The 107465-nt window shown below is 50.6% G+C and overlaps 16 protein-coding genes across 38 annotated transcripts; 8 read left to right on the forward strand and 8 right to left on the reverse strand.

Annotated features, from left to right (window-relative positions):
• The first annotated feature begins 5652 nt into the window (after nt 1-5652).
• On the forward strand, nt 5653-14933 carry DCAF11 (DDB1 and CUL4 associated factor 11). Of its 3 annotated transcripts, XM_014552112.2 has the most exons (16): nt 5654-5808; nt 6272-6639; nt 7519-7646; nt 7870-7997; nt 8276-8340; nt 8652-8752; nt 8982-9128; nt 9339-9393; nt 9751-9819; nt 10178-10235; nt 10334-10519; nt 10968-11121; nt 11556-11708; nt 12745-12851; nt 12948-13107; nt 14231-14933. In XM_014552112.2, exons 2-15 carry the CDS (start codon nt 6485-6487, stop codon nt 13080-13082), a joined length of 1641 nt encoding a protein of 546 aa, XP_014407598.1. In that variant the 5' UTR covers nt 5654-5808; nt 6272-6484; the 3' UTR covers nt 13083-13107; nt 14231-14933. The 3 variants fall into 3 exon arrangements, 2 of the variants coding, with proteins under 2 accessions (XP_014407598.1, XP_014407610.1); XM_014552124.2 differs by lacking the exon at nt 14231-14933 and having other exon boundaries at nt 6272-6616; nt 12948-13809; XR_004320567.1 differs by lacking the exons at nt 12948-13107; nt 14231-14933 and having other exon boundaries at nt 5653-5808; nt 10968-11120; nt 11554-11708.
• Nucleotides 14934-15067: 134 nt separating this feature from the next.
• On the forward strand, nt 15068-17388 carry FITM1 (fat storage inducing transmembrane protein 1). The gene is made up of 2 exons (XM_006172812.3): nt 15068-16363; nt 16750-17388. Exons 1-2 carry the CDS (start codon nt 16098-16100, stop codon nt 17360-17362), a joined length of 879 nt encoding a protein of 292 aa, XP_006172874.1. The 5' UTR covers nt 15068-16097; the 3' UTR covers nt 17363-17388.
• A 2213-nt stretch (nt 17389-19601) lies between these two features.
• PSME1 (proteasome activator subunit 1) lies at nt 19602-22390 on the forward strand. The gene is made up of 11 exons (XM_032481755.1): nt 19602-19790; nt 20369-20401; nt 20550-20612; nt 20730-20840; nt 20929-20974; nt 21092-21189; nt 21440-21508; nt 21594-21661; nt 21775-21829; nt 21903-21989; nt 22163-22390. The coding sequence occupies exons 1-11, from the start codon at nt 19752-19754 to the stop codon at nt 22241-22243; spliced, it is 750 nt and encodes a 249-aa protein (XP_032337646.1). The 5' UTR covers nt 19602-19751; the 3' UTR covers nt 22244-22390.
• On the reverse strand, nt 22381-24802 carry EMC9 (ER membrane protein complex subunit 9). Its single transcript, XM_006172813.3, has 5 exons — nt 24314-24802; nt 24107-24183; nt 22964-23033; nt 22780-22874; nt 22381-22617 (listed from the first exon to the last, which is right to left on the reverse strand). The coding sequence occupies exons 1-5, from the start codon at nt 24533-24535 to the stop codon at nt 22437-22439; spliced, it is 645 nt and encodes a 214-aa protein (XP_006172875.2). The 5' UTR covers nt 24536-24802; the 3' UTR covers nt 22381-22436.
• Nucleotides 24803-25914: 1112 nt separating this feature from the next.
• Nucleotides 25915-29224, reverse strand: PSME2 (proteasome activator subunit 2). The gene is made up of 11 exons (XM_006172814.3): nt 29062-29224; nt 28720-28752; nt 28231-28293; nt 27906-27992; nt 27770-27800; nt 27586-27683; nt 26947-27015; nt 26745-26812; nt 26527-26581; nt 26134-26220; nt 25915-26044 (listed from the first exon to the last, which is right to left on the reverse strand). The coding sequence occupies exons 1-11, from the start codon at nt 29107-29109 to the stop codon at nt 25964-25966; spliced, it is 720 nt and encodes a 239-aa protein (XP_006172876.2). The 5' UTR covers nt 29110-29224; the 3' UTR covers nt 25915-25963.
• A 732-nt stretch (nt 29225-29956) lies between these two features.
• RNF31 (ring finger protein 31) lies at nt 29957-39697 on the forward strand. Its single transcript, XM_006172815.3, has 21 exons — nt 29957-30364; nt 30446-30592; nt 30741-30896; nt 31114-31173; nt 31279-31354; nt 31585-31762; nt 32223-32610; nt 32783-33073; nt 33329-33577; nt 33689-33874; nt 33986-34192; nt 35631-35804; nt 35888-35986; nt 36076-36165; nt 37244-37358; nt 37461-37579; nt 37843-37956; nt 38088-38145; nt 38874-38970; nt 39278-39446; nt 39557-39697. The coding sequence occupies exons 1-21, from the start codon at nt 30173-30175 to the stop codon at nt 39608-39610; spliced, it is 3219 nt and encodes a 1072-aa protein (XP_006172877.1). The 5' UTR covers nt 29957-30172; the 3' UTR covers nt 39611-39697.
• A 155-nt stretch (nt 39698-39852) lies between these two features.
• Nucleotides 39853-45071, forward strand: IRF9 (interferon regulatory factor 9). 2 transcript variants are annotated; one of them, XR_004320568.1, is made up of 10 exons: nt 39853-40371; nt 41104-41284; nt 41600-41783; nt 42030-42160; nt 42247-42340; nt 42444-42515; nt 43139-43480; nt 43591-43772; nt 44396-44511; nt 44648-44666. XR_004320568.1 is itself a non-coding variant. In XM_006172816.3 (9 exons), the coding sequence occupies exons 2-9, from the start codon at nt 41105-41107 to the stop codon at nt 44771-44773; spliced, it is 1245 nt and encodes a 414-aa protein (XP_006172878.1). In that variant the 5' UTR covers nt 39853-40371; nt 41104; the 3' UTR covers nt 44774-45071. The 2 variants fall into 2 exon arrangements, 1 of the variants encoding a protein (XP_006172878.1); XM_006172816.3 differs by lacking the exon at nt 43591-43772 and having other exon boundaries at nt 44648-45071.
• Nucleotides 45072-48886: 3815 nt separating this feature from the next.
• On the forward strand, nt 48887-56022 carry REC8 (REC8 meiotic recombination protein). Of its 3 annotated transcripts, none has more exons than XM_014552200.2 (20): nt 48887-50082; nt 50274-50410; nt 50512-50580; nt 50709-50851; nt 50937-51012; nt 51120-51240; nt 52259-52343; nt 52674-52753; nt 52987-53083; nt 53213-53285; nt 53369-53442; nt 53575-53624; nt 53961-54107; nt 54391-54457; nt 54563-54714; nt 54878-54923; nt 55187-55253; nt 55368-55499; nt 55571-55677; nt 55783-56022. In XM_014552200.2, the coding sequence occupies exons 2-20, from the start codon at nt 50355-50357 to the stop codon at nt 55872-55874; spliced, it is 1734 nt and encodes a 577-aa protein (XP_014407686.1). In that variant the 5' UTR covers nt 48887-50082; nt 50274-50354; the 3' UTR covers nt 55875-56022. The 3 variants fall into 3 exon arrangements, with proteins under 3 accessions (XP_014407686.1, XP_032337650.1, XP_014407680.1); XM_032481759.1 differs by having other exon boundaries at nt 48887-49251; nt 49573-50082; nt 52987-53285; XM_014552194.2 differs by having other exon boundaries at nt 52987-53285.
• On the reverse strand, nt 55992-64928 carry IPO4 (importin 4). Of its 2 annotated transcripts, XM_032481757.1 has the most exons (30): nt 64337-64928; nt 64168-64254; nt 63960-64039; nt 63841-63882; nt 63281-63410; nt 63013-63192; nt 62700-62765; nt 62493-62594; nt 62323-62406; nt 61901-62065; nt 61748-61801; nt 61497-61606; nt 61091-61199; nt 60801-60930; nt 60499-60612; nt 60290-60403; nt 59941-60061; nt 59695-59806; nt 59469-59584; nt 59277-59354; nt 59143-59200; nt 58936-59041; nt 58656-58849; nt 58468-58509; nt 57960-58085; nt 57670-57878; nt 57431-57563; nt 57237-57341; nt 56451-56520; nt 55992-56326 (listed from the first exon to the last, which is right to left on the reverse strand). In XM_032481757.1, the coding sequence occupies exons 1-30, from the start codon at nt 64403-64405 to the stop codon at nt 56196-56198; spliced, it is 3237 nt and encodes a 1078-aa protein (XP_032337648.1). In that variant the 5' UTR covers nt 64406-64928; the 3' UTR covers nt 55992-56195. The 2 variants fall into 2 exon arrangements, with proteins under 2 accessions (XP_032337648.1, XP_032337649.1); XM_032481758.1 differs by lacking the exons at nt 55992-56326; nt 56451-56520; nt 57237-57341; nt 57431-57563 and having other exon boundaries at nt 57737-57878; nt 57960-58105; nt 64337-64606.
• TM9SF1 (transmembrane 9 superfamily member 1) lies at nt 64747-70208 on the reverse strand. 4 transcript variants are annotated; one of them, XM_032481760.1, is made up of 6 exons: nt 70075-70208; nt 69044-69408; nt 67639-68260; nt 67158-67343; nt 65975-66248; nt 64747-65407 (listed from the first exon to the last, which is right to left on the reverse strand). In XM_032481760.1, exons 2-6 carry the CDS (start codon nt 69389-69391, stop codon nt 65014-65016), a joined length of 1824 nt encoding a protein of 607 aa, XP_032337651.1. In that variant the 5' UTR covers nt 69392-69408; nt 70075-70208; the 3' UTR covers nt 64747-65013. The 4 variants fall into 4 exon arrangements, with proteins under 4 accessions (XP_032337651.1, XP_014407700.1, XP_014407704.1 ...); XM_014552214.2 differs by lacking the exon at nt 70075-70208 and adding an exon at nt 69696-69856; XM_014552218.2 differs by lacking the exon at nt 70075-70208 and adding an exon at nt 69696-69853 and having other exon boundaries at nt 69044-69423.
• Nucleotides 70098-74861, forward strand: TSSK4 (testis specific serine kinase 4). Of its 5 annotated transcripts, none has more exons than XM_014552289.2 (5): nt 70098-70235; nt 72034-72715; nt 73059-73273; nt 73646-74027; nt 74480-74861. In XM_014552289.2, the coding sequence occupies exons 2-5, from the start codon at nt 72491-72493 to the stop codon at nt 74660-74662; spliced, it is 1005 nt and encodes a 334-aa protein (XP_014407775.1). In that variant the 5' UTR covers nt 70098-70235; nt 72034-72490; the 3' UTR covers nt 74663-74861. The 5 variants fall into 5 exon arrangements, with proteins under 5 accessions (XP_014407775.1, XP_032337658.1, XP_032337657.1 ...); XM_032481767.1 differs by lacking the exon at nt 70098-70235 and adding an exon at nt 70520-70960 and having other exon boundaries at nt 73664-74027; nt 74407-74861; XM_032481766.1 differs by lacking the exon at nt 70098-70235 and adding an exon at nt 70520-70960 and having other exon boundaries at nt 73664-74027.
• A 780-nt stretch (nt 74862-75641) lies between these two features.
• On the reverse strand, nt 75642-79095 carry CHMP4A (charged multivesicular body protein 4A). Its single transcript, XM_006172819.3, has 6 exons — nt 78925-79095; nt 77487-77636; nt 77223-77400; nt 76706-76820; nt 76401-76536; nt 75642-75979 (listed from the first exon to the last, which is right to left on the reverse strand). The coding sequence occupies exons 1-6, from the start codon at nt 78953-78955 to the stop codon at nt 75921-75923; spliced, it is 669 nt and encodes a 222-aa protein (XP_006172881.1). The 5' UTR covers nt 78956-79095; the 3' UTR covers nt 75642-75920.
• On the reverse strand, nt 77501-81559 carry LOC102521256 (magnesium-dependent phosphatase 1). 4 transcript variants are annotated; one of them, XR_004320573.1, is made up of 8 exons: nt 80840-81559; nt 80666-80726; nt 80484-80594; nt 80038-80145; nt 79847-79942; nt 79523-79682; nt 78041-78139; nt 77505-77636 (listed from the first exon to the last, which is right to left on the reverse strand). XR_004320573.1 is itself a non-coding variant. In XM_032481768.1 (7 exons), the coding sequence occupies exons 1-7, from the start codon at nt 80874-80876 to the stop codon at nt 77589-77591; spliced, it is 621 nt and encodes a 206-aa protein (XP_032337659.1). In that variant the 5' UTR covers nt 80877-81559; the 3' UTR covers nt 77501-77588. The 4 variants fall into 4 exon arrangements, 2 of the variants coding, with proteins under 2 accessions (XP_032337659.1, XP_006172883.1); XR_004320575.1 differs by lacking the exon at nt 78041-78139 and having other exon boundaries at nt 77501-77636; nt 79857-79942; XM_032481768.1 differs by lacking the exon at nt 78041-78139 and having other exon boundaries at nt 77501-77636.
• A 137-nt stretch (nt 81560-81696) lies between these two features.
• On the reverse strand, nt 81697-90873 carry NEDD8 (NEDD8 ubiquitin like modifier). Its single transcript, XM_006172823.3, has 4 exons — nt 90718-90873; nt 82912-82959; nt 82661-82743; nt 81697-82063 (listed from the first exon to the last, which is right to left on the reverse strand). Exons 1-4 carry the CDS (start codon nt 90733-90735, stop codon nt 81967-81969), a joined length of 246 nt encoding a protein of 81 aa, XP_006172885.1. The 5' UTR covers nt 90736-90873; the 3' UTR covers nt 81697-81966.
• A 197-nt stretch (nt 90874-91070) lies between these two features.
• GMPR2 (guanosine monophosphate reductase 2) lies at nt 91071-97673 on the forward strand. Of its 4 annotated transcripts, none has more exons than XM_014552274.2 (10): nt 91071-91259; nt 91695-91815; nt 91961-92080; nt 94231-94314; nt 94456-94629; nt 95455-95563; nt 95656-95762; nt 95953-95995; nt 96667-96826; nt 97033-97673. In XM_014552274.2, the coding sequence occupies exons 2-10, from the start codon at nt 91729-91731 to the stop codon at nt 97220-97222; spliced, it is 1074 nt and encodes a 357-aa protein (XP_014407760.1). In that variant the 5' UTR covers nt 91071-91259; nt 91695-91728; the 3' UTR covers nt 97223-97673. The 4 variants fall into 4 exon arrangements, with proteins under 4 accessions (XP_014407760.1, XP_014407757.1, XP_006172886.1 ...); XM_014552271.2 differs by having other exon boundaries at nt 91074-91310; XM_006172824.2 differs by having other exon boundaries at nt 91089-91310; nt 95482-95563.
• Nucleotides 94981-100862, reverse strand: TINF2 (TERF1 interacting nuclear factor 2). 4 transcript variants are annotated; one of them, XM_032481761.1, is made up of 9 exons: nt 100323-100861; nt 100076-100180; nt 99855-99956; nt 99668-99775; nt 99476-99572; nt 98849-99311; nt 98695-98762; nt 98498-98589; nt 94981-96028 (listed from the first exon to the last, which is right to left on the reverse strand). In XM_032481761.1, exons 1-9 carry the CDS (start codon nt 100512-100514, stop codon nt 95942-95944), a joined length of 1314 nt encoding a protein of 437 aa, XP_032337652.1. In that variant the 5' UTR covers nt 100515-100861; the 3' UTR covers nt 94981-95941. The 4 variants fall into 4 exon arrangements, with proteins under 4 accessions (XP_032337652.1, XP_032337653.1, XP_006172889.1 ...); XM_032481762.1 differs by lacking the exon at nt 94981-96028 and adding an exon at nt 97564-98367 and having other exon boundaries at nt 99104-99311; nt 100323-100862; XM_006172827.3 differs by lacking the exon at nt 94981-96028 and adding an exon at nt 97567-98367.
• Nucleotides 100863-107465: the final 6603 nt, after the last annotated feature.

Consider the following 107465-nt stretch of genomic DNA (forward strand, 5'->3'; position numbering starts at 1 on the left):
CCCATTGCATTTATAAATATACAGCTTCAGCTTTATAAACAGCATGTGATAACTGAAACAATATGATCAGAAGCAGCATAATATGGATGTTAGGAACCTAGTAGTCTCTGGCCAGGGGTGCCTCTCAGTTTCTTCAGCTGTAAAATGGGGATGTGCCTACATCTAAGTGTTGTGAGGATTAAAAGAATCATTGGAGCCAGGCACTCAGCACTATGCCTGGCAAGAAATAAACATTGAATATGTTAGCCGCTCTCACCTTTCCATTCTGTTTTGATTAGAGTAGGCCCCGTAAGCATGTATTATATGTTGCTGACTCTACAGTTTAAGAGGAAAATGAGCAATGTAAATAAAATTTAGGGGAGAAAGAAAACAGGTTTGAAAATAAGTCCTTCCAGGAAAGAGGCAAGGAACCGGAGTTCCAGGCACCTCCCTGGTACCTAAATGCACAGTGATAGGAAGTGTCAGCCTTAAAAATGATTTTATTAATTAGAATAAAATAATGCTGCATGCCCTACAGCTCCAAATAAATGATACAATATAGTTAACAAATTTTAGTTAACTTTTAATTTATTTATTTGAGTTGATGTAATGCCTTTTTTATTGAATATAGTTGATTTAATTTCTTTTTGTTGGGGGAGGAAATTAGATTTATTTATTTAATGGCAGTACTGGGGATCAAACGCATGACCTCATGCATGCTAAGCACACACTCTACCACTGAGCTATCACTGTTCCCCCTTGATTTAGAATGTTGTGCTAATTTCTGGTGTACAGCATAAACCATTTTATTTTAAAATAAAACAGATACAGAAAATTGTACAAAACAAAAACATAGCTTAATAAACTAATATACAGCAAATACCCTTGAAAACATCACCCAGAGAAAGAAACAGAACTTTGCCAAATACCAAAAGCCCTTCCACCCTCCTGGCCATGTTCTTCATCTTCATCACAGCCCTTCCTGGTGTAAATGGACACTATGGTTCATGACAATAACATCCTTGCTTTTTTTTTTTTTTTTTTTTTTTGGAGTTTTATTACCAAAATCCAGATCCCTAAACATTACAGTTTAGTCCTGCCCATTTAAAAAAATTCCATATGCTTTTTAAGTCTCTTTCAATCTACAGGCTCCTCTTCCATTCCTTTCTTTTCCTTCAGTTTAACCATTGAAGAATCCAGGCTTTGTTGCTCAATGCCTAGATTCATTCATTTATTAGGGATTTCAAAACAGCTCTGTTCAAAATCTGTCATAATAGTTGGAATACTTTTACAAAGGAACACTTTTATCTTCTATTTCATTACCCTGAGGTACAGTTTATATAGGAATAGCAAGGTAACTGCTTGATTCTTTTATCATCTTCAAAATAATAATCTGGTTTTGTATCATCCTTCAAAAAGGTTACACACACACACAACCCATTATGAACTCATGGATTTAAATATACCTTCTATTAATGCTCAAATTAACCCATTTTTGGCCATAAGAGCTTGGCTCCTGAGTCCTTTTGCCATTACTCTGATCATGTTTGCTGGCTTCTTTGCTCGCTAGTATGGTAAGTTGTTCCATGTTCATCTGTACATTTCCTGCCCCAGACCTGGAATCAGCCATTGTCTCCAAGCTCTGGTTTCTTCCCCTGGGAAATGATATTTTAAGATCCAGGTGGTAGAAGTGTTTATTGCTACTAGATTGTTTCTAGATCTTTTCAGTGGATAGGGATAGGGAGATAAAACACCTCATGAGTTCATACTGATAGTTCCTATTCAAACTCAGGGCTACAGGGTTTTTAACCTCTGTATCACTTCTGTACCTCCTCTCTGCCACACAAAAAATTCTGGTTCTCAAGGACACAGGCCACAAGAATATTAGAAATCCCATAATTACTCAATTGCTTTATAGTCAACACATTTAATTTTAAGTCCTGGGCAAATTAACATACTTCCCCCTTTCCTTCTACACAGAGAATGCTACAAAAAGATAATGCATAAACTCATGTCATTGGTCACTTTGGGAAACAAAACACTCCCTTGTGTTGCCCAGAGCTATACATGTGTCCCAGGAGCTCTGTGCAGTCACCAGGCTGGGAGCTGGGACTAGGGAGAGGGAGGACAGGGTTACCCAGAGAAAGAAAAATTTGCTTTCCTTCTCTCCTCCCAAGCCCAGCCCGCCCTCTGGTGGAGATGCTAATAATCAGGAAACAGCCCAAATCAGGTCAGACAGGAAGTCAACTAGCTGACATTTACACAGCAATTACTAGAACCAGTCCTAAAATGGGTGCTGAAGGTAGAAAACCTCTCTGTGGCTTCAAGTGGCTTTAAATGTAGCTGGGGAGGGTGAAGAGTGCCCAAATGAAAAGCACTTAACAAACTGTCAGCAAATAACATGCCAAATTTCAAAATCATGAGAGGGAAGGTCTATAAAGTTGATCAAAGTGACTTAACATTATTTTTAAAGTAATACCATTTTCTTTCCATAGAACACACAGTATAGCCTAACATATAAATGCTTATATATTTTTTTAAATATTGTAAGTCACAAGTGATATAACCAAGTTCATAGGCTTAAAAATCTTTTACATACAAAAATCTATCAGTGGATCCTGAGATGAAATCCTACATTCTGCTGACTGAAAAAAAAAAAAAAGCACAACCTAAAAGTGGACTTGCTGAGGACTTAAGCCCAGAGGCAGCTTCTCAGATAGCTCTTAGGGACTGCTCTGAAGAGGTAAGGGAGGAGCCAGGATACATAGCAGTTTTTGTAACAAAAATCTGGTAGTTGGAACATCAAAAGATTACTATTAATCAAAGAAAAAACAGACATCTCAAGTTAATGAATTTAGCGCTCTTCTATGTATGGGAAGATACAAGAGCCTGGACTTTTGAAATCAGTCCTTTGATATGCACCTTATCTATCTAGGGCCAGCATCCTGCTTTTCTGCAATCTGAATCCCCTCAAGGTGCACAGTCCAGACTGCTGCAGTGGCTTGGCTGATGGCTTGATGGCGGCAATATCCTTTGTTTACTGATAAGGCAGGTGACATTTTTCATCTACAATTCTTTGGCATTTGATTTGATATGAAGACTCATTTTGGTTATAAAACCTCAGATTTTTCTTTTTAACATTTAACCATGACTTTTAAATGTTTTATTCAGTAATGTACAGTTCCATATTTCAAAGGGTTGCATTTAGATTTTAAGTTTTAAACTGGATTTGTAGGTTAAAAGGATTTGCAAGCTAAGGAGAAGAGGAAAGAGGTAATTTTAAAATACATTATTGGGGGGAGGATATAACTCAGTGGTAGAGTGCATGCCTAGCATGCATGAGGTCCTGGGTTCAATTCCCAGTACCTCTATTAAATCGATCAATTTAATCAATCAATCAACCTAATTAAAAAATTAAAAAAAAAATTTTAATCTAGACACCATAAAAATGAATTATTAAGGAGATGAGTTTAACAGAAGTTTTTGTTTTCTGTGGACCTCAGGTGGTCGAATTTTTTTAACCATAATACTCTGTTTAGCTGTATCTTTGCCAGTAGTTCATACAAGCACTTCTCCATTTTATTATTTGTTTAATGATATAATGAGCCTAGGTATTTTAATATTTTTAATGAAAAATTGAAACCATATTGGTTTTGCCTCCAACACCACCATTTTAAACTAAAAATGTAACTTGCACAATTTCCCATGGCATAAAATTAGACTACCTCATTTTAATGGCTACCTGGTATTTCTGTGTCTATCGTATGGATCATAATTTATTTAACCAATCCCATCCTGTTGCAGTGTTTGGATCTATTTTGTTTCCAGTGTTTTACTTCTATCAGTAATTGCTCTGCTGAACATAAACATTTATGCTAGACTTAGCATATAGGTCAGAGCTCAATTCCTAGAAGTGACACCAGCGGCTCATGAGGAAGCGAGTCTGATTGGTAGAGACAAAGTTTCCCCTAGATAAACTCTCCTGGGAAGGTACAGACATGGAAACAAGCAAGAATTGATGGCCATATTTGCTTGGCAGAAGTAACAACAACAAAAAAATAACACCAGTAAAAACCAGAGAATCAGGTTTGGAAGTCTGTACTTGAAACAACGATGGTGAACCAGTTGTAGGTTCTTAAGCTTTTAAAGAACACTGCAGTAGATCAACTAGAGAGGCATGAAATAGTGAAAATTTAATTTGGAGTGGTGACCCTGAAAGCAACCTCAACTACAGCTAAGAATCCATAGGACTTGAAGAACTGAATTTAAAGGACAAAGAAGAGGGAAAGATCATTTTGAAAATGATTCCAGATTTTCCAAGCTGGCCAACCCAGAAACCACAGAATCCTAAGGTCTCAGTATATATTATTATAGGTCACAGATAGTAAGTAATCTGGCAATAGGAGATGGGTGACTGGCAGAATCTGCTATATAATTAGTAGAGCCCAGAGAAAGGGGAAATGTGGGGTGCTTTTTCAAAGATTTTAAAGAATTTCAAACGCTGACAGCAGAACATTTAAGTGTGGGTTCGACTGTACAGGTCGCACACCCATGAAGCCGGCCCTGGTGACTGTGGATAAGTTCAGGTCTAGCGGTCTAGAAACCAGGAGGCAACACCCGAAGGATTGACCACACCCTCGCCCTCCCAAAGAGAGTGAACCCCAGAAGGAGAGCCCGGGGACACTAAGGGCCCCCGCTCCCTTTTCTGTCCTCAAGGGGCTCTGGGCGGGGGACAGATCGAAGCACTTAGGGAGACTGCGGGCTGGGGGCGCTGAGGTGCAGCTTGGACCCGGGGCCTTTCCGCTCTGCATGGTCACTGGAGCCACACACTCCCACCCCCACTCCATACTGGGCGAGGATCCCGAGGTACAAAAGTCCCGGCCTTGGACTCAGCCGGGTTACTCATAAACCCAGAGGAGAGGGTAGGAGGCGACGCGCGTGCACACTCTGGACCGGCGGCCCCGGGCGGAGAGGAACCTCAGGGACAGAGGGGCCAAGGAAGGTCCGCAAATGCTCGAGGGCCCAAAGGCGTCAGAGGGGAACTGACGAAGAGGAAAGGCCTGTGAAGACCCACGGGTACATTAGGGAGCGTCTGCAAAGACCGCGGAGGGAAGCCAGGGGTCATCTAAAAAGTTGCCAAAGCGGCTAAGAGGAGGTCTAGAAAGGACCATCCCCACAAGAACAAGGCTTCCGGAAGCTAAACCCGGAAGGGAGGGTGTGAAGCCCTGGGTTCCCATATGTGACGTGAACACACTCCAAAGGCGCCAGGTACCCCTTAGGGCAGGGCCGACTAGAGCTGTAGCCAGCTACACGAAGAAGGCTGGAGCCGGGTGAGGGACAAGGGGAAGAAAGAGACCCTTAGAGACCGTCTGAAAAGTGCAGAGCCAAATGGACACAAGGGACCGACAGCAAATTGTACCCCTTGCTAAGACATTTCTCGTCAGCAAAGCACCAACTTCTTTTCTAAGCCCCTCCCCTCACCCAGTAAATCTAGTTCCGTTGTCTCTGATTCAGGAAGCAGAGGTTCCCCACTTACTCCTCCCAATAAGGAGCGAACGCCCCTCCTGTGTCGCACTCTTTCTCCTCCCCTTACACCCCTCACGCACTTTATCCCGCCCATCTGTCAATCACCGTGCTAAGCTGTCCAGTGAGCGGGCCAAGGGGGCGGGGCCGTCAGGGCGTCACGTGAGGTCCGCTGTCCGCCGGCCGCGGAGCACGGAGATGTGACGAAGGAGGCGCGTGACGAAGGAGCGGTTGGCCGACGCCGCGGCTGCCGTCCGTGTAAACAAGGCTTCGCGCCGCTGCGGGTCCTGCGACCACTCCTGGCTGGTGGGTGGTCTCGCGCGGGGCTGTAACAGCCAGCTTTGTGGGAGGTGCTTCTCGGCTTCCTCCCTGCCTCTCCCCCCACAGCGTACACACCCCCGGCACACCACGTGGGCGTGAGGCAAGGAAGGAGGGGGTGTTAGGCCGAATTTTAACCTCATTGGTTGTCCCTGCCGCCGGCTTTCGCAAGGGAGTGCTCTGATTGGTCAGTAAAGGGGGCGTCGGGGGGTCTTTGAGACCTAAGGCCTCTGATTGGTTAGATGAGATAAACTAATGAGGTCCTTTCTTCCGCGAGGGGTTTTGATTGGTCGGCCGGAGAGGTACCTGGGAATCCACCCCCATCCCGGGGACTTTGGTAGGTGAGTTTGAGGTAGAAAACTGAGAAATTCCTCTTCAAAGGATTCTCACAACTGGGCTAGCGTAGCCTCTTAGGCTTAACTCCGCCTTTTTTTTTTTTTTTTCTTCACAGGATTGAGAAAGGTTTGTGTCCCTGCAGCCTTGGGAGTTGTTACAGGCTAAGGAGAAGGGATCTCGGTCCCTAGAAAGGGTCGCCCTCCTAGAGATAGCTACCCATGTATCTCAGGAGACTTTGGTATTTCTAGAGCAGGCTTTGCTTTCACTAAACCCAAGGCGGTGACAGGAGGAGTCCCTGCACAGGACTTAAGGATGCTGTGACCAGAAGATGGGATCACGGAACAGCAGCAGCGCAGAAACTGGGTCCGGAGACCCCCCTGAGGGCTTGCCCCGAAGAGGGGCTGGCCTGCGTAGGAGTGAGGAAGAGGAAGAGGAGGATGAAGATGTGGATCTGGCCCAGGTACTGGCCTATCTCCTACGCAGGTAACTTACCCTCTGGTGTGTCCCCACCAGGCGCCACCACAGTCCCTTGATCCCAGCTCCTGTCAGGGAAGTTACAGAGAATAGGGAAAGGGATTAGCCCAGCACAGCTGTTCTGTTTGAGCTGGACACTCAGGGCACTCAGCTTTGTACCCAGTAAGAGTCGTTCTTGCCTAGGGAGGGTCAGCAAGACCCTCTTGTGTTTGAGGCGACCGTTCAGGGGAGTCTCTCTAGCTATGACTACACAAATATAACCTATTTTCTAAGTAAGTTAAAAAAAAAAAAAAAACGAGCGGGACTGTGGTGGGAAAGGAGTGATGTGAGGGGTGCAGAGAAGAGTTGGGGAGGTGAGTGTTGAACTTTAGTGAAATTATTAATACATGATATGGGGCCATGTGGATTTACTGGAAAAACAAGTTTAAATTAACCTTACTCTAATCCTATTCTTGAGGAAAGAATGCTTTGAGGGAAGTGACCATCAGGAATTGACTGGAAAGGGATACAGCTGGCTTTGGTTCTTAGCTGTGGCTCCTTGGGGAGAAGACAAGCTTGGGGATCCCTTCAGGATACCATGTTCTATGCTGCACTCCTTGGGCAGAAGCTCAGAATTTTTAGCTCTCTGGGGAGTCAACTTAGTAGGTTGGTCAACATCATGCAATGTTGGGGTTTTCTACTCCCACTGTAAGAGAATGAGTTTCCTAGTGTGCCTTAATAGCAGGCTGAAAATAACAGCCAAGGTCTAGTGAGCTTCAAACCTCAAAATGGGGACAGTATGAGGGTTTGAGGACCAGCTCTAAGAACTAGATAGCCACTGACTCTGAATTTGGTTGGTTTGGGAAAGGATTCCTCCCCTTTATCATGGTGGGGGGGGTCTCTCCACAGAGGCCAAGTGAGGTTGGTGCAGGGAGGAGGTGCAGCAAATTTACAACTCATCCAGGCCCTCTCGGACTCGGAGGAAGAGCATGACAGTGCCTGGGACGGTCGTCTTGGAGACCGATACAACCCACCTGGTAAGAGGAAAGGCAGAGATCCTAACATCAGAAGACTTTTGTTAGAAAACCTTTTTTAAAAATTATTTTGGCCAAAACTGAAAGAAAATGAGATAATTCAGGGAATGAGGGAGTCTTTGCCACCCTGGTATAATCAGCCACATCAAGTGGGCTGAGCGCAGCTCTGCTAACTGTCCTCTGGGGCCAGAAGACCTAGGATGAAACTTGTCTTTGGTACTCACAGTGGATGCAACCCCCGACACCCGGGAGCTGGAATGCAATGAGATCAAGACACAAGTGGAATTGGCCACAGGGTGGCTAGGACTTAGGCGGATGGCCCGGGAGCACAGCTTTCCTCAAATGCTGCACCAGGTAGGCCTCTCTGCTTCCAGCCAGCCCGGCAGCAAGCCTATCAATGTAGCCAGAAGCTCTGCCAGTCCCAGAGGAGAGAGAAGTAAACTTTCCTAGAAGGCCTCAAGTGCTGGAACTGGAGAGCTTTTAGCCAACCTGCATCAGAGTTTGGTGGGATATACTGCTGTGTGCGATGTTGGTTTCTGTATTGAGAGCAGTATCTTTGGAGGAGGGGGCGTGGTTGTGGCCTAAGTGGCCCTCTGTTTCTGCTAGCAATATTCCCCAATCTCTTCTTTTAGAGAGAACGGGGCCTCTGCCACCGGGGAAGCTTCTCCCTTGGAGAACGGTCTCGAGTGATGTCTCAGTGAGTATGGAGTTTGGTGGAGAGATTCCATGGGCCAGATAGGTCTCATCTCCTAAACTTTGAAAGGATCAGCATTAAAGGGTCCACAGGGATATTAAGGTTAGATTAAATGGGATTGAGGCTTTGAAAGTAAACGAAGTGGAAAAGTATGGCATTGAGAGGACTATAGAAGGAATGAAAGAAAGGGGACTGTACCCAGAGCCAAAGGGAAGAATGCCCTTGAACTCACGTCCAGTTCTGTTAGGATTCTGCTAACCGGGACACTCCCATTCTGAGCTCCCTTTACCCTCATTTTCCCTCTGCTTCCCCAGCTTCTTGCCCAACGATCTGGCCTTCACTGATACCTACTCTCAGAAGGCTTTCTGTGGCATCTACAGCAAAGATGGTCAAATCTTCATGTCTGCTTGCCAAGGTAACAGATCTTTGTCCTACAGACTGCCCTAGAACAAGAGATACACCCCGTGGCTGAGGCTGGAAAGCCTCAGACCCAGGGAGCTCAGACCCTGGCATAGGGCTGCTTAGCCAGAACAACTTCCCACGATCAAGGGATGATTCCACAAATACACCAAGTGAGAGAGATCTGAGTTAGGGAGGATTCCAGGAGGGTGTTCCCTAATTCTGCCTGATCCCCACTTACACAGACCAGACAATCCGACTGTATGACTGCCGGTATGGCCGCTTTCGTAAATTCAAGAGCATCAAGGCCCGGGATGTAGGCTGGAGCGTCTTGGATGTGGCCTTCACCCCTGATGGGAACCATTTCCTTTACTCCAGCTGGTCTGATTATAGTGAGTATGCCCCAGACCTCCACTGTTTCTCCAGCCTGAGACCTGAGATCTCCAAACACCTATCTCTGTGCCAGTTCTCCATGCCTTCTCCTAGGAAGGTCACTGCCATGGTCTGACATCCTTGCCCTGTGTTTCATTCCCCTCCCTAGCTTCTCTCCCATCTTTCCTACCCCAACCCTGAAAGATTCTTGTTTCTCTTGCTTCTCTTAGTTCATATCTGCAACATCTACGGGGAGGGAGACACACACACTGCCCTGGATCTAAGGTACTGGATTCCCTTCCTGGTCAGACTCATCAGAATCTTCTCAAGGAAGGCTCTCCGGGAGCAAACCTCTTAAACCCGAACTTCCACTTAGAGGGAAAAGTACACTGGTTGCAAGTTTCTCTGTGGATTCCTGGGAGGGAATCACCCATCCTGTCAGCCAGCCAGAGGACCAGGGTAAAATAGACAGCTGCAGGATTCTTCCCAGGTTCTTACTGAGGTGCTCCACGTTCTGGTGTGTGCTGGCCGGACTTCTCGTCCCCTTGGAAGTGTGCCTCATGGCCCTCATCAGATTTTGTGTCAGTTTATGACGGCTGAAAGGAAGTCCATTTGACACAGCTCCTCCTTTGCTCTTTTCAGGCCAGATGAGAGACGCTTTGCTGTCTTCTCCATCGCTGTCTCTTCAGATGGACGAGAAGTCCTCGGAGGGTGAGTGTTTGTGGGGATGTCTGCCTCACTTAATGGGACTGGATATCTCTCAGAGACCAGCTCTGCTGCTACAGAGGCTGCACTGGACACCTGTACCCAGGCGACTGTGGAGAACACCCAGGCTTTCTCCAGGGTCAGGGTTTATGAGTTGCTTCACCTCTTGTTCACCCTTCACCCAGCATAAGATGGGAGGTCTCAAACCTCCTGGCAAACACAGCTGACCCTTCTCCCATCTTCTGTTTAAGAAGGAACAAGGGCTTGCCCCTCCTCAGGGCTTCTCTGCAGCTTCCCCAGAACACATACAGCCTTGGTCCTCTTGGTGTTGGCTCCAGAGCCCTTTTTATCCCCTCCCTTTCAGGGCCAATGATGGCTGCCTGTATGTCTTTGATCGAGAACAGAACCGGCGTACCCTTCAGGTATTGCTTCCGAGACTTCGAGCCTCTGCCTCCTGGCTCTTGGCCTATTGGAAGACCTAGAAAGAGATCATAGGCATCCTGGCCTCTTTCTCCCCTAGATTGAGTCCCATGAGGATGATGTGAACGCAGTGGCCTTTGCTGACATAAGCTCCCAAATCCTGTTCTCTGGTGGTGACGACGCCATCTGCAAAGTGTGGGATCGACGCACTATGCGGGAAGATGACCCCAAGCCCGTGGGCGCACTGGCTGGACACCAGGACGGCATCACCTTCATTGACAGCAAGGTGGGCCTGGAGGCAGGACCACACAGCCAGGCTACTGAGGTTCTGGTTCTCCAGGAGGGCATCAAAGTGGATGGGTGTGGGAATTCACCAGGCTCCTCATTAGCCAAGGTTTGCAAGAGGTGGAGTTTAGGGAAGAGGCTTAAGCCAGGAAACGTGAGATCCATTGGTATCTGCCACTCCTCCAGAAGCAGAGCAGGGCTTTCTGTACAAGAAAAGTAGAAGACAGTCTGATCCAGGATAGACAAGGAGTCCAGCCAGCACCCTGGGCAAAGAAAGGGAAACTCTGCCAGGGGTAGAGGTCTGTGGTGAGGCCCGTTTGGATAAAGAAAGAGGCAACCAAAGTTAAAGGATTGGTGTTCTTACCTGTCAGCTGGGGAAAGGGAGCTGGACTGACAGACACCGACATTTGCAAGCTCCGATGCTTCATTATCCATCTTGGGATTCACAGGGTGATGCCCGGTATCTCATCTCCAACTCCAAGGACCAGACCATCAAGCTCTGGGATATACGGCGCTTTTCTAGCCGGGAAGGCATGGAAGCCTCGCGCCAGGCTGCCACACAGCAAAACTGGGACTACCGCTGGCAGCAGGTGCCCAAAAAAGGTGAGAGTGGAAGTAGAACCTGAGATCCTGAGAGTGCAGGGCCGGGGGTGGTAGCTAAAATATTTAAGCCCTGTTCAGGCTTGGCATGGGCACAGTGGATGGGGCCGTAGCCTAGAGCCAAAGTTCTGGAGACCTCCCCTGACACTCCCTTGCCAAGCTTTTGATAACTCTGTGTTTGCTGAACTGTGGGAGAGCCAGGGGTTCCCAGTGCACAGGCTGGGGATCACTCAGAACCAAGGAGTACAAAAGTATTTCAGGGTCTTAACAACCAGCAGAGCTCTGTTGGTGAATATCAGCTGACTATTAGGAGGGGAAAGAGCCACCAGTTGGGAATTGGAAAGGTGATTGTCCGTGAGCATTGATCTTTGCTAAGGACCAGTGATACGGAGAATTCAGACTCCCTAACCTAGGGCTCGCCCTGCATCCCTACCCAGCTTGGCGGAAGCTGAAGCTCCCAGGGGACAGTTCCTTGATGACCTACCGGGGCCACGGGGTGCTGCACACCCTCATCCGCTGCCGATTCTCCCCCGCCCATAGCACCGGCCAGCAGTTCATCTACAGTGGCTGCTCCACCGGCAAAGTGGTCGGTAAGGATTGTGTCAGAACTGGGGGCCTCAGGAAGGGCAGGAAGGTTTCTCTGGCATTCCTCCTGTAGCCACTAGTGACCACCTTAAAAAAAAACCAGTGACACCTACAAGTGAAATTTAATTTAGCCTGGGGCAAGAGAGGCTTAACCAGAGAAATAGAAAACATTCTACTCATCAACAGATTTAAAGAAAAAAATTTATTATTATTATTATTATTTTATTATTACTACTACTACTACTACAACTACTACTACTACTATTTTAAATGGAGATACTGGGACTTGAACCCAGGACCTCATGCATGCTAAGCATGTGCTCTACCACTGAACTATACCCACCCCCTCTCCATCAACATTTTAAATTAAGAAAAGGAACCTAGAATTCTAGTCAGTGAATATAATCAATTACTAAAAATATACTCAGCTCTGTTGTTTAGCCAGTTGAGGGAAGAGATTGCAGATGAAAGGTAGGTGGAAACAGAGACAAAAAGAATGAAACACAAAGACACAGCATTTAGTAAAGGGTGTTGTACAGCCACTGAAGCAGTGTGACTGCACGAAAAGAAACACAAACACAGCCACAGGTCGAAGGAGTCTAAGACAGTTCCACGCCCAGGGAGGCCTCAGATGGAGGCCCATCCAGGGAGAGAGGAAGGTACACCCACATGCAGATAAGGGACAGCGGGTTCACACGTCTGTGTAGACAGCCCATTGTTCACTTTTGTGGTGCCTTCCATAGCTCGTGGGCTTTTCAAAAATTGCTTCTAAAAACTAAAGCCACATTGCATTTTCTTAACTATAGATCTTGTGAAATTTAGCTAAGGGCCAGAGACACCCAAGCTCTGCTAGACCATACCCTCAACCCGAGGTAGGGAAAAGAAACTGAGAAGTAACACCATCCTCGGATGTGGGCTTTGCTTCCCTGGACAAGTGGGAAGTTGCCTGGGGGGCGGGTAAGTGGTGCTGTGCAGGGAGAGATGAGGGGTAGCTCACAGGTCTTCTGGCAGCCCCTCTCCACTCTGGCCTTTCCTGGACAGTGTACAACCTCCTGAGTGGCCACATCGTGAAGAAGCTGACCAACCACAAGGCCTGTGTGCGTGACGTCAGCTGGCACCCCTTCGAGGAGAAGATTGTTAGCAGTTCGGTGAGGATGCTGGGGTCGGGGGGACAGTGTGTGTCTGGGAGATGGACCTGGGAGGGGGCAGTGCCCCCTGACTACTTGCCCCCTTCTTCCCTGCAGTGGGATGGCCACCTGCGTCTGTGGCAGTACCGCCAGGCTGAGTACTTCCAGGATGACATGCCAGAGTCTGAGGAACACCCTAGCACCCCTGCGTCAACGCCCCACCCCTCTGCAGCCTTTTCCTCGCCCCAGTAGATCTGACCTCCAGCCCCATTCATGGGTGAGCCTCTTGACAAGCTCTCCGCCTCCTCCTCCCTTTCTCCCTTCTGGGGGATCTTTGGGGAGTCACTGGCAGTGGATGGGGAGAAACAGAAGCTCAGGCTTCAGGAGCCCTGGGAGATCCTCCCCTGGGGGTAGAGTGGTCTCCTCATGTGTTGACACCCAGCTTGGGTTTGGGTGGCTATCTCTGGCCTGAGTCTGGCAGGATTGCCATTATCTGGGGTGTGGCCTTTGTCAGCAGGAGAACTGTCCTGAGTGTTTTTAATCATGTTTGGGTGTCAAGTGTAAGCTCCTAGAGTAGATGCCTGGGGCCGGGTCTGAAGTGAGCCGTCAGCCAGCCCAAAGCCCAGGCCTTCACGTTGAGGATTAGACCTGCCAATCAGAGGGCCAGGTGTTCTGGTCTTCTTCCTTAGGTCCTACTGGCTAGAGCTCTAGCCCCTCAGGGGAGGGTGTGATGGGTAAGGTGTGTCCTCAGCACCCTCCTGGGGTGGGAATTACGTCTTCTCTCTCTTGCATCTGGGTCTTTGGGGTAGGACAAGCTGTGGTGTGAGAGGCTTCATGTGGCCCCACACAGCACAGCCCACCCGTCCCAGAGTGTTCCATCCCATCAGAGCCAGCAGCTTCAAGGAGGGATGGTGAGGTAGGACTCCTTCGTCCTCTCACTGGCTTTGGCTCCCTCAATAAACTCTCTGTGGGAACCTGGTTCAGTGTCTGCCTATCTCTCTCTTTTTCCTGTCTGAGGTCTTTTATCCTGTCACTTCAAGAAAATAGTTTCAGCAGAGCCTTCAGATATGCTCCTGTATGGGAGAAAATACAGCTTTGATGCCCCAAGATGAAGGGAAATACCAACATCATTTGTTAACTGAGCTTTGCAACAGGCAGTTAGTCCCTCACCAACCTCAGAAACTTGCCAGCAAGTAGAACTCGAGATAGCAGGAAATAAGCACGTTTTAGATTAGATCCTGGAACACCCGCCTCAGCTCTGCCCTGGGGCGGGTCCAGTCTACCCTGAGAAGTAGCCCAGAGCCAAAGAGAACCGAGTGGGCACTGATGCAGGCCCTGTCCAGGCATTTCACAGCTAGGAGCTCATCCACCCTCACAGCCACCCTTTTTTTTTTTAACAGGTAAGGACATGGAGATGTGCAGAGGTCAGGCACCAAGGAGCAGACCCATGGTGTGGGCAGTAGGGGAGCTTGAGTTCACATGCTGCTCAATTCCCCATTATCTCTAAGGCAGTTTTCAAACCAGGATACACACCTCCAGGGGTTTTAAAGACACTGCATAGGGTTAAAAGATGTACCCATTTTAACAGTGAAACAGGTCATTTTAAAAGAATAGTCCAGATACCCAGCCTCCATGTGCTCTCTTTCCTTCAACTGATCTACCTGTGTGACACTGTCAGGCCAGATCTCCTTCCCCACTAGCCCTTTTCTTCACCCTAGAGATGCCACCCATCTTACCCAGAACTGTATTACCTCCAGGGTGCCAAAGGTAAAGGCAAATTAAAATTATTAGTGTCCTCAAAGCCTCATTTAATTAAGGCCCCAAGGACCAACCGTTCTTCTCATTAAGAGATGTATTTCCAATACAATTTTAGTTTATTATTAATTATCAAACTGTGTGAAATGTTTGTTGTACTAATTATACATTTTGTACTATTAACAATTTTAAAATTTGTACTACTAACAATATATGAAAATTCAATCTGGAAGAGAAAAAATTTCACTTTTAGGGCTTTATGATCACAGGAAATGTGTAAAAATTGTTTCAAATTTGTATACTTTTTGCAGAGAAGTATAATCAATAAAAGACTTCCAGGCATAAAAACATTAGAATAAATTCTCTGGGGAAAGTAGGATGGAAACATAATTTCTGACTATTAAGATCTTGTCACGTGTTTTTTAAATAGATGATGGTGAAGTATAGAATCACTTGTGTTTAGATTCTATGGATATATTTAAAAGAGTGATATAAATAGCTTTATTTTGGAAATGTCAGTATATACAATACACTGGAAATTATGTCCTTTGCAGCTATTTAAATTACAATGAAAAATTTTGTGTCCACTTGAAAATGTGTGAGGGCTTCTATAGATCTCGTATAGGGTCCATGTCAAGGTATGGGCTGTAGGACCTGGAAGGATCCTGATGGGTTCATCCCTCGGTTTGCAGATGAGGGCACTGAGGACCAAGGAGGGTTAATTGATTTTCCCAAAGCCACAGAGTTGGGCCCAGAAGACAAGTGTCCTTTTTTTGCTCATTCCTTTCACTACTTCTTGGGCCTCCACTGTGCTCTGAAATCCCTCCACCAGTTTTGAGGAATGAGGGAGGAAGACAAAAAGGGATCTCAAAGCAATTACTGAGTAACAGGGACTTCTCTTGGGTAGGTTGCTCGCCACCCTATGGCTCCAGCCCCAGCGGTCAGGCTGAGAGTCCAAGTCTTACATGCAGCTAAGGCCCAGGGAAACTGGGGACACAACCTAAGGTTTCGATGGACTCCAGGCTGGGGGTTTTCCTTCTGGAGTCTCCTCCGCTTCCTGTCACCTGGGTGTAAACCTGATCTTTGGGGCATTGAGAGTCCAACCTGGGTTGGGTGGGGGTGACTTTGGCTTACCAAACAGAGACAGGCAAACCCAAGCAGGCTGTGGACAAAAACAATCCTGAACAGCAGGCGTGGCCCTGAAACATGAACTAGAACATGGTTTTAGCTGGGGACAGAAACCTAGAGGGTCTAGAGGACACAGGACTAATAAGGGAGGACACAGGCTGCTGTCAGGACACATACCCGAGGCAAGAACCCTGTTGACGTGGCAGTCCTCTGCCCTGGCCCCTTACTGCCCCCCGCCCCTCTCCCTCGCCTGCCAGCTGCCAACAGGGCTCTGCCCTGTGTCTGCCACACCTGTCACTGCCTGTCCTTGTCTGGTGGGGGGGGGGCATCAGCCCCTCCTCAGCTGCCCAGCAGAACAAGCCGTTAGTGGGGAGGGGAGGGAACATGGAGAGGGGGCCGGTGGTGGGGGCAGGGCCCAGGGCCGGGGCCCAGATCCGGTCACTGCTGGGCTGCTTGGTTAAGGTGCTGCTCTGGGTGGCCTCTGCCTTGCTGTACTTTGGAAGTGAACAGGCCGCCCGCCTCCTGGGCAGCCCCTGCTTACGGCGCCTCTACCACGCCTGGTTGGCAGCAGTGGTCATCTTCGGGCCCCTTCTGCAGTTCCATGTCAATCCTCGGACCATCTTCGCCAGCCACGGCAACTTCTTCAACATGTGAGTCCATTCGAGGCTGTGGGCGCCCAGCGGCTCCCTGGGCTCTAGGATCCCAGCTCCCTCCTTAAGGTTTCTGTCCTCCTGCCAGTCCAGGACACTAAAAATACGCTAGGAGGTTGAGGAGAAGGTCAGAGGGGGGAGGGGAACAGAGTCATGGGGGTACAGGAGCAGGGCCAAAGAGAAAACATGGACCCTAGAAGGCTGAATGGGCCTCTAAGGAGATGGCCAATTTTAAGTGGATGGGGGCCGGGTGGGTCGAGGGCAGAGGAAACAGAGAACCAGTGCTGCTATTTGGGACCAGAGGCAAGTCCTGATGGGAACACAGAGCAGGGTGGGGAGATGGGGCTCAGAGGGTCTCAGAAGCCTTCCCTCTTCTCTGCCCACAGAAAGTTTGTAAATTCAGCGTGGGGCTGGACATGCACCTTCCTGGGGGGCTTCGTCTTGCTGGTGGTGTTCCTGGCTACACGGCGTGTGGCAGTGACTGCCCGGCACCTGAGCCGGCTGGTGGTGGGGGCAGCTGTGTGGCGGGGAGCCGGCCGGGCCTTCTTGCTCATCGAGGACCTGACCGGCTCCTGCTTTGAGCCTCTGCCCCAGGGCCTGCTGCTCCACGAGCTGCCTGACCGCCGCAGCTGCCTGGCAGCCGGCCACCAGTGGCGGGGCTATACCGTCTCCTCCCACACCTTCCTGCTCACCTTCTGCTGCCTCCTCATGGCTGAGGAGGCGGCAGTGTTCGCCAAGTACCTGGCCCACGGGCTGCCGGCCGGCGCGCCCCTGCGCCTCGTCTTCCTGCTCAACGTGCTGCTGCTGGGCCTCTGGAACTTCTTGCTGCTCTGTACCGTCATCTATTTCCACCAGTACACTCACAAGGTGGTGGGCGCCGCCGTGGGCACCTTTGCCTGGTACCTTACCTACGGCAGCTGGTATCATCAGCCCTGGTCTCCAGGGAGCCCGGGCCATGGGCTCTTCCCTCGCCCCCACTCCAGCCACAAGCATAACTGAAAGAAATAAAGGCACATCAGGCCTGGCTCTGGCTTCGCTCATCATTTGGTTGGTGGACCTGCAAAGGGTGGGAAGGATGAAAAGAGAGTCTTGTTGTCACCAGGATTCCTCAGCCATTCCTTGCTGTCACTGACCTTGAGTGTCCTTGTACTTGGTCGCTTTCCCTCCAGCTACCCTTTCAGTCTCCTAGTTCTTGCAGACTTCAAGCTATCTGGGGTTCTGATGTCAAGGACAAGCACCGCTAGGGCAGGTAACAGTGCCCTTAGGTATGGGCAGCATTCCTGCTGAGTAGATGCTCCATCTCCAGCCTGATTGATCTGGTTTTCCTGCCTCCACCACTGAATCTCCCCTCTGCCATCCTTAGAGGCACCCTACTTAGGGACCCTTCCTACCCTGTCTTCCTGTAGGGGGCTCTATGTGTGCTCTTTAACTGATGTTCATTGAGCCAAGCATAGTTCCATGCCATGTGGTAAGACAAAGTTTCTGCCATTTGGGACTCATGGGCTACTAGGGGAGGGAGACGATAAACTCACAAATAAAAATAGCAAACACTTATATTGTGCTTATTCTGTGCCTGGCACCATTCTAAGTGTCTCTAAGTTCTTTATATAAATTCACATTATTTAGCCCTCACAACAACAACACTGTGAGGTAGCTTTGGTAGTGTTCCCATCGTACAATTGTGAAAACAGAGGTACAGAGGTTAAGTAACTTTTTCACAGCTAGTAAATATCAGAGCCAGAATTAACCCAGGCAGTATGGGTCCATGGTCTGTGCTCTAAATCAGGGATCAGCAAACGACAGCCCTCCTGTGGCCAGTGTTTGTATGGCCTGAGAGCTAAGAAATGGTTTCACATTTTTTAATGGTTGAAAAAAAAATCAAAGAATATGTTTTTAAAATTTTTTACTGAAGTGTTGATTTACAATGTTTCAGGTATACAGCAAAGTGAGTCAGTTACACATATATATACATACATATTTTATCTTTTCAGATTATTTTCCATTAGATGTTATTACAAGAAATTGAATATAGTTCCCTGTGGTCCCTGTTGTGAAGAATATTTCATGACATGAAATTCAAGTGCCAGTGTCCATAAAGTTTTATAGGAACCAGCCATGCTAATTCATTTAGGTATAGCTGTTAACCTGCTGCAATGGTAGAGTTGAGTAGTTGCTATAGGCACTGTATAGCCCACAAAGCATAAAATATTTGCTATCTGGTCTTTTACAGAAAAGACCCTGATCTAAACCAACCCCTGATCTAAACCACGCTATCCTCAAAAAATAAACTGGCTAATATCAGAGAGAGAGCTGTGAAGGTACTAAAACAGACTGCTTTCTAATAGACTTGGAGGGAGTTACTTTATAAGGAAGATAGAGTTCTCCCTGAAGAAGTGACATTTAAGCTGAGAATAGAATGACGTCCTGAGGCAGCAGAAGGGTGTGTCAGGCAAAGGGATTAACGAGAGCAAAAGTCCTGAAGCACGAATGAATGTGACACTGACAGGTTTGAGTACAAATGGAAAGCCCAGGTATATGTAAGTAAAATGAAAGCAGTGGAAAGTGAACTGCAAGGGGAACAGGTGCCAGGCAGGCCTTTTGGGCCAGGAAAGTCCTCTGGATTTCGTTCTAAGGTCAACAGGAAGCTGAGAAAGTTTTGAGCAAGAGAAAGGTGGAATCCCACTGCTGTGTGGAGAGTGGATTACAAAAGAATGGAATCCTCAAGGGTCAGAAGAGAGCTGCCTGGGGCCCGTGATGGGGTGGTGCTGGAGTCTGAGTGTCACTATATGGGCCCGTGGACCCAGGGGTCCACGCTGGCAGGGCAAAGGGAGACCAGGTCTGGCTACACCACCGAGAAAAGAAGGAAGAGAACCAGATAAAGCTTGTCACTGTCCCACGCCGAACAGGTAAAGACAAGAGCCAGAGGGCAGTCAGGGGGATGGAGAGATGGGAGGCGAGGAGTCCAGAGGCAGGCACTGGCGGGGGGCGGGAGTAACAGCTTGGGGGGGGGGGGGCAACAAGTCTAGTGCGGGGAAACCTGGAAAGGAAAGAAGGCGGGGTAGGCGGGGCGTCGAGAGCAGAGCGGGGAAGGAGTGGCGGGGTGGGCGGAGTCGGCAGGCGGGGAGTGGAGAGACTGGCAGAGGTGGCGAGATGGGGAGGGGGAGGCGGGGCGATGGAAACGCGCCTCTCGAGCTCTAGAGGGAGCCCTGGCTGGACCGCCTCCTCGCGCCCCTCCGCCCCTCACCTCTCCCCGGTCTGTCCCCGCCTCCTCCAGTGCCTCCACTCCCACTACCCGGGAAGGCCGTGCAGGGCGCGAGCGCTGCTTTCGCTTTCTCTTCCCGGTGCCCACTCCTCGCTCCGCGTGCGGCGCTAGGCCCCCGCCCCGGCCATGGCCACGCTCAGGGTCCAGCCTGAAGCCCAAGCCAAGGTGAGCGCCGCGGGTTCGAGGAAGGGCTTATCAGGGAGGCGTGGCTGGGAAAGGCCGCAGGCGTCCTAGACCCGCCCCCCCCAGCCCCCCGACCCGAGTCGGGGTCAGTCGTCGGAGTTCCTCGTGAGCCCCCGTGCCCAGAGCACCTGAGCCCGGGGAGCCCAGCCAGGTCTGCCTGCGGGGAGAGAGAGGCGAGGCGGCCGAGGTTCAGCGGGGTGAGGTGAAGCGGAGCGCTGGCGTGGAGGGGAAGTCCGCTGGCCCGGCGCCGGGCCCACACACAGACGGGGAGACTCCCGGCCCTGCCACCATGGGGGGCCCCGCCACTCCACAGGGCACTCCGATCCCGCCCCAGTCGCTGCGGCTCTCTTACATCCCTCCTCACCCAGTCCAGGAGACCCGAGGGATCTGTTCCCACTTGAACCCCTCGCCCTTCACCACCACGAATATTCTCGTTCCCCAAATCCTGCCCCACGGGGACTACTCCAACCTTCCCCAGGTCAGGCCCTCCACAACCCAAAGGGTCCTCGAATGAACTGGCCATAAAGCCAGGTGTCTGAAGGGCTGCCTGTGTCCCGCAGGTGGATGTGTTCCGGGAAGACCTGTGTACTAAGGTAAGACCTGCCTGGTCACCACTCCATCTCTACCCTGTCCCACTGCTCAACCCTTCCTTGCTGGGCAGTGGCAAGCCCTGGGTCGCTGCCTTGGAAAAAGACATTTGATTCTGACCCCCATCCTCCTCCCACCCCTACTTCACAACAGACAGAGAACCTGCTTGGGAACTATTTCCCCAAGAAGATTTCTGAGTTGGATGCATTTTTAAAGGTACTGGGACTGGGCAGGGAATAGAGAGTAGGGGGCAAGGGTAGAGTCTGGGGAGCCGTGAGAGTGAGGAGGTGAGATTTCGCCCCTGCCTCCAGCCCTTCTCCCACCCTGCACCAGGAGCCAGCTCTCAATGAATTCAACCTGAGCAATCTGAAGGCCCCTCTGGACATCCCAGTGCCCGATCCAGTCAAGGAGAAAGAGAAGGAGGAGCGGAAGAAACAGCAGGAGGCAAGTCAGGAAGAAGTGAGAGGAGGGACCCAACCCTGGGGAAAGTCAGCCTTAGGGCTGACTCCCAAGAGCACCCCTCTCCCTACAGAAGGAAGACAAGGATGAAAAGAAGAAAGGGGAAGATGAAGATAAAGGTATGACTATGGTGGAAGGGACTTGAGTCTCACCTCCCAGGATCTCCTCTCTAAGGATGCCTCTTCCCTGCCCCTCACAGTCCCCGCCATGTGACTGACCCAGTGCCCACTTCCTAGGTCCGCCCTGTGGCCCAGTGAACTGCAATGAGAAGATCGTGGTCCTCCTGCAGCGGCTGAAGCCTGAGATTAAGGATGTCATTGAGCAGCTCAACCTGGTGAGCCCTCCTACTTCCATCCCCAGGCTTCAGATCAAACCCTCTGTCCTCCTTCACCCCTGCCAGTTAGGGCATGGCACCTGCCAGGTCTTAGCAGGAGAGGGCACAGCAAGCAAAGCCAGAATTCCAGGCCCTGGGGTGCAGGATGGAGCTGGCATACACTCACTGTGGGCAGGGAAACAAAGGAGGACAGGAATCTGGGAATTGGGTTAGGGGCTGATGGGGCTTTGCTGCTATTCCCTCCTATCAGGTCACCACCTGGTTGCAGCTGCAGATACCTCGGATTGAGGATGGGAATAATTTTGGAGTGGCTGTCCAGGTGAGAGTGCTGCCCAACTCTTCTCCCTGCCTTACCTCTCCAGTCCATGCTGCTTTCCACTTCCCCTCTTGCTTTCTTTCCCCAGGAGAAGGTGTTTGAGCTGATGACCAGCCTTCACACCAAGCTGGAAGGCTTCCACACTCAGATCTCCAAGTGAGTGACTACAGTGACTGCCCACCTGCACCAGCATGCACACTCTGCCTTTGACTGGTATGGGGGCCTAGGCTCCCTCCTCCTCCCACTCCACACCCTTCTACTTCCCACAGGTATTTCTCTGAGCGGGGTGATGCCGTGGCCAAAGCAGCTAAGCAGCCTCATGTGGTAGGTGAGGCCCAGGTCAGGGTGTGTGGGAGGAGGGACACATCTGGTCAGGCCTGACCCGCGTCTCCCGCAGGGTGATTATCGGCAGCTGGTACATGAGTTGGATGAGGCAGAGTACCGGGACATCCGGCTGATGGTCATGGAGATCCGCAATGCTTATGTGAGGAGGCGAGGGCAGGGGTGGGCAGAAGCAGCTTTCCCAGGCCACCTACTCCCTGACCCTGCAGGCTGGGGGTGAAGGGTAACAAAGCTCAACCTTTCCACAAGGCTAGAAATGGGGCACAGTGGCACTGGGGGCCTGCAGCTGACCCCCACTCCTCCCTGGCCCCATAGGCTGTGTTATATGACATCATCCTGAAGAACTTCGAGAAGCTCAAGAAGCCCAGGGGAGAAACAAAGGGGATGATCTATTGAAAGCCTCCTCATTCTGTGATGGGTCCAGCAGAGACCTTCCAGACTTTCACAGGGGACTCCAGACTTGCCCCACCTTCTGCCTGTTGAGGTTTCTCCCTCACCTTGTCTCCCGGGCACAATAAATATAGTCATACCACTGCCCAACAACCCAAGTCTCTTTATTAGGATCCTGAGCCTCCCCGCTGGCCCTGGCTCAGGTATTTCCATTGGTGGGACCAACCCACTGGGTGATTTGGGCATTGAGCTGCTGGTTGGTCCAATCTTCCCGGATGTCATCAAGGTGGCAGTCAAAGTCCACAAGGTGCTGGTGGGCCCGGCCCTCCAGTAATGCTCCTACCATCTGCCGTGACTCTTCCCAGTCCCTCCACATCACTCTGAAATAATAACCCCCATGGAGGTCAAACCCAGCAGGCAGTGGGGCCAGACAATTGGCAGAGGTTAGGGTCCAGAGAAGGACCCTTGGGGCAGAACCAAGGACAGAGGAGGCCCAGGAGCTGTGGGCTTCCAAGAAGAGGTAGAGGGAGTGGGGCACTCACAAGTTCTTGTCCTTGGGGACCCAGCGGAGACCATGGTTCTCTAGGACGATAACTGGGGGCACGTGAGGCTGGGGCACCAGTTTCTGATTATCCAACTGTGTGGACAGGGAAGGGCAGTTGAGGGTTTCAGGGATGCCCCTTCCTACTTTCTTTCCAACTCCCCACTCTGAAACCCAAGCCTCACCATAATAAGTACTGCATCAGGGAAGAATTCTGCAATCCGCCCAGCAATTTTCAAGGCCAGGGGCCCAGGGCTGTGTAGAGGGAAGATCAGAGGAGTGAGGAGCCTACTGTGAGCAGACCACATCCATCTGAGCTGGGCATCCCAGATCCCATAGACATGGACCCAGTGATGGCCTTTCTGTGTAGCTGGCCTAGGCGCATCAGGCCTGCTTGATGTTTCGTGCATGGCTGCTTGATGCTTGAGTGCTGTGGGAAACAGGAGCTCAGACAAAGCTGGTGAGAGTGAAAATCTAAGATGGTCTTTTTAGAGAGAAATTTGGCATAACCACTCAGATTTATACTGTATATTATGTATGCTTATCTAGAATTTCTACTTACAAAGAATTTATTGTAATAATAGAACAGTGTATGTAATCACCAAAAAATTGGAAACAACCTCAATGTTTAATGTAAGGCATTAAGGTACATCCATATTCATACTATATAACTGTTAGGGTAAGGTAGATATTGGTGTAGAGATGGAAAGATGTCAGATATTTATTAAGGAGGGAAAAGCAAATTACAGAACAGTATGATTTGATCCAGATACATGATTACTATATAAGTAGATAACTTTTTCTATATACAGTTGACCCTTGAACAACAAAGAGGTTAGGGCACAGACCCTCCAGCAGTTGAAAATCCACAGATAACTTTACAGTTGGGCCCTCCCTATTCTGGATTCCACACAGATTCAACCGCTGCGGATCCCACTCAGTGAAAAAGTTCTGCCTATTAGTGGCCCCCCACAGTTCAAACCCTTGTCATTCCATGGTCAACTGTATATGTAAAAAGAAACTCCCTTTTTGATAAGTTGCTGGTTGGACTTTGTCTGTGTTCTTTCAGCACTTGGGGGACAACTCAATAAGTGTCAGCCTGTCCTTATTGAAACTCATTTGTCCTTCCCACTACCATGGCAGCTCCTCCAGGAAAGTATGTTTCTTTGTATTCCCTCACTGCAGTACCCATCCTAGTGCCTGGTGTGCAGTGCCTACTCCTAAGCTTTCGATGAAGGAAAGATGGAAGGAATGACCAAAAGGGGTTCTCTTGACCCCACCCCACCCCCAATAACCCTTAGCCTTCTGCCTCTGGCTACCCAACTCACCTCTGATCGTCCAAAGCTGCATTGGCATGGTAGTACCCAGCCACTACCAGCCCGGCCTGGGCGCCCCACACATCCACCTGCCATGGGAAAGGGGCCATCAGTAACCCGCCCTGTGGGTGCGCACTATTGCCAAGAGGCCAGGGATGGGCTTGGGCTAGGGGTATTAGGGGGGTTCGCGATGGTCAAGTGGGCGTCCAGAGGCGGCACCTGGTTGAGAGCGACCTCCAGCATGACAGACAGGGCCAGGTGGCTGTGGAATAGGGGCACACAGTCGGTGAGGCACAGGCATTCTCCCGACCGCGGCGCCGGCGCCAGCAGTAGCCCGTTGACAGCAGCGTGCGGATACCGGGCGGCGTGCAGGCACATCTTCACGTAGGCCTGGGTAGAGATCTCCACCTCCCCCATGGCGAGCAGGGCCCCAGCTCGCATCCACGAAGCCCCCTCCAGAGCCCCAGAGCCCTCTTGGGCTCTTCCCTGTGCCCCCTCACTTAGGTTCGAAGGTGACGCTGACTCGGCTCAAAGGTAGCCCGCTGGCTCCGGCGGACCTCAGCCCGGCGCCTGGCCCCCACTCGGTCCGGAATGCAGCCGGCCGGGATTGCACGTTGCAGCACCGAACTCCACCTCCCCTCCGCCCTCCAGCGGCGCCCGCAGAGCTGCGCCTGCCTGCGGGACACACAACCGGAGACTCCAAGTTGGACTGGCTTCCTGAGTCCCGCCCACGCAGTGCTCTTTGATAGGCTTAGAGGGTCTCGTTTTGTCCAATTACCAGCCGCATCCAGCTTGCCCCGCCTTTGTCTCCAGCGGACTGGAAAGAACCCCCAACTGTAAACTAAAGAAAGCTGCCCGCACGCTGATTGGCTACGATACCCCACTTCGGCTCTTCATTGCAGGATGGCTGCGCCTGTCACCTGTGCCGCCCGCCCCTACCGGCCCCGCTGAGCCAGCTGGGTGGAGCCCGTGCCCCGCGTCCAGCGTCTCTGAGTGGAGCTTCGAACGTGGGCGTGTAGGCTGGTTCCTGCTATAGAATGAGTGGATTTGTACTCAAGAGCGGCTCTGCCGCTTACTAATGAGTCGTGTTACTTTGGCGACTACAGGTTATCTGGCCCTTGATTTCTTCCGTGTAATAGCTACAGAAATAAAGATGGCATTGGCTGAGGAACGGGGGTCAAGGTCAAAAAGAATTTTATAGACCCATCCTTCCCACAATGTTCTGTGGTATAATTTCCTTCACCGTAATGCCTTGAGAGCATTTTTTCCCCTCCCAGCCCTCGAGGAGTCCAACCATTCACCCATAATTCTCCCAATGAAACCTCATTCTCCTTTGAGGCATGCTTTGAGCTGATGGCAAAGGTTGTTCCTTTCTTCATCCCCTGACTTCAGCTGCAGACCTTTCCCCCTATCTATCCAAAGCCTGATTATTCCTTTAAGGGGTTGACCCAAATGCCACCTCTTACAGGAAGCACTCTTGAGAACCCCCAGATGGAAATAATCTTGTGAAATTCCCAAATGCAGGTATCTTCATGACTGTTATGGCATGTAACAGTTTCCACCCTGTTCTTTAGGATGACTTCTTAAGAACAGGATGGACCTGTTCATCCTTGTCTTCCTGGCACCCCTCCCCTTCCCCAACACCACATTCACATTTAGTGTCTGGACATAGGTGACACTAGTAAATGATCCCCCCACCCCGCCCCTGCCAATGGAGCACTGGAACCCAGGACCTTGTACACACCAAGCATGCACTCTACCACTGGGCTATATTCCCACCCCCTATAAATGCTTTCTGAATGAATGACATACACCAGAGGTAATCCACACAAAGTATATAGGTCATTTATTTCCCTTCTAACCCTGGGCTCAGTACATAGATGGCTTCTCTTCACCCTTTGGGTTGACAATTTTCTCTAGGTTGCTGCTGATAATATGGTAAAGCTCAGCCTGGAAGAAGGCCAAAGGGCAACAGTCAGGTTCTGGCCTTTCTCCTGCACTCCTCACCCACCTCCCTTAGGGGCTTATTCCAGACTCACATAGAAGGCCCTCAGGTCCAGCACCATGGCCCTGAGCTCCCCATAGGCTGCCTCATCTCGCTCGTGCACCAGGGCCCGGTAATCCATCTGGGATGTGGGAGGCAAAGCTGAGTCAGCCCCATGGGAGGTTGGGACGTTAGTCTGGTTTCCTCATATAGGGAATAGGTAACTTGAGGAATCAGTTTTTCTCAGCACCAAGAAATGGGATCCCACAAGATCAGAGAAAGGGGTCAAGGTTTTTGAAGGCCAAATCAGTTTTCCTAGGCAATACTTTTGGCTTAATATTCTCCACATTGGGAAGGTCATAAACAAGATAAGGAGAACCTCTAACCCCCCTTCCTCACCCCACCCCCAGCCAGCCTCAGCTAGAAGGCTGGTGGACTATCTACTCACTACATGGGTCTCCTTAGAAGCCTTGGCCACAGCATCCCCACGTTCTGAGAAGTACCTGCAGGAGGCAAGGGGAGGAACCACAGGTATGGAGATTAGAGAGAGATACTCCCTCAGACCCTTCCCAAAGTGCCCCCATCATCCCAATGGGAGTGCCCAGCTTTGGGAGTCCCAAGAAATGTCACTGCAGACTCCTGTGCTGGCCCTCCAGCTGCCCTTACTTGGAAATGGTTGTCTGGAAGGCTTCCACTTTGGTCTTGACTGCATTTACCCTCTCCAGAACCTTTTCCTGTGGTGATGAGAGAAAACACTTCATCTCCTCCCTCCTTCACTCATGTCTCCCTCCCCCTACCCAGTTCATGTCTAGTTCCTCACTCCCCAAGTCTCTCCCTGCTCTCAATATCCTCACCCACCCTTTCTTACCTGGATTGCTACCCCAAAGTCATTTCCATCCTCAATTTTGGGGATCAGGTGTTGGATCCATGTGATCACCTACATAAAGAGAGATCATGTAGGAACCATTCAATGAACTCTCTTGGTTCTTATTATCGAGGCTTCCTAATAATAGCTACATTTCTCTGAGTACTGATTATGTGCCAAGCACTCTGCCATGTATTATATATCTCATTTAATCTTCACTGCAACCTTTCAAGGTATATATTATTACTATATCCACTTAACAGATTTAAAAAACTGAGTCACAGAATGTCTAAGTGACTCATGCAAGGTAACCAGTTAGGTTAAGTGTTAGAGTCAGGCTTTGAACCAAGGCAGTCTCCCTTTAGGGCCCAAGCCCTTAAACCAACTCACTGCAGTGTGTACCCAGTACAGCAGTAGGTTCTGAGGTTATGGAGATGGATGCAGCACAGTCTGATTTGGGGAACACCACTGTGATACCAGAGGTCTAATAGAAGGAGGAGAACAAAAGGCATCTACCCCCAAGGCACTGAAGGAAGCTTCCTATTTTGGGAACAGGTTCCTGAATGAAGGACTTGCATCTCTGAAAGAGACCAGGGCCTGGCCTTGCTTGTCTTCTCTATTTCCCCCAGTTCCCAGGCTTACCAGAATGCATTTTTCTTTGAGAGTCCAGACTTCTGGCTTAATCAGAGTAAGCAGGGCCAGGACCTTCTCATTCCCAGGAAGGAAGCCGCACTTAGGGACTGTGGGAAAGAAGGAATTTAGACCTCTCCTCATCCATCAGTTAATGTGCCATTTCCCTTTCCCCATCCACCCCTTCCTCTCTTACCTTCTTTCTTCTCCTGTTTATCCGTTTCCATCTAAGACAAAAAGTGGGAGAGTAGCTTTAGATGAGTCATGGAAGTTGGAAAGACCATCATCAACACTAGGTTTAGAGTTGGAGCCCCACACCCTGGGTGCCTCACCTCATCATCCTTGGGTGGAGGGTCTGGGATGGGGATGTCCAGTGGGCCCCGGAGAGAAGTCAGGTCAGTCACATTGAGGGAGTCCTCCTGCACAGACCTCACTGTCAGGGCTGCCTAGCATCTTCCCCTCATCCCAAGTCACATCCCTCCATACAGCCCACCCGCCCTCTGCCTCCCAACCTAGGCTCAGGCCTCACACTATCCAGCTGTTCCCAGGCCACCATGGGAAATTGTTCTCTGCATTCTGGGCCCAGCTGTTAGCTAGAGAGGGTGGATGTAGAGGAGAGAAGCCGTGGGATGGGCCAGAGGGGTCCACACTACTCACCTGCAAGAGCTGATTCAGGTATATGATTTTCTGAGGCAAGAATCTGTAGAGGAATTCCTCAGCCTGTGGGTTACATTGCAAGGGTGGGAATCACAGAAGACCCTCAATGAGATGTCTGGGAAGTGGGACTGGAAGGGCCCTTGGAAATCATTGAATCCAACACTTACAAATGAGGAAACTGAAGCCCTGAAAAGTGAAGGGACTTGCCCAAGCTGGGGAGCGGCAGCACCAAGGTTTGATCTGCAGTATTACTGCTTTGAGGCCACAGCTTTTCCCTCCACACCAAAAGAGGGGAGAGGAAGTGGTGGAAGTGGGGAAAGTATTAATCAAAGTAAAGGTAGAGATCAATAATTAGTTTATCTTGGGTGGAGGTTTGGATAAGCGAAGAGCCCTGGTGGAAAGTGGGTTTAGGGGTCATTCTGAGAAGTTGCAACCCTCCAGTACTGATCTTAGATTCTGGGTCAAATCGCTAGAATCCAGAAGACTTACCTCCTGGAAAAGATTTTGCCTGAAGACATCCACCTGCACAGAGAACAGTACCCAGATGTTGGTTAAGGGTCTCAGTTGTCCAGAGTAAGATCCCACTCCCAGTGGGATGCCCTCCAACTTCGGTCAGGCCTTTCCTACCACAAGCCAGATTTCCCTGAAAACCCATGCTCAGTGCAGAGACTGGCCAGAGGGCAGGAATCTGAGAGTTCCCAGGCAGAAGTGAAAGCACTTAAAGAGATTGGGAGATTGCTCTGGCACGGCCTTGGTCCTCTGGAGCACACAGTTTGGCCTCCATTCTGGAGGGCTCCCCGGCCCCTTCCTGGCCTCCTGGTCCCCCATTACCTGTTTGCGGGCTTCCCCGCTCAGGCGCACCCCACAAGGTTTGGCCATGCTGCTCCAGTTGCTGCTAGATCGCCGGTCTTCCCTTTCGCCGCCTGGGCTTTCGCTTTCACTCACCACGTCCAGGCCCGCCCCCCTCAACCCCGCCCCCTTCCTTCTTTTCCCCCTCCCCCTGACAGGCTGCAAACCGTTGGGAGCCCCTCAGCCATTCTCGGCCTATGTGACTAAGAGAGGCGGTGCTGACTCGGTCACAAGCCCAGGGGCTGTCCGGGGGAGGGGCTAGGATAAGTGGGACCGCTTAGACTGAACAGGGGCTGCCCCTTGGGGAAGAGGCGGGGCTTACAGGGAGGGGCGAGGACCGTCCAGGGGATGTCGAGGGTTGGGGTGAGAGGGGTGGGAGAATGGGAAGGGGGTTGTTCAGTGGTGGGCCCCCCCTGGAAGGCTCATTTGCTGTGAGAGAGCAGAGAAGGATCAGAGTGGAAGAAGTAGTAGGAGGGAGAAGGGATAGTAGGATGTGGAAGGGAGCTGGCGCGGGGGTTTCCTCCCGGAGGGATCCCTGCTTTCAAGACCGACTGGAGAAGAGCCTTGAGTGGGGCTCAAGCCGGCGAGAGTTGAGTCCCCGGCTGAGAGGGATTTCCCCAGTGGGGTTCGGGTAGAGGAGGGCTTTGAGGTAAATTTAAAAAACCCCACACCTGGGGCTATCCGTAAAGAGGTGGAATCAGCCTGGACGAAGGAGGGGAAAAGAGCTAGAACAGAGCGTAAAGCCTAGATACTCTGGGGGAGGAGCCAGAGGCTATCTACCCTTCTCATTGGCTGGGACCCTCCTGACCACGCCCCTACCTTCTTGACCCCACCCTTCTTTAAGCTTAACCCCCTCCTTTTCCGCTGAAACTGGGTCGCAATCCCGCCCTCTTTCCTATTACTTCCTGTTCCCGCTAACCCTGGCGTGGGGCCCGGGGCCGTAGAGTGACAGTGGCTTGAGTGACCTGGGTCGTCCGCGACAACCGAGTCGGGTTGCGAAGCCAGACCCCAGCGCTCGGGGCGACGCTTGGGCCTCGCACAGACTGCGCGGGGTCCCAGCGGGCAGTGGGCTGGGGCTGACTCCTGTCTCAGGATGCTGGGGGAGGAGGAGGAGCGGGCCTTCCTGGCAGCCCGCGAGGAGTTGGCGAGCGCCTTGAGAAGGGATTCCGGGCAGACGTTTTCGCTAGAGCAGCTCCGGCCTCTACTGGTCACCTCTCTGCCGCCAGCAGCCCGCTACATGCAGCTGGACGCTGCACGCCTGGTCCGCTGCAACGCTCATAGGGAGGTGAGGCCTGCTCGGGAGGGGGCAGAGGACCTGAGGCCAGGCCGGGGCTCACAGTTCTCTCTGTTCTCTGACTGCTTCCAGCCCCAAAACTACCTCAACATCCTCTCCACGGCCCTGAACATCCTGGAGAAATACGGCCGCAACCTCCTCAGCCCTCAGCGGCCCCGGTACTGGCGCGGGGTTAAGTTTAATAACCCTGTTTTTCGCAGTACAGTGGATTCTGTGCAGGTGAAGCCCCTGGGCCCCTTATGGCAGAAGGGGACTTAGCCTGGGATAGGGGTTGGCTAGAAAGGGCCGGAGGCTGTGCTGAATCGGGAGGGGTCAAGCCCTATTGAGAAGGGGGCCCACTTCGGTGACTGGTTTGAATGTGTGGCAGGGGGGCCGGGATGTTCTGCGATTATATGGCTACACAGAGGAGCAGCCAGATGGGTTGAGCTTCCCTGAGGGGCAGGAGGAGCCAGATGAGCACCAGGTCGCTGCAGTCACACTGGAAGTACTGCTGCTTCGGACAGAGCTCAGCCTGCTCTTACAGGTGAGGTACTTCTAGTTTTGAGGACTTAAGCACCAGGGCTGGGGAGCCCAGCCTAATAACAAAGCCAGTCTGGGGACCCCCATGCTGCCAAACCATGGGCTTAGTCCCGACAGTAACTTGGGAACTCCTTGTACTTTTCTCCCTGAGAATGTTGGGGGACCAGGGCTTTGAAGGAGGGCTTTGTTCTAGGGCTCTAAGTGGGGACTCTTGTTTGCAGAATATTCATCCAAAACCACAAGCACTGGAGCAGCTGCTGAAAGACAAGGTTGAAGATGATGTAAGAAAGGCAGGGATGGGGCTCGGCTCAAGGGACTGGTGAACAAAGGGGACAGGTGGGCCTGTGTCCGCAAGCCCTTGCTTAGTCCCTGCCCTTTATCCTCAGACACTGCAGCTCTCAGAGTTTGCCCCCTTACTGAGAGAGATTGCTCCTGGCCACCTCACCATACCCTCTGTCCAAGGTATTATTGGCCTGTAATGGGGGGAGGAGGTACTAGTAGATTATTTGATGGAAATGTCCTCTATCTTCTTGGTTATCTTCCTTTCTTTTTAAAAAGAGATTAAAAGTGTTTCCTTGGGTTGAAAAGATATGCTGGAAAGTAATCTGTGATTTGGCCCCCGACACAGCAGATTCAGATGTAACCTGATCTTTTTCAGAAAGATGTTCTATTCTTCCTCTCCTGCTCTCCAGGCCCCACTCCTGGTCCCTGCTTCCTCTGTGGTTCTGCCCCAGGCACACTGCACTGCTCAGCCTGTAAACAGGCCTTGTGCCCAACCTGTGATCGCCTGTTCCATGGACACCCAGACCGTGCCCACCACCTCCGCCAGACTCTGCCTGGGGTCCCCCAGGTCACCCACCTGACTCCCAGGTGAGAGGCCTTCTTTTCTAGGTGAGAGCAAAATTGAGAGAACTTAATATTGCTTAACGATCTATTGTGTGCTGGATTCTGTGCTGAAAACGTTTCATAGAGGGCAAGCAGCCAGTTACTGCCCTCCGTGACATCATAGACATATGTATCAAGCAAGTAGCAATCACAGCAAGATAGATTATTATGGTGTGCAAATAGATAGTAGGAGGATGCAACCTAGTCAGAAGGATCAGCTCAATTATCAGTATTTTAAGCATCTGTTAGGGATATTTACCAGCCAGATATGAACTTGAAGCTGTCATGTTAATGTCGAACAGGCTCTGGGTATGGGAGTCTTCTAGACAGAACAACATGTGCAAAGGCCAGAGCTATATGTTGTCATGCAGGGAATGAGGGAAGGGACCCACGCACCAGGGACAGGGGCCCCCCTCAGCAGGCCATGTCTGGTTTTCTGTTACAGCTTACCTGCCTCAGCTCCGCCACGGCCTCAGTCAGCCTCCCTCCTGGCCCTGGGAGACAGCTCTCTTTCTTCCCCTGATCCTGCAAGTGCCCATCTGCCCTGGCACTGTTCCTCCTGTGCCATGCTAAATGAACCTGGGGCAGTACTCTGTGTGGCCTGTGATCGGCCCCGAGGCTGTAAGGGGTTGGGACTGGGGATCGAGGGTCCCCGAGGAGCTGGGGGCCTAGAACCTGAGCTTGCCCGGGGTCACTGGGCCTGCCAGAGCTGCACCTTTGAAAATGAGGCGGCAGCTGTGCTGTGTGCCATATGTGAGCGACCTCGGCTGGCTCAGCCTCCTAGCTTGGTGGTGGATTCTCAGGATGCTGGTATTTGCCTGCAGCCCCTTCAGGTAACCTGTTCCTGGCCTTCCCAGCTCTTTATTTGCACTCGCTGCAACAAGTCATTCTCTACTTCCTCATCCCGTTTTCCTTCAGTCCCCTGATATCTTCGCCCCAGCTTCCTATATTTCCATCTTGAGCCTCAGCCAGCCTTCAGTGGGATAATTCTTTCTGCCTTCCCAGCAGGGGGATACTTTGCTCTCTTCTGCCCAGACTCCAGTGTGGTACTGTATTCACTGTACCTTCTGCAACTCGGGCCCTGGCTGGGTGTGTGCTATGTGCAACCGGACCAGCAGCCCCATCCCAGCACAGCACACCCCCCGGCCCCATGCCAGCTCTTTGGAAGAGCGACTCCCCGAACCAGGGCCTCCACGACGCTTCAGTGGCCCTCTGCCCAGTTCCTGTGGGGACTCTGAGAAGCAGCGCCAAGACAAGATGCGGGAGGAAGGTCTCCAGCTAGTGATCAAGATCCGGGTGAGGATTTGGGCCTGGCACAAGCTGGGGGTGGGGTGGAGAGGCTGCACTTGGTTGAAACAAGTTCTCATGAAACCTGTCATTGTTAGCAGTAGCTGCCTCTTATTGAATACTTCTCCCATGACAGGTGTCCTGCTGGGCACTGCTCACATGATCCATAGTCTGAGCTCAAGCACTGTAAGCATTTTGGTTCGGGCTGAGGCTGGGTGGAAGGTGCCCTTCCTGATGAGCCCTCTGGGTGGGACTGTGCCTTAGGAAGGGGAAGCTGGAGGCGCCAGTCCAGAGGAGGTCTTCTCGGCTCTGCAGTACTCAGGCACTGAGGTGCCCCTACAGTGGCTGCGTTCAGAGCTGCCCTATGTGCTGGAGATGGTGGCTGACCTGGCTGGACAGCAAGACCCAGAGCTGGGTGCCTTTTCCTGTCAGGAGGCCCGGAAAGCCTGGCTGGACCGTCACGGCAATCTTGATGAAGCCGTGGAAGAGTGTGTGAGGGCCCGGAGGAGGAAGGTAGTAGCAGCTGTCCTGGAGGTGGGGCATGGTTGAGGGTTGTGGATTTCAGAGCTTCTCACACACTTGCTTTTTCCCTCTTCACTCCTCCTCGCCATTCCCGACTCACAGGTGCAGGAGCTCCAGTCCCTGGGCTTTGGGCCTGAGGAGGGGTCTCTTCAAGCTTTGTTCCAACACGGGGGTGACGTGGCCCGGGCCCTGACTGAGCTACAGCGCCAGCGCCTAGAACCTTTCCATCAGCGCCTCTGGGACAGTGGCCCTGAGCCCGCCCCTTCCTGGGATGGGCCAGATAAGCAGGTGCTGGTAGGAGGTGAAGAGCCCACTTAGTGGGGCAGAGGGCAGGCCGATGGGTAGGATCCCTGGGGTCTGACAGCCATTTCTTCCCTCGCCACCTGAATCACGTTGCAGAGCCTGATCCGACGGCTTTTGGCAGTCCATGCCCTCCCTAGCTGGGGCCGGGCAGAGCTGGCGCTGTCGCTGCTGCAGGAGACACCTAGGAACTATGAATTGGGGGATGTGGTAGAAGCTGTGAGACAGAGCCAGGACCGGGCCTTCCTGCGCCGCTTACTCGCCCAGGAGTGTGCCGTGTGCAGCTGGGCCCTGCCCCGCAACCGGGTAAGCCCTCCCCACTGCCCCTGGCCTTAGAATTGCTCTGTTCCCTTTGGATCCCCACCCTACCCCAGCCCCCACCTCTGGTCTTGTCTTTTGCTCTGTAGTTGCCCACTTCCCCCTGAAGGCTTCTGGGAAGGGAAGGGCAGGAATAGGCTACTTTCCTCTCTCTCTTTTTTTTTTTAATGTTCTATCATGGGAATTTCAAATATGCAATAGTAGAGAAAACTGTGTGACAGATTCCCTCCTTGGTGGGGTAGGAGATAGCTTAGTGATAGAGTGCATGCTTAGTATGCATGATGTCCTGGGTTCATTCCCCAGTACCTCCATTTAAATAAGTAAGTAAATAAATCAATCCCAATTACCTACCTACCTCCAAAAAAAAAAAAAAAGAAAACAACAAAACAAATTCCCTCCTCCACACTCCCCCCAAGCCCCACCACCATGGATTCAACCAATTATCAATTGTATGGCCAAGCTTTATTTCACCTACATACACAGAGGACTATTTTGAAGCAAATCTCAGACATCAGACAGTTTATCTGTAATATTTCAGTATGTATCTGTATAAGATAAAACTCTTTGAAAATATAGCCACAAATACCATTGTCACACCAAAAAAGATTAACAGTTATTCTTTAATATCATCATCAAATACTCAGTTGGTAGGAATAGGCCCCTCTTATCTCCTAATCCCCTACTTACCCTAGGTCAGAATTGGCAGTTCTTGGGCCAAATACAGCCCAATTTAGTTAGACTAGCTCTGTATGTTTTTTGTTTTTACTCTTTATTTGAAAATAATTGTAGATTCATAAGAAGTTGTAAAAATAGTAGAGTCCTGTACCTTTCACCCACCTTCTCCCAATGGTGACATCTTATATAACCGTAGTGCAATATTAAGGCCAAGAAATAGACATTGATACAATGTCAGCTTGTTGCAGACCTTGTTCATTTTGTGCATGAACGTGTATGTGTGTAGTTCTATGCAATTTTTCCCCATGTATAGATTCATGTAAGCACAATTTTTCCCCATGTATAGATTCATGTAAGCACCACCACAGTCAAGATACCACAAGGGAACCCCCTGGTGCCACTGCTTTATAGTTGCAACCTTCTTCCCTTCCTCCTGTCACATAGCAACCGCTAGTCCATTCTCCATCTCTGTAGTTTTGTCATTTCAGGCATGTTGTTTGTGCTTTTGCTTTTAATTAAATGTGGATGGCCTTAGAGGGCGTTCTTCCATTTACCTTAGGTCTCACTATTGTCTGGTTTTTTCCATCTGACGGTCTTCAAACATTTAGGTTGCCTGCCTGGCACTTGTTGGCATTTGAGGTTGCTATTCCTGCCCCATTGTTAATTAGACCCTGGTTTCTCAGCAGACACTGGCTACTGCCCCTTCCCCAGCGGCAGTTATAGCTTCTGACTCCCCGCTCCCCTCCACCAGATGCAGGCCCTGACCTCCTGTGAGTGCACCATCTGTCCCGACTGCTTCCGCCAGCACTTCACCATCGCCTTGAAGGAGAAGCACATCACAGACATGGTGTGCCCTGCCTGTGGCCGCCCTGACCTCACTGATGACACGCAGTTACTCAGCTACTTCTCCACCCTTGACATCCAGGTACTGCAGTCCCTAGGACTCAGGGTGACCTGGGCTTTGAACAGGAACCTTGCCCACCCACCCTTTCTGCAACGTGTCCCCAGCTTCGAGAGAGCCTAGAGCCAGATGCCTATGCACTGTTCCACAAGAAGCTGACCGAAGGTGTGCTCATGCGGGACCCCAAGTTCTTGTGGTGTGCCCGGGTAAGTGGCCTACCCGGCAGGGCTGACCACAGGGGTAGGGAGTGGTGCCTGGTCAGGCCTCAGACAGCTTTATGCTCCTGCACCCACAGTGCTCCTTTGGCTTCATATATGAGCGTGAGCAGCTGGAGGCAACATGTCCCCAGTGTCACCAGACCTTCTGCGTGCGCTGTAAGCGCCAGGTGAGGCACATCCATCCTTTCGGAAACACCTGCTGAGCCCTTGGCAGGTACTGTGTTAGAGTTGGGGTTTGCTGGAGAACAGAACAGATGCATGCTGTGGGCTCTAGAGCTTACAGACTAGTCAGGGAGGGAGGGAGGGGGAAGGAGGAGGGAAGAGAGGAAGAGGGAATGGAGGGAGGGAGGGAGGGAGGGAGACCGAGCATAATTAGACCGAGCCATAAATTCTATGAAGAAAACAAATAGGAAACTGAAGTTAGGAGTCACAGAATGGACCTACCTAGTGCATAGAATAGAGAGGTCAGGTAAGTCTTCTATAAAACGGTTTGGTTTAAGCTCAAGCCTGAAAGTTAAGAAGAAGCCAACTATGCAGAGAGTATTTGGGACAGAAAGAACAACACATGGAAAGGCCAAAGTCAGGAAAAAAGCCTTGTGTGGCTGGAGCCTCGAGAGCCAGGGTGAGAGTGGCAGGCGGTGGGAAAGGAGCTAGCTGCCAGATCAGGAGAGGCCTTGAGGCCAAACAAGGAAGGGATTGGCCTTTCACTCTAAGACTAAGCAAAGGGTGAACGCTCTCATTTACTTTTTAAAAAGTTCAGCATTTGATACCAAAAAGGTTGCATCTGTCTTGTGAAACACAATACTAAAATGGGCAGCTGAGACCTTACCACCAAACCTCCAAGCTAGAACACTCCCAGGGCCTTTCAGGCTGCTTGATATACACGTTCAGAGGCACACTGGCTGCAAGGTGGCGGCTGGACCATAGGGGAGCAGGAGTGGAGGCACAGAGACTAGAAGTTGAGGCGAGTAACCAAGGCGAGCCCTGGCCTGGCCCAGAGTGAGGTGATCACAGTAGAGGTGAAGAAAAGGGTTGAGCTTGGCTTGGGTGGTGGAAATGGAGACTTGCTGCTGATTTGTGTGGTGTGAGGAGAGGAGAGAAAGGCTGGCCCCTCAGTTTGGGATTCGAGCAAATGGTGGATGGCAGTGCTGTAAACTAAGCCAGGGACCACTGCCCCTGAGAGGAGGGGCCAGCAAGAAGTGCCTGGGATGGGGCTTTCATAAGAAGCTTGCTTCCTTCTGGCAGTGGGAGGAGCAGCACCGAGGCCGGAGCTGTGAAGATTTCCAGAACTGGAAACGCACCAATGACCCGGAATACCAGGCCCAGGGCCTGGCCATGTACCTTCAGGAAAATGGCATAGGTAAGATTCTGTTTGCCCAGTAATCTCTCATTGCCAGCGGCTCTCTTCCTGAGGGCCTGAGGAGCAGTGGCAGCCCTGGCCCTGACCTTCTGTCCCTTGCAGACTGCCCCAAGTGCAAGTTCTCGTATGCACTGGCCCGAGGAGGCTGCATGCACTTTCACTGCACCCAGTGTCGCCACCAGTTCTGCAGTGGCTGCTACAACGCCTTTTATGCCAAGAATGTGAGCCCAGAGACCAGGGATGGGAGGTATAGCAGGGTGGGGACCGCTGTCTGGTGTGGGGGCAGAGGCCATTGAGGAACAGCCCAGAGGGAGAGAACAGTGTTGGGTAAAGCACCTCTCTCTGTCCCCTCTCCCCTTCGGCTTGCTCCAGACCCTCCAATGTCTCCATCTCCCCCCTAAATGCCTCACGCAGGGGTTCCTGAGAGACCAGGACCCCAATATTTTCCAACTAACTGCCGCTCTCCCATCTGGGTTTCCACCAGAAATGTCCAGACCCCAACTGCAGGGTGAAGAAGTCCCTGCACGGCCACCACCCCCGAGACTGTCTCTTCTACCTGAGGGATTGGTCTGCTCTCCGGCTCCAGAAGCTGCTGCAGGTCGTGGGTTTGCAAATTGCCCAGGAGAGGAGGCAGGGTGCAGGGTGGCAAGAAGGGAAAGGCCGGATGCTGGGGAAAACCAGCCGGCTGGCATCAGGGGAACCTAATGCCCATCCTTCTGCCCTCCTCAGGACAATAACGTCATGTTCAACACAGAGCCCCCAGCGGGGGCGCGGGCAGTACCTGGAGGTGAGTGTCGGGGCAGGCCTCGGAGAAGGCAAGAGGGTGGGCTAGGCTCCCTCTGTGTGGTGGGTGAAGGGGAGGCTTGGGTCTAGAGTTGGACCAGGGCTCAGAGCCCATCCTGTGCTGGCTTGTGCCCTTCAGCAAGTCAGCCTCCCCAGGCTTGTTTCTTCCTCTGTAAAGCCAGGGTCATATCTACCTTGCAGCCGTGTTATTTTATATAAAGCCACAGTAAAGCACCTGGCACCTCAGTGCTAATTTTACTTTCCTATTTCCAAAGGATAATCATTTATTAGTTAACTCAGTGACTACTTGATGAGACTTGCTAGTTACACTGTTTTAGGTTCCATGAGGGCAGCAGAAAGGTATTATATATGATTCTAAGCTAGCCCACTTCTTACCATCTACATAGATTAAGACCTTCACAGAATGAGTTAACCTTACAAGAGCTAAATCACAACCAAGAGAGCTGTCTCAAGGGAATATGTGATTATGGGCCAAAAGTTAGCTTGGCTAAAAACAGGGACAGCAAGGTCCCTGCTTCTGTATCAGGAGGGGTCTGCATGATAGCATATCTCTTCCCCACTCCATTCATCACTGTTAGAGCAGGGGCTTCTGTCCTCAGTTCCCTCTCTGAAGACTGCTCTGCCTGCCTCCATCTATATCCCAGCTTTCCTGGGGCTTTGTGGTCAGTGGCCCCTTCCTGACAAAGGGTCCTTTCCTTCCCTTATCGCTAGGTGGCTGCCGAGTGATGGAGCAGAAGGAGGTTCCCAACGGGTTCCGGGATGAAGCCTGTGGCAAGGAGACTCCAGCTGGTTATGCCGGCCTCTGCCAGTGAGTGCCAGGCAGGGAGTGGAGCATGGTGTTGGGGAGGACAGGAGCACTGGGGGTACACCCAGGCAAAAAGGTGGGTCTCTGGGAGCAGTAGGTCCTGCGAGGATTGGGGGGGGGCCCTCTAGGCCAAGGCTTGGAAAGGTAGTAGCAGGCAGAGTGCACAGGTTGGCAGGTGCCTGCAAGAACATCAGGTGAGGGGTGTCCGTCTTGTTCATCCAAGTATGCTAGTGCCCAGCACAGTGCTGGGCACACTCAGTTAATATCAGCTGAACAGAAGAACAAATATTTCACCCACTCCTCTCCCTAGGGCACACTACAAAGAGTATCTTGTAAGCCTCATCAATGCCCACTCACTGGACCCAGCCACCCTGTATGAGGTGGAGGAGCTGGAGACAGCTGCCGAGCGCTACCTGCATGTGCGCCCACAGCCGCTGGCGGGGGAGGATGCCCCCACCTACCACGCCCGCTTGTTACAGGTAAAGCCTTCCCCAGCCTCACCTCTGACCCCACACTGTGGAAGTCCCTTGTTCAGCCTGTGTCTGAGCCCCAGGCTTCCAGTATCATTATCTTCTCTCTCATTCTGCAGAAGCTGAAAGAAGAGGTGCCCTTGGGACAGAGTATCCCCCGCAGGAGGAAGTAGCTGAGGGCGGGGGTCCCAGTGAGGGTCCTGTGCTCTGACTCCCTCAGGAACAGCTCCTGCACCAATAAAGAGGCATTTCCTTGCCCAGGCTTCTTGGTGGTCCTTCTTCCTTCCTGATCCCACTGAGGGCACCAGGGAAAGAGCGGGGTAAACAGAGCTTTGCTGAAAAGGGCCCCATGTAGCCCACCACCTGACCGTCCCTAGACTCAGGCCAGGAAGGAATTGACACTGTGGATGGCCAACATAGGATGGCCCCATAGAACCACCTGGCCTGGGCTTTTTCCTTCCCTACCTCTCTTATTTTTTTCATTGAATTCAGCTATTTGGGGTCACTTAGCTAGGTAACAAGCAGGCACTGTAGGGGAACACAGATGCACATGTGGTACAGAGCTATCCAGAGACCACAGGCCAGACTGCAGGACACTGTGGCCTCCCTGGGGAAGCAGCAATGTTATAGAGATGGTTGGATACTAGCAAGGAGTATCTTGAGGGAGGAAGGGGAATGATCCTGAGGTAGGAGGGGCCCTCCAGACTGACAGCAGGTTTCCAACAGTAAGATTCTCAGATGCTGCTTCCCTCTGGTGGCAGCCAGTTGTCTTGCAACTCAGAGACCACGTGATTTCGGGGAAAAGGACCTCCCTGGAAGAGAACTGAAACTTAGGGTGGGGACTGTAGAAAGGGGTGGAGAGATCCGGAAGCTGACTTGCCAGGAGTTGAGCTGAGGTTGGCTGAGCCGTGGGACAGCCTGCACAGAGGTTCAGGTAAGATTAACCAAAAATAGGTGTCAGCTTGGGTCTCAGTGTGGAAAACCTAGCTGGATTGAAGGTGGTGGGTGGGGGCTTCTTTGCTACACTGAGGAGTAGACAGAAGGCTAGGAAGCTGGAAGTTTGGCCTGAGTAAAAGACTGATCAGTATCCCAAGCTCTATAGGCAAAGGCCAGGGGGACCTGCTACCGGCTTGTTTAGGGAAGAAGGCCCTGCCTGATTCCCCTGACTGTTTTCTTGCCTTCTGGCCCTGCCCACTTCCGCCACAGCTCTGCCCCTGCCCTCAGCTCCCTGCCCTATGTACCCCTGAAACTAGCAGAGGAAGGAAGGGTTGTGGGGGATTAAAGGATAGGTTGTGGGGGCAATGGATGAAGAGGGTTGATAAGGCATCTGAGAAGCAGCTACTGCCTTTGCAAATGCTTGGGGATCTTGCTGCTCTCTCACCAGAAGCAGGACACCAGAGGAGTTCTCTTTCAAACCATAGATTCCTGAAAAGTCTTAAGATTAAGACTGATGCTTAAGATTTCCTTCCAGATGTCACAGCCTAGAAAGTTACGAAAGATTTTTTTTTGGTAATTCCTAGTGATAAAAATGAAACAATTCAGCCTCAGATTTTTGAGATGGATGGGATCTCTGGGGGCCCTTGCCAGAATCCAACCCCAATGACCAGGGTCTCCCTATTTCCAAAGTATCAGTCCTGTGGACGCTTCCTGCTGTTCTTATTCCCAGGATGGCATCAGGCCGGGCACGCTGCACCCGAAAGCTCCGGAACTGGGTAGTGGAACAAGTGGAAAGCGGGCAGTTCCCAGGAGTGTGCTGGGATGATGAGGCCAAGACCATGTTCCGGATTCCCTGGAAGCACGCAGGCAAGCAGGACTTCCGGGAGGATCAGGATGCCGCCTTCTTCAAGGTGAAAGGCCTGGAAACCAGCCCCTCGGAGTGAGGGATGGAGTATACACCACACCGGTGCTCTCACCCTCAAGGGCTTGCGTCCTCCTGGGTTTCAGATAAAGGGGGGGTTGGAGGGTAGAACTAGCTACATAGTTGTCAGAGCCCAGTGCAAAATGTAAATGCAAAGCTTAGTAAGGATGTCAAGCCAGCAACAGCCGAGCATAAACCTAGCACAGGCTTCTATGCAAGTGCTCGGGCTGCCCGTCCATGATGCCACCCCGTAGAGGGTCTGCAGGGGTCTGTACATGCTCCTACTTTCTTTACTGTTTCCTAGGCCTGGGCGATATTTAAGGGAAAGTACAAGGAGGGGGACACGGAAGGCCCTGCTACCTGGAAGACTCGTCTGCGCTGTGCCCTCAACAAGAGCCCTGAGTTTGAGGAGGTTCCTGAGAATGGCCATAGGGATGGGGCTGAGCCCTACAAGGTGTATCGGCTGGTACCACCAGGAACCCTTGCCGGTGGGTGTCCCCTTTGCCCCCCTACTCCTAGGATCAGCAAATGGGGGAGGAAGGATGGATATGTGGGCTTCCCAGGAGGATGGTGGGCCTCCCTCCAGGCCCCTCGGTCAGAGTTCTGCCCTGTCCTTGGGAAGCTCAGGTTCCCCTCCCCAGTTTCACCCCTCCTTTCACTGTCTCCTATCTCTTCACTTCCCTCTGTGCCCACTTAAGGCTCTGGCCCTTTCTTTCCCTGTCAATATTCCACAGCTCAGCCAGTGACCCAGAAATCACCATCAAAGCGACACCACAGTTCCATGTCCTCTGAGAGGGAGGAGGATGAGGTTACTAGGAAGAACTGTACACTCAGCCCCTCCTTGCTCCAGGACCCCCTCAAAAACGTGAGAGCTGGGGAGGAAACTGGGGGAGTATGACGGCAGGACAGTAACTGGGGGAAAGGTGAGCCAACAATAGAAATTGTCTGCAGGAGTTGGTGGAGACCAATGGGGGAGCAAGCCATTCAGACCTCGGGAGCAGCAGCGGGAGCGGCAGCAGCAGCAGCAGCCCTGAGCCTCAGGAAGGTACCAACTGCCCTGCCTCTTGTGTCATCCCCCGTGCCACACCCTCTGACCCTGGGACTCCCCAGTCCACTCTGAATGACCAGTGCCTCTGTTCCACTTCCAGGCAGGGACATAGCTGAGGCCCCTTTCCAAGGAGATCAGGTGTCCCTGGAGCTTCTGCCCCCTCCAGATTCAGGTACTTGGTGTTTGTGACTCATCCCTGCTCCTCATCCCCCCATGTCATTTCCTGTGGCTATGTGAGCGTTATCTAACAGTCAGAGCTTGCAGCAAACTGGGCCCACCTTACCCAGAGGCACTGGTTTCCAGGCAGTGCATCCGGCCAGACTCCAAACAGCTTGCTTCTTAGAAATAGCCCCTATGTACTCTGTTCCCTGGGAATCCACTTTGAGACATTGATTCTGTGGGTTAAGTAGAGTCCCGATCTCTGGGACCTTCTTGTAAACTGTTAAGACCCAGTGCATTAAGCCCCGAGGCCTCAGTGGGAATCTGTAGATTAGCTCCTCTCCTGAGTGATGAGAAGGTCTGACAGGAAGCTCCCCTGCTGAGGAGGGTTGTGGGGTGAGGATAGAGGGGGCAGGAGCCTTCTCTAATCTCAGAAAGTGTAGCTGCTACCCCAGCCCACCATGTCCTCCCCAGCCCTCCCTCATATGGTTTCCTTCTCCGGACCTCACATTTCTCACCAGCAAAATGAGGACATTGGATTTGCAAGGAGCTCCTTTTCAATTCCCCAGGGTTTCACACTGACCAGTGGACCCCTGGGGAGGGATACGGGTGCAGCTGGCCTTTCTCTGTCCTCAGACTACTCGCTGCTGCTCACCTTCATCTACAGTGGGCGCGTGGTGGGTGAGGCCCAGGTGCAGAGCCTGGACTGCCGCCTCGTGGCTGAGCCCTCAGGCTCCCAGTGTGGCATGGAGCAGGTGATATTTCCCAAACCCGGCCCACAAGAGCCCACCCAGCGCCTGCTGAGCCAGCTTAAGAGAGGGGTCCTGGTGGCCAGCAACTCCCGGGGCCTCTTCGTGCAGCGCCTTTGCCCCATCCCCATCTCCTGGAATGCACCCCAGGCTCCACCTGGTCCAGGCCCGCACCTGCTGCCCAGCAACGAGTGTGTGGAGCTCTTCAGAACCACCTACTTCTGCAGAGGTGAGGCTGCTCCAGCCCAGCACGGGAGCCCCCACCCCCATGTCTGTTCCCCACCCCGGACTGTGGGCCCAGCCACCACCCTGCACTCCCTCCTCCCTGTGTTGGAGCAGATCCTCCATCACAGTCCAGGCATGGCATCCCTGCACTTGTGAGGTGCACATCCCTGTGCTCAGCCCTGGCAGCCCTCTTCCTCAGCCAAGGCCGCGGAAGATGAGGCCCAGGTGGAACCCAGCACGAGTGTCCCACCTCGGGAGCACCACCACGTGGAAGCAAACAGTATAATCATGGGAAGGTGCGCCTCATGGTCCCCCCTCCAGATACTCACACACAACCATTCACAGGTTTCAGAGAGCTAGCACACAGCACAGACCCCGGCCCACTGCTCAGGTGCCCCCCAGGTTGCCCCCCTCCCATCCGGACCTGGAATTCCACTTCCTGCCTCCATTCTGCTCTCAACCGGACCTTGGAAATGGAGGCCAGGAGACCCAGAGCACGTGTGTCCCCAGGGCCAAAGGGTGCCTAGTGTAGGGAGGGTGTAAGCAGGCGACAAAGGTGTGGCACAGCTGTGTTAGCAGCCAGGGCTGCTCAAGCACTGACTAAGCTCTCCCAGCAGAGAGCAGTTCAGGTTGTTTGATGGTCAGCTGCCTCTTAAAGGGGCCCCTTCTTTTCCTGTTTATCCTTAAAGGGGCCCCTTCTTTTCCTGTTTATCCACCGGCGAGCAGCAGCTTAGCTCCTAGCACATCTCCTCGCACAAGGCAGCAGCCTCGCCAGCCTGCAGCTTCTGCCCTGGCCTGGCTCTCCGAGTGGCCCCATTCCCTCCTGTCTTTCTCCACTCTGGGTTCTTCCCTCTGCCCTCCCTGCCTGGGGCCCTCTCTCTTTTCTTGTCCTTCTAACTCTTGACCTTTTCTCTCTCAGACCTGGCCAGATACTTCCAGGGCCTGGGTCCCCCACCTAAGTTCCAGGTGACACTGAATTTTTGGGAGGAGAGCCCCGGCCCCAACCACACCCCACAGAGTCTCATCACAGTGCAGGTGAGTCGGGGCAGGGCAAGACTAGCCTGCCCACACGGGGTGCCCAGGAGGAGAAGGGGCCTCCTGGGGAAGGGCCCCCAGGAAGGAGCTCCTGGTCATAGTGCTCACAAGCCCCTCTCCCCACCTCTTCACACAGATGGAGCAGGCCTTTGCCCGACATTTACTAGAGACTCCTGAGGAGCAGGCAGCCACCCTGTCCCTGCTGCAGAGCCTGGAGGACCCCCTCTCCTCCTCCCCTCTCTGTTCCTCCTACCTCCTCTGAGAGAGCCCCAACCTCCACGCAGTCGACCGGCTGCCTCCCATCGTGATCATTCTCATTGGTTGTCTGTGTTGATTTTGTCGTTGAACTCCTTATGGAGTCTGGTTGTTGGGAACTCATGGATGACTTGTATTTGTGTGTGCGTGTATGTATTTTTTTTTTAATTTTGAGATATACCCTTTTTTGTTTCTGAGGAACTGAGGGGGCCTTTCCCTCTACCCCAAACTCCAAAACCTAGCACTTTATATTTCCTTCTTAGTTCTTTACTAAGGATTTAAAATAAAATTTTATTGAAAAAGGAGTCAGAATCAGATTTGTTGGCAGTAGAAGGCAGCAGGGTCACAGGGAGATGATGGAGACGGTTTATATCCTGAGAGCAGAGTACTCAGACTCTCTGCTGCCAATGACTCTGGGCCCCTTTCCTCTCCTCCCACCACAGGCCCTGGCCGGGGAGCTGTCTGGGATCTTTGGGTTCTGGGCCTGGCTCTCTATACCCTCTAGGCAGCCAGGATTAGGGAGAAGGTTGGGGTCAGCCACCAAGAGGGGCACTGAGCCTACAGCCACTGTAGCCACCTTCACATGGAAAAATCTGGCTCCACCGTCCCTGGCTGGAGGCTTCTGATTTCACCTAGCGTTGGACTCTGGCCTGGAGGTGTCAATGAACAGGAGAACTTAAGGTCGACCTGAAACTGTGAGCTACAGGCCCTGGAGCCTGGAGGGAAATCAGAGGGAGGAGCAGCCCTGTCTCCTGTGCCCATGGCAGACTGGGTCCTGGTGTTCTTTCTCCCAGCATGTGGAGCAGTGTCACCCCAGTTGAAGGCTACTCCCAAATTGGTTTCCTCAGTCTACATGAGCCCCACAACAGACAGCCTGGCCTAGACGGCCACGTCATCAGTACGTTGTCTGTTGAGATCCCAGGGGTCCAAAGCAACCGACCCTTCTCTCCCTTACCCTGTGTTTATCCTGCTACCAAGCTGGAAGTCCTTCACAAGGCCGCTTGTCATCCCGCCTCCCTACACTCCACTCCACCAGACCAATCCACCACCTACCTGACTGCCACAGCCTCCGGCTTCCCCTGTTCTGTACATGACAGCAAACTGGAGAAGGGGCCTGTCTGACCAGCTCCATTCTGTCATGTCACTTTTATAAGCTTTGAGTGGTTCACCTACATGATCAAATCTAGATGCCCAAATTCTTGAGGAACTTCTTACTGTCTCACCTGGCAAAGTGCAGCGCTGCTTTCGAGACTTCCTGCCTCCTTGGACCTTCGTTGTCTTCAGTCTTGTCCATCATCCTCCTGAAGAGCCAAGAGCCCAACAGGCATCTGCACTAGCAGTGAAGAAATCGGGTACTGAGTCTTGTGCCCTTGATTTGCTGAGATCCCTCTGGGACCTTCTTCGGACCTCCTTTACTTCAATTTTCTCTCATACCACCACATCAAACCATCTGCAAATCCTATCAAAGGGTAGATTTCTGCAAAATCTACCCATAATCTGACCACTTATTTCTGCTCCCCTCACCAACACTGGTTTAACCACCACCATCTCTCATCTCTTCTTTCTGCTTCCTTCCACATCTTCTTTTCTGCAAAAGGAATCTTTTTAACAAATAAATCTCATCATGTCACCCTTCTGCTCAAAACTCTCCATTAGCTTTCAATTTCCTCAGGGTAAAATCTCCAATCCTTACAATGGCCTCCAGGCCTCCATTGTAGCCCCTGTTCTCATTTCTAACCTCACCCCTTGCCATTCTCAGTTGCTTTGCTCCAGGCTCCCTGAACCCACTGAACACATTTCTGCCTCAGGACCTTTGCACCTGATGATTTTTTTTTTCCTAAAACACGTCCTTCAGGTAAGCACATGACTTGCCCCCTGTCTTCAGAGAGGGCTTCCCCTGAGCACCCGACCTAAATAGCAGCCCTCCCCACTTTCTCTGTTCTCCTATGTGGCCTCATCTTTCTTCATAGCACTAATCACCACTTCCCACATTTCTAGTTGTCTACTTGTTTTATCATCGCTCCTTCCCTAATCCATGAGAACAGAGACTTGTTTTGTTCATTGCTATATCTGCATTGCCTGAAGGAGTGCCTGGCACATAGTAGGCATGTAATAAATACTTGTTGGATGAATGAATGGATGAACAAATTGCTGTATCCCTTATCTCTTAAACTAGGTTCTAAGCACCCTGAAGGTAGGTGCCCCTACTTTATCATGTTTGTGCCCCAATGTGAACGCTTACGAACATTGACAATATACATACAGTGATTGAAACAACTTGTAAGTATCATGTGGAAGTCAGTTTAGCCAAGCTCTGTGGAATAGGGACAGGGAACACTGGAATTCAAGAGAGCAGAGTTCCCAACCAGGCTGTGACTAGGACAGCCTAGTGTGTGGTCTGGGAGAAACAGTCTATACAGGCCCCTGTTTTCTCATCTGTAAAGGCAAAAGCTTGGACTAGGTTTGGAAATCCCTTTCAGATTTGATACTCTGTGATTGTAAATTTAGGGCAATCGCACTTCATTTGACAAATACTTGCGGAGCTAAGTTTCAGGCACTAATGGAAAAAATAAGACCCAAGTGTCCAGAGTTCTTAGATTGAAAAAACAAAATAGGGTCAGCTCAGCTGTAAAAAGTGCTGAGTTTTTTTTTTAAACTGAACTACTGTTGATTTACAATATTGTGGAGACTTGGCCCTAAACCTAACACTACCTTAAACCTATCCCGAGGCCTAACCCTAACCCTAAAACTGAACCTAACCTAAACCCTTACCCCTAAACATAACCCTATCCCTTAACTCTAACCCTAACCCCTAACCCTAACTGACCTTAAACCTAACCCTAACCCCTAACCCTAAAACTAACCCTATCACCTAATCCTGACCCTAACCAAAAAAAACAAAAAAAAATTTTACAGTAGTGTCTTAATTTCCAGTATATATATATACATATATATGTATATGGAGTCTTTTTCAGATTCTTTTCCATTATAGGTTATTGCAAGATATTGAATATATTTCCTTGTGCTATACAGTAAATCCTTGGTTATCTATTTTACATGTAGTGGTGTGTATCTGTTAATCCTATACTCCCAGTTTATCCCTCCCTCACTCTCTTTCCCCTGGGAACCATTAGTTTGTTTTCTGTCTTTGAGTCAGTTCTTATTTTATAAGTTCATTTGTATTATTTTTTTAGATTCCACATATAAGTGATATACAATGTTTGTCTTTGTCTGACTTACTTCACTTAGTATGATAATCTCTGGGTCCGTCCATGTTGCTGTAAATGGATGGGATTTCATTTTTTGTGGCTGAGTAATATTCCGGTGTGTGTGTATGTGTGTTTGTGTGTGTGTGTGTGTGTCAATATGCCACATATTCTTTATCCATTCATCTGTTGATGGACACTTAGGTTGCTTCCATGTCTTGGCTACTGGAAATAGTGCTGCTATGAACATTGAGGTGCATGTATCTCTTTGAATTAGTCTTTGTCTTTTCTGCATATATACCCAGGAGGGGGATTGCTGGATCATATGGTAAATCTATTTTTAGTTTTTTAAGAAACCTCCATACTATTTTCCATAGTGGCTGTACCAATTTACATTCGCACCAACAGTATAGGAGGGTTTCCTTTTCTCCACAGTCTCTCTAGCATTTATTATTTGTAGACTAATATTAAATTTTACTTTTTAAAAAAATTTTATTATTTTTTAAATTGCAGTATTTGTAGATTTTTTTGATGGCCAGTCTACTGATATGAGGTGATACCTCATTGTAGTTTTGATTGGCATTTCTCTAATAATTAGCAATGTTGAGCATCTTTTCATGTGCCTGTTGGCCATCTGTACATCTTTGGAGAAACGTCTATTTAGATTTTCTGCCCATTTTTTGATTGAGTTTTTTGTTTTTTTGATATTGAGTTGTAAGAGCTGCCTGTATATTTTGGAAATTAAGCCCTTGTTGGTTGCATTATTGCAAAACCTCCCAGTCTGTAGGTTGCCTTTTCATTTTGGGGGTTTCCTTTGCTGTGCAAAAGCTTGTAAGTTTGATTAAGTCCTACCTGTTTATTTTTGCTTTTATTTCTTTTGCCTTAGGAGACTGATCTAAGGAAGTATTGCTAAGATTTATGTCAGATAATGTTTTGCCTATGTTTTCTTCTAGGAGTTTTATGGTGTCCTGTCTTACATTTAAGTTTTTAAGTCATTTTGAGTTTATTTTTGTGTATGATGTGAAGAGCTGAGTCTTAAAGAGGCAAAGCATGCCCTGGAGTCGAGGCTGGGAAGGACATTCTAGGCCAGAGAAATGGCTGTGCAAAGGCAGGAGGCATGGGGAAATTCAGGATATTTGTGACTGCAACCATACAACTTATGCTACACAAAGAAATGTTTGAGACAAACGGCTTTTGTATGCTGAGAAGTATGCTCTGTGCCCAACAAAGCAAAAGTCTGTTTCAGCCAGGAGAACATTCACAACTGGAAAACAGCCAGGTGAGAAATGCCCACAACCTAAATTGTTCAGGTTTAGGAAATGACTCGGCAAGTCCTCTCACTGCTTCCTATGAGATCTGACTTACTCCGCATCAGTCTGTGACGGCTCCAAGGCCGCCTCCCACGGCTTCTATCTCCACAGCTCACCCTAGGCCCTAGGCTGGGCGCAAAAGCGGATCAACCGCTACTCGGTGGGATTCGAGGTGGGGGTGGGGGTGGAGAACAAGGTCTAAACTCAGGTCAGGCGCCCAGAAGAGGGCCTGGCGGTTGTCCCCAGGATGACCCGACCTCCCGGGCTAGTTGAAGCGCCTTTGTTACCAGGCTCACTGCAGGGGAAGCCTGGGGTTTGCTCCCCGCTCATTGGTCTGCAGAGAAGCGCCTCCGAGGACCCGCTGTTACCGAGGCGAGGACGAGAGCCTATTGGTCAGGACACCTCACAATGGCCCCCCGGCCACGCAGGGTTCTTCCCATTGGTTCGCTGCCTGCCTCGGGAGACCCCTATTGCCTAGAACACAGGGCCTGCTACTTGGCGCGCCCTGGAACGAGCGCCCCCCGGCTGAGCCCTGTTCTTCATTGGCTGCTCTGGGGGCCGCTATCTAATGAGGAACGAGGCGCAGAGCCCCCCGGGCACTCTCTCCCTGCAGTAGGATCTAGCCCTGCTGGAGGGGGACCCGCCCGCGACGGCAGGAGCCAAAGCTGTGCAAAGGCCAGGAGCCCAGCATCTCTGAGGAGGACACCTGTTCTCCGTGGGGACCTGAACTGGATCGCAGCGCAGGCCTCCCAGCGTGAAGCTCTGCATCTCCGACTTGAAACTCAACCCGGCAACCTCCAGTAAGTTCAAAACACCCAGGCATTGCGTGAACCAGCTCAGGGCTGACGGAGAAGGTGTCCCAACTCCTGTGTATCCAGGCTACATCTCCATTTACTTATTCCCTTAATCATTTATCCACCCATTGTTTATCGGTTCATTTGTTTGGCATTCTATGGGTCCACCCGCTCTGCTGCATCCTTCTCTCTGTCAGTATTAGGAAATCCCGTGCCCTGAAGGCTTCGTCGGACTGAGATCCAAGAGCGGTGGAGACAAGTGAAAGCCCAGAGGGACCATGTTCTACTATCCCAACGTGCTCCAGCGCCACACCGGCTGCTTCGCCACCATCTGGTAAGGGCTGGCCGGGCCAGGGTGGGCAAGCCAGGAGGGACACCCAGGGATCCCAGCTGAAGGGCTCCCCTCTCCATCCTCACCCCACTTCCTCCCTCCAGGCTGGCAGCCACGCGCGGCAGCCGGTTGGTGAAGCGTGAATACCTGAAGGTGAATGTGGTGAAGACCTGGTAAGGCCCAGGGAAGGGAGGAGCGGCCTGGGGCCAGGGTGGGTCAGGGGATGGACTGGGCCAGGCCGGGCTGGGCTGTGGGGCTGGTCCTTGACGCAGTGGGTGATCAGGGCGTGCTGTTTCCCCAGCGAGGAAATCCTCAATTATGTGCTGGTACGCGTGGAGCCCCCGCTGCCCAGTCTGCCGAGGCCCCGCTTCTCCCTCTATCTGTCAGCCCAACTCCAAATCGGCATCATCCGGGTCTACTTTCAACAATGCCAGTACCTCGTAGGTAAGGCTGGGAAGGCTTCGAGGCAGGGCAGAGCGGAGGGTCCCTGGCCTGGGCTGGCGCTCTACCTTACCCTCCCTGCCCGCAGAGGACATCCAGCACATCCTGGAGCGCCTGCACCGGGCCCAGCTGCAGATTCGCATTGATATGGTGGAGACTGAACTGTGAGTATCCTCTGGGGACTGGAACCACCAGCCTTTGGCAGGGAGCCTTCCTGCTTGACCTCAGCCCATCTTGGCCTCAGTACTTGATAGCTCACATTCTCCCTCAGACCCAGCCTGCTGCTTCCTAACCACCTGGCCATGATGGAGACTCTGGAAGAAGCTCCAGACCCTTTTTTTGGGATGATGTCTGTGGATCCCAGACTCCCCAGTCCCTTCAATATCCCTCAGGTAGGTCTCATCCCCTGGGACACCTGATGAGTGGACACTGCAGAGGGGTGTGCTGTTCCTGTGCCAGTTGTTCAGGGAAGGGCAGGAACCTGCTACAGCTCTGCCCCATAGGAGTTGGCGCAGGGCGACTGTCATGGGGGACCCATCCAGACAAGCCTGCTACACTTCCCTATTCAGGACCAACCTAGAGGCAGCTCTTGTCGCCACTCTTCTCCATGCTATTCCCACAGTTGAAGCCTTAATCCAGACCCTGGTGTCTCTCAGCACCAGGTTTCCTTACCCATGTTCTTGTCCATCCATTTCTAATACCACTACAGCTTAGACAGTGTTACCCCCTTTCTTCAAAGACGTTGCCAGTGGTTCCTCACTACAAACAAAATACTAACATTTAAGGCTCTCCGTGTCCTGGCCCAGAGGGAGCCATCCCCAGACATCCTCTCAGCGCATCCCCTGGGCATCTTTGGCTCCCAAACACCAGTCTGGCCCCTATGTCCCAAAGATACCACATTTACTTTTCTGTTTGAGCTATTTCCCTAGCCCTTAATGATCACTCCTCATTCTTTTACAGACTTCACTCAAATGCTACCCTTTCCCATGAAGCCTTTATCCCACTCTTAGCCAGAATCAAATGTTGTTCTGGAACTGAGCACATCACTTGGGTCATGTTTTATCCTTAGTGTTGACTCTGGCTGGGGTCATATACTATTCGTCTCCCCACTAGACCATACACTCCTTAACATCAAGAACATTTCCTGTTCCCTCTGTCCCCCACAACACCTGACATAAGGATGTAGTACTTCTTTCACAGACAAGTTGACACAGACTAGATAATTGGGTGGGGGCAGGAAAAGGAGGAAAGGAAACCAGATAGTGAGTGGGTTCACTGCATACTAGTGTCAGTGCCACAGAATCGGGCATTTAGGGGTATCACTGTCCACTGTCTGACTAGGGCTATGAAAGCGGGGAATTCGGGGGCTGAAGCTGAACCCTATCTCTTGTCCCCAATCCCTTCCCAAAGATTCGACACCTCTTAGAGGCTGTGACCCCAGAGAGAGTTCTTGAGGAGATTCCTCCTGAAGTCCCTACAGAGCCCAGGAAGCCAGGTGAGCAGAGAGAGACATCCTTCTGGTGAGAGGCAAAGAGCCAAGAGCTATAGAAATAACTCCCTTTGAGCTTCTCTCAGGAGCCAGGCCGTGTGTGTATAACTGCATAACTGTCTCACATGAGTCCTGTGCAACTGGAGTCCTTCCCATTTTACAGATGAGGAAAGTGCAGCCCATAGTGGTTAAGCAATGTATCCTGGGTCAGCTTGCCAGGGTCTGACTAAGAACCTAGATTGAGCTGACTCCAGAGTCCATGCTTTTGCCTTACCACATGGGTATGGGAACTCAGAAAGAAGCAGAGGGGCTGGTGTGACTTCCCTGCCCCTGCAGACAGGATTCCGGTCACTGTGGTGTCTCCCGAAGCCATCACGATCCTGGAGGAGGAACCCATACGTATGCTGCAAATCGAGGTGAGCTGTCCCCCTGCAGAGACCAAGGCCCAGGTCTTGCTTCTGGTGGCCTAGCCCCCTGCATCCACTTCTCTCTGCCCCCGGAGTCCTGCCTTCTCTGCCTCCATTCCCCCACCCCTGCCCCTGGCCCCAAGCACCCCTGGGCTCCCTTGGCCCAGCCCGGCCTTGTGGCATGTGCCTCTCAAACAGAAGTGGAATTGAGCCCCTTCTCCTTTTTCTTCCTCTTCTGACAGGGTGAAAAAGACCTCCCAGAGATCAGCCGCCGAGACTTGGACCTGCTGATTGCTGAGGAAGACGAAGCCATCTTGTTAGAGGAACGTCGTCGGCTGGGTAGGCCTGTCCGGGAAGGTAGGGCCTACCCAGCGCTGGATGGTCAGGCCTCCGCACAGGCAGTCTGGGCCTGGGCCATGCTCCCATCTCTTCTCTTCTGTGTTCTGAGCCCTGATCCTCTCTCTGCAGAGGCCAAGGAGGAGCTCCGGGCCCCAGAGGAGGAGATCGCAGTTCCCCCACCCTCACCTCTAGCTCTTGCAGAGTAAGGGCAGGAACCCCCAGACCAGGTACGGGTCACTGCTGGGAGGGGGAGTGTCTTCATTTTGCTTGCCCACTTCCCCTCAGGGTACTTCCAGGCCGGGTCCCGGTCCCCGAGGAGCCGAAGCTGCCAGTCTGGGAGCCCAGGGCCCCACTTCCTGGTGAGTATCCGCTATGCCTGGGTCCTTCCTGGGGGTCCAACTTGCTGAAGAAAGGACCCTCTAGCTTCTTGACTGGGTGGCTTTGAGAGTAAAGGCTGCGGGGCAGAGCCAGGACCTTGAGTGTTGTTGCAGAGGTGACCCCCCCGCTGGAGCTGCGTCTGCCAGCCCCACCAAGCCCAGAGGTGAGTACCCTTCCAAGCTGCCTTCTCTTGGCCCTCCCCTCCCAGAGCTGCTCACCGATTTTTAGTTTCCCTAAGCCCAAGGCCACCACTAGCTTCCACAGGCCTTTATGCCAATGAGCAAAAGGTGCCCCTGCCCATGCCCCATTCTATCCAGCTTGCACTTCCCAGATGGACACCTCATTCAGGGCGGGAGCTGCACCCGCTCCCGGAGGCCCCACCCAAGCCCTCTCCCAGGGCACCTCTAGGGGCGGGAGTGTGGGGCCTGTTTGCAGTCCACAAGAACGACAGGAAAAGGAGTAAAGGGTAGCCTTGCCCCTGCCTCCCCTCCTCATTCAGCGGAGGAGGCCCCCAGGCCCCCCACCTCCGGGGGCCCCACCTGCTCGCCGCCGCCGCCGCCAGCTGTTATTCTGGGACAAGGAGACCCAGATCTCCCGGGAGAAATTCCAGGAACAACTGCAAACCAGAGCCCACTGCTGGGAGTGTGTGAGTGTAGCCCAGGCTCAGGGGGGACAGAGGGAGGCAAGTGCACGCTGGGCCTTCTAAAGTCTCCAAAGTGCACATGGTGGGGGTTTGCCCACACACCACTTTGTGACCCTGCCTGTCACATCCAAGGGACCGGCTGAGTCGTCCCTTTAGCAATAAGCAGAGTGGGCAGGGACAGGAGCCTGAGAATTGGAAGGCCAAAGGCCTTGGAACAAGACTTTGCAGGTGAGGAAGGGGCAATGGCTCCTTCCTAACTGGGCTTCCGGCCTTCCCCACCACGTAGCCGAAGGTGCAGCCTCCTGAGAGGATGATCACAAGCCCTGCCGAGCTGTTCCGAACCCCGACTCACCGTGAGGAGTGGTGGGAGCTGGTGTGTGGGATCCTCTGAACCCATGTTCCTCGCTGTTGGTGTTCCTCACGCCTCAAACCCTCTCCCTGCTGCCTGCTACCCTCAGCTGCCCCGCTGCCCCCAGAGCTGCTGGCTTTCTGGACCCACTCTGCCCAGCCACCCCCGACAGCACTCAGGCGAAGGCCGCCCAAGGAGGCCGAAGAGGAGGCCGCAGCCGAGGAGGAAAGGAGAAAGGCTGAAACTCCAAGTGATATTGAGGTAACTGTATCTTCACTCCTTCCCGAAAAGACCATCTGCTCTGCCCGGCTCCAGGGCTGCTGCTTCTTTCCACGCGAGCACCAGGACTGAGCAGGGCTGCTCGAACCCCGCCCCCCATGCTCATGGAAGCTTGGGGTCTTAGTTCTCTTTCTTTCATCCCCAGGCCCTGAGGGAGGCCCTGGAGCCCAGTGGGCCCCTCATGGTGTCAGGTAAGCACCTGGAAAAGGGATGGTGGAGGCCAGCACAATCCCAGGGAACCGGTCCCCAACTGCTAACAGCTCTCATCAAAGCGTTTTAACACGAGAGCACACACTGAGTGTCTTCAGTAACCCCCACCAACCCATCCCCTGCCCCCGGTACTTTTAACGAGTCACTGCACAGCTCTGGCACCCAGTTTGACCAGGTGGCCCCTAGGGCCTGACTGCCTAGATGCAGACAAACCCGCTCAGGACCTCCCTCTCCCCTCGGACAGAGATCTCCCTAGAAGCGGCTGAGGAGGAGAGGGCCCGCGTCAGCCTCGTCCCCCCAGAAGAGCGGTGGTAAGCAGGACCTGGCCCGCGAGCCTGGCCAGGTTGGGGAGGTGGCTGAAGGGGTGGGCCCTCATCACCCTCACAGCCGCCCTTGCCCTGCTGTACCTCACTGCCATGTCCTAGGGCCTGGGCTGAGGTGGAGCAGCCGGAGCCCCCTGTGTTGCCTGTGGTGCCTGAACTCCCCGAGGTGCCTGTGGAGATGCCTGTGCCGCTGCCACTGGAGCCTGAGCTGCTCTCGCTGGAGGCCGTGCACAGGTACCAGGGAGGGTGGGCCGCGGTGGGTGGCCTGGGCCGGAGCCTCGGCCAATGGTCCTTGATCTCCACAGGGCAGTAGCACTGGAGCTGCAGGCCAACAGAGAGCCTGACTTCAGCAGCCTGGTGCCGCCTCTCAGTCCCCGCAGGATGGCTGCCCGAGTCTTCTACATGCTGCTGGGTGAGCTGGGCTCGTGTGCCCATGCGGGGCTGGGGAGCGGACACACTGGCCAGAGACTGCCACAGGGACTCCCTCTCACCAGCCTTCTCCTCCCCTCTTCACCAGTGCTTGCCGCACAGGAGATCCTTCGTGTGAAACAAGAGAAGCCATACGGGCGCCTCCTGATCCAGCCGGGGCCCCGATTCCACAGCGGTTAGAGCTCATTTACAAAGCGGTCAGGAAACTGACTGCGTAAAACTAGGTCCTGCCTCACTAGGCCCTGCCTGCCTCATTATGAACAGGCATCTCTGTCCTTCCTGTTCTCAGAGCTACTGTTCAAGCAGAAAATAAACTGCCTTTATTACAGCCTGGTGTCATGACACTGTATTGTCCCACAGCACAAGGCAGCGAGTAGGGCTGAGACTCCAAGTGGGTATGAGGCCCAGGCTCAGAATCTTTGTTAAGGCATAAGCTGGAGCTGGGCTGAGAGCTGGGCCTGGGTGGGCTCTGTCCTCTCTGGCCCAGCTGCACCCCGTAGTCTAGGTGAGGCCCAGGACGGCCTGGAGCTCCTGGGCCTTGTCGCCAGGCAGGGAACCCAGTGCCGAATGGAAGCTGTCGGTGTGCTGTTTGGCCAAGAACGTCAGGAGAAGCAGCAGTGCCGCCTTGGTGTCTGGGTGGAGAGTGAAGAGGGAGAAACCTGGGGAGGGCTGGCCCCCAACTCCTAGCTGCCCCAGGCCCTCTGAAGCCCTGCTCCTCTGCTCTCCCCACAACCCTCCCACGACTGCCACCCTCACCTGGTGGGATCTTGTTCTTGGCCAGAATGAGGCTGTAAATGCGCAGGAGCTCGGGAGCCACATCTACAACCTGTGGGAAAAGGGCCAGCTCAGGGGCAGAAGCACTGCTGGGCCCCAGCACTGGGGTAGGTGGTAGGAGCCCAGGAGAGGCGGTCTCCCAGTGGGGCCATCTGAGCTTAATACTGATTCAGACATCCTAAACTGTGAAACATGAGAAGGACCCATGAAATGGAGTGGAAATAGTCCTTTTTTCTTTCCTTTTTTTTGAGAGGGTGGGATTGTGACCAAAGACACCTGAAATCCTGGCCTCAAGACCAAAAGAAGCCCACACACCCAGGAGCTCCACCAACACAGTAGTTTCCAAAGGTGCAAGACAGAGGTAATGGAAACAGGAACACTGGAGCATGAGTCCAAAGCTAGTCACTTGGTGCAGACAAATCTCATTCAGAAAGCAGAGCTGCTCTGATTCAAATAGATGGTGGGGTGGCCAGAGTCCACAGGCTCCATGGAGCACAATCTGAAAGAGTCCTGATCTAAGCAATCAGCCCAGGAAAGCTGTGACTTCTGGCTCAGATCAGAGAGTGGAAATGGCCAGGTAAGACAGAGCCTCTCAGAGGAAAAATGCTACGTGTCGAGAGGAAGCCCCTCCTCTCCCATTACAGGCCTGGCTACCAAGCCTTGCAGACCAATGAGAAAGCAAAGAGCAGCTTTAACCGATGCCAACTCTGCCTGTCCTTGAGACTGGAGCATCAAGCTTCCCTCCAAGGGCCCCAGCATTGGCGTTACCTGGTCAGGGCTGCTCTGGTACAGGAAGCTGAAGAGGTGCCCTATGGTGACCCACTCCTCCAAGTCCTCCTTCAGTGGCAGGGCGTGCAATAGGGCAGCCAGCACCTGGACGCAGACATGACTTTGGCCCCTAGCCATGCGCATTTCACACCCTCCTCGGGTTCCCGACCCTGCCTGATGCCCCGACCCCTCACCTGGGGCTCTGGTTTCCTTGTGGGACTGGCCATCAGCAGGCGGGCGAGTGCCCCACAGATGTTGTCACGGACACGATCGTGGCGCTCCCGCGCCAGGAGGGGCAGCAGGAGCCCCAGCAGCTTGGGGAAGTGTCTGGTCCCCAGTCAAGGAACAGGCACATGGAAAGAACTTTCCCATCCCAAGTCCCAGGGACACCCACCCTACCCAACCCCGGCTCCTTCCTGCAAGCTGAGGATACTCCTGGGCAGGGCGGCCCCCGTGCTCCACCAGCACACCCAGCCCAAAGATGGCATTGCTCCGCACTTCGGGGTCTGCCTCCCGGGCGCTGCTCAACAGCACAGGAAGCAGTCGGGACACAAACTGAGCCGAGGCAGCACCCAGGCTCTGAATGGACTCCGCCAGCGTCCCCACCGCAAAGGACTTCTCAGCTACTGTGCAGCCCTGTTTCTGGTAGGGGGAGAAGTGCATGTCAGCCTAGGGCTGGGTGCAGGGCGCATGGGGTTCAAAGCCAGGGGACAGAGCACTCACCATCTTGCAGAGCAATAATGGCAGGAAGCCGGCAAAGAAAGGGGCAAAGGCATCTCCTCCCGCTGCAGCTGCCAGTGCGGGGATGGCCTCACCAGCGTGCTCGAGCAACATGGCATCATATTCAGCCTGTGGGGCCAGGTTGGGAGCTGGAGTACCAGGGCCAGCTCTGAGACTGGGGGCACCTCTCACCATGCTCCTCCACTGCCACAGGTGGTCCCCCTGGGGGCTGCCCCTGGTTGACAGGATCAGCGCCTCCCAGGCTGGGCTTGTTTGCAGCCCAGATTTTTCTCTAGGTCCTCTCACTCTCACTTATCAGTCCAAGCCTGCCCTGAATCCCCACCTCCAGGAAGCCTTCCTTAAATCCCTACTAATTTAGGAGCAGCATTGGTCATCCAAAGCCACTGACCAATCTTTCAGCAGCCCTAGTACCCCCAGGCCAAGCCCAAGCACACGGTCTGCCCTGCCCTGTGGAGACTCTCTGGTCCCAGTTTCCACCCACAGCTCTCACCTGGTCTTCCTCGTCTTCCTCATCGGTGTCCTGACAGGCTGTCTGCGGGGAAGGGGAGCTCAGCTCAGCCTGGGCTCTCCTGCCCCTTCTCCTTCCCAGGGGTAGAGGAAGGGGGAAGCCAGATAGGTGACCTCTGGCTATCCCCACTTGGGCCTGGGCCACCTCTTCACCCTGCAAGCCCCGCTCACCTTCCTCTGCAGCACAGCCTTGAGCACACTGCAGAGCTCAGCCAGACGCCCAGGGGGCTGCAGCGTGAGGCTCCCACAGCCACGCAGCACCACCGTCAGGGCCTCCAGCACGGCCATCACCACCTGGCGCTCCCGCTCCCCGTGCACTGCCTGCATGTAGGACGGCACCACCCGGGCCAGGGCGGCCTGCAGAGCTGGGGACATGATCGGCTGAAGCTCTGACCAGGCCTGCCCCTCCCCAACCCCTCTGCTTCCAGAGGACCCAGTACCCGCATCTCACCAGCAGTGTTGGGTTCCGAGGGGCAGCTTTGACAGGCTTTGTGCAGCGCGCAGCAGAACTGACCCAGGGCCTCATGGGCTGCCTTCCGCACATTCAGGTTAGGGCACTGCGGCACGAGGAGGGGGCAGGATGTGCCTGCTGGGTACAGGGCGAACACAGGGCCCCTAGCCCTCTGACCCCCACCCCTCCGCCCACCAGCCCACTCACCTCCAATAGTCTGAACACTTCTTCGAAGACAGTCTCCATGTAGGGAAGGAAGGCCACACTGTAGACAGACACAGGGCCATGGGGAAGGGGTTCCTAGCAGGGGCTCCCAGTGCCGGGGATAGGCCAAGGCTCACCTGGCGTTCACAGAGATCTCCCCCAAGGCAGCACAGGTGTCTTCCTTCTCATCGAAGAAGGCATTTTCCACGCTATACCTGGAGTAAAGAGGGGATACAGCAGTGATCGGGTACCAGTAGGAGCACAGCTGACCCTGGGCCATCATCTAAACCAGGATTCCTCCGACCAGAACGGCAGGCACCCCTCCACACCCTGAGATCTCTGAGTCCTCCTCCTCCTCCTCCTCCTCGTCCATGAGCTCCTCCTCTTCCTCCCCATCGCTCTCGTCATCAAACAGGAGGAAGGCGCTGCTTCCATCATACTGAGGCTGGACAGGAGAGGCACAGCAGGGAGTCTGGCTCAACTGGGCCCAGGAGAGAGACCCCATCCCAGGGCTGGCCTCCCCAGTCTCGCTGGGCCCATCTGCTCTCGGCTCACCACAACGCCCTCAGTGGAACGCAGTGACGACAGCATGAGTGTGGTGATTTGTGGCAGGTGGGGCGCTAGGCTCTCACCCATCAGCCCCGATAAGGCTGCAAACAGGCTGTACCTGGCGGAGGCAGGTGGAAGCTCTACAATCCTGTCGGCAGTATCTAGACAGGAGTGGGGAGCCCAGGGAACCCCTGGTCCAGAACCAGAGGACTCAGGTGGGGTAGGGGCACAGCAGGGTGAGGGCTCACTTACGTGCACCGCCGCAAGTCAGGGTCGTCTACCTGGTCGCACAGGCCCAGCCCCAGCTGGCAGCATTCCTCAGCCAGGGGCCTCATGGGCTCCCCCACTGCTCGAGCCAGCACCCCAAGCGTCTCTGTGGGGGAGGGGCTTGGTTAGCACAGCAATGTGGAGCTAGGCCAGAGGTGAGTCGGGCCAAGGCCCAGGGGACCAGAGGTGGCAGCTAGGGTGAGTTTAGAAACCACTCCTACTCCTAGCTACAGTGTGGAGGGGAGGAAGACACCTGTGCTGCTCAGGGGCGATCTTCTCTGGGCATCCGCCCTTCCCTGGCACTGGGAAGCCCACCTGGGAGCTCCTCACTCACCCAAGCTCTGGATCCGCACAGGCTGAAGGTCCTCGTGGCCTGTCAGCAGGAACTCCCGCAGGTGCTCCATAATGGTGAGGAAGTAGGGCAGCATGGAGTCCTGGGCAGCTGTGGCTGCAGGGCAGCAGGACAGAATCAGAGCTGGAGGGTGAGCAAGGATCACATGCCATAGGCACCAGATGAACCCCATGCTCCTGCCTCCAACTCACCAATGGCCCCCAGGGCGCTCACAGCCAGCTCCTTGGCCCGAGAGCTGCTGGGTTCCCTTAGAGGCTGCAGCATACACTCCATGAGCTCCGGAAGGTAGGGCTGTACTTTAGGTCCTATGGGAAAGGCAGCTCGCTAACAACCAACCTAGGTCTCCTACTTGCCTCCAGGCTGACCCTCCTTGCGGGCCCACCACATCCCACTCCCCACCACAGGCAGTGGTTCCGGGAGCAGCACATCCTGCCCCCTTCAGCCAAGACTACAGCCCCGTCCCCTCCCTCGTACCCCCAAATGTCATCACTACCTAGATTCTCCACAAAATTCTCTAGGGCATAGCAGGCCTTGGCCAGGTGGTGTGTGTGCCCAGGAGGCACTGACTTCAGGTAGGCGAGGAGCAGTGGCATCACCTCACCGGAGTAGCTGCTGATGTGGGGCTGGGGGAAGGAAAAAGGGGGCCTGAGTCAGCTCAACTGCAGGGCACACGCCAAAGTGTTGAGGGCAGCAGGGATGCCTGAGAAGATGAAGCTGGGGGGCTGGTCCCTGGGACAGGCGGGAACTTTGAAATGGTGGCTGCCCAAATTTGGCCTTGCTGACCTGTAGGTTCTCTGAGAACTGGCCCAGAGCGAACAGTGCAGCATTGCGTACAACCTGCGACGGATCCTCCAGGCTCTTGCACACAACCTGCAGCAGTGGGGGCAGCAGCCTGGATGGGGCGGGACAAGAAGATGCAGACTGACAGGCAGGATCCGAGAGCCCTAGGCCAAGCCATTCTCCTGTTTCCCCTAGGAAAACCCAGCTTTCTGTCACCAGATGGTGAGCACCACTCACTGGTCCCTATAGCTGGGGTAGCCATTTATTTTCTAAACCAGGATGCGTATGAGAGCAACAAGAAGATGCTATTGATAATTAGGCTTAAACAACAAACAGACCAGCACTGCTGTGGGTGGTGTGGTCCCCCTCCCCACGGCCCATCCTCACTCCAGGACAGGGGAATAAATACCTCTGTCTGATATGGTCACCAGCTCCATCAGACAGCACCGCCAGCACCAGGAGACCAGCCTTGCGTTGGTAGGGGCTCTCACTCCTCAAGGCCTCTTCCAGCATGGGCATCTAGGAAAGGAGATGGCGCTCTCCTGAAACCCCAGCACGAGCCTGCCTGGTCATGCAGCAACAGGCCTCCACACCTACCAGGACACAAACATCCTCAGCCTCAGGGGACTACGCAAACCTAGGGGTAAGAGTCACACTTACCAGCAGGGGACAGAGCTTCTCAGGGGGCAAATGGAGTGCCAACATGTCCACGACCTGCAAAAGAACAGGGAGACTTTGCTGAACTCCACCTCTGCCCCTCAACCTCCCCTAACCACCTAACACCCTGTCCCCAGGCCCTCTCCCACATCCCACCTGTACAGCAAAGTGCTTGGGTGTCTCCCCCACCAGCCCAATCTCCAGCTCTTCCTCCTCCGAATCCTGGTCCTCAGGATCCAGCTGGCCCAGTGGGGGCTCGGCAGCCATAATGGGGAAGAGGGTGTGCAGCAAGGGTGGCAGGAGACGATTTTTCAGTAAGGCCTGAAGAGGGAGGGCAGAATGGGCTCCCTGAGAATCTGCTCCGAAGATGGATTCACATTAAAAATTCCAGCCGTTCAGGCCACAGGGGGTCCAGCCGGAGATTCCCAATCCCCCAGCCAAGAGCTGGGCTGAGTCCAGATCAAGTCTTGAACATCTTGGCTATGGTACTTTAGACACCCTGAGATGGACAGAAAGCCCCGGGAGTGAGATAAAGGACAGAGATGGGGATGGGGTGATGGGCGTCAGAGGGCACTCACCTTGCTCTTGACTTTAACCAAGAAAGTGAGGCAGCAGAGAATACGCACACGTACTGCATCACCCAGGGCCACGTTTCTAGCCACCTGCCCGGAGACCAGTGAGACTCAGAAATAGGCAAGGAAACTCCCAGTAGAACAAGCAGCAGGGATGGTGCCGACCCTGGGCTCACCTCCAGGCAGAATGTGAGGACCTCTGAGAGGTGGGAGGTGATGATAGGCACCTCTGACTCCAGCAATTCATCCAGGGCTTCCACAGCCTCACAGGCCTTTGCCTGCCAGACAGGAAAGTCATAGGGTTACTATCCTCTTCTTCAGTGGACCAAGCCGATTGCTTCTGTACTTTCCCTCCAACAGAGCTCCTATCCAAATGTCCTCACCTCATCTACAGGGATCAGACTCTGCACAGCCATGATGAGCTTAGGCACCAACATTCGAGCAAGAGGCTGGAGGACACAGAATGAGCTGAATCACAGAGAGTACGATGTAGCCTAATCCCAAGCTCCAGAAACTGGCAGCTTTCTTGAAGTCTGGACATCGGGGGAGCCCACACACAGCCACCCACAGGTTCCCCTCGCAATTGCTAGGCAGGACAAGCAGAGAAAGTGTCTGAAATAGCTCTGCATCCCGCAAGGGTGAGGACATGAAAGCCCGAGGACAGGGAGCCAGGGAAGGTGAGGGCCCATAGCTCACCACATCGTCAGTGCCGAGGTAAGGGGCCATTGTGGTCAGGGTGCGCAGGGAATAAAAGAGGAGCCCAGGAGAGCCCACCTCACCAAGGGTCTCATTCAGAAGCCGAAGAAGCTCCCGGTGGTGTGGTCGGAAGGCCTCGGGCCGGGAGGTCACCAGCACACTTAGCAGCAAAAGCCCCATCTGCCCAGGAGTTGGGGTTGAGAGAGAGAAGCTTACATGCTCTGTCCAGCTTCCAGATCCCTTCCTCCCACCAACCACGTGATAGTACCTCTCTCTCTGGGATGCGGGGGCTGTGTGTACTGTGCTGAAGAAGCTGCATGAGCTGAGGCCAGGCCTCCAGGCCTTCCTTTCGAAAAATGGTGGCTGAGAGCTGGGCCAGGCTAAGTCTCACAGAATGCCTGCGAACAGGAGAGATTCCCCACCCCTAATCACCCTCCAGTACCCTCCCCTGCACACGATGGCCCTACCTCTGTTGGATGGCCAGGAGAGAAACCTCCGTGGGCAGAGGGTCTCTGCCAAGTTGGGACACATAAAACAGCAGCTCAGAGGGAAACTGGCAGCATCGTGGATGTGCAATCTGGTAAGTTCTGACCTCACTCATACTCAATTTCACTCCCATTCTTCTGACTTGTGTTTGGGAGACCATCACAGCCCACTCTCAAGAACTTTAGTCTTTAACACAGCCTGAGAATTCTTCCTCCATTCTTGGTCTAGAACTGAAGCCCCTGATCCCCAAGTCCCAGCCTGGCGCTGAAAAAGGCAGAAATCCCGGGAAGGTATCAGTCTGGAGTCAGTTAGGACCCGGAGAGGAGGCAGGTAGGCACTTACTCTGTCTCTCTCTGGAGGACCGTCAGGACCAGGGACTTGATGCTGGAACACAGGTGGCAGACGTTTGGTACCCAAGAGCCGCCTCAGCCTGGCCCCGCCCCGCCCCTGGCCCAGCCCACCTCTCCCGTTGCTCCGCCGCCAGCCGCCGCCAGCAGGTGCTCAGTCGTCTGCGGGTCAGCACAGCCGCGAACTGGCGGATCTGGGATAAGGAACCGGGCATGTGAGGGTCAGGGCAGGAAGGTGATGAGTGGGCCGCCGGGGGCAGGAACTGGGGCCTGACCAATGGCGTACTATGGGACGCTCAGTGGCAAGGGGCAGGAGCTTCACCTGAGGGTCGCCCGCTGAGGCCAAAAGGTCGCAGAGCGCGGGCAGGGCGGCGGGGTCTCGAAGAGCGGTCTGGAGCTGCTCGGTGGCCTGGGGGAGGCTGGGGGGTCAGTGTCAAGCCTTTCCCGCAACACCCCCCGTTCACTCCGGCCCGTTCCCGCCTGCCCCGTACCCGGCGGATGCGCTCGGTGTCCGGCAGCAGCAGCTCCCGCAGGATCTGTTCCAGGCCGGCGGGCTCCATGGCAGCAGCTGAGCCGCCGCTGTGGGGCCGGGAGGGGGGAGGGACAGCACGTGGAGGTTCTGTAACCCACTTCCGGCGGAAAGGGCGTTGCTCCGCGCCTCTCCCGTCGCCAGGGTGATTCAACTCGCTTCACACCGAGCTCGGGCCCGGCTATTTCCGTTGGGCTGAGCTCCGGCTGAGCCGCGGAAACAGAGCCCCGGTAATATAGGTTCCCAGAGCCGACAGTTCCCAAGTTCCGGGGAGAGTTCGAGTTCCGTACATTCCGTACATTACTATGGGACAGTGCCCTTAACGGCAGGACACGAGTTCCTATATCCAGACCAAACCCTCCAAATACAGGATCCTTTTTCTTAATAAATTTTATTTTGGTATTGTAAAAAGAAAAATCAGGACCCAAGCTAAAGGCAACTTAAAAAGTTCAAATATATACTCCTTATATAATAGAGATTTGTAATTTCCAGGCCCTCTGGGGAAGGAAGGCCCAAAGGGCAAAGGGGAAGACAACAAAGCCATCACACAACTCCGTCACTCAATCAGAAGAGATGTGGTAAGAGATCAATGGGGCGTAAAGAAAGGGAGACAAGAACAATAGTTTTGCCATTCAAAACTCAGTCCATCTTGAGGTTAACATAGATATAACGGATGAACTTTAGGGAAGAAAAAAAGGAGATGGTGCCCAGCATGAGGAAGAAGACATATCCAGTGAGTAAGGAGTAGCCAAAGAACTCTACTGTCTGGACCGCCCCTGACATGTTGGAGCGCCGAGCATAGTAGAAAACTGAATAGAAGAAGATGAAGAGCCCAGTGGAGCCAACACTCAGCACAGATCGCCACCACCAGCGGTAATCCTCGCCAGACAACTGGAAGTAGGTGAGTGCAATGGAGATGCAAGCCCCCACACTCAGCAGGATGGCGAAGACGAAGAAGAGGATGCCATACAAAGTGTACTGCTCCCGACCCCATACTGTGGCAAAGATGTAGTAGAGCTCCACAGAGATGGCACTGTGAAGAGAAGACACGATACATAGCATTAAAGGGCTGTGCGTTGCCAGCACAGTGGTCAGGCCAAAATCCAGCCACCACCCCTCCATGTTACAGCATCACTGTGGAAAGTGGGCCCATTCTACTCCCTGCCCTGGAGTTCCTGGCTTGATGGGAATTCTTTTACCTATGATTAGCTGCTCTCACTTCAAGAACATCTTCAGAAAGTTGAGAGCAGGGATCTTGTCTGTTTTATTTTCCACTGTATTTGCCTGGCACTAAGAGGTACTCAACAGACTGAGCAATCAAATGAGCTTCAGGCCCCACATGGTGTTGCTAAATTCAGAAACCAGGAAGACGGTGAAAGCAGCAGTGTCTCTGGAGAGCTTTACAAGTGAGACACCTGATACTTGAACTGATTCAAGCTCAGTCCTGCTTGGAGAAAGGAGGAACCACTTAGTGATCTCTTAATGGTATAGCTGAACCAGGGATTATTTCTGACGTTGTGTTAGGGTACAGGGTGAGCACAGAAGGGAAAAGTTAAGGTCAGGAACCTGAAAGTGATGCCATGGAATAAAGAGAGGATACCTGAAAGGCAGGAAGCCTCCAACAGTCATGTGGACCAGAGTAGACTTGTACCAGGGCTGGGGCGGAATTTCCCGGGCGATGTTCTTGGTGCGACAAGGTGCGTCAAAGGGGCTAGCGTTGTTCTTCCCGAAGATGCCTCCAATGACAGTGAGGGGAAAGCCGACCAGCAGCCAAACCGTCAGAAGCAGCAGGATGGTGGTGGCTGGCAGAGCCTGTGTTGAACCATTGGCCCAATGCACGGAGTTCACCACACTCCACGTGAGGAAGAAAGGCACTGCAGGGATGGGCCCCCAGAGGGAGGGTCAGCACTGGGAGCTACATGCCTGGACGCACTTAATCAGACTGGACCTAAAGGGGTGAGGAATGAAACATCCTGCTCCCAGGCCAACTCCACCCTTTCGTGTCTCATTCCTTGTTCCTTGGCTTACCGAAATCTCCTCACCTATCCATTATCATTATTAAGGATCAAGGCAAGTCGTTACATAATGACCTAAGAGTGACACAAATCCACCTGCCTCCAAGGGCCTGTCCTGCTATAGCATTGGAGATTCCTAGTGTGAGACATTCCTTTGAATTAAGGCCGTTTTCAGAAAGCCCTGGTTCAAACATAAATGTGATGGAATAGAAGACATATGGGGTTGGAAACACAAAAGGTTCAGATTACAAACTACTACTGCCTTTGAAAGGACAAGCTGGCTTGAAAGGCTAGAGTCGGGTAGCCCACTTCCAAAATAAAAAAAGCTAGGGGGCGAAAAGAAAAAGGAGTGTCAAAAAATAAATTCAAGAGTGTTACTTCAGTGTAATGGTTGAGAATAGAGGCTCTAGAGTTTGACTGCCTAGGTCTGAAACCTCATTTGCTGCTTTTTAGGAGTATAATCTCACGCAAGTTACCTAACCAGTCTGAAGTTCAACTTCCTCATCTGTAAAATGGGGATAATATTACCTGCTTCCTACAGTCAGTGTGAAGATTAAACGAGATGATAGCCTGTCAAGTGTTTATCACATTGCCTAGCACATAGTAAGGGCTTAATAATGTTTATGCAAAAAATGCGTTTCTGTCTTTTCAATGGTTTTCTTATTGTTTCTTTTGTCTATTTTCATTGCCTTAATCTGACTCTATCTCGGGTTCCACAACGTGTTCTAAGTCCCTGAATCGGCCCACCAGGGCAAGGGCAGTCCTCACCAGAGAAGAGACTGGTGGTGAGAATGATGTTCCACACCCAACGCTCGCCTCCGATCTGCCGGTAGAAGTGGCTGGACACGTAGCCAGAGATGCAGCAAGTCAGGGCATACAACAAGATGGCTGCTGAGTTAATGGCCCCGTGACGGTGCACATTGAACATGCCCAGCAGCGCCATGACAATAATGCCTGCAGGGTGGTAGTGGAAAGCCCATGTTAGGTCTCCCCTGTCCCTCTTCTGGCAATTTCAGAAGAATCAGCCGCTTTTCTCCCAGACCCAGGGCCTCCAGCAAAACAATATCCCCCAATTCTGTTGTCCAGAAAGCCCACAATAGAATATACTCATCCTTGCTAGAGCCATCCCACCCCTTAGGTCTGCCCCTCACCTTGGACAGAAGACAAGATCAGCATATCTTTTCTGAACAAACCACCTACTTAGTTGTACCCCTTGAGAGAAATCCCAGATTAATTTTTATCACCTCACCAGTGCCAAGGGCCAGGAACTGGGCACCCACACCAAGCACAGCACAGAGCAGACCACGGTATGGAGGGAAGCGGAAGACATCTGTATGGATAATTTTCCAGCCATTGTCACCTTGGTCAAAGTCATCACCAGACCCTCCAGAGGTTGTCTCCTCATCCAAGTTGTACCGAGCCAGGTCATTCCGAAGCACACGCATGAGAATGACAGCCACAAAGCCCACCAGTAAAAACACAAGCACCATGGAATTGATGATGGACAACCAGTGGATTTCCAGTGTTCGGGGAAAGAAACCACCGTCGTCACCACGGCGCCTGTCACTCCGACGCTCGACTGAAGTCTCAGACCAGCGCACGCTGTAGGTGTGGGTGAGGCCTAGGAATTCATCAGGTCGTAACCCATCTAAACTGTGGGGCTTGACATCCCGCACTGAGACATTGGCAAATATAATTCGATCTCCATGGAATTCTAAGTGGAAGTCCAAATGGGTCCAGAGTCCTATCTTGTGGCTGTGAGGCAGGAAGCCACTCTCCTCCATGTAGCCCACAAAGCCCCGGATTGGCAAGTCATCCACCACAAATTCAAAGTAGTAGAGTTCTTCAATGGCCTGGCGCAGCTGTTCCACCTACAAAAACAAGTCAGGAGTCAGACAGGCCTCGAAAGGCCTCGCCAGGCCTCCCCAGCCACTGGATTAGAGAAGGGTTTCAACCTCAGCACTACTGACATTTTGGGCTGGATAACTTGTGGGGGACTGTCCTGTGCATTGTCAGATGCTCCACCCCTGGCTTCTCACTAGATGTCAGTAGCACCCTCTAATAGAACAAAAATATCCCCAGACATTGCCAAAAGTCTCTTGGGAGACAAAACTGCCCCCTGTTGAGAACCAGTGGGTTAGACCCTAGTATGCTGGGATTCTCCGAAATAAGCAAGTATGACTTGACAGGGTTAAGACCTAGAAAAAGAGAGGCAAGGTGTAAGAAGTTCTGAAGTAGACTAAGGAAAAGTGCCCTAAGATGGGAATCACTGAAGAAAAAAGCATCACTGGGAAAATTAGGTAGACTGTAAAGGAGACAGTTAAACATGAGCCAAGAGGTAGGAATGGAAAAAAATGACTATGTAGGAGTGGCAGTTGGCACCTCACTACCAACGGACAAGCTTGGAGTCAGGAGCCCTGGGCTCTACTATCAGCTGTGCAATTTACTATTCATGTCTTGGAAAAGTTACTTCTGAGCAAGCACGTTTAACAACTGAATGCAAACAATACTATCTGCCCTACCTGCCACGTGGGGTTGTAGTTAGAATCAAATCAAATCACTTCCATAAAGTTGCTTTGAAAACTATAAACGTAAGGCACTGTTACTACTCCCTGGGAGGGAGGGCTAATTCTAGTCAACATGGAGAGGCTGACCTGTGCAGGACTGAGCTGCATGTGGCACAGAATTCTCTTCTCCACATTCTCCCGAAAGCGGATCTCGTACAAAGACTCAGCCATCCGATCCCCATCCAGAACTTCACCCAGGCTAAGGCTTTTGTGGCGTATCTTCTCAGGGCTGCAAACTGGAAGCTGATAGTAGTGGTAAGTCTCCTGAGGGTTGTGGTAAGGTCCCACTTTGTTGACATATAGAATGACAGGGTCGCCGGCCTTGTAGTGTGTCACACCTTCCACCCCTGGCTCACGTCCTGTGCCCAGCAGAAGCAGCAGCAGGAGTAGTAACCACCAGCAGCTCCAACTTCGAGGGTGCCCTAGAACTGTCATCCTTAACGCAGCGGAACCTGTTTGGGGGAGTTCTGAGGTTATGGGAACCAGGGATCAAATGACACCCCAGGTCAGGTCCTTCGAACTGAAGCCTGATGGCTCCAATGCCTCCCCTTGGCCTTTCCGATCCTCCCTGAGGCCACCTCCCCACTGCCACACCACACCATCTCTCTAGCCCGAACAATGGGCTCCCCCTCTGCTCTAGTCCTCTCAACCTAGGGTTCCCCCCTCTGGCAGCCCGCCAGCCCGGGGCCTCCCCGTGCACCCCAGCTCGTTTCCATGGCAACTCCACGCGGCCTCGCACCTCCGGCACCTTCCCGCGGCAACCCCGAGGTGCTCTCCGCCCGGGAAGGGCTGGCCGAGGAGGCGCCAGCGGCCTCTGCGGCCCCGTAGCCGCCCTTGCACTCCTGCCGGGGTCTCCCTCAGAGCGGCGCGCTAGCTTGGGACCTGGAGAGGACCTGACGACCGACCTCCCGAGGGCTGGCCACGGTGGTGCCTGATCGCAGAGGCTGCGGTCACACCGCAAGACACCGCGCCCGGCTCACTTCAGTGCTCCCTGAAGAGCTTTCTACCACTGGAGGCCTGGCCCAACTCTGAAGACGCCGCGAGGCGAGGCTCGCCCGTCGCCCCGCGGGGGGCCCTCCCGGCGATCGCTAGGGCAGCTCAGGACACGTCAGTCTTACCACTTCCGCCTTCACCCGCCGGGCCCTCAGGTCGGCGGAAAGCTCTTCTGCAGCCTAGAGAGGGCCACTCCCCCGCGGTCTTGGCCGCTCCGACGCTCGGGTTGCCCCGAGAGGAGCTGCGTTAGAGGCCTGGCTGCGAGGACACAAACTCCCTTTTTTGGGTAAGAGTCGGCGCCGGTCCAGCCGCCCGTCCCCGGGGAGGTTGCAGTTGGACGTTTGAGAGCAGCGCCCGCTGCCCGCGCCCAGTGACTGCCCAGGACACGGAGCCCGGGGGCGGCTGCGCCCACACCTAGAGGACGCCGCAAACGTTTGCCGGCTGAACCAATGGGACTCGCCACCGACTGCCGAGGCCGAGCCCGGAGAGGCGGTTCAAGGCCCCCAACCCGGGCGGGGGTGAGGCTTTGGGCGTAGCTGTGCTAGGCCAGAGTCTGGCTCTCACCTCCCTGTTGCTCTGCCAACCATCATGAATGGCCTCCCGCCAAAAACCAAATATGTAAATGAAATTATTTTCCCAAGGCTCTACTGGAGCCCTCCCTGACCGTATAACGACCGTCTGTATCCGGCGGTAGAGGCAAGCCTGGGCCAGGTCCGGTGTAGAGGAACGCAAGGAGATGGGGTGTTCGCTCTTTTACCCAGTGAGTTGATCAGACTGACACTGTTATTGTTAAATGCAGGTAAAAAAAAATCCTGACACGCTTTGGTCTCTATGTTTTTATTCTTATTTATCTGTATGTGTTTGGGCATCTCTTAATTTGTATTGCAGATTATTGTGGAAAATTTCACCCTGATCTGTCCCAGCTATTTTAAGGGGATCTGCTATTAGGGGAGTTCCCCTGGAGATCAGCCCTTGGCGCATTGACTTCCTTTGGCCACCTGGAAGCAACATGTAAGGAACCTGACTTAAGGTTCCCTCTTCCCTGGTAAAGAAAGTGGAAAATCACAAGTGGCTTCTGGCCTGAAATGTCCTTCATTTATTCACTTCAGCCCTCTCTGACCCAACCCTCCTCCCTGGAGGAGGGGGTGAGATTCCAGGAAGTACAGGGTTGAGTTTTTAGACAATCAATTAATTTTGTAATTAGAAAAGTAACTTAGAAAATGGCTTTGGAGGAGACTTTTAAGTTACAACCACCTGGTCATTAAAGCCAGAAATCTGGGCCTCTTTCACAATTAACAACCCCCTCCTCCCATAAGTTCAGTGCCACCAAGACTTCTCTGCTTTTGTCTCGATTATCCTCCAAATTGCCCTCCATGCTGCCTTGGTTCAGGCCCCATCCCCTCACCTAAATTACCGTGGCAGCCATGTTGCTAGTCTCTGGGTCACCTCTTCCCTTGGATCCATGTTACACACTGCAGCTGCAAGGATTTTTTTTTCTTTTCTTTTTAATCTTAAAGGTGCCCTATTTCCTGCAACAGTGATTTTTTTTTTTTAACTTTTAGTACAAATTTTAAAAGGTCGCTTTCCATTTACAGCTATTACAAAATACTCACTATATTCCTCATGTTGTACAATACATCCTTTGCCTGTCTTACACGAATAGTTTGTACCTCCCACTCTCCCAACCCTATACTGCCCCTCTCCCAACCCTATACTGCCCCTCTCCTCTCATCCCCACCGGTAACCACTGGTTTGTTCTCTCTCTCTGTGAGTCTCCTCCTTTTTGTTATGTTCACAAACTGGCAACAGTGGTTCTTAAATCTTGGTGTGCATCAGATTCAGTCAGAAACTTGTTAAAAATACAGATACCTGGGTCCCACCAAATTAGGATCTTGGGGAAGGAGGTCACTGGGCATCAGTATTTTTTAACAAGCTCTAATTTTGATGCAAACCAAAATTTAACCATGAGTACATACAATACCTTGCAGTTCTCAGTAATATGCTCACACTCAGATGTCTCGTGCTAGATTTTAAACGCTAGCAGCACAGGTGATCTACTGGCCTTATTGGTTACCTTCTTCCAGGACTCAGCACACTGCCTGGCACAGAGTAGGTGCTCAATAAATGTGACTGGTTGAAATGGACCAGATCCATGGAGGGAGTCTCACCGGATTACAGAGGTGCCTCCAGCAATGAATGTTCCAAATTGCACTTCCTTCTCAAGCCTTGTGGCCAGTGGTGCATAGAAGGTGAATTATGATGTGTCAGAACATAGGACCTTGGGGAGTTCCGTAACCAAGAGGAGAAAGAAGTAACAACAGCCAGTAAAGACAGAAAGAACTGCTTCTCCCTTCTTCCCCCTCCAAGTTCCTAGTGGAGAGCTGAGCCCAGCATCCCAGACTTGTGTGACTACACAGGCGAGCTTCTGAAGACTAACTTCACTTTGGTACCCTAGCCTTCAGCAGCTCAAGGCGTTGGCTTTCGGAGCAGACAAGAGGCTTTTAAGTAGCAGAGCTCCCTGCTCTCAGCAAGCCCAACACCATGGGGAAGGGAGACACCTTGGAAGCAGCACCAACCACCTCGACCTACCGCTCTGTCATGGAGGAGTATGGTTACGAAGTAGGCAAGGTCATTGGCAATGGCTCCTATGGGACGGTGTATGAGGCTTACTACACAAAGCAGAAGGTCATGGTGGCTGTCAAGATGATCTCAAAGAAGAAGGCCTCTGATGACTACCTTAACAAGTTCCTGCCCCGTGAGATACAGGTGGGAAAGGGGGCTAGAGGAGGGAACTGGTACCAAGCTGCTTAAGGCTTTTCAGAAAGGGGTTAAAAGAGGGTGGAGCCGGAAACCCCCAAACCATAACTGAATGACTCACTGGGCAATAAGGAAAATTACTTGATGTAAATTCAGCCTCCTTCCACCTCACCTCCAGGCCCTCAGAAAGGAAAAGAGCAAAGCATAAGATTTGTCCCTAGGCTACCAGCCCTCTGGGGTTTGATCCTGTTGCAAAGTTCTAAGAAGGTAGCAGTGAGTGAGTAGGAGAGGGCTGGGAGTGCAGTCAGGGTTCTCCCTTCCTGGCTTTGATGGGTCCCTCTCCCGGGGCCAGGTGATGAAGGTCCTGCGGCACAAGAACCTCATCAACTTCTATCAGGCCATCGAGACCACATCCCGAGTGTACATCATTCTGGAGTTGGCTCAGGGTGGTGATGTCCTTGAGTGGATCCAACGCTATGGGGCCTGCTCTGAGCCCCTTGCTGGCAAGTGGTTCTCCCAGATGACCCTGGCCATCGCCTACCTGCACAGCAAGGGCATCGTGCACCGGTGAGGGCGCTGCCACCTGGACACAGGCCTCTGGGCTCTCAAAGGGGTTTTATGCATATCTCCCATTTTCTGCTCTTTTTTCCTCCCTGACCTCTCTCCTCAGTATCTAGGCCTATTCATCCACTTTATTTTAATCATCTGGTCAAGAACACTTACTAAGTGCCTACTGTGTGCAGAGCCCTTTGCAAAAAGCGATGGTGAGCACCTAGTGGTCCTCAGGTACCATCCTCTCTCCTCTTTGGGTTCTGCTCACAACTCCAAGGCTTTCCTCCCTCTGCTCCTGTCCTCATAATGGCCTGTCTCTCCCTCTTTGCCTTTCATCTCTGGCCCTTCAGCTCCTGGTCTAATACTAAGCCCTCTCCTGACCCCCAGCCTTTCTGCTGCTGGTAGGGACTTAAAGTTGGAGAACCTGCTGCTGGACAAGCGGGAGAACGTGAAGATATCGGACTTTGGCTTCGCCAAGATGGTGCCTTCTAACCAGCCTGTGCGGAGTAGCCCTTCCTACCGCCAACTGAACTGCTTTAGCCACCTCAGCCAGACCTACTGTGGCAGCTTTGCTTATGCATGCCCGGAGATCTTGCTAGGCCTGCCCTACAACCCTTTCCTGTCTGACACCTGGAGCATGGGCGTCATCCTCTACACTCTAGTGGTCGCCCATCTGCCCTTTGATGACACCAATCTGAAGAAGCTGCTGAAAGAGACTCAGAAGGAGGTCACTTTTCCACCCAACTACCCCATCTCCCAGGAATGCAAGGTGTGGGCTCCCCCAGGGGGGCTGAGGCCTCATGGGTGACCCACGGGGAGGAAATGCCCAACCGAGACCTCCCAGCCCAGGGGGAGGCTCTCCCCCTACCAGAGCCATCTCGCACCCTCACCCTCCCTTAGAATAGTGGGGAGGGCTTTAGGGCCAACCCCTGGGCTCCCACCTTGGATGTGAGTGATAAGCAGGTTTCAGCCTCTATCTGTTTAGGCCAGAAGGGAAATCCTGCAAGGATTCCCCGCAGGGAACTCCTCCTCCCCTTACCCCTCAAGGTGTTAGCTTTCTGAGCAGACGGGAGGCTTTTAAGGGTCAAATCAGGGCCACCCTCCCTTTCACCAGAGTGGTGTGATGGGCTATCCTGCTTCTTTCTTAGGTCCAGCTGCTCACTGCCTGTGTGGCACAATGGGGGGCCAGCTCAGCCAAGACCTCTCTCTCCCCTGCCCTAGAACCTGGTCCTCCAGACCCTACGCCAAGCCAGCAAGCGTGCCACCATCCTGGACATCATCAAGGATCCCTGGGTTCTCAAGTTCCAGCCTGAGCAACCCACCCACGAGATCAGGCTGCTCGAGGCCATGTGTCAGCCCCCCGGCAACACTAATCATCACCAGTCCTTGGCAGTCAATACCTGAAAGAGGCTGAGGGAGGAGGGGGCTGAGAGGAGAGCACAGCAGGAGGGTCTGGGGCTAAAAATCTTTTATACCAAAAATAAATCTAATTCTGTTTTAGTTTCATCAGGTGGAGTCAAAGACATTCTTTCCTCAGAGGAAGCTTAGCAGGGAACACTGTTGAGGGTAGGAGGTGGATTTCTGCCCAGAGCCTATAACCAGTCATCTTGATAGCCGTTAAGTCAACAGTGTAATTCAGTGTAGCTGGCATGTGGCCTGTTCGGGAGGCGGGGAGGTGTGCTCAGATGAACACCTGCTTTGGGGAAGCTTCGTTATCCTGGCTGAGTACATGCTCATTATTTTATATCTCTGTGCACTCTAAATGTTCAAGCAGTGGGGCAGAGGCCCTGGTTGCTTTGTTTGGTCACAGCTCTGCCTGTCTGTGGTTCAAAGAGATGACACTTTGTTTTTTATGAAATGAGTATCCGGATGTATGCAATATCTCAGCTCCTTCCTCCTCCAAATACCACCTTAACCACTACTGAAACCATCCAAGTGAATCATGGCCCCTCTCGTTACAGCTCCTACACACAGAAGTGACAGTTCAAACCAAGCCTATTAACTGTGTGTTTTGGAAAAAGGAAAGCTACTTGCCCCCTTATCCCTGTATTCTCCTTCCCTGTCCTTGAAAAGGGGCTTTGTAAAATGAAAATGGGCGGTAAATCACGGGGCTCTCTTGGCAGAGGCCCAGTTCGGGGGAATTGATGAGGGAAGACTCAGGGACAGCTCCACACGGTTCTAGAATGAGTAGCAGATGGCAGTTTCCTGACCCTCGGCACTAGACAACTCTAGGAGAAACCGCCTTGGAAGTTGGAGCAGTATCTGCCTGGAACAAGGGGGTTAACATGTTGGAAACTCCCATTTGTCCTCTGCTCCATCTCCCCTTCATCACTCCCATTATTATTCATTTCTTGAAATGAAGCTCCAAGGACCAGGGGACAAGTTTCAGGTGCACACAAGGCAGTATAAGCACTGGGGTTCCATCTGCCCAGTTTTATTGGGAACGAGGCATTGTAACTGCTAGCCAAGGGAGCCAGGGCTCCTCCCACACCAAGATCCCTCTTCAGAGTTGAGCCAAGGATCCTTTTCTCAGGCAGGGTCACGCCACCACCCCCAGCAGGACCTCCCAACCAGGCCACGTTCACGTTCCTCTAGCTGAGCACTTGGCACTTAAGGAAAAGCGAACAACAAAGGCAGCATCGGGTAGACAAGCCCAGACTCATCAGGATACCCACTCGGCCAACTGCTTTAGTGCTTCTTCATCTTCATCCGCTTTGGGAGCTTTGGGGACAAGGACACCCAGAGAAAGAAAGAAGTGTTAAGGCTCAGCAACTTCCAACCACTCCCTGCTCTAAGGCTCAGAGCTGGCGGAATTCTCTCTCCTGGCAAAGAACCTAAGGGTGTGGCCTTGCTGGGCTGCTGCTGATCCCCACAGCACCTTTGCGCAAATCGGAAGGGGCCTCTTTCTCCCACCATTTGCAGCCCTAAACCAGGGAATACAGCTTGCTGAGTGGAGCGCAGACCTGATTTCAGTCTCCATTACCCTTCAGTCAGGTGCCCTTATGCAGTCAACAACCCTGTGCAACTCTAGCAGCCACCCTTTCTGCCTGGATCCTCTGAGGCAGGAAGGATGAGAAATAACTTTTCCCCATATCTGTCCCAACCTCTCAAGTCCTTGAGATGACAGAACAGCCTCAGGTACCTGGCACTGCAGGCAGGTGTGTGGAGGGTACACTGGGCAGCGTGACTGGGGGTTCTTCCTCCTTGTCGCCCACATGTAACAACTCTCGGGCCAATTCCTCCTGCTCCAGTTCCTCTAGCTCCTCCAACAGTTCATCCTGGATATGGGATGACAAGACCATTCAAGAAGGAGAAAGGAAAATTCTACTTCCAAAAATGTACTACTTTTGGAGTACCCCCCAACTTGCCCCACAATTCTCTCGGGCATTCCTTCTGGCTGGTCCCATGCCTTCTCCAGTACTCCCTGATCCCCTCACTCCCAGTCACCTCATCCACATCATCTCCAAAGCCCACGGGCCGAGAAATGGCATCTGAGATCTGCTGGGCCACCTCCTGTTGTTCTGTGATGTCAGCCATCAGTTCATCCACCTTGTCAATGTCCCTGAGAACAGGATACATAGCCCAGAAATCAGGTAACAACGCCCCCGACCTTTTCATCTCACATGAATGAAGCCTCTCCTGCCTGTGGCTTCAGACTGATAAATCCATGGCTACCAGGTAAGAGATCTCTGGAAAGATATAAAGAGGCAAGTCTGGGCTAAAAGATGACAAGAGGACAGGCTGCTCTCTCTTCACTGAAGGATCTTTCAAAATGAAGAAAATCATCTTTCCTCCCTAGAATGCCCCAGCCAGCAAAGAGATCGTCTTGCAACAAGCAAGGAGGCTGACAGAGGTCTAGGCATCACAGGCATCTCTACTGTAAATTCACATTAGAAGAGGTTTTAGTACCACAAGCTACTCTCCCCAGTGCCCGGGCCCCCTCCTCCCATCCCCCCGTACCCACATGTCCTGGTAGGCCTTCTTCATGCCTCGGGCAGCAAGCTCCATGGTACGAAGCACTTCTGCATTGGTGGTAGCATTCTCAATGGCCTCACGCTGAAACTCCAGGGTGGATAATGTCCCGTCGGTTTGTGCCAGCTGCTGTTCCAACCTTTTCTTTCTCCGCAAAGCCTGTAGGGCAGCTGACCCAGTCCACACCCTGAACATCAGAGCTGGAAGCCCCTGCTTCCCACCTGGGCCCTCCCAATTGGTGCCTCTTCCCCATTACCTCTCTTATTCTTGGTCCCATGCTTCTTGGCGGTTTGTAGCTCCTGCTGAATCTTCTGCTCCAGAAACTCCTGTTTCTTGATCAGTATCTTCTCCGTCTCCTTCAGTTTCTGTATTGCTTCTTCAGGGGTTGGCCCCTTCTCCTTTTTCCCTGGAGTCCAGTGGAGAAGCCCACATTGTATGAAGGAAAAATATTAGCCAGCAATCACTGAGCGCATAGTACATGCTATGCACTTGACTGTTATTATTAACCCGCAAATGACTTTCGACAATGAAAGTCCACTTTACAAATGTGAAAACAGGCACAAAGATGTTAACATTTTTGTCTAAAACCATAACCAGTAAGAGATTGCACAGGAAATGAAGAGTGGCAGTATGACTTCCAAAGCCAGTATTCTTTTGCTATTTCAGCCTACCTTTCAAGTCATTCCCCATCTTTTTTTTTTATTCTTTTTTTTTTTTTGGTTCACAGCAAACTGAGTAGAAGATACAAAGACTTCACATATACTGCCTGCACCCACACATACATAACCTCTTCACGATCATGTCCCTCACCAGAGTTCAGTCACTTTTATAATCACCGTTCCACTTGCTATCCTAAGAGATATTCAAGGTCTTGATTCCACAGGCTCAAACTGAACAAAGTACAGGGGGCTAGAGAAAAAAAAATATGATCTCAATTTTTCCATTCATCTTCTGTACTTCTAACAGACTTATTTAAAACAAAAAATCTGATCAAGGTCCTTCAGACCTGGCCCTGTTTACCTCTCCATCCACACTTCTAGTTCCCTCTTCTTTTGGTACATGCACACGCACATGCACACACACACCTGTACACAGGCACACACACACACTCACTCGCAAGGCAGCCAGAACTTCTCATTTCCCTAAATACACCACACTTTTTCCTGCCTCTGTTTTGCACAGATACCTCTGCACGGAGCACCTCAATACCCAACCTGGCATACTTCTAGCTTTTTGGATCATCACCTGCCACACCTGTATGTTCAGTGCGCCCCTGGTTTTTAGGAGACTCTCCATCATGGAGTTGCTACACTACACTGCAAATGCCAACTTTGCTTGTCTTCCCCCACCACGTAGGCAGATTGCCAGAAGATTGCCAGCTGGGATTGCCTGTGGTCCAGGATAAAGTAAGCACCAGTATTCTGGACAGGGCTGGATGCCAGAAACTCGCCCCCCAAGTCTAAACAGTGGGAGCCAGCACAGTCGCCACGCCCTCCACTCTCCTCCCCTCCGGGGCCTCGAACTCTTCCCTCGAGGGTGGGGGAAAGAAGGCAGACGGAGCCTGACAAGGCGGCGCCTCCTGGCCCGGGACAAGGCCTCACTGGGCCTTCGGGGTTTGCGGGACAGCATCTCCCAGGTCTCTCCCCGCCCCTTGCGGCCAGCACCTCCCGGTGACCAGTCTCGCCCGGGCTCACCCCTCCCGAAGAGTCGGCCGAGACCACTCATCGCGACCCTCGCCTCTCCCGCCTCCGCCCCACGGCCGCCCGCGCGCTTCCGCCTCGCTCCCGGGAGGGCGGGGCTCACGATTTCGAGACCCGCCTCGGCCAATCCCTCCTTGGGCACCGCGGCGACATCATCAACCAGCGCTAGCGAGGCCACTGCTATCACGTGTGAGACACCAGCCTCAAAGCCACGTGCTCCTCTTAAAGCGGCAGCTGGGTTTCCCACGACATAAAGGGCCGCCCAACCCCCACCCCAAAACAAAGTCTTTGTTTCCAGGAGGTTAATGTGCCAGGTAATGCAGCCCACTGCTTGGGGCCAGTGGAAGAGTTCTTCACGCCCTTGACAGAGCTCCGGAGAGGGGTGGGGATGGGTGGGTACAAAGCGATCATGTTCTTGGGTTTGCCACAAGTTCATAAGGCAGGACCTGATGCGGTCTAACGCGTCACACTCCAGTCCTGGTACCTCCCAGTCGCCCACCCCAGGTCACAGTCTAGAAAAAGCAGAAACAACCCACACTGGCTAGATCTCTTATGTCACACAGAAATTCACTTTAATAATTTACAAATGCACCTGAAAATGCCCTCCTGGTGTTCTTGCGGTTCTGTGCCTCAAATGAGGTTCATTCACAGGATTGGACTTCAGAGTCCAGCTTGGGCCTTTGCAAATGTCTCTAATCCTTGGGTTAGGATCTGAAGGTTCATTCCGTTCTGGACATGAATGCAGGTAACACCTAGAAAGAAAAGCCACATTTCATTAGGCCTTCAGGGATCCCTATGATCGCTCTCACCTTTTTGGGGTGTCACCGGCATGCAAACTCTCCATCCTGTACATATCTACCTAACCCCTTCCCTCTTAGGAGCCCTTTCTCCTCACTCCCCAAATGGCTGTCCTCACCACTCAGTACCCAGTTTGCTGACGTCTACAATATTCCGCCTCTCATCATCAAAGAAGATCATCTGGGAGAGAGGAACTCCAGTCTTCCGCTGCAACCTGTGCAAGACAGGGCGGGTGACCACGCTGGCTTCTTAGCTCCTCCAGCCTGTCTGTTCTTCTTTCTCCCTGTTTCTACTCTTATCGCCGCGTACCTCTCGAAGTGTGTGATCTTGCTGCCTGGATAGATTTCCCGATGAACAAAGTATCTGACAAGGTCAAAAAGCTCCAATAGCTGATTGGCCCCTTCAACCTCACCTGTCCTGCAAAAAGGTGTAGTAAGATGGGATCAGGAGAGCGGAAGGCCAGGGCTGGAAGTGAACGTACGTTTAACCAGGGGGAAATCAACTTGCTGTTTTTCTGGGATGGGTAGGCATCCTCGGCCCTTATTCAATTCCATATCCTTCGCGTCTGACCCAGGTGGCACTGAGCCAATGTTTGATAAACAAAAGGCACAGGGGAGGGTACCATTCGAAAAATATGCAAATACCTGCAGATTTGTACCTCCTAAATTTTTGTAGCCAAGGGGTTACACGGGAAGCCTCCTCATGCACACATCTCTCAGCATTAGACTGACAGTACGTTCAGTCTCTCATCTTACCGTGAGGCGGCCGCGACGGGTACACCCAAGCCCTGCAACCGTTCCAGGACCTCAGGCACCTCCGGGTACAGCCGGACCGTCTGCCCCCGCCTATCGCGTACAGTTCCATCACTGGAGAGGGCGAGAGTGCGCTCAGCTTCCGCGGGGCCCTGCCTGGCCCGGCCTCCCCAGCCCTGCCTCACCTTCTCTTGTGGAACGGGGGGTCCACATGCGTGTCCACCCAGAACGGCCAGAGCGTGTAATCTGCGAGAGGAAGGAGGGGGAGGGCTCAGTCTGGGAGGGCGCACGCTCTCGAGAGCAGCAACTGGGGGTTGGAAAGAGAGCGTCCTACGACATTCCCCAATGCGGTCTCTCACCCAGATCGAAGACTGCGAGCTTCGGGAGCCGCGCCATAACCCGCACCCGCAGGATGCGCGCACCGAGGCCGCCCCGCCGTCCTTAGAGAAGCAGCGACTAGAGCGTCGCCAAGTGGGATTGGAGCGATGGTTCTGGAGACCGCGCAAGAGCGCCTTCTGGTGGTGGAGAGGGGAAGGACCGCTCACAGAACCACAGCGGTCCTCAAATCTCTCCAAGCGATCTTCCCTTACTTCTCCACCCTGCCTGGCCTGACCAGCTACTACTGAACTAGAGAAGCCAAGGAAGGGAAGGCCTTTCTTCTGGCACCGGCCTCTCATTTTATCTCACCAACTGAGACCTAAAGTGACCCATCATAGCTTGTCACTCCTCACTCCACCTTTCTCCTTATCAGCCTCTCCACCAAAGTATAGAACCCAGAGCCCTCAGCAATATTCCAGCCATAAAAGAATGTAGTGCCTGCAAAGTCCTTGCGGCCTTTCTTGAACCAGGCTCAACTGCCCAGTAGGGTCACAATGGGAGAGAATTCACTCCCCTAGTTTCTACCATCCATGTCAGTAGTATGCTGATAGGTATGTAACAGCCAATTTGGGGAGAAGGACTGATCTGTACTGTTTGTTGACTTATATTTCTACCATGGCCAGTTTTAAGCTACCAACATGAAGTCACTTAATATGGGGCTGAGAAGAAAGGCCAACAGTTAGCTCTGGAGTCAGTCAGAGAGTAGGCTTTCTTAGAGTCTGATATCCCCTCTAGGGGCACATTTCCTTCCACAGTCCTACTCCTTCAGCCTGGTGTAACTGTGTGTGCCTGGGTCCATTTTGATTTCAGTCACATTTGTACAATGGAAGAAAGATTCCAGGAAGCCAGGAAATATTTTATTGACAACCAGGGACATAGCCATAAGAGAGGGAAGCACACAGGACTGCAAACTAAAACCCAACAGCCAGCAAGGGCCCTTTGGGCTAGGAACACTGCATCCTGGGGTCCTCACAGTCTCCCACCAACAGACACACACGACTGGGCATCCAGGAGAGGGGGCAGTGGCTCTCGTGTCCCACAGAGTGCGAGGATATATGATGCCTCATTATGAGCGACAGGGTACGGAGGTAAAATGGAGGGGGGTCCATCACTGCCTAAGACCACCTCCTCCTCTCAGAGCCAATACCAGGTGGAGGACTGAACCACCTAGTATCTTGTAATCAGCTGCTGTCTTTTCATCGTTCCTGCAGGAAGAGGCAAAAAAAAAAAAGCATTAGAAATATCATCTACAGTAGGGTTCTTAACCTGGGTTTCATGGATCTCTCTGGGGATTTATGAACTCAGATGAGAAAAAAAAAATTACACTTTTACTTTTTACTAACGCCTAGCTGAAATTTGGTATTTCTTTCAATTTTGAACACAAGCAAAAACCTGCACTGGTGTTAGCAATATGGGTAACCTGTTAACAACAGAAATTAGGTATTTTAATATCATATCACAATTATTTGTAGGCATCCTGAGAATATTTCGGAAGTATAGTTGTTATACCCACCATTGGATCTCAATGTATTAATGAAGAAGCACATAGATTATTATATCACAGATTTCCTTTTTTAGTAGTTTGATAACTCTATTTCAATATAATTTGTTTCTTTTGTAATTCTATGCATTTTAGTTTATGTCTGCAAAAATCTTATTCTGAGAAGGGGCTCCTAAGCGTCCTCAAATCGCCAAAGGGTCTGAGGTAACAAAAAAGAGGCAGGCCTGCTCCACCTCCAGCATCTACATCCTCGTTGGCAGCACATAAGATTGTCATGCCCTTATTCCCATTCCAAACTCACATCTGTTTACCACTGTAGATAAGCCGCTGCTGCTGTGGCGGGATTCCCTCTTTCTCCTCCACGCGCTCCTTGATTCGCTCCACCTTTAGAGGTACAAGGAGTCAGGGGCTGCTAAGTGGGTAGGACCGTGGAAATGGAAAGAACAAGAACTGTGCAGATGGCATGAGAGCTAAAGGTCTAAGTTCATCGGCACATCCAAACAAATGTTCACGTAGGGAGACAGGCATGGAGAGGTACTGGGCGTACATTACCTTGTCTGTGGGTTCAATGTCAATCTCAATCTCCTTGCCAGTCAGCGTCTGAAACGGCAAGGGTTTCATGAGTCCTATGGCCCGATACACAATTTCTCTCCTAGGTAAAACATCCTGGCCTAGTCTCTGGGGATCCACTATCTTCTGAGAAATGCACATTCTCAGCAAAGCTGATCTGAGGTGTCAGAAGTGACCATACCCAGTTTCAGACATTTTTAGCTTGTGGACAACTTTGATAAGGCAAGATTCTGTGAACCACATGACCTTCTTAATCTCACAGGTCATTTACCTCCATCCCACTAGAATCTATGAGAATACTGTAATGCTTTTGAATAAGACAGTAATGAGAGTTGTCCTGAGGAAACTATTCCTTTAGGTGAGAAGGACCTTGCTTTATGTACCAATGCTAGAAATTAACATTCAGATAATTCAAAGAATTCTCAAGGACACTAGAGATCACCTCTGACCAGCTTTTTAAGTAATGTTAAAATTCAACATTCTATTCTCCCATATCTTCTCCAGACTTCTACCTAAATCCTAAATTGCAGCTCTGGTCTTCCTGACTTCTTCCATAGGCTAAAAGCTGCTGATATCCAAACACAATACTTACACTCATGTTGTGCTTCATCCAATCTAATCTCCCATCCATCTTTGCTCCTAAAAGCTCCATCCACACAGTCTGCAGTTATCCAGACCACAAATGCATGGTGCTTCTGCTCTTTTTCCTGTTGTCATGCCCTCCTTCACTCTTTCTCAAACCTTCAAGAGACCCTTTAAGATTGACGACTTGTCCTCAGTGCACTTTAATACCTATTACAGCTAGTTGTTTAAGTGTCAAACTCTCCAACTTACACTCCAACTTCCTAAAGGACAGAGACTGTTCATCTCCCTAATCTAAACACAAAGCACAGCGTTTGACATATAAGTAGTCAATAAATATCTGTGGAAGGGCTAAGGACACCAGTGATCATGTTATGATCACAGCCAGCATTGCCTGAACACTTCCCAAGAGTCCGAAACTATGCAGTGTCTTACACGCGTCAATCCATTTAATCCTGCGAGTATTTATGAGCTATGTGCTACTATCACCACTCACAGATGAGGAAAATGGGGCTTGGACAGGTTAAAAAGCATACCAATGAAGTCAAAAGGAGAGTATGGGTCCAAACACAGACTCTCTGGCCCCAGAACCTGAGGTTTTATTTAGCATTCTCCTCAGTATTGCCCGAGTCTGGCTGATCTTGTAATGAGACCCAATATCATTGGACCCAATACATCTTAGGAGTACGTGTCCATGGAAGACTCACAAAATAATATTTGGTTTCTACTTATGCTATTTACAAAGACCAGCATGAAGAAAAGTAGGACCTAATTTCTCACCACGAAACTGGTTCAGTACTAAGGGTATTTAAAAAAAAATGCATGAGTAATTCCTATAGATTAATCTGTTTGGATGCAAAAGAATGAATTACAACAGTGATTCTCAAGCTTCCATCCCAACCCAAGCTGGTCTGTGTGAAAATTTTCAATAGTCTGTGGTAAAATGAGAAAAACGACAACAGCAGTGAGATTTTCATGAAACTATATTCAGGCGTGAAAATGTCCTTTTATGAAATGACAGTGACAATATATGGTATTTTTTTAAGGCTCTTAACTGACAAAATGAAAAGTATGCAATTCCATGTTGTCCACAAATTATTTCACCTTATTGTTCTTAATACTTTAAAAGCAAAGGTTCTATAACTAGACAAGTCTATTTTTAGGTAACTAAGCTGGAGGAAAACTTAAAATTTGAGCAAATATACAAAGAGGAACATGTGAGGTTTACTGCAGCACCTTTCCTAAAAGCAAAACATTAGAAATAGCCTAACGCCTATTAATAAAAACTTATTAAACTATGGTATATCCATAGAATGACCTATTTATTATGCAACAGTTTACACACTAACATGGAAAGATCTAAAGAATGTATGAATATGTACAATTTTCTGTATGTAGATACCCACATGCATACAAGTATAGAAGAAAGGGTTAAAAGTACACTAATCTCCTAAAACTGTGATTATCCTTGAGAGAGGAAGTAACTGAGGGGAGGGTTTATCAAAGCTAACTCTCTATTTAAATTTCTAGTAAAAATATATTCCTTTATCACATGAATATTTGCAAATATTGCTTCTAATTTAATAATAAAAATTTAAAAAGAGCACCGAAGACTCTAAGAGAAGGCCTAGAACTGCTCTCATAAGAGTCAGATGCTTGGACCCTAGGACGCTGAAAAAAAATTACTGGTCTATAAATCTAAAACTCTAGGACTGGCCCTTTGTTTCTGAAACTGCCTGTAGAAACCCACGTATGTATCCAGAGAGCGATCCGGCATATCCCAGCAACAACACCTCTGGGAAAACAATTCTATGTCCAAAAATATACCTATGAATGGTCACTGCAGCCTTTTGAAACTGAACAACTAGAAACACAATCTAAATATCAAACAATTCAGGGTTAAATAAATTATGGTACAAACACACAGGGAAAACCACAATCCTCAAATAATGTTTAGAATAACAGTATAATTCCAACTTTGTAAACAAAACAAAAAGCAACACACCCATGTATTTATATGCTTTCAAGAAAGTTTGAAAGGACATAGACATCAGTGCTTTTACCTTGAGTTCTGAGGTTATAGGTGATTTAATTATTTTCTTTGTGCTTTTCTGTATTTTCCATTAATACCATGAATATATTGAAATGAGAAAAAAAAATTTAAACAATGTCCTTGACGAGAGTAAAAGGAAACAACTCTGTAAAGCAGCACTGACCATTAGCGACAGACACTTAATGAAAGCCACACATAAAATACTACATAGTCTAATAGCCACATTTTTAAAAGGTAAAATTAATTTTAATATTCTTAAACCCAATATAGTCATTATCACTTCAACATGTAACCAATATAAAAATTAATATATTCTACATTCTTTTTTTCTAACCAAATCTTCAAAATCTTGTGTGTATTTCATACAGTGCACCTCAATTCAGCTGTCAGGTTTTCATCTGAAATACTTGATCTGTATTTAAATTTCAGAATTTACAGTTGAGAAAGTAGATTTACATTTCCAACTTGTTCCAAACAAGTTAAAAAGTTTCCCAATAACTGAATAAAGTTTCAGTTCTTAGATTTAACTTAGTTAGAATTAAATACAGATAAGATAAATAACTGAAATAAAATTTCAATTCCTCAGCCTCACTTGCCTCATTTCAAGTGCTTGATAGCTCATGTGGGCTAATGGCCACCGTACTGGACGCCGCTCAAGCATTCCAGCTAATAAATGAAGCAACACTAAAATTAGAATACCCTCAATTCTGTAACCTCCAAAGAGGGGGAAATAACGGATCTAGGCCATGATTAACATCACAGAAGGCAAAACGACCTGACAGAAGTACATATCATGACACAGCTTATGAATTATTCTCACTCATGAACAGACATAAAAGACTAATCAAGCCTCTAGATCTTATGAACAACTGACAGGAAATACAGAGGAAAGAGGAATATATTAAAAGACAACATGGGGATATAATCATTAAAATCCGAACTACAGGAAACTATAATGGACTAACAACCTAGATTATTCAACATGAGAAAAAGGGGGTAATGGGGAATTACAGATTTAAAAAGGCCTAAAATACTTATCAACCAACTGCAATGTATGGATCCTAGCTGGAAATTTCAATTGTAAAACACAAATGAGACAACAATAGTGAGAAACCACTGTTAATTTTTTAGGTGTAATAATTGTAGTTACATTAGAAAAAGAAGTTCTTTTTTAGAGATAAATACTAAACTATGTACAAATAACATACGCTATGCCATCTGGGATTTGTTTCTTAAAACATCAGGTAAGGAAAGTTGGCGAGTATAAATAGAAAAAGACTGGCCATAAGATGTAGTTCTTTCAACTAGGGGGTGCATTATTCCTTCTCTCTGCTGTTGTATATGTTTATTAAATTAAATTTGTTTTAAAATAAGTGAACAGTTTTCAAAGATATGCTTTATAGTCAATTTTAAAAGATCATGTCACACTGGGTTTCTTCCCTCAAACCTGGTCATTGTGACCCGGGGGTACATTCAAAGCTACTCTACGAAGAACCTAAGCGCAACATTCCGCTTTAGCCACAGGAAGGGATATAAAAGAATTTAAGTGATCCAGTCTTTGCCAAAAATCTTTTTCAAGTGAAGATTTGCAACCAGGAGACGATACATACAATTAATAGAAAAAAACAATATACAAGGAAATGCCACACTGAATATTATTGTCCAAATACAAGGTGCAATGATAAAGTACTGCAGTGAGGGAACATCAACAGTGATTAATTTAAACCTGAATGAGATAACTTTCCATACCCACTATAATAGCTAAAATAAAAATGGGTGCAGAGCAGCTGGAATGCTCACACAACTGCAGGTGGGAATGTAAAATGGTACAACCTTTTGGAGAACTGTTTGGCAGTTTCTTTTAAAGTTACATATATCTATCATGTGACCCAGTAATTCCATTCCTAGGTATTTATCCAAAGGAAATGAAAACATAAGCCCACAAAAAGACAGTGATCACAGAACATTGTGGCTATTCATAATAGCCAGAAATTGGGAACAACCCAAATGTCCATCAATATGAGAATGGATAAACAAATATAAGTATGTGATACAGTCATCTAATGCAATGTTACTAGGTAATGAGAAGGAATTACAGATGCAACAGACATAATGCTGAGTGAAAGAAGCCAGACCGGGAAATTATATATTCTATAATTCCATTTTTATGAAATTCTAAAACTAACCTATGGAACTGTCAAAGGGTAGGGGTGAAAATGTTCTAGATCCTGTGGTTACATGGGTGTATACTGTTATTAAAGACTCCTTGAACTAAACCTTTAAGAATTTTATGTTTTATTTTGTTTAAAAAAGCATGAATGAGAAAACTGGGGCTTAGATGGTAAACACAGTTGCCCCAAGTAATTTGCTAAGAGGATATCAATGCAGGATCTGAGGTTAGGGAGTAATACGATGAAAAAGAACTTTAAAGAAGACATGTACACTCTGATTTTGTATACCATGTCTTGGTGTAGCCTCAAAACTCTAGGAGGGTAGGGTGGAAGGAAGACCTTGTTGCAGGTATCCCAGAGAAATAAAGACATAAGTCAATGAGACCCCAGACAAGAATAAGGGTAACTGGAATGGAAAGAAAATCAAGCATAATGAGGTATCAGTATTAGAAGAAAAATTAGGTTCTATACGAGAACAACGACTCTATAAAGAACTGGGTTCCAGATACCTGGTAGACTGATGTGATCAATATATGAGATGAGCTTTGGGAAGAGGGCTTAAGATAGAAGATGATGTATTTAATTTTAGAAAGAGAGAGAGAGATGAGGTATCAAGAGAAGATTTGAATCAGGAGAGTGCCAACTAAAGAATGTCACTTCCCATCTGGTTCTACAAGAATTAAGTCATTAGCTACTGCAGTCACTGACCTTCAACCCAGCCTGAAGGAGCTCAGGGTGGAGCTGATGAATGAGGCACTCTGTGCTCTGGGAAAATTGGCAGAACAGGCCTTAAATAGTTAGATAGTTTTAGGAAAAAATTTTATAAACCCAAATTCTTGTATCTTCCCATACTCAGAAAAGCACTAAAACCATTAACTAAGATGTCTGTTCCTCTTGACTAGCAGGAACCTTCTACTGAGATATGTGCTTGATTGATATGCTGACCTCCCCCACTTACCTCTTTGGAGTAGTTCCTCAAAGCTATGTAGAGGCTGTCTCCTAAGCTATAGTTCTCAGTAAGTTCCCAAATAAAATTGAATTCACACCTCTCATGTTGTTGTGTTTTTTCTTTAGTTGAAAAGGGATTTAGTCACAAAGGACTGCAGAAGGAGATAGGGAACAAGCCAGCTACACGGAGAATAACATTTGAAGAATGAATAATTCACAAAGAAACCCTGCTAAAAAAAAAAAAATCAATTGTTAAGTAATTCACAGCCAGCTAATTGCTTTCAAGAGTATTGAACATACAGAAAAAGAAAGATGGACTGAGAAACCCATTTGAAAACGGAAAGAGAAGTGTTTTGGGCAAGGAGACTGACAGTTTTAGACAAGTACTAAATAAAAATGGATTCAAAGAAAGTAGAACCTTGCTACTCAAAGTGTAGTCTCCAGATAAGCAAGATCAGCATCACTTGGGAGCATGTTAGAAATGCAGAATCTCAGGTTCCAACCCAGACCACTGAATTAGAATCAGCATTTTAACAAGATCCCTAGGTGATTCTTACCCATGCCTAAGTTGAGAAGCCAACTAGAACACAGGTATTTTCTTAAACTGCGGGTCTCAACCCATCAGTGGGTTATGAAATCAACTAGGAATAGAATTCAAAATACCAGAACATAACACAGTTATTTTGTGTTTGTACAGGATCATGAGGTAAAAATTTTTTGTGTAGGTTAAGATTTTTTAAAATGTTTACAAAACACTGAACACAAGTATAGTAATAACCCCTTCTTTAGACTAAGAGGATATGAGAACCCATATGTATCTAAAAGATAAAAGCATTCATCTGCTAAGATTTCTCAGACTTCTTGGACAGTGACCCACATTGAGAAATACATATGAACTAATAACATATACATGTATGTAATACACATAAAAACAAAAATAAAAATTTCACAAAACAGTACCCTTACCCAGAAGTATATCCTGATATTTATATTTTATCTTTCTTTTTTTTGTTGTTGTTGCTTCTGGCCCATTGACTTATTAAACTGATTTTACAGTAAGTGATCTTTTATAGTCACTACTCAAAATTCGAAAACAATGACCTTTAACATGCTGCTTGATCTTTCCTTAGCTAAGAAGTAGCTCAGAAGGACTGAAGAGGTTAACAGCTATTATACATGGTAAATACACTAAAGAGCTGATGAAATAACAACAGACTTAATTAGCAGTAAAAAAAAAAAAAAAAGTACACTCATGTTGCACTGCATCAACTGTTAGTTTTTCTCTCTCTGTCTGAAGGTACAAAGGAGGAAACAGCAGATAGGACTAATATGGGTTGGGAACTGGTGAAGAACCAGGGGAGCTGGGATGGAGATGAAGGAAACTTCACTGCTAGTATCAAGTACCAGGGCACTGATAACTAACCTGCCTCAGTCAAGGAAGTGAGGCTGGTCCAGGATGATGGCTCAGAAAGTCAGGTGCTGACTGAACACACTCCCAGCTTTGGTTTCCTGAAGGCCGGCTGAGATACTACGCCTTGGCGACAACTAGCAAAAGCTCACAGTCTAGTCCCTGAGAAGCCCCCAGTTCCCTAGGCTAATGTTTTTGCGCCGTGCTCGCAGTAGCCTACGTTAGAAGCTGGGAGAAGCAGGTAACCTGGGCATGAAGGATGGAGAACAGGGCTTATTCTAAGAATCCGAAAGAGGAGGTCAAGCTGCTGCTAGGCCTTCTTTATGACCGCGAGGGTTCGAGTACAGCGAGACCCCGGACAAAGGCGGCCTCCTTCTGGGTCATGCCACGGTCCTAGAGTGAAAGCAGGAACAGCAGAGACCCCGGGGTCGTTTAGCTGGGCCAGCCCCCAGCTCTCAAAGCCCTCTCGGGCCCCCCTACTTCCCATCACCCCTCGCGCGGAGCCCCGAGGCTGTCAGCCCCCTCCAGGTTCGGGAAAGGCGTGGTTTCCCTTCCCCGCTTCTCCCTTAAGGCACAGCGGCCAGCCTAGTACCACTGCGTCTTGGCAAGGCTGGAGGTGCTCCCACCTTCACTTTAATTAGCATCTTCTTCCCAGTTTGGGGCTGCACACAGATAAATTGCTGCTTCTACCGCTGCGGTCGCCGATGCCGCACCCCAGCACTCCGCCTATGAGTCACTTCTGCTTCCGGGTCACTGTCTGGCTCCACCTCCTTCCCCGCGCCCCTCTTCTTTTCTCTGGGTTCCCGAAAGGCGTTTCGTTTCGCTGACGTCGTAAAAAAAGGGGAAAAAAAGGAGGAGGAGGAGGTCCGTTTAGTTACAGCAGAGTTGATGCCTCTGCGATTCTGAGAGTCCCTAGCGAGCCGGAGCTAGTGGAACGAACTACTTCTCCCATCATGCCAGGGGGCAGCTCCGCGCATCCCACCCTGGGAGTTGTAGTCTCCTGCCCCTAGGATCCAATGGCATCCTCAGTGTGTGAACTCTGTTACCCAGAAGGCCTCGCAAGACCGCCACCGAAGCTGGAATTCCTCGGTTAATCGTTCTCTCCTGCAATTAGCGGAACCTGTTAGCGTGGCCCACAAGGCTCGGCGGGTCTCCGCGAGGCTAGCTGGTAAGTAAGAGGAGCTTCGGTCAACTGCCACCTGGACTACGGCGACAGGAAGTGAGTACCCCTATCCCGGAAGCTGGTTATGGGACCCCACCATTCCTTCCCGTTCTCAAATCTGCCTCTTACCCCCAAACTGCCCTTTGCAGGGGCGGGAAAACAAGAGTAATGGGGTAACGAATGCACCTTTTTAGGGTCACTCAGGATCCCATCCCAATTCTTCTTCCCAACAAATAGTACCTAGGATGGAGACACCAAGAGTAACTGAAACTACGGGACGGGTCCGAGGTGACCGTTTTGAGAGACGTGCCTCGGCCGATGAATGCCCCAATCTTCCGCAACTTAAGCAAGGGATGAGCCCTGCCGCCAGTCCAAACGTGGTATTAAGGCCAAAGGAGAGATTGATTCAGCTACCCTTTCCTGGCTTTTTCTACCTTCCAGCCCTCAGATTCGTTGCTACCCCAAGGTCCCTGCCATGCCTCACATCGACAATGACGTCAAACTGGACTTCAAGGATGTCCTGTTGAGGCCCAAACGCAGTACCCTTAAGTCTCGAAGTGAGGTGAGCCTGCTTCCTTAGTTGCTCTTTCTTGATCCCAAGCTCCTGGTGGGCCAGTTCTGGGAAAATTCCTGGCTCTTGCCCTCCCCTCCTACAATACTTGTTTTTTGGGTGAATGAAATACTCAGTTTCCTGTTCATATCTGCAGGTGGATCTCACAAGATCCTTTTCATTTCGGAATTCAAAGCAGATGTACACTGGGATCCCTATCATTGCCGCCAATATGGATACAGTGGGCACCTTTGAGATGGCCAAGGTTCTCTGTAAGGTAGGACTTCCCTCATGTCATTTCCTCAGTGGTGTCCAGTTTTGATGGCTGACTTCAGAGGTATGTGCATCCCCACCCCCACCCCCACCCCAGGTCAACCCTGGCAGTCAACAGGCAGGATGCTCCGATTAACTGTTTTCTGCAGTACTAAAACCCCTTTACCTAATAATGTCAAAAGGCCATCTGAGTTAGTGAGATTCAAAGCTAAGTTTTGCCCTCATTTTTCAAATATATGTACAAAACTTTCCCTTTTCTCCTGTCCAGCAGTAATATATCCTGCCAACTTTTCCCACCACCCAGGTCACCCTCTCCAAATCACATGCATCCCTCTTTATACCATTGTTAGGATACTAAGTATTCACTGTTTTAATCCAGAAACTAAATACAGTTTGAGCCGTCAAAACTTCCTAACTAGAAGATCCTGGAGAGAAGCAGCTTATTTTCTTTCATGCTTTTTTTTTTTTTTTTTTTTTAATAAAATCTTCCTCTTCTTTAAGTCCTAGGTCCCTGGGAGGTTCAGGTATGTGCCCCAAATGGAATGTGTGTTTCTTAAATACAGGTTATTGTTCACTTTCAGAATGGAAGATACTGCTCCTGTAAGGTTACCTACCTCTGTATTTGTAGCTGAGAAGGTAGATAGTTACTTTGGGCATCCTGAGAACTTATACACTCTTCTGGTTAATCCATGTAGCCCTGATTGACGGAGTCTGCTGTTAATTGTGGCTCTGTTTGTCTTCTGGACTGCATCTCCCTTTCTCTATTTTTGATTGCTGTAAGTCTGTGGAATGTCTGCTGTCATTTTTCTAAGGTTTATAGTTATGCAGCTGTAGTACTGTGTTTCTCCTGCTGTCTACCAACTGCCTAGGAATCCTGTTGTTGCCCATTGCCCACCCTGTCCAGTAAAAGAATGGTGAATCTGACTTCATTGTTAACAGATGCCCTGTAATATACGGACCTTGCTGGGACTGTCTTGATGCTTTATGTTTAGACTGGCTTTTCATTACTGCTGATGAGTGCTGAAGAAATCCGATTTTAGAGATAGAGCCAAGTCTCACAGTAATAATTAAAAGGTTGGATGCCAACAAGGATCTTTTTCTAGATCTCTAGCTTGGTGTGTAATTGGATATGCTTATCATGCCACCCTGTGCCAGTATATCTGCAAGGTCTGCTGACCTCCTAGAGTGATTCTTCTTTGTCTATCAGCATGCTGATGGCAGAGTGTGGCTGAGAAAGCAGAATTCAGTACTGGCTTTAGCAAGGTAGTGTTGGTGATGACCTCTGAGTACAGCATTTGCACTTCCTTACTGCTGGCTGATACGTGATTCCCTTGGATTTCTCATTAGTTCCAAGATTTGTGCTGTCGCAGTCAACTGCTGTCTCTTGTCCGTTTGCATGTCTGTACTTTTAAAGCACAAATGCCAGCATTCACAGCGGCCTTTGAATGCCTTTCTCAAATGGGATGTTGCCTATAATTTGCTGAGCTAGGGAGTACAAGTCTGGTGAGTCATGATATCCTTGAACTTGGCTGACTGAAATAGACGGAATGAGATAGACTTTTCAGGTTGGTCCTGTCTCAAGAAAATGTGTCTTTTACTCCAGTGGAGATGGGAGAAAGGGTAGCACCTTATTGGCTCTGTTAATCTTAAGGCCTTACCCTGTGTGATTTTGTGAGCATTTAGACTCACTGAATTACTGCTGGTAAATGGATCAGAAGAAACCAAAAATAGGTTAGTTCAGTACTAGGTTACCATAGGAGGAGGGGCCAAGACCTTGCAGGCAGACACTGGCTCCGTCCAGCCTTTTCACGGTTCTTTCTTGTCTACTGTCTGTCCCACTGTACCAACGGCTTGTCCTTGTCACCTTTTAAGTCAGAAGCACTGTACGTGCTGGCAGGTAAAATCCAATCCAGATTACTTACTACTTTGGTGGGAGTGTTTGACAAGTACTAGCTTACAGTAAAAAGTCCTGCTGGGTTTGTAGAGAGAATAGTGGTTAAACTGAAATCCCAGCTCAACCACTGACTTCTTCAAGTTGCTCTTTCCAGACTTCAGTCCTTTCATCCCTCAGGTACAATAGTATAACGGTGTATTTCTGGAAAAAGAGACTCTGACAATGTTCTCTCCTTTTTAATGGCTCTTTCTTCTCCCCAGTTCTCCCTCTTCACTGCTGTCCATAAACACTACAGCCTCGAGCAGTGGAAAGAGTTTGCTAGCCAGAATCCTGACTGTCTTGAGGTAACACTGATCCCTTCCTTATCCCAGTCTTCCAGGAATCTTTGCTCAGCTTCCTGGGGACCAACCTTCCTTACTCCCCACCCCCACTGGCTACTTAGCCAGGTCACTTCTGACATGCCGATGGTCCTGTTTCTCTCACAGCATCTGGCTGCCAGCTCAGGCACAGGCTCTTCAGACTTTGAGCAGCTGGAACAGATCCTGGAAGCTATTCCCCAGGTGAAATACATATGCCTGGACGTGGCCAATGGCTATTCCGAACACTTTGTTGAATTTGTAAAGGATGTGCGGAAGCGCTTCCCTGAACACACCATCATGGTACGTTTCTGTTACCTGGAGTTGGTCCATCCCTCTCCTTCCTCCACTCTTTCTTGCCAATTCATGTTGTTACATCAGTACATGTCTCCTCTGCTATATTACTATTTTCCTAGTCCACTTAATTCCTATCACTGGGTAGTCATCCATGGTTCCATACTTTAAATATTTATTGACCAGTGCAGTTTTCTCTGACCCCTGAGACATCCAGCACTTTCTAAATCCAGTGCCTGACATCATTCACCAATCCACAATGGAACATTTATGCATTGCACATACCTCTGGTACACAGATACCTGCCCACAGAAATGGACAGGTACTACAGTCATATTAAATGGGTTGCATGAAATGATGTTTGTTTGTTTGTTTGTTTGTTTATTTATTTATTTGCTTTTACAAGCTTAGGGGAGTGATGCCAAGGCCTCATTCTCTTCACAGCATTTAGGGGGTCTCTGTTCTGCCCATCAACAGCAAATATAACTGTGTAGATGGTATTCATTCAGCCTTCATTACCATGTCTTTCCCCTTTCCCTGAAGCCAGAGGTTTCATGACATAACAGTTTAAGCACAGGATGTGTCTGGGTCTTCTGGCAGGGACGGGGAGAGAAATCTACTGTAAATCAGATGTGAGCTCAGTCCAGCTGAACCCCAGATTTACCCTAGTACGACAGTGACACTGGCCACTCACCCCCTTACCTCAGCTTGGGAAGAAGAGTCCTTTGAAGTGGGTTGTCTAAAAGCCCTCAGAGGGCCCAGGAGAGGGAAGCCAGGTACCTTTCTTTGTAATAATGTTGGAAGCACACCACCTCCTCTGTTTATGACCCTAAGAACACTGTTTTGATGGTGCTGTCCCAGGCGGGAAACGTGGTAACAGGAGAGATGGTGGAAGAGTTGATCCTCTCCGGGGCTGACATCATCAAGGTGGGGATTGGACCAGGTAAGCTGGTTCATTGGGGACCACTGGCTACCCCCTTCAGTGGCAAACACCTGTGGAGAACGTCCTTCTCATCCTTGTCATGTTCTTCTCAGGCTCTGTGTGTACCACCCGGAAGAAGACTGGAGTGGGGTATCCACAGCTGAGTGCAGTGATGGAGTGTGCAGATGCTGCTCACGGCCTCAAAGGCCATATCATTTCTGTAAGGCCCCACGGCAGGGTGCAGGGTATGAGGCTGCCAAACAGCTGGGTTTTCTGCCAGGTCCAGAGGCTCTGGTAGAGGTGAATCAGGATTCCTGGGTTCCTGTCATCTTTGAGGTGGGCCACTGGGACATTGTTTAGAGAGCTTGGGAAATCCACGCTCTCTCTTCATAGTGCTCCTTACTTTGCAGGATGGAGGCTGCAGCTGTCCCGGGGATGTGGCCAAGGCTTTCGGTAAGGACGTCGGGAGGGCATGGAAGGAGGATCCTGTAGAAGAGGACAAGTCACCTCTGAGGGTCTGGGATCAGGCTAGGAAAGGCCAAGAAAGCTGTTCATATTCTTTTATGACTAGTGACTCAGAAGCCTGTGGTGTCACCTGGGGCAAGCCAGCAGGGAAATCCCAAGACTCTGATACAGACTCTCCAAGTGTGGGCCAGGACCATCCACACCGTCCTTATACTGCTGGGTGATGCAGATGCCTGAGCCCCACCTAGGCCCACAGAAACTGGCTCCGGGAGGGGGCTGCACATCTGCACTTCCATAGCTTCCTAGGTCATCTTTGCTCACACTAAAGCTGGAGATCTTTGCTCTTGGGACACTTGAAGTGAGCCTCTGGGCACGGTACAAAAAGAGGTGACAAAACAATGGTGAAAGCAGCAAAAAGGAGAGCAGAAGCCAGGCAGGGCATCTCCAGAGGCTCTTTCTAAATTCTTGGAAAAGTCAGGCCCATTGAGGAATAGAGGCTTGGGCAGAGCGGGCCTGTACACTGGGTTGTGGGTCAGCTAGGGAAACAGGAAGGTGCAGGAATCATCATGCCTGAGAATTTGGTGTAAGCTGCTTTGCAGGGTGAGCATGTGGGCACAGGAGCCAGGTTCATCTCTCTCCCCTCTGGTTGGTGCCGGCAGGGGCAGGGGCTGACTTCGTGATGCTGGGTGGCATGCTGGCTGGGCACACTGAGTCAGGTGGCGAGCTCATCGAGAGAGATGGCAAGAAGTACAAGCTCTTCTACGGAATGAGTTCTGAAATGGCCATGAAGAAGTATGCTGGGGGCGTGGCTGAGTACAGGTAGGTGTGGAGGCCAGAAGCTGAGGGTTCCTGGAAAGCGTGACTTTCCAAGTAGGGTGGGGACAGAAGTCATGGCTGCTGAAAGATGGATGGTACAGGTCTCAGAAGAAAAGTAGTGAACTGGGCTAAATGCTAGAGACTGGGGAAGAGTCATTGGGCTTAAGGAATCCAGAAGGGAAAGGTAAGAAAGCTTTTCCTCCTCAAAGGGCCTCAGAGGGAAAGACAGTGGAGGTGCCCTTTAAAGGGGAGGTGGAACATACCATTCGAGACATTCTTGGAGGCATCCGCTCCACATGTACCTACGTGGGAGCAGCTAAGCTGAAGGAGCTGAGCCGGAGAACTACCTTCATCCGTGTCACCCAGCAGGTGAATCCAATCTTCAGTGACGAGAGCTAGACCCCAGCAGTTCTGCCCTCCCAGGGCGCCAGCACCCCACCACAGGGCTGCCAAGTGGGCCCCTGCCCCATCCCGGCTTCTATGGCTATTACTCAGTCACTTCATATCCTCTCTCTCCCAAGGGCTCCGGCAATAATTCTGTAATTCTCTGTCTGCACACGCAAAATGCCCAGGGCACTCCCTGGGGAGGAAGCAAGGAAGGCAGGCTGGGAAAAATGAAGTAAGATAATCAAATGGGAATCTGGGGACCCAGCATCCTGAAAATTATTAAAAGGAAAAGATGCTAATTCATACGTAATTGTTGTTTGGCCCTGGTCTGAAAGAGGTAGGCTTTTGGAATCATGTTTTGTTAATCAGATTTTATTAAACAGGATCTTTGAATAGCTACCAAGCTCAGAAGTGTTTACATATTTAAAATACCTCAATAAAGCGAGATCCCAATGACTATAAAGAGATTCTGGAGTTTTTTGCACAAGGCTTGCATCTGGCTGCTGCTCCATGGCAAGTGGAGGAGTTGGCATTGACCCAGTGGAGTCAAGGACAGTGAGGACTTACCCCATGAAATATCTCCATCCTGTGCCACCACCTCCAGGTACCCTGGCAGCATGAGAATTCCCAAAGTGTATTCTGGCATCAGGACACACGTCATATTTTCAGAATAGCAAAAGGAAATTTCTCTTCCAGACTCTCAGTCCTGGTAACCCTTTTGGGCATGTCTGAACGACACTTTCGAAAGGAAGGAAATGGCAAAAAGATTCTTCCAGCCCTGGAGAGGCCGGTTCTGTTCCTAAGCAATGACCTACACTCACCTTACAGAAGCCTCTGGTCCCCTCCTTCACACCAGGACAGTGTTTTAACAAATCCAAGATTTAATTATCAAGCATTACAAAATAATTTTAGCAGTGTGGTCAGGCAGCCCAAGCCTGGGCTTCCACTTGATTCCTCCTGAACTGCGTGCAGAGCTGAGGAGGAAGGAAGACAGGCAGAATGCCAGGGGCGCTCCAGTCCTATCACAGGAGCCCAGAACTGTCTACGTGGTCACAGAAAGGGACAGATATGGCACTGGGGCCAGAAGGAGGCAAGTATTCACAGAAGGTGGGGATCAGGGTGTCAAACTTTGTCTTCTGATAGTTTCCCAAAGAATCCTGCAGAGAAGTGAGCAGGGAGAACTTAGCATCATTGAAACATGCCCTGGGCCCTTGTATTCTGGAGCATGTGCATTTCTGTCTTGTTTTGCTCATCCGCTTCCCCAGTTTTCCATTCCTTCCTACTTACCCTTCCTTCCCTTTGGCCATTTTCTTCCTCATCGGAGTCCAAAACCAAGTCCCCTATGGTAATGTCAGAGTTGCACAGAGATGGAGGACACACTGCAGGGAGGAAACCAGAGTCCAAGCACTCCTCTAGGTGAACACAGACCCTCAGGAGTCCCCAAGAGGAGGCTGTCTGACCCAGTCCTGACTCAGGATACCTACCTGGCTTCCTGGCCCTAGGTGGGGATAACGACAACCTCAGAGGGTCTATGGGGCAATCCAAGCAGTTCCTGCGGTGGGAGCAAGCAAAGACAGGGTGAAAGGAGAGCAGGCAGGGCATGTGCTGCTAGTAGCGAGAAGCAGCTCTTCTACTCACTCCTTTTGCTCCGAGGCAGACAAATCAACTGGGTTCTCCTTCAGCTCCCTTCCCCCCAGGGTCTTGGATGGACTCTTAGACTTTGCAGCGGAGGCTGCTCTTGTGCCCACAGCCCCTGCTGGATGTGCTGTGTGTGTCCCATGTTCTTCCCTGTTCTCAGGCTTAGACAGGACCTGGGCTGGTGAACCCAGATTCCTAAAGGGGAACAACATGACGGTGGGGCGCTCCTTACGGCCTCTGCTAGTGGATGCCCACCGGGACTGGACTCTTCGCCGGCCGAGAGGGGCCAGATTGAACTGGTGGCCAGTCACAGTTTCCGGCTGCTTCCTTGAGGCTGGTCCCTGAGGAAGGTGTAGGCTAGGTCTGGCTTTTGGCAGATGATCCTGGCATGCTGGTCTTTGTTGCTGAGGAGGACTCTGCTCCCTGGGCCCTGTCATGTTCCTTGAATCAGGAGCAGAGCGCTCTGAAAAAGAAACCAAAGCTCCTTATAAAGGTAGTAACACATCAACTCAGTCTGCTTTCTTGTGCCTCAGGCCCATGTAACCCTTCCAAATGGGCTGTTTCAAAAGGTGTCAGGCTAAATACTCCACCCCCCAAATTCCTAGCTCTCCTAGACAGTCCTGGTACCTGGAAGTGGCCACCCCATGTCCACACCATACTGGCTCAGGGCAAAAGAAGAAGTGATGGAAACTCCAGGCTGCATCCAACTCAGCACATCCTGAAGCTGTGGACAGGGACAAAGGCATGAAGACCACGGTTTTTGATACATGCTGCCCCCTACCCCAATTCTGCCCTTATGTGTGTTTTGTCCTCAGAAACCTGCTGTGCCTGCAGTGTTGGCAGTGCTTTTTCCAGCTGACACAAGTATTCAAAAAACAGCTTTTCCATGGCAGCCAGAAAGGGTTCCCCATACTCTTGTTCAAGTTCCTGCAAGAGGGAAAGAAACAGGTCAGAAGAGGACTAGCGAAAACAGCTACACCATAGCTTCCAAGCCAGCCAGTCTCACCTGTAGCTTCAAAGCCAAATCAATGGGGGCTTCTGCAAGCTGCTCCACCTGCTGACAAAAGGTTTTCTGGGCCTCTGAGATCTTCTTCAGATCCTGCTTCGTCTGTTGAGGGTAAGGAAGGCAAAGAAGTTCAGGGAACCAGGATCCAGTGACCGAGAGAAGGAGCAATTCTGTTGCACCAAATGTTAACCGAGGTAGGGCTTGTTCCAGGGACTACTCACAGCTTTGGGGTCCCGCACTACAGGTCCAGACTCCGGGAAGTGGTGATGCAGGGCATTCAGAACCTGGGCCCAAGGCCGGCCCTGCAGGACCAGATCCACCACCAGCTGTGAAGGATACTGAGCTCAGAATCCCCATGTCGGGGCAAGCTGCCCTTTTCCAACGACTCCCACGCCCAAGCGGTCGGTCCAGGACTGGTCCTCGCATCCCGCCCCTTTCCCCTCTACCAGGTCCTACTGACTCCAGTACCTTGGCCTTTAGGCCCATACACAGACGTTCATGGTGCCGGTAGCGAACCAAACCAGGAGCAGCAGCACGCAGGGATCGCAGAAACTCCAACACTCGCGGAAAATGCTCCACGCAGCGTCCGCGCACGACTTGCCAGCTGGCAGCGGCTACGAACCGCAGAGCTGCGGGACCGGCCTCCGGAGGCGTGGCCATGGCCGGCGGGCTCAACCCCAAGGGCCGTCCCTTTGGGTTCCTACCTCCACCCAGAGGCCTCCCGACTCCTCCTAGGGGCGGGGCTTTCGGTGGCCCTCAGTGGCTCCGCTATTTCTGTCTGCGCTGGATACTTCGCGACCCGACTCTGCGCCCTCCCATAGGCCGCCAGAATTCTAGGGGTTTTCTCCACCTCGGGCTGGAGGCTGAATGGAGAAGACGGACAGCTCCACTGGCACCAGGCCGCTCTGCCTTAGTGCCGCCGCTGTCTCGAAGCCGAAGGGTACCTTACTTCCAGCCCTGCGACCAGTTTCCCTACTCCGGAAAAGGCTGGGAGTGGAGAACCAATGGGCCTCCAGACAGGGGAAGCGTGACGTCGCGTCACAAGGCCACGCCCCGGCAGATCCGGCGCCGCTGCCGCCCCGCCCTCCCTGCCCTGCGCTTCCGACGGCTCCTGGGCGGCGGAGACCCTCGGCCGCTGGCTGTCTCCGCGGCCTGCGGAAAAGTCACGTCCTTCTCATACTTTACAGTCTGGGTCATAAAGCGAAGTTCATGCCACTCCCCTCTCTGTCGTCTTCACCCTCAAATAACGGTTTCTTAAATCCCAACTCCCAAACCAGGCGGCGCGCCGCTTCCAGTAAGGATTCAACTGTTTCTTTTACAAAACAGGAGAGGGCGCTCGCCTTTAAAAAATTTAAAAAGTCTGGAAAGATACATCAGATTGTTAATCTGGTTTTCTCTGCATGGTGATACTGTGGGTAATTTTTTGTGCTCTTACGTGTTTATCTTTTAAAAAATCATGTAGTTCTTAAATGAATAAAAAGAGTTCCTTTTTCGAATTTCCGTTGACTGCTTACTCCAGTCAGCCTCCTAATGTAATTGACTGTTTCACTTGTCACCCTTCCCGGTGTCTCCCATTTCCATTGCCAAATACAGAACCTGACACACTATATTTTCTGTTGATTGAATTATCTACTCTGACTACCTTACAGAGCTTTAGTGAAACTACCCTTTCCTTGGGCCATTCCTTTTCTTAGAGAGAATGGCTCCTGTCTCCACCCAAGATCCGCCTTCTGAGGTGATTCATACATTCAACTGCCCAGGGAACATCTAGTTGGAGGTCCCAAAGTACCCAAATCGGACATGGATGGAAATCTAGTTATCTTCCCTTTTTATATTACCTTTATTTATTCTTTCCCTAAAGTTCTACCTTTACGTAGATCTGAGTTTCTGACCTATGTCATCCTTCTTTCTGAAGAATTTCTTTTCACATATCTTGCAAGTTATCTCTCCTGGTGACATATTCCCTCAATTTTTGTTTGTCTGAGAAAATACTACTCCTTTTGAAAGATAATTTTGCTGGATATAGAAGTCTAGGGTGGTAGACTTTTTTCCCTCAACACATCAAACATTTCACTGCACTTTCTTCTTGCATGGTTTCTGAAGAGAAATCCAATGTAATTCTTATCCTTGCTCCTCTGTAGGTAAGATGTCCCCTCTCCCACCCCACTGCCCCCAGGCTCTGTTCAAGATTTTCTCTTGCTTTTTGATTTTCTGTTCATCTTTCTTAATTGTGAAGACAGGAATGAGAACTTTCAAGCTTCTTACATGCTAGACTGAAAATTGGAAGCTATTTTTCATTTTTAATTCTCTTTCTCCTGGGCTCTGTGTTTCTGTGCTTGGCACCTTTCTTCTGTGACCGTGAGTCAGAAACCCAGATCACTGCCGGTAACTGTCCTCCCGCCTTTCCAAATCTAATTCCTCACCAAGTCTAATCAATTCTACTTCCTATAGAACCTTCAAACCTACCCCCTTTTTATCATTCTCACTGCCTCTATCCTATTTCAGTTTCCCTGTCTCTCACATTGAGAAAACTCTAGTTTCCCCACCTCCAGCCCAACTCTTAATTTCTTTTCCATATTGCCTTCATCATAAGCAAATATGAAATGCAAAACTGATCATATCATCCCTAACTGAAAGTTCCTTCTTACTTTCAAAAGAAAGCCCAAACTCCAAAATATGGCCGAAGGATTTCTAATGATCTGGCTAAGTTTACCTCTTCATCCACATTTCATGCCACTTTGCACTTACCATGCACCTCTGTGGCCATCCTCTTCAAACTCCTTGCATTTTCCAAATACACTGTGTTGTCTCATACTTCGTGCCTTGTGCATTCCTCGGTCCTTCTTGCCTCTTGGACTAGACTTTCTTTTATCTTTTGTGGCTCATCTAGTAACCACCTCCATGAAGCCCCTTATGGTTCTCTTCTCAGGCCCCATAGCATCCTGTCCATCTTTTTATTGACACCATTGTCAGGCAGAATGTATCTTGTTTTTTTTTTTTTTTAATACTTTAAAAAGTTTTAATTTAATTTATTTCCCTTAACAGAGGCCCTGGGGATTGAACCCAGGACTTTGTGAATGCCAAGCACACACTCTACCACTGAGCTACACCACCTACCCCCAGAATATATCTTGTAATGTTGTTATTAGGATTAAATGAATTAGTAAATATAAAGCACTTGGAACAGTGCCTGGCTCCTAGTAAATACTACGTATACATCTACTGTATTTTCAATGTGTACATGTCTGTCACTCGCACTGGGTGGAAGCCCCTGGAGGGAAGGGCTTACTTCTTTCTCATACGTATTATGCTACTGGTGCCTAATGCAGCTTCTGGTTCATGTGTTCATGGCTAACGTGAACAGCTCCTTTGTTAGTCCTCTGTGTCCTGCCCCAGGAGCCCTTGGAAGCCTTCTTCAGCTCAAAGCTTCAATAAGACTAGTGGTTGGAACTTAGAACATCATGCACTCCTGGCTACTCCTTATTGTTGCTTTTGTTTTGTTTTTCTTTTTTGAGGATTTCAAGCGTTTTTGAGCTCTGATACATACAGGGGACTGGGGCAGAATGAACAAGTGTGAAGCAAGTTACAAAGTTGTTAGAAATCTTAAGCTCTCACGTTGTCTCCTGGGAGTTCAATAAAAAGAGGTACTGTTGTGTTATTGCTCAGCCTTTCTGGAAACTAATTTAACAAAATGCATCAGCCACCTTAAACATGCTCAGTCCCCTTTACAGAATAATTCTCTCTCAGGGGGGTTATCGTAAGGAAATAATTTAAAATGAGCACAAAGATTTACGTGCTTGTACAAGGATATTTATCACAGCTCTATTTAGAGTAGCAAAACATTAGGAAGACATATTTCCAGGAGTGAGAGTTTAATCAAATAAATCATGTCATTTGTTCACTTTTATTAAAAATACAGTACAACAAACAGAGTTTGCTCCGTAAGTTCAAAGAACAATTATAAGTTACATCTTGTAATTGTTGCTTTTAAATTTGTAAGTAGCAAACAATTCTTGGGCAGCTCGGTGCCGGGCCCTGTTCTAGGTCCTGGGTCACAGGTGTGAACAAGACAGATAAGGTCTCAGCTCTTATGGAGGTTATATTTTAGAGAAAATAGAGTTTAATTTAAAAAAAAAAACCACTCTGGTTTTAAACGATTAGCGCTAGATGGGATATGAAATAAAATAGGTTGATATGCTAAACAGACTGGAGGCAACAGAGTAATCAGACTGATGGACAGGGAAGAGCTCTGTCGGGAGGTGACATTTGAGCTGAGACCAGCCATTCCACCTGGGGGAAGAGTGCTCCTCCAGAAGGAAGAGCAGATACCAAGTCTTAGGTAGAAGGTTGGTGGGTTTGAGAAGCAGAAGGACTGTGGGGCCGAGGCAGCAGGGCCAGGGGCACGTGGTAGAGTGAGATTGGAGAGGGCTGCAGGGCCAGACAGATGAAGGTAGGACTTTGGATTGTTCCAAGGGTGATGGGAAAGCATTGGAAATGTAGCCATAGCATAAGCTGCTCCATCTTGAGCAGCACAGATTTTAAAACTTACATGTATTTTCCTTCCCTGCTACCTCTGGCATGTCTTAGAACTATTTGGACAATGACTAACTGACCAGGAGAGAATTAGTCTTGCTTGCTTAAGAATTCCAGGGACTCAACTTGAGGTGGGAGCAGATGGACCCTGGAGGAGAAGATTAACTGCGCATAAAGCAATCAATATGATGCTGATCAGACCACTGCATGACCATTTTTCGATATGATTATAGGAGCTGACTGTGCTGTTCTGCATGTAGCCCCTACCTGTACACCCGCGAAGCTTTCCTTCAAAACTTTTGTCCCCTAACTGGCAGCTTGGAGATGGCTTGGGGATATTAGTCCATCTTCCCAGGTTGTTGGCCTCCTGAGTAAAGCAGCCTTTCCTTCCCCACCAACACTTGTCTCTTGAGTATTGGCTTTTCAGGTGGTGAATGGCTGACTTTGGGTTCGGTTTTGGTCTCATCCGGTTACACAAGATTTTAAGCAGGAGAGTACCAGGATTTCATTTAGAGTTTAGAAAGCTCACTGGCTGTGTAAAAATTAGATTATTCAGTAATGAGAGTGGAAACACACCAGGAGGCTATGGCTGTTCTGCAGGGAGGGAGCACTGTGACAGTGTCAAGTGGAGAGGATGACAGATTCAGATATATTTCGGACGAAGAACTGATAACAATTGCTGATGGAGTGAATATTCGAGGGGAGGAAAGGGAGGAATCAAGGGTGACTTGTAGGTTTTTGGCTGGAACAACTGGGCCATTATAGTAACAATGAGATGGGAAAAACTCAGGAGGATGAATTTAGGGGTAGAATTCAGAGCTCTGTGGGGCTGCTTTCAGTCTGAGATAAAATATAGCCCTATTTTAATCCATTTCTAGGCTGCTCAATGATTTTTGGACAGCTTACTTAGCTCCTTTCCCCAGTTTCTGTATCTGTAGAGGGGGCATTACAGCACACTCTACCTTAGGAGGTTGTTTGAAGATGACAGGCATTATTATATATAAATAGATTAGTGCCAAATTCTTCCTCACTCAGAAAATATTTAGTAAGCATTTCTATGCACTAAATTGTGAACATATACCAGAGACCAAAACAGACAAAATTCACTGCTCTTGTGGGGGAAGGGAGACACCATAAATCAATGTAGTGTTAAAATATTTAATATGTTGAATGTGGCTAAGTGTTATGGAGAAAAATGAAACAGGAAAAAGTGGTCATGAAGAGAGAAGTGGGCTGCAGTTTTAAATAGGATGGCCATACTACTCAGCCGCTAAAAAGAATGAAATAATGCTATTTGCAATAACATGGATGGGCCTAGAGATTATCATACTAAGTGAAGTCAGTCAGGCAGAGAAAGACAATTATCATATGACATCACTAATATGTGGAATCTAAAAAAAAATGATACAAGTGAATTTTTTTTACAAAACAGAAAGACTCACAGACATAGAAAACAAACTTACGGTGACCAAAGGGGAAAGACGGAGGAGGGATAAATTAGGAGCTTGGGGTTAGCAGATACACACCACTATATGTAAAACAGATAAACAACAAGGTCTTACTGTATAGCACAGGGAGCTACATTCAATATCTTGTTAAAATCTATTACGAAAAAGAATATGAAAAAGAATATATTTTATATGTATGACTGAATCACTGTGCTGTACACCAGAAATTAACACAACATTGTAAATCAACTAGACTTCAATAAAATAACACGGCTGGAAAAGGTCCCATTAAGACAGTGATATTCGAGGATAAATCTCAAAGGAGGGGAGAGTGCCAACCATGTGGCTATCAGAAGAAGGGGGAGCCAGGCAGGGAAAATGGCAAGTCCAAAGGCCCTGAGGTGGAGGCTTCAAGAAACAAGAAGAGGGGGGAGGGTATAGCTCAGTGGTAGAGTGCATGCTTAGCATGTGTGAAGTCCTGTTTCAATCCCCAGTACCTCCATAAAGAAATAAATAAACAAGAAAACCTAACTATCTCCCCCTGAAGCAAACAAAGTGCAAAAGAAACAAGAAGAAAGGTGAAGCAGCAGTGGCTGTTTTTCTGCGAGAGGAGAGGAGCCGCTGGGAGGAGGGTAGGGGGTGGTGAGCAGATTGGTGACATGATCTGACTGACATTTAAAAACATTCCTCTGGCTGCCAAGTTGAGAATAGACAGGGCAGGGAGGCTAGTGAGGAGACTGGGGCTTCAATCCAAGTGGGGGAGGATGGTACCTTGGACTAGGATGGGGCAGTACTGGTAGAGAAGATTTGATAATAAATGGTACATGGAATTCAATATACAGAATGTTAGATGGTAACACGTGCTAAGGAGAAAAATAATGAATAAGGGGGCATAGGAAACATGGAAGGTGTTGCAATTTTAAAATGGGATGGTAGAGAAGCCTAAAGGTGATGGCACTTAAGCTAAGACTTGAAGGAGCTAAGGGAGCCGCATGGGGAAAAACTCCTCAGGCGAGGGCAGCCTTGCAGAGACGCTGGAGCAGGAGTGTGCCTAGCACTGTCCAGCTAGGAAGGGGCCAGTGAGCTTGTAAGGATTTTGACTTAGGAGGAAGCCAGTGGCAAGTTTGGAGCAGAGGGCTGACACGATCTGGTCCACCTGCTCATCTGACTCACATGTGAAGAACAGGGTATCAAAGGGCAAGAGCGGAAGTGGCGAAATGACTAGGAAGTGGGTGCCACGGTCCAGCTGAGAAATGAAGGCAGCTCTGGCAGCCTGGCAGCCCTAGGGGTGATGAGGAGTGGTCAGACTCTGGACACGGAGGAATGGGAGACAGAACCATTGAGATTTGCTGACAGATTGCACGTGGGATGTGAGAGAAAGAAAGAAGTCAAGGATGACTCCAGGAGTTTGGAAAGAAACTGAAAAGATGGAATTGCCATTTACTGATGTAAAGGAGGCTGCAGGAGGAGGTGCCGGTGGGAGGACAGTGTGACTTGCACGTGCTACACCTTGGGTGTCTAGGAGACATCCCACAGAGATATTAAGAAGGCAGTAAAGATACAACTTTGAGGTTCAAGAAAAACCTACAATTTTGGGAATGAAGGATCCTTAAAACCACAAGACTGGCAG

This window comes from Camelus ferus, chromosome 6 (genome assembly GCF_009834535.1).
Source record: "Camelus ferus isolate YT-003-E chromosome 6, BCGSAC_Cfer_1.0, whole genome shotgun sequence".
NCBI classification, from domain to species: domain Eukaryota; kingdom Metazoa; phylum Chordata; class Mammalia; order Artiodactyla; family Camelidae; genus Camelus; species Camelus ferus.

Coding starts and splice junctions, on each gene's coding strand:
- NEDD8 (XM_006172823.3), bottom strand. Junction 82,744..82,911: donor ACATTGAACCCACAGACAAG/GTAATGTACGCC, acceptor GTACCTCTAAAG/GTGGAGCGAATCAAGGAGCG. Junction 82,064..82,660: donor ATCTACAGTGGTAAACAGAT/GTGAGTTTGGAA, acceptor CTCTTCCTGCAG/GAACGATGAAAAGACAGCAG.
- LOC102521256 (XM_032481768.1), bottom strand. CDS start 80,876: ATGGCGCGGCTCCCGAAGCTCGCAGTCTTCGATCTGG. Junction 80,595..80,665: donor CCCCCGTTCCACAAGAGAAG/GTGAGGCAGGGC, acceptor CGCCCTCTCCAG/TGATGGAACTGTACGCGATA. Junction 80,146..80,483: donor CCCGTCGCGGCCGCCTCACG/GTAAGATGAGAG, acceptor ACCTTTTTGCAG/GACAGGTGAGGTTGAAGGGG.
- PSME1 (XM_032481755.1), top strand. CDS start 19,752: ATGGCCACGCTCAGGGTCCAGCCTGAAGCCCAAGCCAAG. Junction 20,613..20,729: donor AGTTGGATGCATTTTTAAAG/GTACTGGGACTG, acceptor ACCCTGCACCAG/GAGCCAGCTCTCAATGAATT. Junction 21,190..21,439: donor TCATTGAGCAGCTCAACCTG/GTGAGCCCTCCT, acceptor CCCTCCTATCAG/GTCACCACCTGGTTGCAGCT.
- IRF9 (XM_006172816.3), top strand. CDS start 41,105: ATGGCATCAGGCCGGGCACGCTGCACCCGAAAGCTCCGGAACTGGGTA. Junction 42,161..42,246: donor TCCAGGACCCCCTCAAAAAC/GTGAGAGCTGGG, acceptor AATTGTCTGCAG/GAGTTGGTGGAGACCAATGG. Junction 42,516..43,138: donor TCTGCCCCCTCCAGATTCAG/GTACTTGGTGTT, acceptor CTCTGTCCTCAG/ACTACTCGCTGCTGCTCACC.
- EMC9 (XM_006172813.3), bottom strand. CDS start 24,535: ATGCGAGCTGGGGCCCTGCTCGCCATGGGGGAGGTGGAGATCTCTACC. Junction 22,875..22,963: donor CTGATGCAGTACTTATTATG/GTGAGGCTTGGG, acceptor CTGTCCACACAG/TTGGATAATCAGAAACTGGT. Junction 22,618..22,779: donor GTCCCCAAGGACAAGAACTT/GTGAGTGCCCCA, acceptor TTATTATTTCAG/AGTGATGTGGAGGGACTGGG.
- DCAF11 (XM_014552112.2), top strand. CDS start 6,485: ATGGGATCACGGAACAGCAGCAGCGCAGAAACTGGGTCCGGAGACCCC. Junction 11,122..11,555: donor GCAGCAGGTGCCCAAAAAAG/GTGAGAGTGGAA, acceptor ATCCCTACCCAG/CTTGGCGGAAGCTGAAGCTC. Junction 12,852..12,947: donor AGAAGATTGTTAGCAGTTCG/GTGAGGATGCTG, acceptor TCTTCCCTGCAG/TGGGATGGCCACCTGCGTCT.
- FITM1 (XM_006172812.3), top strand. CDS start 16,098: ATGGAGAGGGGGCCGGTGGTGGGGGCAGGGCCCAGGGCCGGGGCCCAG. Junction 16,364..16,749: donor CACGGCAACTTCTTCAACAT/GTGAGTCCATTC, acceptor CTCTGCCCACAG/AAAGTTTGTAAATTCAGCGT.
- CHMP4A (XM_006172819.3), bottom strand. CDS start 78,955: ATGAGTGGTCTCGGCCGACTCTTCGGGAGGG. Junction 77,401..77,486: donor TGGGACCAAGAATAAGAGAG/GTAATGGGGAAG, acceptor GGACTGGGTCAG/CTGCCCTACAGGCTTTGCGG. Junction 76,821..77,222: donor AAGAAGGCCTACCAGGACAT/GTGGGTACGGGG, acceptor TCCTGTTCTCAG/GGACATTGACAAGGTGGATG.
- REC8 (XM_014552194.2), top strand. CDS start 50,355: ATGTTCTACTATCCCAACGTGCTCCAGCGCCACACCGGCTGCTTCGCC. Junction 53,625..53,960: donor CAGCCCCACCAAGCCCAGAG/GTGAGTACCCTT, acceptor CTCCTCATTCAG/CGGAGGAGGCCCCCAGGCCC. Junction 55,500..55,570: donor TCGCTGGAGGCCGTGCACAG/GTACCAGGGAGG, acceptor TGATCTCCACAG/GGCAGTAGCACTGGAGCTGC.
- TINF2 (XM_006172827.3), bottom strand. CDS start 100,514: ATGGCCACGCCTCCGGAGGCCGGTCCCGCAGCTCTGCGGTTCGTAGCC. Junction 98,763..98,848: donor TCTGCCTCGGAGCAAAAGGA/GTGAGTAGAAGA, acceptor CTCCCACCGCAG/GAACTGCTTGGATTGCCCCA. Junction 98,368..98,497: donor ATGGCCAAAGGGAAGGAAGG/GTAAGTAGGAAG, acceptor ACTTCTCTGCAG/GATTCTTTGGGAAACTATCA.
- TSSK4 (XM_014552289.2), top strand. CDS start 72,491: ATGGGGAAGGGAGACACCTTGGAAGCAGCACCAACCACCTCGACCTAC. Junction 72,716..73,058: donor TCCTGCCCCGTGAGATACAG/GTGGGAAAGGGG, acceptor TCCCGGGGCCAG/GTGATGAAGGTCCTGCGGCA. Junction 74,028..74,479: donor CCATCTCCCAGGAATGCAAG/GTGTGGGCTCCC, acceptor CCCCTGCCCTAG/AACCTGGTCCTCCAGACCCT.
- GMPR2 (XM_014552274.2), top strand. CDS start 91,729: ATGCCTCACATCGACAATGACGTCAAACTGGACTTCAAGGATGTCCTG. Junction 95,763..95,952: donor TCAAAGGCCATATCATTTCT/GTAAGGCCCCAC, acceptor CTTACTTTGCAG/GATGGAGGCTGCAGCTGTCC. Junction 96,827..97,032: donor GGGGGCGTGGCTGAGTACAG/GTAGGTGTGGAG, acceptor TCCTCCTCAAAG/GGCCTCAGAGGGAAAGACAG.
- RNF31 (XM_006172815.3), top strand. CDS start 30,173: ATGCTGGGGGAGGAGGAGGAGCGGGCCTTCCTGGCAGCCCGCGAGGAG. Junction 32,611..32,782: donor TTTGCCTGCAGCCCCTTCAG/GTAACCTGTTCC, acceptor CTGCCTTCCCAG/CAGGGGGATACTTTGCTCTC. Junction 36,166..37,243: donor GCGTGCGCTGTAAGCGCCAG/GTGAGGCACATC, acceptor TCCTTCTGGCAG/TGGGAGGAGCAGCACCGAGG.
- TM9SF1 (XM_014552207.2), bottom strand. Junction 67,344..67,638: donor GTTCCTGGCCCTTGGCACTG/GTGAGGTGATAA, acceptor ACCACCCTGCAG/GCATTATTGTCATGGCGCTG. Junction 65,408..65,974: donor GGAGGCTTCCTGCCTTTCAG/GTATCCTCTCTT, acceptor TTCTCTTCACAG/TGCCATCTCTGTGGAGCTCT.
- IPO4 (XM_032481757.1), bottom strand. CDS start 64,405: ATGGAGCCCGCCGGCCTGGAACAGATCCTGCGGGAGCTGCTGCTGCCG. Junction 60,931..61,090: donor AGTTCTCAGAGAACCTACAG/GTCAGCAAGGCC, acceptor TCCTTCCCCCAG/CCCCACATCAGCAGCTACTC. Junction 60,404..60,498: donor GAGCGCCCTGGGGGCCATTG/GTGAGTTGGAGG, acceptor GCTGCCCTGCAG/CCACAGCTGCCCAGGACTCC.
- PSME2 (XM_006172814.3), bottom strand. CDS start 29,109: ATGGCCAAACCTTGTGGGGTGCGCCTGAGCGGGGAAGCCCGCAAACAG. Junction 27,684..27,769: donor TAAACAGGAGAAGAAAGAAG/GTAAGAGAGGAA, acceptor TCTTTCCCACAG/TCCCTAAGTGCGGCTTCCTT. Junction 26,813..26,946: donor ACTTTGGGGTAGCAATCCAG/GTAAGAAAGGGT, acceptor TCATCACCACAG/GAAAAGGTTCTGGAGAGGGT.